General features: G+C 38.3%; 2 protein-coding genes and 3 long non-coding RNA genes across 7 annotated transcripts in view; 1 reads left to right on the top strand and 4 right to left on the bottom strand.

The window, feature by feature from the left end:
* The first annotated feature begins 24,243 nt into the window (after nucleotides 1-24,243).
* On the top strand, nucleotides 24,244-29,114 carry LOC134806785 (uncharacterized protein K02A2.6-like). 2 transcript variants are annotated; one of them, XM_063780137.1, is made up of 2 exons: nucleotides 24,244-25,395; nucleotides 25,770-25,887. In XM_063780137.1, the coding sequence occupies exons 1-2, from the start codon at nucleotides 24,394-24,396 to the stop codon at nucleotides 25,773-25,775; spliced, it is 1,008 nt and encodes a 335-aa protein (XP_063636207.1). In that variant the 5' UTR covers nucleotides 24,244-24,393; the 3' UTR covers nucleotides 25,776-25,887. The 2 variants fall into 2 exon arrangements, with proteins under 2 accessions (XP_063636207.1, XP_063636206.1); XM_063780136.1 differs by having other exon boundaries at nucleotides 25,139-25,395; nucleotides 25,770-29,114.
* A 6,806-nt stretch (nucleotides 29,115-35,920) lies between these two features.
* LOC134806626 (uncharacterized) lies at nucleotides 35,921-41,445 on the bottom strand. Its single transcript, XR_010146549.1, has 2 exons — nucleotides 40,680-41,445; nucleotides 35,921-36,418 (listed from the first exon to the last, which is right to left on the bottom strand). It is a non-coding gene; the product is annotated as an uncharacterized LOC134806626 (long non-coding RNA).
* An 11,893-nt stretch (nucleotides 41,446-53,338) lies between these two features.
* LOC134789404 (uncharacterized) lies at nucleotides 53,339-134,905 on the bottom strand. Its single transcript, XR_010144050.1, has 3 exons — nucleotides 134,842-134,905; nucleotides 133,444-133,586; nucleotides 53,339-53,541 (listed from the first exon to the last, which is right to left on the bottom strand). It is a non-coding gene; the product is annotated as an uncharacterized LOC134789404 (long non-coding RNA).
* A 6,019-nt stretch (nucleotides 134,906-140,924) lies between these two features.
* LOC134789418 (uncharacterized) lies at nucleotides 140,925-142,286 on the bottom strand. The gene is made up of 2 exons (XM_063760025.1): nucleotides 142,208-142,286; nucleotides 140,925-141,610 (listed from the first exon to the last, which is right to left on the bottom strand). The coding sequence occupies exons 1-2, from the start codon at nucleotides 142,284-142,286 to the stop codon at nucleotides 140,925-140,927; spliced, it is 765 nt and encodes a 254-aa protein (XP_063616095.1).
* A 354-nt stretch (nucleotides 142,287-142,640) lies between these two features.
* LOC134806334 (uncharacterized) overlaps nucleotides 142,641-144,179 on the bottom strand; it is a 2,661-nt gene continuing 1,122 nt past the window's right edge. For both annotated transcript variants that reach the window (XR_010146520.1, XR_010146519.1), the window contains 2 exons: nucleotides 143,399-143,806; nucleotides 142,641-143,058 (listed from right to left, as the gene is read on the bottom strand). This is a non-coding gene — a long non-coding RNA (uncharacterized LOC134806334). The remainder of the gene's footprint in view (nucleotides 143,059-143,398; nucleotides 143,807-144,179) is intronic.

The following is a 144,179-nucleotide window of genomic DNA, read 5'->3' as shown; positions in this document are numbered from 1 at the left end:
TTAGGATGCACTTTAGTCTCAGGCGATGACGCTTGGCACGATTGTTCCTTAGGTCAAACAAAGCTAATGTGCCCCGGTAGCCGGGAGATCGTACCATGCAGACCCCCCAAAAAGGGGAGGTGAAAGGGTCAGCTCCCCAGGTCCAATTTATGCTATATTCCTTCCTAGTCTTAGCAACTAGGGCAAGTTATATATCATTTTCGTATAACTTAGGGACGGGGAATTCATTTTCTAAATAATAATTATATCTTTCCATACAAAAAATGTATTTTTGTACAAAACATGAAAATGTTATGTAATTTTTTGTGACAATTTTGGATGTTACAATCACAGTGTGGCGATTTGCACTAAATAAAAAATTGGAAGATGTAGCCCATGTATTTTTTATTCTGAAAAATATCACTTTATACTAGGCATTCATAATTTTTTTTGTAATAATAAAATAAATTTTCGTGGCGGTAACGATTTCCATAAAAATAAAACTATGCCCAAAGTTAAAGATTAAAAATGTTTACTAAAACACTGAATTTGGCATTTTAAAAGTTTAAATAAAATGTTTTAATGCGTTGCGTTTATGCCCTTTGTTAGTACAAATTTGTTGGTTTTATTTTTCTAAATATGTATATTAAGTATGTATGTACGTATGTATATTAAGGCCCCTGTACACAATGGGCCAGCGCCGGCCAGTCCAAGGGACACAGCCATGCGGTAGAATGAGATAGCAATATCACTTGCTCTTTCTAACGCATAAATGCGTCCCCTACGCTGGCCCATTGTGTACAGTACAGGGGCCTTTAGGTATCTTTACCTTGCGCATTTCAAGCGGAGGATGCGCATGCGGGGGCTCAGCACCGCGCTCGCACAGCTCGGGTCGGCTGTACGCTCTGTACAGCGGCAGCACCGGCGACGCCGACGAGAGCTCGGGCACCGAGCGCAGCGCAATTGCGCACTCCCCTGCTTTGACTGGCGGGCCCCATTCTGCGGTTGGCCGAACTTCTACGCGAATCTTCTGTAAATATACATATGTATTGGGCTTTATATCCACAGAAACAGAAAGAAAACAGTTTGATTATTAGGTATGTAGTTCATGTAGTAGACCAAAAATTGCCAATCAGGGGAAATAATTTAGTGTATAGTTAAGCGAATTTTGGCTCTATTATAGGGAATAGTGTATTAAACAACATACTAAAAGTACCGGAGCGTGGGGGTGAAGCTAACAGGTAGGGGGGTTTATGAGTTCCCTTTTTACAGTTTTTCTTAATTAACTCTTAAATAATCTACATAAAAATATCAACAACATACAAAAAAGATAATGTGTGGGTACCTACACTTTCTGCTAGGATCAATATATTTAAAAAGATTTTAAAGCGGGAAAGTTTCTTATAATTAATCCTAAGGTCGTTCTTTTTCGTTTTTCTGAGATAACTTGTAAACGGTAGCCCATAGCAAAAAATAGTATGTTACGTAAATAATCTTGTATAAAATTTTCTACAAAATAGATATACAAGGTGTCCCATAAATACTATATTAAACTGATAATGGAGGTAGGGCACCCAAAGAGGATCCACGCCAGCATAAAACATGACTGGAACAATGGTTAATTTGGAGAACATTGACACATTTACCTTAAGATTTCGGTCTTTTTTTTTAAATCTGTTAATTTCGGTTATCATATGACTAAGTAAGAAGGTACATTTAAGGAAACTAAATGTCATAGTTAATTATCAAAACACTTTTTTTTTCATAAAAAGTAGTTAATATCGTTGTTGTAACATGGACATTATATAATGAAATCCACCAAACAATTAAAATACATATATGACATTTCGCATATCGATCGTCCGAGGTCGTACTTGCGTTCAGTAACTTCAAACTTCATGTATTCAGCAAACAGGCCACAAGGGCATTTTTAAACGTCAACATTGAATTAACATATAAGCAAAAATAATAATACATCAACAATTATAAAATACAACTAACTGCAACTACCAATTCAAACTTACGTACTTATTACAATTACTTAGAGATGTAGGTACATAATATGGTCTCTTTATGTCGAATGACATAAATAAAACTATAATAAAACACAGATACATAAACACAAAAACAAATTATCATTATATAGAGGTGTAAATATCTCTAAGTGTCAGAACTATAAGGTTATATAGTTTATCAAATTATCCTTAGAGATGTACAGGGTCTCCAAGAGTCAAAATCCTGTATAATTAATACATTTATTAAGAGAAAAGAAACATACGAGAACCGAATGAGGCGTCTCACTGTAATTATACTCAATAATAAAGTTACTAAGTATAATAGCTCGTGTTAGGTGAAACAGACCAGTCTCCACAAACAGCACCCGTTCACGAGTATGACGCGTATCTCAGCCATCGCCCTCAACATTCATTCGGGAAACTGAACGGGAAATATTAGTCTATATGTAAACAGGCCCTAAGGCCCATGCCTGAGGTACATGCTCGTAGGGGCCTTATCAGATAAAATGAAATTATTGATTATCTCCGAAATGAAGTCAATAATTAGAATACCAGGAATGGACTCTTGAAATAAAATGTTATTAATAGTAGGTTGAGTATTTAAGGTCATTTAGCATGCACTTTAGTCTCAGGCGATGACGCTTGGCACGATTGTTCCTTAGGTCAAACAAAGCTAATGTGCCCCGGTAGCCGGGAGATCGTACCATGCAGACCCCCCAAAAAGGGGAAGTGAAAGGGTCAGCTCCCCAGGTCCAATTTATGCTATATTCCTTCCTAGTCTTAGCAACTAGGGCAAGTTATATATCATTTTCGTATAACTTAGGGACGGGGAATTAATTTTCGAAACAATAATTATATCTTTAAATACAAAAAAAATATTTTTGTACAAAACATGAAAATGTTATGTAATTTTTTGTGACAATTTTGGATGTTACAATCACAGTGTGGCGATTTGCACTAAATAAAAAATTGGAAGATGTAGCCCATGTATTTTTTATTCTGAAAAATATCACTTTATACTAGGCATTCATAATTTTTTTTGTAATAATAAAATAAATTTTCGTGGCGGTAACGATTTCCATAAAAATAAAACTATGCCCAAAGTTAAAGATTAAAAATGTTTACTAAAACACTGAATTTGGCATTTTAAAAGTTTAAATATAATGTTTTAATGATTTTTATTTGCGTTTATGCCCTTTGTTAGTACAAATTAGTTGGTTTTATTTTTCTAAATATGTATATTAAGTATGTATGTACGTATGTATATTAAGGCCCCTGTACGCAATGGGCCAGCGCCGGCCAGTCCAAGGGACAAGGGACACAGCCATGCGGTAGAATGAGATAGCAATATCACTTGCTCTTTCTAACGCATAAATGCGTCCCCTACGCTGGCCCATTGTGTACAGTACAGGGGCCTTTAGGTATCTTTACCTTGCGCATGTCAAGCGGAGGATGCGCATGCGGGGGCTCAGCACCGCGCTCGCGCAGCTCGGGTCGGCTGTACGCTCTGTACAGCGGCAGCACCGACGACGCCGACGAGAGCACGGGCACCGAGCGCAGCGCAATTGCGCACTCCCCTGCTTTGACTGGCGGGCCCCATTCTGCGGTTGGCCGAACTTCTACGCGAATCTTCTGTAAATATACATATGTATTGGGCTTTATATCCACAGAAACAGAAAGAAAACAGTTTGATTATTAGGTATGTAGTTCATGTAGTAGACCAAAAATTGCCAATCAGGGGAAATAATTTAGTGTATAGTTAAGCGAATTTTGGCTCTATTATAGGGAATAGTGTATTAAACAACATACTAAAAGTACCGGAGCGTGGGGGTGAAGCTAACAGGTAGGGGGGTTTATGAGTTCCCTTTTTACAGTTTTTCTTAATTAACTCTTAAATAATCTACATAAAAATATCAACAACATACAAAAAAGATAATGTGTGGGTACCTACACTTTCTGCTAGGACCAATATATTTAAAAAGATTTTAAAGCGGGAAAGTTTCTTATAATTAATCCTAAGGTCGTTCTTTTTCGTTTTTCTTAGATAACTTGTAAACGGTAGCCCATAGCAAAAAATAGTATGTTACGTAAATAATCTTGTATAAAATTTTCTACAAAATAGATATACAAGGTGTCCCATAAATACTATATTAAACTGACAATGGAGGTAGGGCACCCAAAGAGGATCCACGCCAGCATAACATGACTGGAACAATGGTTAATTTGGAGAACATTGACACATTTACCTTAAGATTTCGGTCTTTTTTTTTAAATCTGTTAATTTCGGTTATCATATGACTAAGTAAGAAGGTACATTTAAGGAAACTAAATGTCATAGTTAATTATCAAAACACTTTTTTTTTCATAAAAAGTAGTTAATATCGTTGTTGTAACATGGACATTATATAATGAAATCCACCAAACAATTAAAATACATATATGACATTTCGCATATCGATCGTCCGAGGTCGTACTTGCGTTTAGTAACTTCAAACTTCATGTATTCAGCAAACAGGCCACAAGGGCATTTTTAAACGTCAACATTGAATTAACATATAAGCAAAAATAATAATACATCAACAATTATAAAATACAACTAACTGCAACTACCAATTCAAACTTACGTACTTATTACAATTACTTAGAGATGTAGGTACATAATATGGTCTCTTTATGTCGAATGACATAAATAAAACTATAATAAAACACAGATACATAAACACAAAAACAAATTATCATTATATAGAGGTGTAAATATCTCTAAGTGTCAGAACTATAAGGTTATATAGTTTATCAAATTATCCTTAGAGATGTACAGGGTCTCCAAGAGTCAAAATCCTGTATAATTAATACATTTATTAAGAGAAAAGAAACATACGAGAACCGAATGAGGCGTCTCACTGTAATTATACTCAATAATAAAGTTACTAAGTATAATAGCTCGTGTTAGGTGAAACAGACCAGTCTCCACAAACAGCACCCGTTCACGAGTATGACGCGTATCTCAGCCATCGCCCTCAACATTCATTCGGGAAACTGGCGACGCGAGCAAATGCATAAACTCATAATAAATATTAGTCTATATGTAAACAGGCCCTAAGGCCCATGCCTGAGGTACATGCTCATAGGGGCCTTATCAGATAAAATGAAATTATTGATTATCTCCGAAATGAAGTCAATAATTAGAATACCAGGAATGGACTCTTGAAATAAAATTTTATTACTAGTAGGTTGAGTAAGGTCATTTAGGATGCACTTTAGTCTCAGGCGATGACGCTTGGCACGATTGTTCCTTAGGTCAAACAAAGCTAATGTGCCCCGGTAGCCGGGAGATCGTACCATGCAGACCCCCCAAAAAGGGGAGGTGAAAGGGTCAGCTCCCCAGGTCCAATTTATGCTATATTCCTTCCTAGTCTTAGCAACTAGGGCAAGTTATATATCATTTTCGTATAACTTAGGGACGGGGAATTCATTTTCTAAATAATAATTATATCTTTCCATACAAAAAATGTATTTTTGTACAAAACATGAAAATGTTATGTAATTTTTTGTGACAATTTTGGATGTTACAATCACAGTGTGGCGATTTGCACTAAATAAAAAATTGGAAGATGTAGCCCATGTATTTTTTATTCTGAAAAATATCACTTTATACTAGGCATTCATAATTTTTTTTGTAATAATAAAATAAATTTTCGTGGCGGTAACGATTTCCATAAAAATAAAACTATGCCCAAAGTTAAAGATTAAAAATGTTTACTAAAACACTGAATTTGGCATTTTAAAAGTTTAAATATAATGTTTTAATGATTTTTATTTGCGTTTATGCCCTTTGTTAGTACAAATTAGTTGGTTTTATTTTTCTAAATATGTATATTAAGTATGTATGTACGTATGTATATTAAGGCCCCTGTACACAATGGGCCAGCGCCGGCCAGTCCAAGGGACACAGCCATGCGGTAGAATGAGATAGCAATATCACTTGCTCTTTCTAACGCATAAATGCGTCCCCTACGCTGGCCCATTGTGTACAGTACAGGGGCCTTTAGGTATCTTTACCTTGCGCATTTCAAGCGGAGGATGCGCATGCGGGGGCTCAGCACCGCGCTCGCGCAGCTCGGGTCGGCTGTACGCTCTGTACAGCGGCAGCACCGGCGACGCCGACGAGAGCTCGGGCACCGAGCGCAGCGCAATTGCGCACTCCCCTGCTTTGACTGGCGGGCCCCATTCTGCGGTTGGCCGAACTTCTACGCGAATCTTCTGTAAATATACATATGTATTGGGCTTTATATCCACAGAAACAGAAAGAAAACAGTTTGATTATTAGGTATGTAGTTCATGTAGTAGACCAAAAATTGCCAATCAGGGGAAATAATTTAGTGTATAGTTAAGCGAATTTTGGCTCTATTATAGGGAATAGTGTATTAAACAACATACTAAAAGTACCGGAGCGTGGGGGTGAAGCTAACAGGTAGGGGGGTTTATGAGTTCCCTTTTTACAGTTTTTCTTAATTAACTCTTAAATAATCTACATAAAAATATCAACAACATACAAAAAAGATAATGTGTGGGTACCTACACTTTCTGCTAGGATCAATATATTTAAAAAGATTTTAAAGCGGGAAAGTTTCTTATAATTAATCCTAAGGTCGTTCTTTTTCGTTTTTCTGAGATAACTTGTAAACGGTAGCCCATAGCAAAAAATAGTATGTTACGTAAATAATCTTGTATAAAATTTTCTACAAAATAGATATACAAGGTGTCCCATAAATACTATATTAAACTGATAATGGAGGTAGGGCACCCAAAGAGGATCCACGCCAGCATAAAACATGACTGGAACAATGGTTAATTTGGAGAACATTGACACATTTACCTTAAGATTTCGGTCTTTTTTTTTAAATCTGTTAATTTCGGTTATCATATGACTAAGTAAGAAGGTACATTTAAGGAAACTAAATGTCATAGTTAATTATCAAAACACTTTTTTTTTCATAAAAAGTAGTTAATATCGTTGTTGTAACATGGACATTATATAATGAAATCCACCAAACAATTAAAATACATATATGACATTTCGCATATCGATCGTCCGAGGTCGTACTTGCGTTCAGTAACTTCAAACTTCATGTATTCAGCAAACAGGCCATAAGGGCATTTTTAAACGTCAACATTGAATTAACATATAAGCAAAAATAATAATACATCAACAATTATAAAATACAACTAACTGCAACTACCAATTCAAACTTACGTACTTATTACAATTACTTAGAGATGTAGGTACATAATATGGTCTCTTTATGTCGAATGACATAAATAAAACTATAATAAAACACAGATACATAAACACAAAAACAAATTATCATTATATAGAGGTGTAAATATCTCTAAGTGTCAGAACTATAAGGTTATATAGTTTATCAAATTATCCTTAGAGATGTACAGGGTCTCCAAGAGTCAAAATCCTGTATAATTAATACATTTATTAAGAGAAAAGAAACATACGAGAACCGAATGAGGCGTCTCACTGTAATTATACTCAATAATAAAGTTACTAAGTATAATAGCTCGTGTTAGGTGAAACAGACCAGTCTCCACAAACAGCACCCGTTCACGAGTATGACGCGTATCTCAGCCATCGCCCTCAACATTCATTCGGGAAACTGAACGGGAAATATTAGTCTATATGTAAACAGGCCCTAAGGCCCATGCCTGAGGTACATGCTCGTAGGGGCCTTATCAGATAAAATGAAATTATTGATTATCTCCGAAATGAAGTCAATAATTAGAATACCAGGAATGGACTCTTGAAATAAAATGTTATTAATAGTAGGTTGAGTATTTAAGGTCATTTAGCATGCACTTTAGTCTCAGGCGATGACGCTTGGCACGATTGTTCCTTAGGTCAAACAAAGCTAATGTGCCCCGGTAGCCGGGAGATCGTACCATGCAGACCCCCCAAAAAGGGGAGGTGAAAGGGTCAGCTCCCCAGGTCCAATTTATGCTATATTCCTTCCTAGTCTTAGCAACTAGGGCAAGTTATATATCATTTTCGTATAACTTAGGGACGGGGAATTAATTTTCGAAACAATAATTATATCTTTAAATACAAAAAAAATATTTTTGTACAAAACATGAAAATGTTATGTAATTTTTTGTGACAATTTTGGATGTTACAATCACAGTGTGGCGATTTGCACTAAATAAAAAATTGGAAGATGTAGCCCATGTATTTTTTATTCTGAAAAATATCACTTTATACTAGGCATTCATAATTTTTTTTGTAATAATAAAATAAATTTTCGTGGCGGTAACGATTTCCATAAAAATAAAACTATGCCCAAAGTTAAAGATTAAAAATGTTTACTAAAACACTGAATTTGGCATTTTAAAAGTTTAAATATAATGTTTTAATGATTTTTATTTGCGTTTATGCCCTTTGTTAGTACAAATTAGTTGGTTTTATTTTTCTAAATATGTATATTAAGTATGTATGTACGTATGTATATTAAGGCCCCTGTACGCAATGGGCCAGCGCCGGCCAGTCCAAGGGACAAGGGACACAGCCATGCGGTAGAATGAGATAGCAATATCACTTGCTCTTTCTAACGCATAAATGCGTCCCCTACGCTGGCCCATTGTGTACAGTACAGGGGCCTTTAGGTATCTTTACCTTGCGCATGTCAAGCGGAGGATGCGCATGCGGGGGCTCAGCACCGCGCTCGCGCAGCTCGGGTCGGCTGTACGCTCTGTACAGCGGCAGCACCGACGACGCCGACGAGAGCACGGGCACCGAGCGCAGCGCAATTGCGCACTCCCCTGCTTTGACTGGCGGGCCCCATTCTGCGGTTGGCCGAACTTCTACGCGAATCTTCTGTAAATATACATATGTATTGGGCTTTATATCCACAGAAACAGAAAGAAAACAGTTTGATTATTAGGTATGTAGTTCATGTAGTAGACCAAAAATTGCCAATCAGGGGAAATAATTTAGTGTATAGTTAAGCGAATTTTGGCTCTATTATAGGGAATAGTGTATTAAACAACATACTAAAAGTACCGGAGCGTGGGGGTGAAGCTAACAGGTAGGGGGGTTTATGAGTTCCCTTTTTACAGTTTTTCTTAATTAACTCTTAAATAATCTACATAAAAATATCAACAACATACAAAAAAGATAATGTGTGGGTACCTACACTTTCTGCTAGGACCAATATATTTAAAAAGATTTTAAAGCGGGAAAGTTTCTTATAATTAATCCTAAGGTCGTTCTTTTTCGTTTTTCTTAGATAACTTGTAAACGGTAGCCCATAGCAAAAAATAGTATGTTACGTAAATAATCTTGTATAAAATTTTCTACAAAATAGATATACAAGGTGTCCCATAAATACTATATTAAACTGACAATGGAGGTAGGGCACCCAAAGAGGATCCACGCCAGCATAACATGACTGGAACAATGGTTAATTTGGAGAACATTGACACATTTACCTTAAGATTTCGGTCTTTTTTTTTAAATCTGTTAATTTCGGTTATCATATGACTAAGTAAGAAGGTACATTTAAGGAAACTAAATGTCATAGTTAATTATCAAAACACTTTTTTTTTCATAAAAAGTAGTTAATATCGTTGTTGTAACATGGACATTATATAATGAAATCCACCAAACAATTAAAATACATATATGACATTTCGCATATCGATCGTCCGAGGTCGTACTTGCGTTTAGTAACTTCAAACTTCATGTATTCAGCAAACAGGCCACAAGGGCATTTTTAAACGTCAACATTGAATTAACATATAAGCAAAAATAATAATACATCAACAATTATAAAATACAACTAACTGCAACTACCAATTCAAACTTACGTACTTATTACAATTACTTAGAGATGTAGGTACATAATATGGTCTCTTTATGTCGAATGACATAAATAAAACTATAATAAAACACAGATACATAAACACAAAAACAAATTATCATTATATAGAGGTGTAAATATCTCTAAGTGTCAGAACTATAAGGTTATATAGTTTATCAAATTATCCTTAGAGATGTACAGGGTCTCCAAGAGTCAAAATCCTGTATAATTAATACATTTATTAAGAGAAAAGAAACATACGAGAACCGAATGAGGCGTCTCACTGTAATTATACTCAATAATAAAGTTACTAAGTATAATAGCTCGTGTTAGGTGAAACAGACCAGTCTCCACAAACAGCACCCGTTCACGAGTATGACGCGTATCTCAGCCATCGCCCTCAACATTCATTCGGGAAACTGGCGACGCGAGCAAATGCATAAACTCATAATAAATATTAGTCTATATGTAAACAGGCCCTAAGGCCCATGCCTGAGGTACATGCTCATAGGGGCCTTATCAGATAAAATGAAATTATTGATTATCTCCGAAATGAAGTCAATAATTAGAATACCAGGAATGGACTCTTGAAATAAAATTTTATTACTAGTAGGTTGAGTAAGGTCATTTAGGATGCACTTTAGTCTCAGGCGATGACGCTTGGCACGATTGTTCCTTAGGTCAAACAAAGCTAATGTGCCCCGGTAGCCGGGAGATCGTACCATGCAGACCCCCCAAAAAGGGGAGGTGAAAGGGTCAGCTCCCCAGGTCCAATTTATGCTATATTCCTTCCTAGTCTTAGCAACTAGGGCAAGTTATATATCATTTTCGTATAACTTAGGGACGGGGAATTCATTTTCTAAATAATAATTATATCTTTCCATACAAAAAATGTATTTTTGTACAAAACATGAAAATGTTATGTAATTTTTTGTGACAATTTTGGATGTTACAATCACAGTGTGGCGATTTGCACTAAATAAAAAATTGGAAGATGTAGCCCATGTATTTTTTATTCTGAAAAATATCACTTTATACTAGGCATTCATAATTTTTTTTGTAATAATAAAATAAATTTTCGTGGCGGTAACGATTTCCATAAAAATAAAACTATGCCCAAAGTTAAAGATTAAAAATGTTTACTAAAACACTGAATTTGGCATTTTAAAAGTTTAAATATAATGTTTTAATGATTTTTATTTGCGTTTATGCCCTTTGTTAGTACAAATTAGTTGGTTTTATTTTTCTAAATATGTATATTAAGTATGTATGTACGTATGTATATTAAGGCCCCTGTACACAATGGGCCAGCGCCGGCCAGTCCAAGGGACACAGCCATGCGGTAGAATGAGATAGCAATATCACTTGCTCTTTCTAACGCATAAATGCGTCCCCTACGCTGGCCCATTGTGTACAGTACAGGGGCCTTTAGGTATCTTTACCTTGCGCATTTCAAGCGGAGGATGCGCATGCGGGGGCTCAGCACCGCGCTCGCGCAGCTCGGGTCGGCTGTACGCTCTGTACAGCGGCAGCACCGGCGACGCCGACGAGAGCTCGGGCACCGAGCGCAGCGCAATTGCGCACTCCCCTGCTTTGACTGGCGGGCCCCATTCTGCGGTTGGCCGAACTTCTACGCGAATCTTCTGTAAATATACATATGTATTGGGCTTTATATCCACAGAAACAGAAAGAAAACAGTTTGATTATTAGGTATGTAGTTCATGTAGTAGACCAAAAATTGCCAATCAGGGGAAATAATTTAGTGTATAGTTAAGCGAATTTTGGCTCTATTATAGGGAATAGTGTATTAAACAACATACTAAAAGTACCGGAGCGTGGGGGTGAAGCTAACAGGTAGGGGGGTTTATGAGTTCCCTTTTTACAGTTTTTCTTAATTAACTCTTAAATAATCTACATAAAAATATCAACAACATACAAAAAAGATAATGTGTGGGTACCTACACTTTCTGCTAGGATCAATATATTTAAAAAGATTTTAAAGCGGGAAAGTTTCTTATAATTAATCCTAAGGTCGTTCTTTTTCGTTTTTCTGAGATAACTTGTAAACGGTAGCCCATAGCAAAAAATAGTATGTTACGTAAATAATCTTGTATAAAATTTTCTACAAAATAGATATACAAGGTGTCCCATAAATACTATATTAAACTGATAATGGAGGTAGGGCACCCAAAGAGGATCCACGCCAGCATAAAACATGACTGGAACAATGGTTAATTTGGAGAACATTGACACATTTACCTTAAGATTTCGGTCTTTTTTTTTAAATCTGTTAATTTCGGTTATCATATGACTAAGTAAGAAGGTACATTTAAGGAAACTAAATGTCATAGTTAATTATCAAAACACTTTTTTTTTCATAAAAAGTAGTTAATATCGTTGTTGTAACATGGACATTATATAATGAAATCCACCAAACAATTAAAATACATATATGACATTTCGCATATCGATCGTCCGAGGTCGTACTTGCGTTCAGTAACTTCAAACTTCATGTATTCAGCAAACAGGCCATAAGGGCATTTTTAAACGTCAACATTGAATTAACATATAAGCAAAAATAATAATACATCAACAATTATAAAATACAACTAACTGCAACTACCAATTCAAACTTACGTACTTATTACAATTACTTAGAGATGTAGGTACATAATATGGTCTCTTTATGTCGAATGACATAAATAAAACTATAATAAAACACAGATACATAAACACAAAAACAAATTATCATTATATAGAGGTGTAAATATCTCTAAGTGTCAGAACTATATATAGTTTATCAAATTATCCTTAGAGATGTACAGGGTCTCCAAGAGTCAAAATCCTGTATAATTAATACATTTATTAAGAGAAAAGAAACATACGAGAACCGAATGAGGCGTCTCACTGTAATTATACTCAATAATAAAGTTACTAAGTATAATAGCTCGTGTTAGGTGAAACAGACCAGTCTCCACAAACAGCACCCGTTCACGAGTATGACGCGTATCTCAGCCATCGCCCTCAACATTCATTCGGGAAACTGAACGGGAAATATTAGTCTATATGTAAACAGGCCCTAAGGCCCATGCCTGAGGTACATGCTCGTAGGGGCCTTATCAGATAAAATGAAATTATTGATTATCTCCGAAATGAAGTCAATAATTAGAATACCAGGAATGGACTCTTGAAATAAAATGTTATTAATAGTAGGTTGAGTATTTAAGGTCATTTAGCATGCACTTTAGTCTCAGGCGATGACGCTTGGCACGATTGTTCCTTAGGTCAAACAAAGCTAATGTGCCCCGGTAGCCGGGAGATCGTACCATGCAGACCCCCCAAAAAGGGGAGGTGAAAGGGTCAGCTCCCCAGGTCCAATTTATGCTATATTCCTTCCTAGTCTTAGCAACTAGGGCAAGTTATATATCATTTTCGTATAACTTAGGGACGGGGAATTAATTTTCGAAACAATAATTATATCTTTAAATACAAAAAAAATATTTTTGTACAAAACATGAAAATGTTATGTAATTTTTTGTGACAATTTTGGATGTTACAATCACAGTGTGGCGATTTGCACTAAATAAAAAATTGGAAGATGTAGCCCATGTATTTTTTATTCTGAAAAATATCACTTTATACTAGGCATTCATAATTTTTTTTGTAATAATAAAATAAATTTTCGTGGCGGTAACGATTTCCATAAAAATAAAACTATGCCCAAAGTTAAAGATTAAAAATGTTTACTAAAACACTGAATTTGGCATTTTAAAAGTTTAAATATAATGTTTTAATGATTTTTATTTGCGTTTATGCCCTTTGTTAGTACAAATTAGTTGGTTTTATTTTTCTAAATATGTATATTAAGTATGTATGTACGTATGTATATTAAGGCCCCTGTACGCAATGGGCCAGCGCCGGCCAGTCCAAGGGACAAGGGACACAGCCATGCGGTAGAATGAGATAGCAATATCACTTGCTCTTTCTAACGCATAAATGCGTCCCCTACGCTGGCCCATTGTGTACAGTACAGGGGCCTTTAGGTATCTTTACCTTGCGCATGTCAAGCGGAGGATGCGCATGCGGGGGCTCAGCACCGCGCTCGCGCAGCTCGGGTCGGCTGTACGCTCTGTACAGCGGCAGCACCAACGACGCCGACGAGAGCACGGGCACCGAGCGCAGCGCAATTGCGCACTCCCCTGCTTTGACTGGCGGGCCCCATTCTGCGGTTGGCCGAACTTCTACGCGAATCTTCTGTAAATATACATATGTATTGGGCTTTATATCCACAGAAACAGAAAGAAAACAGTTTGATTATTAGGTATGTAGTTCATGTAGTAGACCAAAAATTGCCAATCAGGGGAAATAATTTAGTGTATAGTTAAGCGAATTTTGGCTCTATTATAGGGAATAGTGTATTAAACAACATACTAAAAGTACCGGAGCGTGGGGGTGAAGCTAACAGGTAGGGGGGTTTATGAGTTCCCTTTTTACAGTTTTTCTTAATTAACTCTTAAATAATCTACATAAAAATATCAACAACATACAAAAAAGATAATGTGTGGGTACCTACACTTTCTGCTAGGACCAATATATTTAAAAAGATTTTAAAGCGGGAAAGTTTCTTATAATTAATCCTAAGGTCGTTCTTTTTCGTTTTTCTTAGATAACTTGTAAACGGTAGCCCATAGCAAAAAATAGTATGTTACGTAAATAATCTTGTATAAAATTTTCTACAAAATAGATATACAAGGTGTCCCATAAATACTATATTAAACTGACAATGGAGGTAGGGCACCCAAAGAGGATCCACGCCAGCATAACATGACTGGAACAATGGTTAATTTGGAGAACATTGACACATTTACCTTAAGATTTCGGTCTTTTTTTTTAAATCTGTTAATTTCGGTTATCATATGACTAAGTAAGAAGGTACATTTAAGGAAACTAAATGTCATAGTTAATTATCAAAACACTTTTTTTTTCATAAGAAGTAGTTAATATCGTTGTTGTAACATGGACATTATATAATGAAATCCACCAAACAATTAAAATACATATATGACATTTCGCATATCGATCGTCCGAGGTCGTACTTGCGTTCAGTAACTTCAAACTTCATGTATTCAGCAAACAGGCCACAAGGGCATTTTTAAACGTCAACATTGAATTAACATATAAGCAAAAATAATAATACATCAACAATTATAAAATACAACTAACTGCAACTACCAATTCAAACTTACGTACTTATTACAATTACTTAGAGATGTAGGTACATAATATGGTCTCTTTATGTCGAATGACATAAATAAAACTATAATAAAACACAGATACATAAACACAAAAACAAATTATCATTATATAGAGGTGTAAATATCTCTAAGTGTCAGAACTATAAGGTTATATAGTTTATCAAATTATCCTTAGAGATGTACAGGGTCTCCAAGAGTCAAAATCCTGTATAATTAATACATTTATTAAGAGAAAAGAAACATACGAGAACCGAATGAGGCGTCTCACTGTAATTATACTCAATAATAAAGTTACTAAGTATAATAGCTCGTGTTAGGTGAAACAGACCAGTCTCCACAAACAGCACCCGTTCACGAGTATGACGCGTATCTCAGCCATCGCCCTCAACATTCATTCGGGAAACTGGCGACGCGAGCAAATGCATAAACTCATAATAAATATTAGTCTATATGTAAACAGGCCCTAAGGCCCATGCCTGAGGTACATGCTCATAGGGGCCTTATCAGATAAAATGAAATTATTGATTATCTCCGAAATGAAGTCAATAATTAGAATACCAGGAATGGACTCTTGAAATAAAATTTTATTACTAGTAGGTTGAGTAAGGTCATTTAGGATGCACTTTAGTCTCAGGCGATGACGCTTGGCACGATTGTTCCTTAGGTCAAACAAAGCTAATGTGCCCCGGTAGCCGGGAGATCGTACCATGCAGACCCCCCAAAAAGGGGAGGTGAAAGGGTCAGCTCCCCAGGTCCAATTTATGCTATATTCCTTCCTAGTCTTAGCAACTAGGGCAAGTTATATATCATTTTCGTATAACTTAGGGACGGGGAATTCATTTTCTAAATAATAATTATATCTTTCCATACAAAAAATGTATTTTTGTACAAAACATGAAAATGTTATGTAATTTTTTGTGACAATTTTGGATGTTACAATCACAGTGTGGCGATTTGCACTAAATAAAAAATTGGAAGATGTAGCCCATGTATTTTTTATTCTGAAAAATATCACTTTATACTAGGCATTCATAATTTTTTTTGTAATAATAAAATAAATTTTCGTGGCGGTAACGATTTCCATAAAAATAAAACTATGCCCAAAGTTAAAGATTAAAAATGTTTACTAAAACACTGAATTTGGCATTTTAAAAGTTTAAATAAAATGTTTTAATGCGTTGCGTTTATGCCCTTTGTTAGTACAAATTTGTTGGTTTTATTTTTCTAAATATGTATATTAAGTATGTATGCACGTATGTATATTAAGGCCCCTGTACACAATGGGCCAGCGCCGGCCAGTCCAAGGGACACAGCCATGCGGTAGAATGAGATAGCAATATCACTTGCTCTTTCTAACGCATAAATGCGTCCCCTACGCTGGCCCATTGTGTACAGTACAGGGGCCTTTAGGTATCTTTACCTTGCGCATTTCAAGCGGAGGATGCGCATGCGGGGGCTCAGCACCGCGCTCGCGCAGCTCGGGTCGGCTGTACGCTCTGTACAGCGGCAGCACCGGCGACGCCGACGAGAGCTCGGGCACCGAGCGCAGCGCAATTGCGCACTCCCCTGCTTTGACTGGCGGGCCCCATTCTGCGGTTGGCCGAACTTCTACGCGAATCTTCTGTAAATATACATATGTATTGGGCTTTATATCCACAGAAACAGAAAGAAAACAGTTTGATTATTAGGTATGTAGGTCATGTAGTAGACCAAAAATTGCCAATCAGGGGAAATAATTTAGTGTATAGTTAAGCGAATTTTGGCTCTATTATAGGGAATAGTGTATTAAACAACATACTAAAAGTACCGGAGCGTGGGGTGAAGCTATATTATCATTATATAGAGGTGTAAATATCTCTAAGTGTCAGAACTATAAGGTTATATAGTTTATCAAATTATCCTTAGAGATGTACAGGGTCTCCAAGAGTCAAAATCCTGTATAATGAATACATTTATTAAGAGAAAATGATTTAATGATTAATGATTTTTACATGCGTGTATGCCCTTGTTTAGTACAAATTTCTGTTTTTATTTTTCTTCCATACAAACTCCAACCCGACCCCCCCCATTTCCCCCCCTTAAGGGTAGATATTTTTAAATTTGTTTTTTTAACGAACTTACACCTTTTGTAATTAATCGATGTTCAAACTTTCAGGTTAAAATGTTCAGTAGTTTAAGATCTACATGTGTTTGAGCTAAAGACATTTTATTTCATTATATCCCATACATTATAATATCTAACAAAACTCTGCTTACTTCCAGACACTACAATCTAAACGCCTGAAGATATGAAGCTGAAATTTTCAACATCAATTAAATGCGACAGGTTTAAGTTTAAGATAAAATAAAATTTTATAAAAACAACCCTTAAGGGGGGGGGGATGGGGGGGGGGGAGAAAGTTAGTATGGAAGAAAAATAAAAACAACAAATTTGTACTAAAATGGGCATAAACGCATGTAAAAATCATTAAAACATTATATTTAAACTTTTAAAATGCCAAATTCAGTGTTTAGTAAACATTTTTAATCTTTGACTTTGGGCATAGTTTTATTTGTATGGAAATCGTTACCCCCACGCGCTATAAATTATTTTTTTATTACGAAAAAATGTGTGAATGCCTAGTATAAAGTAATATTGTTCAGAATAAAGAATACATGCTCTACATCGTCCAATTTTTTATTTAGTGCAAATCGCCACACTGTGATTGTAACATACAAAATTGTCACAAAAAATTACATTAAATTTTCATGTTTTGTACAAAAATATACTTTTTTGTATGGAAAGGTATAATTATTATTTCGATAATGAATTCATCGTCCCTAAATTATATGAATATTATATATAACTTGCCCTAGTTGCTAAGACTAGGAAGGAATATAGCATAAATTGGACCTGGGGAGCTGACCCTTTCACCTCCCCTTTTTGGGGGCTCTGCATGGTACGATCTCCCGGCTACCGGGGCAAATCAGCTTTGTTTGACCTAAGGAACAATCGTGCCAAGCGGCATCGCCCGAGACTAAAGTGCATGCTGTTCCATACACTTGTGTTCCTTACTAAACCTACTATTAAGGCCGAGCCACAAAGACTAAAGGCCTGTGCACACCGGCTGCGTGTGCGTGACGTGCGCGTGTGCGTGCGCTAAAATATTGGAGCCACACACGCACACGTCACGCAAGCGGTGTGCCGTCTCTCATAAGGATCTGTTTACTACAACACTGAACGCACACGTGCACGTCACGCACACGCAGCCGGTGTGCACAGGCCTTTAGTCTTTAAAATCACTCTATACGTGGTTATTTGTCGATGTATGCTTAATATGCTTTGCATTTGCCAATTATTTCAGTAAGACACAATTCGCAGCGGATCAATACTAACTACGGAACTACTGAAAAAGCTACAAACCTCCATGATAGAGCCTCGTCCAGCAGGGCCCGTGCAGATTCGTCAGATGGCGAATACGAAGGTCATCGCTACCGGAAGCAGGCACAGCATAAAGCCGAGTGCCACCGCCCACATCGGGTAGATGGACTGGCCATACCGAGCCTGCTCGTATGTTACGATTTTCAATAGTAAGATGATCTGCAATCAAAACATGGACACATCACTGACTTATATGTATGTACTACATTGTCGCATGCCACTATAATTTTATTAGTACTTAGGAAATCTAAAATGGATATTTATTTAGTGTCCTCTTTACAAGATTGATGTAGGTAACAATAGTAACCATTTGATTTTATACGAACAGACGAAGTGGGAAATAATATCCCCTTGTACTAATAAGGGAAAGTTAACGTTTTGTTTCTACTATATTACTATCATTTTCCTTTTCTTATGAATGTTTCCGTTTTATTTTTAAATCGATAAAAAATATTACTTATGGAAAACCTGCCAAGTGCGAGTCGGACTGGCGTTTCAATGGTTCCGTACATTACACAATTCTTAACAATGTATTTTTTTAAGAGAAACGGGAGTGAATGTCTTTATAAAACCCGTTAGGGGTTGGATCAAAAACTAAGTAATTACGTCCGACTCACGCTTGACTGCACATTTCTAATATAATTTTCTGTAATCTATAGGTAAAAAACGAATTTTGGAATATTTTTTCAAAATTTTTGATCCAATATTTTCGGAGATAAAGGGGAGGGGGATTGTAATTTTTTGGCTACTTTCTTGAAGAACTTCTAAACTCTATATCTTAAAATTTAAAAAAAAATTAAGAGAGGCTGTATCAGGGACACAGCCGCTATGGCTGACGTGAAACGTGGTGTGGAACGCTAGTGCGAAGGCCGAAGGCCGAGCTCCGCGTAGGGCCGAAGGCCCGAAGCGTCCAAGATGTCAGTGCTAAAACACATAACAATAGTACAAGTGTCTAAATGCGAAGACCGAAGACCGAGCTCCGCCTTCGGCCCGAAGCGTCCAGGATGTTAGTGCTCTAACACGGAACAATAGTACAAGTGTCTAAATGCGAAGGCCGAAGGCCGTGCTCCTCGTAGTGCCGAAGTCTCGAAGCGTCCAGGATGTTAGTGCGTTAACACAGAACAATAGCGAAGGCCGGAGGCTGAGCTCCGCGTAGGGCCGAAGGCCCGAAGCGTCCAGGACATCAGTGCTTTAGCACAGAACAATAGTACAAGCGTCTAAATGCGAAGGCCGAAAGTCGAGCTCCGCGTAGGGCCGACTATTATTTTCGCAGTCGACAACTAGCATCGAGTAGCGCTATTCAATGCTAAATGTCGACTACGAAAATAATAGTCTTTTCGGTACTAAAACTGAAGTGTGGAGTGAGCACTCTATGTATTTTTTCTCTATGGTACAGTCTGGCTACTGAAATATTACACAAATTTTTGGTGGGAAATTCAAAAAATCTTGAGCAGCCAGCGTATTATGGATAGCTTTAGACGGACACCGTTTTATCACGCTGTCACGTAGACAAGAAAGACCATCATATCCGTACTGGTCACACTACGTGTCGTGTAGTAGGAATTATAGTTTTGATACTAGAATTTTTTTTCTGTGCACACTGTACTTAGGTTAAATATACCTTGATGTGCACTCAAAGTCAGCTCACATAATTTCTACCACTATTTAGAGTACAGTGAATGACAAACACATAAGTTTACGTTCCAATGTTTTGATTTTATTGATATTATCCAGAAGTTCTAGTTTATCCGTTTCTTTTACACACTTGTCGTGTTTATGAGATTCAGGTATTAATAAATTCACGTACTCAATCAAAGTTATAGGGAAATGTTACAACTAGTACTTAAGAGCCAACAGGAGTAGTCATTTCTCCATACAAACGTACTCCTCGTTTTCCTCCGTGGTTTTTGAAGCTAGAGCTATGATTTTTTCAACACAGATTAATATTGTCAATATCTGTGTCGGACCGTTTTGCTTTTTTTGATATTTTTATTTTTTAAGGCGCTAGAGCCCTTCAAAAATGGCCAAAATGGCCTAATTGACTATGCCGCAATGAGAGGCGTGGCATTCAAAACTGATATCAATTAGCCAAAAAAGCAAAACGGTCCGACCCAGATAATTTCATAATCATTTAGATTTCCAAATTTGGTTACGAGTGGTTAAGTTTTGGAGGAGGAAACAGAGGAGTACGAAACCTCGATTTTTGAGATTTTTATGCAGGATTTTTCGCCTTGTCGTTATCGCACTAATTTTAGGTGCCGCTTCCGTTAGCGAGACGGGTATATTTCCCTAAAATATTTAAAACTCAGCTCCTGTTTCGTCTTAAAGTATCAAAATATATAGAGCACCAACCTATTAAATTGTATACGACTTTTAAACATTGCAGTTTTTCGTTATAAAACGCTTCACGTTGACTTCGCACATTGTCGTAATTACTTACGAGCTTAAATAATAGTTTGTGGACCACACTCGGTACAGTCATTATTAATCTTATTTAAGTATTATCAAAAAGAATAAAGTTACATGTGTCTTTGGTATTATTTACTAATCGAAATATCTTCTATGTTTTACATCACCAAGAGTAATTTATTCAATAACAAAAGTTATACAATCTATTATTAAAATTAAGTATAAACTAAATAAATTAAAACTAATAAAATAAATAAATAAAACCTACCCACCTACCTTAGATCCCCCAGATCTATCCCCTGCGGAAGGGTGCCCATAAGGCTGGCTACATTCCCACGCTGAATAGCCATGCCTATTCTTTGGCCTAGGAATGAGCCAGCCCTAGGTCACTTTATTAACTAGAGTCACACACAACACATATTTTTCGCTATCTGGAAATATATGGCGCTCTAATGTAAAACATGGAAGATATTTCGATTAGTTGAAATTACCACGCAGTAGAAATGGCCCCCCTGCACCTTAGGCAAAAACTTTTTATGGGGTATAGATGTACTAACCATCAAAGTGGCCATGGTAGCAAGTCTCCACACGGGGCTCAAGAAGTAGATCCATGTTGTTGACTGTCTTCCGATCATGCGTTGGATATCGGAACGGAACCTCTCAGCATTCGCGTTCAGAGCTGTGCACTCTCCTATTGCGATGAAGTAAAGTGACCAATCGGCCACGAATATATTCATGAGTTCAATCCAGTAGAGTCCAGTCTGAAATGATAGTCATTATTAGCCGAAGGTGTTGTGAAGTGTAAAGCTAATAAAATTAACGATAGGTAGTAGATAGGGAACTTACTATAGTAGTGAAGATAGTGCTGCTCAAATAGCCAACAGCAGCCACCGCCAGGGCGACCCGTTGTCTCGCCGGTCGCAAGTTAGGAAATCTATCCAGAATGGTGGTTACTGTGGTCTCCATAGCCGCAAACTGTAAAATAAAATAGCAGGTAAATATGAAATCTATATTTCTACTGCCTGTAAATATAAAAATATAAGTGAATGTTAGTAAAGTATCTACTTACCACATAATCGAGTACAATGGTTAGCAGCATTGTAGCAAAAATTGGTGAGCCAGGCAGCCTCGCAACTACTTCAGAAAACACAATGAACGCCTTGTTTTGGTCCATTAGGTCATCCACCTTGATTCCAAGTCGGTGAGCCAGAATCCCGATCGCGGAGAATATTACCATTCCTGCCATAAATGGCGTTAGGAATGTAAAAGCCGCCACTATCAGCAAGTCCCTGTAAAGCAAAAAAAATGATTAAAAAAAATACATCTCCAGACTTAACCGATTTTGATGAGCGTGTAAAATGTTGTATATAAAAAAATATTCCCTAGCATTAATGAAATATAATACATAATTAGGTAAGTATTTAGTATCTTAGGAAAAACGAAAAACTGGCTGTGTCAAAAATAAAATGAAAATAAAATGTATAAATAAATATTGATTTCACTTACTTACTTGAAACAGTTGTTTGAAAATTTGTTGTAAGATGATAAAGTAATGAGTCCACCCCCCGCCGGGCTCAGGATGGAAAACATTTGCTGAGTAGCGGCGCACCACACCTGGAACACGTCGTATTCAATATTCATTATAATTATAATGTTCTCACCATTATTATTAACATTAACAACAACTCAGTTCAACAAATAAAAAGAGTCATATTATTGTACTATTGACAGTCTTAGATATATTGAAAACTAGCTGTGCCCGCGGCTCCGCCCGCGTGGAATTCGGTCTGTATCAGTAAGCGGCTAATTTATAATCCTTATTTCTCTCCCTCTTCCCTGGAGGCGGAACTTGAAGTAAAGTTGACAGATGGATATGCTAGAGGACTGTAGTCCAGATAAAATATTTTACAATTAGGTACCACTAAATAAAACTACACTCCAAAATCAATAGTTTTTTTCGCCCTTATTCAAATTTTACACGTGATTTAAACGACAGAGTAGCTGTAGGTGTATATCGGACGATACAGTAAGGTATACGCGCGCGAGCGAAAGCGAAGCGGCCTGCCTGGCTAGAGCGCCACTCACCGTGGTCTTCTTCAAACTCCTGAGGAAGACCACGTGCCCCTTGTAACTTCAATGCGTTGCGAGACTTTTGCGAATGATTCGATTTTTTTCGGGAAGGCATGTTAATAATAATAATAATAATAAAATTCTTTACTTCAGGCCAATTTGCCCATAAATTGTTAGTTATGTACAGACTTACATTACTAGTGTAATGCCTATAAAATGTGTATAAATTGCGAGTCCCAAATCGTTTGACTCCGCAAACGACCAGTGCCGGATTAAGATATTTTGATGCCCAAAGAATTTCTAGACCATGGTGCCCCCTCTCCGAGGTCATCAAGATTACATTGAATTTATTTAGTAAATTGAGTGAAGTTCACTGCCGCATTACAGCTGAGAATGGAAATCAGTCACATCATTTTATCACGAAAATTGACAGTGCCGCAGCAATAATGTTACAACAGAGTACTTAATGCTGCTGCAGTCGCCACCCGAATGTTACCTTTATGATATCTTAGAATGTTATTGAAAACGCGAGCGAAGCGAGCGCGAAAATTTTACGATATAAAAACGCAATTTGATAGACAGTTGTACATTTTTACTTTAAGTATGGAAATCAGTCACATCATTTTATCACGAAAATTGACAGTGCTGCAGCAGTAACGTTGTAACAGAGTAATGCTGCTGCAGTCGCCACCCGAATGTCACCTTTATCATATCCTAGAAAGTGATTGAAAACGCGAGCGAAACGAGCGCGAAAATTTTTCGATATAAAAACGCAATTTGATAGACAGTTGTACATTTTTACTCTTAGTATGGAAATCAGTCACATTATTTTATCACGAAAATTGACAGTGCTGCAGCAGTAACGTTGCAATAGAGTAATTCTGCTGCAGTCGCCAACCAAATGTGACCTTTATCATATCTTAGAAAGTTACTGAAAACGCGAGCGAAGCGAGCGCGAAAATTTTTCGATATGAAAACGCAATTTGATAGACAGTTGTACATTTTTACTTTTAGTATGGAAATCAGTCACATCATTTTATCGCGAAAATTTACAGTGCTGCAGCAGTAACGTTGCAACAGAGTAATGCTGCTGCAGTCGCCAACCGAATGTCACCTTTATCATATCTTAGAAAGTGATTGAAAACGCGAGCGAAGCGAGCGCGAAATTTTTTCGATATAAAAACGCAATTTGATAGACAGTTGTACATTTTTACTTTTAGTATGGAAATTGTTAGGTATTAGATATGGGGTAGATACAGATTTATATAAATGTACTTGAAGGTGGGTTTTAGCTAGGCCGTTCAGTCTGCGAATATACGCACTACGCATCACACACCGTCTTTTATTTATCAGTGGCTGACGAGGATATTATTTAAATCAACATGTCGGTGGGGAAAATTAGGGAGTTCGACGTCCAAAGTGGTAGCTGGAGATCGTACTGTGACAGGCTGGAGAGCTACTTTGTCGTCAACGACGTGAAAGATGAGCGGAAATTACCGACATTGATTTCGGTCGTCGGTGAGACAGCTTACGAATTAATGGTGAATTTGTGTAGCCCTAAGAAGCCGGCAGAGATGACCTTCAAAGAAGTAGTGGCAGTGATGGAAAAACATCTGCAACCAACTCCTTCGGTGCTAGCAGAACGTTTCAGATTTCGTCAGTACCGACAGGTCAAAGGTCAAACAGTGGCGCAGTACGTGGCGGAGTTAAAAAAGATGGCACGGTTTTGTGATTTCAAAACGACGCTAGACGATAATATGCGAGATCAGTTTGTGTGCGGGTTGTCTAGTGATCTTATAAGGCAGAGATTGTTTGCGGAAGGTGAAATAAATTTTGCTAAATCAGTGTCATTAGCGTTATCTCTGGAAGCGGCCGAGCGGGATTCGGTAGCGGTCGAGGGGGGAGGCGGCGGGGCAGCCGCACGTGGCTCGACAACAGAGGCTGCAGCAGTACATAATGTTCGTTCGGCAGGGGCGGGATGCATGGCGTGCGGTGATTTCCGACATGAGCAGGCTCACTGCAAATTTAACAGTTACGTGTGTAGTCGGTGTAATGTAAAGGGGCATTTGCGTCGCATGTGTCCAACCATGGCCAACGGAATACGCGAACAGGCTTCTTCTACGCCTAATAGAGGTAGTGCCAGGGGTGGCAGTACAAGGGCTTCAACCGGTTATGGCCGAAGCGGAGCCACCCGTGGACCGGGAACAGCGGCCACGCCCGGCAGCAGCGGAGCGCGCGGTGGTCGCGCTAGAAACAGCTGGGGCAACTCACGGGTGCACTGGGTGGTTGAAGATGGCCAGCTGGACCAGGAGGAGATACCGTTTGGGGTAAACGAAGGCAGCGAGGAACCCATTTACCAAATGAGCCTCGACAAATACAAACCGGTAAGGATACAAGTGATTGTTAATAATAAGTTAATGACCTTTGAAATTGATACCGGTACAGCCTTAACATGTATAAGTAAACAGACATATGACAAATTGTTTAAAGATGTACCTTTAGAGCCATGTAACATGTCCTTAAAGTTTTATGATGGTACCGTAACGAAACCGTTATCAGGTTTTATTGTGGGTAATGTGCAGTACAAAAACATAAATAAAAACTTGAATTTATATGTCCATCACAGAGGTACAACGAGTTTATTAGGTCGTGAATGGTTAGCCGAATTAGATATTGCAATACCTAAGCTGTCTTCGTGTGAAAATGTTCTTACGAATAATGTAATATGTGAAAATGAAATATCCGATGTAATTTCCAGGCATAAAGAAATATTCGATGGGGCTTTGGGTGCGTTCACCGGCGGACGGGCTCGGCTGCACGTGCGGCCGGACGCGACGCCCGTGTTCTGCCGCGCGCGCCCCCTGCCCTACGCGCTGAAGGGCCGCGTCGACGCTGAGCTCGACGCCATGCTGCGCGCCGACGTCATCGAGCCGGTGGAGCACTCGGACTGGGCCACGCCATTGGTAATCGTAAATAAACCGGACGGATCGTTACGGTTGTGCGCGGATTACAAATCCACTTTGAATCGCGTTTTGTTAGTAGATAAATTTCCGATTCCAAAAATTGAAGACCTGTTTACCCAGCTTAGCGGTAGTAGGTATTTTACTAAGCTAGACTTATCACAGGCCTACAATCAAATTATATTGGAAGATGACGGCTCTAGAGATTTAACGGTAATTAATACGCACCGGGGATTGTTTAGGTATAAGCGTTTAGTATATGGTCTCGCATCTAGCCCGGGTATATTCCAAAGAATTATGAGTAACCTTTTGAAAGATATCCCTAACGTGACTTTCTTTTTAGATGATATTTTGATAACTGGGGATACTTTAAATTCACATTTAGGTAGCCTTCAGCAGGTACTAGAGAAATTGAGTAAATATGGTTTAAGGATAAAAAAACAAAAGTGTTCCTTTCTAGTACAAGAGGTCAAATACTTGGGATTTGTTATTGATAAAAATGGGGTTAGGGTAGACGAAGACAAAATTAGACCGATTTTAACAATGACGCGACCTAGGAATGTTTCTGAACTCAAGTCGTTTATCGGTATGGTAATTTTTTATGGCAAATTCATACAAAACCTTAGTGAAATTTTAGCGCCATTATATGAATTATTAAGAAAACAAAGGCGGTGGACGTGGTCGGTCGAACAGGATAGGGCATTTAACAAGGTAAAAAAATTGTTGAGCGAAGCGCCTGTTTTAGGTCATTATGACCCGGAACGGGAACTGGTTGTCACCTGTGACGCAGGACCCTACGGAGTAGGTGCCGTGCTGGACATGCGCGGGCGCGCGCGCGGGGCGCCCGACACTGTCATTGCCTACGCCTCGCGAGCGCTTACACCGGCCGAGCGCAACTACAGTCAAATACACAAAGAGGCACTTTCTATTATATTTTCAGTCAAAAAGTTTCATCAATTCTTGTATGGTAGGCGGTTCACGCTGAAGACCGACCACAAACCCCTCGTAAGCATATTTGGACCGGGTCATGGTATACCTAGTATGACTGCGAGTCGGTTGCAGCGTTGGGCCTTGATATTATCGGCGTACGATTTTGATATAGAGTACGTAAAATCGGATGATAACACAGCGGACGCTCTTTCGCGACTTATAGCGGCACACAAGTTGGCGGGTCCCGTGAACGAGGACGGTCCGGAACAAACATATTTACATTTTGCGACTGAGGCGATGCTTTTGGATTATAATGCGATAAGTAAAGAAACTCGCAACGATGTATTACTGGGTAGAATTGTTAGTTACATCAGGGACGGCTGGCCCCAAGAGACAGATATAAAAGAACTAAAACCTTTTTTTAATCGTAAATCGGAACTGTATACTGAGCTTGATTGCGTCATGTGGGGTCATAGGGTGGTGGTGCCGACGGCATGTCGCGAGCGAGTTTTGCGAGAGTTGCACGATTCGCACATGGGGATCGTAAAGACTAAAGCGCTGGCGCGTAGTTATGTGTGGTGGCCCGGCCTGGACGAGGCCGTGGAGGCCATGTGCCACGCCTGTCCCGTGTGCGCCGCGGTAGCAGCGGCGCCCCCGCGCCACGCACCCTGCCCCTGGCCCTACCCCAGTCGTCCTTGGGCTAGGATTCATTTGGATTTCTTAGGTCCAGTAGCTGGAGTTAAGTACTTAGTACTTGTAGATGCGTATTCCAAATGGATAGAAATATCAGAAATGTCAAGTACAACGGCTAAAATAGTAATCCAAAAACTAAGAGAATACTTTGCTAGGTTCGGCTTGCCTAAACAGATAGTGAGTGATAATGGTCCTCCTTTTTCGAGTGATGAATTTAGGGTCTTTTGTTCAAATAATAAAATAGAACAACTTTTTTCATCACCGTACCACCCGGCCTCTAATGGAGCAGCGGAAAACGCAGTCAAGTTGTGTAAGCGCGTAATTAAAAAAGCGATAATGCAGAATATTAATTCAGAGACTGCCTTAAATAGATTCCTATTAATGTATCGTAATACCCCTCATAATACCACGGGCGAAAGTCCTGCGAAGGTTCTCTTAGGTCGAGCGGTGCGTACCCGGTTAGATTGCCTTAAACCTGATCGCGAACAGAGGGTTACCGATCTTCAACGCCGCCAACGGGACGCGGCGGGAGGAACGCAGCGAGCGTTCGATGTAGGCGATTTGGTATGGTATAGACGGTACAATGTAGGGAGCTCGCAGAGCAAGTGGGAAGCTGGACAGGTACTGGAACGGAAAGGGGAAACCGATTATACGATAGCTAGTTCATTAGGAGTTACTCATCGGCATATAGATCAACTAAGAAAACGCGATTCAAATAGTAAAGTCCAGGACTCGCGATCGCGTAATATGGCGCTTAGTTATCCACCGGCTCAGACGCCTTTGTTGGTCCCAAGCGAGGAGGCGTCGAGTTCAGGGTCGGCGGAGAGTGGAAACAGCGAAATAAACAATCTGCCAGGGGACGCGCGGGCAGAGTCGGAGTCAAACCCGGCGCCGCGGCCCGACCCGGACTCCGCCGCTGAGCGCACGCGGCCCGATCGTTTGAGACCCGTTGTGAATCCACCTCGACGTTTCGGGTTTGAGGACATATTTTAATGAAGCTCCTTTGTTTTTAGTAATTAAGTATTCGTATGTAATTTGTGCTCATTATAGGTAAGGTAAATGTCCTTCCTCATAGTAAATATTAATTATAAATAGGTATAAATAAGTAATTGCTTAACATGTGTACTGATAATATAGTTTTATATAAGACAACTATGTGTCAACGTTCTTATGTCATTAACACAAAATATAATTTTGCCTAGCTTGTAATAATAAGTGATTCATTGCACTGGTAGGCTAAACTCTTATTCTTGTACCTACTATAAACAATAAGGAAAACTTATTAATTTAACCGTACTGTTGCACCTGCAACCAATGTAAACAACTAAGATTTATATCTAACTAAGGGTATACTTACATGTATACGTATGTACCTACGAAATTACTTAGTGTCGTAAGTTAGAAAATAAGGGTGGAGGTGTTAGGTATTAGATATGGGGTAGATACAGATTTATATAAATGTACTTGAAGGTGGGTTTTAGCTAGGCCGTTCAGTCTGCGAATATACGCACTACGCATCACACACCGTCTTTTATTTATCAGAAATCAGTCACATCATTTTATCACGAAAATTGACAGTGCTGCAGCAGTAATGTTGCAACAGAGTAATGCTGCTGCAGTCGCCACCCGAATGTCACCTTTATTAAAAAAAATTGACAGTTGTACATTTTTACTTTTACTCCCAATCAGGCGCGAATCCAGGATTTCATACAGAGAAGGGATGGGACAGTTTTCTGTCAGCCTAGCTTCGCATAGGGCTTGATATTTAAGGGTCTCAGCGAGGTGGTTTTCATACAGAATAGATGCAAGAAAGCAGAGCTTGGAATTGACCAAGTGAATTGAATTGGCGAAGTGTGAGCAAGGCAGAAGGCCCAGCTGCGAAAGAGGAAAGCTTGGATTTGGATCCACGCTCATGTGTGATGAAGGCAGAAGATCAACTTTGCCGTAAGGCAGATGGCCTCGCATAAGACCTAACGCCGAACTGCAAAAGAGTGGCTTGAAATCGAATCTATGCATGTAATCACGATTCTTCTACTGCTCGCTTTTTGGCTTCACTCGAAAGCGCTACTTGATAGGATGCTTTTAGTTTTCGGCTTTCTCGGGGCCCCTTATAACACTTTGACAGTTAGGTCTCAGGATCGCGGCTAAGGACCAACTCGGCTTGGCCGGCAAATCTGGCGTCCAAGAGAGCAAAATTCGCTATAAAATCGGTTACCTATATCGAAAAAATCGGCTGGCCGCAGGCCCGCAAGCAAGATTTTTTTCCATGACTTTAAGGGCCTCCGCGTAAGGTCAAATCGATAGCCTACGTTGGAGATGTTCTTTACGCACCCTCACTCTCTTACTTGATCCCTACGACCCTTCGTTATTAGATGGGTACTTGTACACGTATAAAAGTTTCATGTAGGTACCTACTCCACGACGACTGCAATGCTGATGCAGCCTGCGCGTTTTTTTGCCTACGGTTTTGGTGCCCCCTAGACGTGGTGCCCTAAGCAAGTGCTTATTTTGCTTAAAAGGGTTAATCCGGCACTGCAAATGACGAGGTCAATGTTTTTTTTTAAAGTACCCATTTTCGTGGCCATTATTAAGTGCTTAATACGTATGAATATGGATTTGATATGGATGCGATATAATTACGATTAGGTATAATTCATGACGGAGAAAATTAATAATTGTAAATTATTATACAATTATACTCGTGTTGATAATTATGTGTGTTTATTTTACCACTACGTAACTATGTAAACTCATTTTTAGTTTTCTTGATTACCTACTCGGCAGGGTGTTCATCCTCATACCCTAGAACCTAAATGGTCGCGTACTGTGCGATTTAAGAGGAATTTCCTCCCGCGGACGCTCCGGCTGTGGAATGAGCTCCCTTCCGAGGTTTTCCCGAGGGTCTACAGTATGGGGTTCTTCAAAAAAGGAGTGTACAGGTTTTTAAAAGGTCGGCAACGCGCATGTAACACCTCTGGAGTTGCAGGCGTCCTTAGGCTACGGTGACTGCTTACCATCAGGCGGGCCGTATGCTTGTTTGCCACCGATGTGGTATAAAGAAAAAAACCTACTTAATGTTTACTCAGTTCCCCAAAAGATGGCACTGTGCAATGTGTGGCAATTAATTTATTGTCGTTTAATTTTGTTGTATTATTAAATCAATACAATTAGTCAATTAAATTTGTTGATATCCGTACCTCCTTTTCTAAACATAGAGTTAATTTGACAAAATCCTTCATCTGTGGCGCCATCTGTTATTTTACCACGGTACTGTATAGTGGTAGCACATATTTGAAAAAAGTTTGCCCCTCTTTCCTAAGTAGCGCCATAAGATTCAGGGGCAAACTTAAGTCAATCGAACGTTGTGGCTACTCCCCCTTTTAGGGCTTGAATTTTTATAGCCTATAACCTGGCCGGGGATTTTCTCGACAGATTAGTAAAGATTTCATCAAAATCCGTTCAGCCGTTTTCACGTGATGCGCGTTCAAATAAACAGACAAACAGATAAACAGACAAAAATTCTAAAAACTGCTGGAATGTGTTCTGTTATCGAGTATCCCCTCCCCAGCCAACTTTTTTTCAAATATCTTCCATGTACAGACTTTTCACCCTCTTCAGCTTTATTATATGTATAGATAGATAGATGCCGCTTTCTTAAATGTGATCAAGTGAAATAAATGCACTGTTAATAAAATTGACACAAATAAAAAAAACAAAACAAAACACATAAACAGAATGCTGACTGCGAATTGTAATATTGTTTAGACACCACGGTGCTACTACATATGGTGCTACTTTACCAGACTAGTGCGATAATAAGCTCATTACGCTAAAAGCAGGCCGTAATCTGCTGTAAGGCACTACTCCTACCAAGTCGCTCAAGAAACAAACGAAAGATAGACGACGACCACCACGATGGCAATGATATAGTACATTACATAGTTACATTCAGCCAAATAATAAAAAACGTTTTTTAGTGAATTTTCTTATTATATAACATTTTATTTATAAAACTACAAATGAATATTTCCTTTCTATCGAGTAATAAATGTCTAATGGCAGAATAAATAAAGTGTATAGTTTTTGAATATCCAAACTTTTTGGTGTGCACGTAGATGTCGTAGATGGAATATGAGCTGTTAGAATTAGGTACATTTAAAAATTTGGAATTATTATTAAAAATCATAAAACAACTTAGCGAACGCTAAACACCTACGTAAAGTAGGTAGCACTTTTTGTGCAACTGTATTAAAAACTAGTATTACTTACATGAGGGTTTGCTAGTTTCGTGAAGTCAGGCTGCAGCATACGTTGTACGCCAGCCGCAGCGCCTGGCACTTGCAGTATCAATCGGCAGAGGAACATAATCACCATCATAACGTTCGGAAAAATTGCGGTGAACCTCACGACCTGCAAATGACAAACGACCAACATGACGTACTTGTAACACTTTAAACTCTCGCGTTTTACACATATTTAATTACACAAACGGGTCTACCGCGATATAATTTCATTGTTTTTACCTATAATTCCGACGTTTCAGTTGAGTTGAACCAGCTGTGGTCACGGAAAGTTTGACGTCTCAGCAAATGTCAACGGAGATATAAATAAAACACCACTAAGTTACCCGAAATTAGTTTATAATAATCGGCCAAGAGCAGCATGTCGGGCCCTGCTCAGTGTAGGGTTTCGTAGTTACCATTCTGTCAAAATAGGCCTGTAGAAAGTAGAGAGGAAATAGAGAGTACTCTCTCCAGGCGGGTGTTATGCCTGGGGACCGAAGTCCATTGAGAGTTGGTCGGAAGTTATATATATAGAAACTGACATTATAACTCCGTAAGCGCGATGTAGGTCTCACATACTAATTGCGTTCTAGACGTAGAGTATATTCTTAGCAGTTTGTGCGTTCTAGCTCCCCAACGCCATCTGTTAGATTATTATGGCACGACGTTGGCAGTGACAGCTAGAGGAGACGCCACAGGCCAAACGGGTAGGGTGGTTCACGTTTGTATGGGAAAAATTCAAACTCTAGCTGGAAGAAGCGGCACCCCCTCATTTTGTTACACTTATTATATTGACAAAACACGCCAAGTTTTATAATCTTATCTCAACTACAAGGGGGTGCTCAAACACTTTGAAGTTTTTCAAAGTTGTATGAAATCCAAAAAAAATAAATTATTATTTTTTAGATTTTTATGTGAGTAGTAGTTTTGACATTATTAGAAAGTGTGATTTAAAAGTTATTAAGTAAATAAAAAAAAACTATTTTTATGATTTTTTTAGGTGAAATTCAAAAAATCTTACTTTTGAAAAGTTATAAAAAATAGAAATAAAAATGTTTTTCTACTTTAAAACTTATAAATGACATGAGCAAATAGTGTGAAAACAGATACTTAAATAAAATTCTGAATAATAAATACTTTTTTTTTGGGTTTCATACAACATACAAAATTTCAAAGTGGTTGAGCACCCCCTTGTAGTTGAGATAAAGTTACGAAACTTGGTGTATTTTATCCGCATAATAAGTGTAACAAAATAAAGGGGTGCCCCGTAGGAAAATAAAAAAAAAATGTTTATTTGAACCACCCTACCAAACGGGGCTATTAGTTTAATGAATTTTATGTGCTTTCTCTTTCTCTCCTTCCCTTTTACAAATAATCTCATAGTATGGAAGCTGTGTTCTGAAATAAATATGATTTTATTATTTTTTTTATTTGTAAAAAGTATCATAAGGGAGTATCTTTTCAGCGCTTTTGTACTTACGTCTTTTTACTAAGAAAAGAAGTTTATTTGCAATAACTGAAAAACAACCACTATAGTTTTCCTTGAAAGTATTTATTAAGCTCTTGTTACACGATTTTTTCATATTTATTTGGACCCGTGAAAAAAATATTAACTACATATTGACATAGTTAAAGGAAAAGGATCCAATCCACAAAACTACCAAAACATGAGTTAAGTATACCAAAGAGGTTCTATGGTGTCTATTTTCATTCAGCAAAAAGAGGCCCAGTTTACACTGCGTTTACATATTTTAATCAACATGGGATACCATCCCACATGTAGGACGGGTTAAAATATATATTCGCTAATAAGTATCCATTTCTCTCGGAATTTTTAGTTATATTCGATCAATTACGGAACAGCTCCACATTTATTTTATCGAAAGAAATCCAACTTACTTGGATCATTTTTAAGAAAATCTAATTTACACTTTTTATTCTTCGCCATTAACGAAAATAATCCAATTCCTTTGGATGAAAACAAAATTTTCTGAACTGAAATCCTTTAGATAAACAGCAAAAAGAATTCATCTCACTTGGACCACTTTGTTAACAGCTGTTGTAAATTCTACTTTGGTGTGATAATAATCAGCACTAAACGATCCATGTAGGTATTTTTTTAAACAATTATGGCTTGGATACGAGTCCTTTAAGCGATTCCATGTTGATATTGTAGGTATACTTGGTCAAGCATCTTGTCAGTATAAAAAGGCGCGAATTTCAAATTTTCTATGGGACGCGAGAACCATTCGCGCCTACATTTTTTTGCCGCCTTATTCTACTGACTAGATTTGCTTGACCAAGTATAGTTAAAAGGTATTTTTAAGATTTGTATTCTGCTTCTAAGCTTATTTCAAATTCGAGGAGTTACAGTAATAATAAAGGCCCCAAGATTGAAAATACTGCTACATCATTTTTATAATAATAACAAGTCCGAATGCAAATGATCATTGTAATCAACTTAAACTGATAATAATATAGACATTTTAATTTTTATTCAGGACATACAGTAAAATGCCTTACAATATTCCTAGCATTATAGTGTATATATGCACTCAGAACCGTAAACTCTCTGGACATACCTTAAAATATGAACCTAGTAGCATTTTACTCTATTTCACTTAACAGAGGGTTAATATACACTTACAGTAAAATGCATTTGAAAATCTATATATGTAATCTATTATCGATAAATATAGTTTTATGTATCGATGGAGGATCAGAAATTATGTAGGTACGATACCGTAAAAAACCGAAAACCACAAAAAATGGACTTACCTACATCAGGTTATGCCTCTCAAGTATGAAGTTTAAATTCGATTCCCCTAAAAATTTTTTTTTTATAAGTTGGTACCTACTGTTTATTTTACTGTTCTGTCGCAATGCATTATTTATGTATCCATGCCAAAATGCAGCTTTCTAGCACTAACGATCACGGAACAAAGCCTCGGACTGACACTGACAGACGATAGACAGATAGACAGACATGACGAAATTATAAGGGTTTCTAGGTGACTACGAAACCCTAAAAATGAAATGAAATATCAACAATGAAATTATATCGCGATAGACCCGCTTGTGTAATTAAAAATACCAACATGACGCTTTTTTTTACAAGCTTTTATTTAGTTTCACCTGACCGTTGTCTGTCGGTCTGTAATCAAATCTTGCAAGTTAAATTTGATCCACTTCCCGGTTTCCGATTGAGCTGAAATTTTGACAATGCAATATTATGGTACCATCGAGCTGATCTGATGATGGAGACAGGAGGTGGCCATAGGAACTCTGTGATGAAACAACGCAACCTAGTTGTATTAGGGATTTTTACAATTGTCTCGATGAGTATTAGTTGTCTGTCGTAAGAAAAGTACAGTCAGCGATAAAAGCTTGTACTAAAAATGAAATTTTTGCCAAAAACTTATTTAAGCTTTTATTTAGTTTCACCTGTCCCGTTGTCTGTCTGTAATCAAATCTTGCAAGTTAAATTTGATCCAATTCCCGGTTTCCGATTGAGCTGAAATTTTGCATTCGTATATAAATCGGATGACAATGCAATGTTATGGTACCATAGAGCTGATCTGATGATGGAGACAGGAGGTGGCCATAGGAACTCTGTGATGAAACTGATGAAACAACGCAACCTAATTGTGTTAGAGGATTTTAGAATTGTCTCGATGAGTATTAGCTGTCTGTCGTAAGAAAAGTACAGTCAGCGATAAAAGCTCGAACCAAAAACTAATTTTTTGACAAAAACTTATTTTGCTTGATTTTCCACAGACCTGGTGACTTCCAGAAATCGACAATCAACCGAAAATGTCCACTGCTGCGGAACACAAAATACGTACCTACAGTATTGCTTTTCGATGAAACAAACATCACCTACTTTATAGACTTTTCAGCAATGACATTTTGCGGTCGATGTATTTACTCTTCTCGTCAAAAAAAAAACATTTGTTATGTGGTAACTATAGATAAACTATCTGTTTAAGGGTATATATATTTTTAGCAAGGGGATGAGAATTTATAAGGAAAAACACATAGGCTACAAAAGTAATTTCAATTTATTGATGAAAACGAACAAATCAAAATTAAATTCAAACTAAATAAAGCGTGGACAAAAATGATCGCGAATTTCGGGACAACCGCACCGCACCAGTGTCGAGCCAAAAGTGGGTCAAACCAGAGGATGGCAATATGGCGCCATTTATTTGCGTGAAGTTGTTGCGGGCTGAAGTTGCAGCAAATCAGTAGGTAATTGAGCGCCACCTATTGGTTTAGCGCGAAACAACTTTGCTCAAAGCTGGTCTTGAAAAAATTAGCGCCACCTGGTAAGGCTTCTCTCTAATACGGCCTTTCCTGACACGAGACCGCCTCGGTCTCTTTTCCTTAATCTCCCATGGTAGATGAATCTTGACCTGTCGTAGCGGAACCGGAAGTATCCTTTTCGGTCGGCATGGGTGTAACGAGTCCACCATCCAATGTCGTTGACCCGGGAGGCATTGGACCCGCGGCGACAGACTCCGGTTCAACATTGTCTGCATCTGCGTAACAGAAACAACACACTTGTCAAAATAAACAAAATGGGATGCTCATAATAACGGGACATGTATCGTGTAAGGTCTGCTTACAAATTGGTGAGGGTCTGCTCACGAAATAATCAAAATGATAACGGGACATATATCGTGTAAGGTCTGCTTGCACAACACAAGATTTGATCATTAAATAAATGGACAGAGATGCAAGGTCTGCCTGCAAAGTGAGGTCTGCTCACTGCATCAAGTTACAATCGTGCAAGGTCTGCTTGCAAAGTGAGGTCTGCTCACTACATAAAGTGACAAGTATGCAAGGTCTGCTTGCAAAGTGAGGTCTGCTCACTTAACAATATAGGGGAGTAGCTCACCCTCGAAAAAGGCAGCACATGTGTCCGGAGTCCACTCGCCCTTCCAAGGAACCATATACTCGGCCGCAGCTTGGGTGGTCTTCCCGTAGGAGCCTGCAAGCAGCCGCAGCTCGTACCGCCCATGAGGCAGTGCCTTGACTACGCGATATGGGCCCCGCATTCCAGAGTCCAGCTTTCCTGTGGATTGTGCCTTCTTAATAACAAAAACCATAGAGTTCACTTCGAACATACGAGGCTCGCGCCTATTTTTATTAACCGAAGCATCCTGTAAATCTCGGTTTCGCTGTAGACGTTCAGACACTCGCTGTCTCGCCATCTCTCGTAGACTTTCCCTATTTTGATGACTTCCTTCAATGGCAATATCCCGCACGACGTTGCGGATAACAGGTGTCATGGCGTCGACTCCAACTAACAGATTAAGGGGTGACATCTGAGTAGTCTTGTGCTTCGTCATATTAATAACCAGTTGCAACTTCCACATGACAGATGACCACTCTTCCTGACGATAGTTACTCTCAACCCTGATCATATTTAGCAGGGTCCGACAATATCGTTCAACCTGTCCATTCGACTGGTGCATTTCAGGGGTTATCAAATGGATTTGACTCCCCAACTCAGAAACCCAATTAGTGAACTCCGCACTTTGGAACATGCGGCCACGATCCGCAACAATAAGCTTAGGAGTGCCAAAGAGTGACACAGCGTTTGTGAAATGTCGCTTTAGCTCGCCAGCATCCTGGCGCATCATGGGGTATAAAAGGCAAAACTTCGAAAAACTGTCCACAATAATGAGGACGTAACGATGACCATTTGATTCAGGTAAAGGACCCAGTGCATCGGCATGAATGGTTTCAAAGGGAACATCGGGTTTTTCATACGAATGTATAGGCTGATGGGGAGCACGTGGCAGCTTTTTTTGAGAAAGGCATACCAAACAATGTGACACGTACTTTTGAATAAAGGAGCGAAAACCCGGGAACCAAAAGTGTTTTAAAAGAAGATCACACGTTTTGTCGACACCAATATGGTCATGTTCGTCGTGAAAGACGCGGAGAAGACTGAGTCTGTGGCCTTTTGGAATGTAATATAAGAGTCGGGCTTGCTCTCCAGTAGGACAGTACCGATAGTACAGAAGATCATTTTTCTTGACATATTGATTGGAATCTAACTGGCCATCATTTAATTTTTGTAAGAGGGATTGAGACTCTTCATCTGCAGCCTGGGCCAATTGGGCCCAATTTTGAGGCTTTTGAACCCGAACAACATTAACCGGATTGCGACTTAAATAGTCTGCATGAGGCAAAGCGGAGCCTTTGCGGTACTCGAGCGAGAAATCAAAATCCTGCAAGTACATCCACCACCTGGCAACTCGTGGCAGTAAGTCTTTTTTTTTTCTGAGTCAGTTTCAAAGCGTTACAATCGGTAACGACCTTGAACTGCGCACCCACCAGGTAGTGTCTGAAATGTTGCAGGGCCTTGACCACCGCAAGAGTCTCAAGCTCATAAGAATGATAGTTTTGTTCTGAGCCTTGGGTCAATTTCGAAAAGTACTCAACCACACGCTTGTGACCAGAGCCATGAGTTTGAATTAAGACCGCCCCATAACCTATTGAACTGGCATCCGTGTGAACCTCTATGGGTAGTTTCGGATCAAAGATAGCAAGAACAGGCTCACTCGTCAAATGCGCTATAATGTCCTTTCGTGCAGTTTCTTGTTCGGAACCCCATACGAAAGGAACATCTTTTTTTGTTAGTCTGGCAATACATGCTACCTTTGACGAGAAACCCTCAATGTATCTACGAAAATACCCAGCCAGTCCGAGAAATTGACGAACCTGCTTCACATTTTGAGGCACCGGAGACTCAGCAAGGGCTTTCACTTTAAGAGCGCTCGGCTGTACCTGACCCTGACTGATGGTTCGGCCTAAATATTCGACTTTCGTCGACAAAAATGAGCATTTTTTGAGGTTAATAGAGAACCCGGCTTTTGTCAGAGTTGAAAGCACCTCTCGTAAAGTAGCAATCCCTTCGTCAACGGTCTCACTGATAATCAACACGTCGTCAATGTACACCAGGACTTTACCAGATTTAATGAGGTGCTGCAGGGTCTTGGTAATGATGCGCTGGTATACAACTGGCGCATTAGCGAGACCATAAGGCATTTTTAGGTACTCATAATGCCCCTCTGGCGTCACGAAACCGGTAAGCGGTACAGAGTCCTTGTCCATTGGAATCTGGTGAAATCCCGTGGCCATATCGAGACTACTAAAATATTTAGCACGGCCTAGTCGATCGATGTGGTCATCAATAAGTGGTAACGGGGATCGATCCTTAACCGTGACCTCATTCAATTTTCTGAAGTCGACACACATACGATCTGTGCCGTCCTTCTTTTTAACTAAAAGAATGGGGCTTGAGTATTCGGACTCGGACTCTTGAATAACCCCCTTCTCTAACAGATCTTTTATGATTTCCCGGACGCGTAAAGTTTCAGCCTGTGAGAGCCGATATGGTCTATAATGCACCGGTGTGTTGTTGGTAAGCCTGATGGCCATGCTTCCAGTCTTAACAGTTGAAACGGCCGTACCAGTTATAAAAAATGGCGAAAATTCTTTGATCAGCTCAAGAAGTTTGTTCAAATCATCTCCAGTTAATTCTGTATTTATCGGAAGCTGACCATCAGACTCGACCACCATCACTGTTTCTTGATCGTTAGTGACACGAGTAAGAATTTGATCCACACCTCTGCGCACGTACAAAATATCATCGCGGTTAAGCACATCAGTTCCCACTATTACAGGTGCACTCATATCCCTGGGATTCATAACAAATAAATCCATTTCTAAGGTGACATCATTAAATTCAATTGGCAAAGTGACGCATTGAGTAACCACTACTTCACCACCAATACCCTTTAATACGCGAAACACGGGCTTACGCGGAACGTTAAGATGCTTTAAAATGTCTGACGAGATAAGTGTAACTTTCGACCCGCTGTCTATTAAAACATCAACCGGCACGCCTTGTATAACGGCCGCAACTACATCTTTATCACACTCACTATCAGCTTCCCGGCAAAAATTTACATTTGACTGATTGCGAGACTCTGATTTCATTTTGGCATAACAGGTTTCCACCTTATGCCCAAGCTTCTTGCAAAATGAGCACACTATGGTTTTTACTGCCGCTGCTGCTGAGGCACCAGGCGTGACAGCAGCCTGATTTGAACTTGGAGTGTTAACGTCCTCGACTTTAGCCTTTTTGTTGCAAGAAGCTTGTACATGACCGGGTAAACCACACGAAAAACATTTGCCACTCTCAAACCGACGCTTGCGTACAACGTCATTATGACGCCGCCCTTTGGAACCGTCGCGATTACCTCGTAATGAGGAAACAGAAGAACTACCAGATTTGGTTGAATTTGGCTTGACGTAAATTGATAAAAATTCAACCAAATCACTTGGCAAGAGTTTGGCATTTGTAGCGGCCGCTCGAATTTGGGGGTCCGTTATACCACGAATCACAATAGCAGACGTTAGTTCGTCGCTTAATCCAGCTACAGCTCGCAGGCGGAGCAACGATCGCCGCGCGTAGTCAGCATATGTAACATACTGGTCGGAATCGGTTTTCATTACATCAAATAAAATATTAGCCGCATTAGGCTTTTTCGGACATAAAGGCTTAAATTCCCTTTTAAAATTGCTCCAGCTGCGGTCGTTCGTAACCCATTCGTTGAGCCAAACTCGAGCGTCCCCTTTTAGACAATTGCCAATACGAGATAAACATTCATTGTCGGACCAGTTGTTTGTTACCTTAGCTCGATCTACCTACTCACACCAGCCTTCAATGTCGTGTATGCTAGGGTCAAAGTTAGAGATATAATAAGAATGGTTAGATCTCACCGCGTTATTGATGGATCGTATCGCGTTCACCAATGCTTCAGTTGTAGCTTGCTCCGAAGCCACTGCACTGCTCGCAGACTGCGCCCGTGGACTGGCGCTAACCGCCACGTGGTCAGGCGCGTGTGCCATAGACCGGCTGCGTCTCCGCGGTGGCATGCCCGGCGGCGTGCCCGGCGGCGTGCCCCCGGAGTCCCGATGACCTATGGCTGGCAGCGACACTGATTGCGATGAGGGTGGTTGTCTTTCTAAAGCACTTAAACGTTCAAAAATTTTCCGCATTTCTTTTTTAAGGTCAACGTTTTTAGATCTACGGTCATCACGGTACCGACTTTCACTACGATGACGACTTCTACTACGATGACGACTCCTACTTCGTGTACGTGACCGCCTATCAGTCATTGCCAAAACTTTATCGATATGAAGATCAAAATCACAAAACTAATTAACTTTTTTACAATTGGGTAGGTAGGTACGATTTAAGAACACGTTACCAACAAAGAAGGAAAAAAAAAACAAAGTTAACAATTGTATTGCACAAAACGTTATTTGTACTTAACGCTTCCCAAAAAAAGGAACAAAAAACAATCACTTCCAAAAACTACGGTTATAAATAGTATTGCACAATTTCAATAAATCCATACACGAAGAAAAATAATCGGCATCAAAACAAATATGACGATGGGACGTGACACAATAACTGTTATTCGATAATTTAAAATTTAAATCAAGACGGCTTAAGCAATAGAAATGTAAGGCTATGCGTTAGTTCTTAATATCCCGCTTTCTGATTTTAGCAAGGGGATGAGAATTTATAAGGAAAAACACATAGGCTACAAAAGTAATTTCAATTTATTGATGAAAACGAACAAATCAAAATTAAATTCAAACTAAATAAAGCGTGGACAAAAATGATCGCGAATTTCGGGACAACCGCACCGCACCAGTGTCGAGCCAAAAGTGGGTCAAACCAGAGGATGGCAATATGGCGCCATTTATTTGCGTGAAGTTGTTGCGGGCTGAAGTTGCAGCAAATCAGTAGGTAATTGAGCGCCACCTATTGGTTTAGCGCGAAACAACTTTGCTCAAAGCTGGTCTTGAAAAAATTAGCGCCACCTGGTAAGGCTTCTCTCTAATAATATATATATATATATATATATATATATAGATTATACCTTTCCACATGACCGCACCCCACTCTTTGTGCAGAGCATGACGATGACCCAGGCAGCAAATAAGCACGCTGCCATGACCAATCTTGTGTGACCTGTTTCTTCTATCCCCGATGAAATCCCGAGCACCACGTTACTGCAATAAAGATAATTAATTATCGAACGTTGTACAATGATGTAGGCAATGATTACTATATGTATTAGTAGTCGCAGGTTTTCATTCAATATTGAACGCTCGATATGAGTGGTAAACTTTACAAAAACGTACTTATTAAATTTTTTAGAAATATACTATATGTATTAGCAGTCACAGGTTTTCATTCAATATTGAACGCTCGATATGAGTGGTAAACTTTACAAAAACGTACTTATTAAAAAATTTTGAAATATACTATATGTATTAGCAGTCGCAGGTTTTCATTCAATATTGAACGCTCGATATGAGTGGTAAACTTTACAAAACCGTACTTATTAAAATTTTTAGAAATATACTATATGTATTAGCAGTCGCAGGTTTTCATTCAATATTGAACGCTCGATATGAGTGGTAAACTTTACAAAAACGTACTTATTAAAATTTTTTGAAATATACTATATGTATTAGCAGTCGCAGGTTTTCATTCAATATTGAACGCTCGATATGAGTGGTAAACTTTACAAAAACGTACTTATTAAAATTTTTTGAAATATACTATATGTATTAGCAGTCGCAGGTTTTCATTCAATATTGAACGCTCGATATGAGTGGTAAACTTTACAAAACCGTACTTATTAAAATTTTTAGAAATATACTATAATATGCGTATTAGCAGTCGAAGGTTTTCATTCAATATTGAACGCTCGATATGAGTGGTAAACTTTACAAAACCGTACTTATTAAAATTTTTAGAAATATAAAATAAACATTAAATGTTTGTGGGATAGGGAAAATAATAATTAGGTATAAAAATATATGATTGAATGAAAGTGACGTACCTACATTTAAGCTTCGGGTAGTGGTAAAATTGTTGGGGTAAAATTGGTGTGGAACGGATGTACTTTTAGCTACCTGTAGTAAAGCGACGAAGCGCTGGTGGCCTAGCGGTAAGAGCGTGCGACTTGCAATCCGGAGGTCGCGGGTTCAAACCCCGGCTCGTACCAATGAGTTTTTCGGAACTTATGTACGAAATATCATTTGAATTTACCAGTCGCTTTTCGGTGAAGGAAAACATCGTGAGGAAACCGGACTAATCCCAATAAGGCCTAGTTTCCCCTTTGGGTTGGAAGGTCAGATGGCAGTCGCTTTCGTAAAAACTAGTGCCTACGTCAAATCATGGGATTAGTTGTCAAGCGGACCCCAGGCTCTCATGAGCCGTGGCGAAATGCCGGGATAACGCGAGGAAGAAGGAAGAAGGGGGGGAGTAAAGCGACGAATTCGCTGAGTGAGCTATACGCCTGACTATTATATAGCCTAATTAATTTATAGGCGCCATAGCTGATGCCAAGAGAAGCGACAGTCGGCCGATGCTACGGCATAACCTGAAACTTGGCACAGTTGATTCTTAGCTGGTCATGAGCAGATACAGGTTTTTGTTCTAAAAATAGATTCCTCGTCCTCAATTTATCTGAAAATGATATATTACATGCCCTAATAGGTATAGTTTTAGAGAAATGTTGCTCCAAGTGAAGCGCCGCAGCGTCGAACTTCTCCCCCTCCTCCCCCCACTAAATGAGAGGTGGCTCTCGATGTCTCCCGGTCTGTGTCTGCTCAAGACCAGCTAAGAATCAACTGTGCCAAGTTTTAGCACATAGTCACAAAGTGCAAGGTGCCCATACAACGCGGTGTGCACTAACAAACCAGCTATACCGGGTGTGGCCTATAATATGAGCAAAAAAATTAACTGTAGGCTGTACTCCTCATACTGACCAACATTTGTTCAGCGACTTTTAAAAATAACTTTCGGTTTAATTTTTAATATACTTTAAAATATATTCTAAGACGCAATGTATTACGAATTTTGTTATGTTTAAGGCGTGAAAAGCAACGTCAATCACAATGATATGGCGCCAGATGGCGTCCATTGAAGATAATATTTATTTTGTATGAAAAATAGGGAGTCTAAATACTTCATAATTTTTAAAAGTTGTTGAACAAAAGTGTCACCGTTTGAGAAGTACAATCTATGTTTTAATTATTTGCTCGTGTTACAGGCCACACCCGGTATATACATTATAAACACTTGCTTCATCTAGCCTTTGAACTTGATGCAAAGTTAAACTTGCTCGCCTGCGAGGTTTATATATGTTGAGCGGTAGGTAACTTACGTGAAGTACTCCTCCGCTGGTAACCGCCGCAGGGTCACGTTTGATGGTAACGCACTGGTATTGGCGGCAGTGGTGTTTGTCTGGTTCAAGCATTCCCTTAGATCCAGTCCTTCACAGCGGTCCGCATATGAATACCAATCTAAAATAAAAAAGGCATTATTATGTAAAGTTTACTTACTCACAATTTTCTCTACAAGTGTCGTTACAGTACAAATTGAGGTCAATTATTGGTGAGCCGTGGCAAAATGCCGGGACAACGCGAGGAAGATGATGGCAAAAATGGTCCTTGAAGTTGATAATCGTGTTTCGTGACACCGTTTTATTGTACCACCGCCCACACGGAAACTGGAATCAGCGTGTAACTAGTCATCTGGTGTAGATATTATATACTCCACCACTCTAGCAGCCGCGGCGGTATAATGCAGGCGCGACACATACAGTGCCACACTGGGTGTAGCAATCTGCAAGCCGGAGTTAGGCGGCGCGGCGGTATCACACTGTCTTACGAGGCGCCGTAAGTAACACAGTGGCTCCGTAATAGGCCATAAGTCTAGGAAACCCATAGCAAAGACATATCTAACTTCGTATAAGACGAATAAAGTCTAAGGAAAAAACGTGCCTCGGAATTGAAGCAAAAGTCATTCTCGAATAGATGGCGCACACACCTTTAGCCTATCCTCGGCTAGATGGCGTGACGACACCGTTTCATATTTAACAATTTTAACACATAGATATTAGTGAATGAACATGGATCAAAATGATATAAAAATAATAAAATCATTTATCCATATATATACATTTTTGATAACTTTATACGTTTTCATTTTGAGTTTTAGTCGTGTGTCGATAGATGGCAGTAAATTTACAGTGACTACAAAATTTACAATGACAGGACCCCTCTATACTATCTATTCTTTTTGCCCATAGTGACTTGGGTAAAGATTCGTTTCTAAATTATTTAAGTAGATCACAAATTTTCGGACCTTCAAAGTGAGGATATCGACCACGCGTAATTAGCGTTAGCAGTGACACGGTCAAGTGAAAGTTTGTTTACGGCACATATTTCGAAATTCTTTATCAATAATTCGAAATTTTTTTTATTAATAGCATGTTATTCATTTAAAAAGATCAAATAGCTTGGGGTCTACGTTACCTCTTAATATTACCAACTTATTTAATCCTTAGAGTATTCACGGTAGCTTTCAAACGTGTGGGGCCACTTGGGGCCAATGGCAGTATATACGTCGTATTGTCCATATAGCGTAGTTATGGGATCATTATATTTTGCTTGCTTTGACGTGCACTACTGAAGGCTAGAAGCCCTCTACGAATTTCGTAGCACCCGCTACGAAATTAAGTTGTTGTTTAGCAATCTTGAATTATAATTTGTAACGATTTTTGTTTCTTTTCAGGTACTTTTTTTCATTGCACTTTTTCGAGGATGCATATATTTGAATTGTGGTGCGCTACCGATGGTTCATATATGGATAGGGCACGCAATATTCTCCAAATACTTGTGCATCAGCTACCAGACCAGAAGAGGCTGAAAACGTTAATGTTAGCAGTCTACATATTTCCCTTAATAGTTTAAGTAGAAGTCTATCACCATTTTGGAAGAATGAGACTTGAAATAGGGATAAAGTTATTGCTAAATATCATGAGTGGTTAAATAATGTAGAAGCCGTAGACTTATACCGGGTGTGGCCTGTAACATGAGCAAAAAATTTAACTGTAGGCTGTACTCCTCATACTGACCAACATTTGTTCAGCGACTTTTAAAAATAACTTGTGGTTTCATTTTTAGTACACTTTAAAGTTTATTCTAAGACGCAATGTATTGCGAATTTTGTTATGTTTAAGGCGTGACAAGCAACGTCAATCACAATGATATGGCGTGGCGATGGCGTCCATTGAAGATAATATTTTTGTATGAAAAATAGCGAGTCTAAATACTTCATAATTTTTTAAAGTTGTTGAACAAAAGTGTCACCGTTTGAGGAGTACAATCTATGTTTTAATTATTTGCTCGTGTTACAGGCCTCACCCGGTATATAGGTACGACCTCTTCAACAGCAAGTGTTTTAGTGTTAGTGTGATAATTCTTCAAAATTAAGCGACCAAAAAAGACTAACGGCGCGATTCGGGAAATGTATTAGACATTCACTAGATATGAAATAGTAACGATATGTGACGTTCCACGGCAAAAGGTACCCTATGGCGGTTAGTGCTTACGCTATTATTAACGCCGCTCCAATATGATTGCGGCCATAAGGTACCTTTTGTCGTCACATATCGTTACTATTTCATATCTAGTGAATGTCTAATTCATTTCCCGAATCGCGCCGTAAGACTCGCGCAGTAACCGAACCAAACGTAAAAGATTAGCTGAACTTTCACAAATTGATATTCTGCCTTAAACTCTTTAGTTGATATTCCAACCGACAGTATTCGGAGTGAGGTGAATGTGGGTGAGGTTTTATCTTTATTAATGGAGGCAAACTTAACAAAGCATCAATATGAGTTCAAACAAAATATTATTAATAGCAAAAATAATCCAGTATTACTATCATAATATGTATATGCAAAAATATTGCAAGCGAAAAAACGATCAGCGGAGGGCGATATTGGAACATCTAAAGATGGAAATACGGCACGCAGTTTTTGAAGTGAAAACTTCTTTAGCGGCGCTGAGCACTTTTTGAGGTGGGGAAAAAATGATAAACTCGGTTCAGCGTATCGCGTAACGTAACGCTGACGTAATGTGTCACGAACAATGTTATTCACCAAAGAACTTTAGTCATAACGTATCATAATCAGGTCAATTATTTAAAACTGGACTTTTATATTAAGCAATAAAGCTCAATGTTCTAATCTTGTACGGGCTGAAATACGTGGATCTCAGGACAGTTACATTCTAACTTTATATCACTCCAATATAATTCAATAACGCTACATCTACAGGGATAGAGTTTTCATACTGCAGAAGAGGGCTGTTAGAATGTTGTCTGGGGTGCCGCCATTCACTCCAACAAAAGAGTATTTCCGGGAATTAAAAATTCTAACAGTGCCCTGTTTATACATTTTTGAGGTAGCAAAATATATGTTTAAGCACAAGAGTGTTTTTGTTATGCGTCGACCTGATCAAAGGCAAACAGATCGCGATATTAAATCTGTCCTTGTCAGGCTCGTAAAATCATCCAACTCGCTGGGGGTAGTTGGCATTAAAATTTATAACAGCCTGAGCCGTGAAATAAAAGAGGCGGCTTCTTATGAGCTATTTGTTAAAAAGTTGAAAGAATTTTTGATTGACCAGGCTTTTTTCACGGTAAAAGAATTTTATTGTAAATTTAATGTAAAATGAGTCTAGTAATATTTTTTGACATTTGTATTTTTTAATTTTTAATTTTTTGTTAGTTTTATTGACATTTGTATACCTATACCACTATTTTTGACATTGTATATATTATGTATTCTGACATTTGTATATATTCCTTTTTAATTTGTGTGGATTATGTATTTTTAATTTTATTGTGTACCTATTGTATATTTTGACATGTGTTTTTTGACATTAAAGATATTGAATTGAATTGAATTCTTGATGAAAACGCTAATAAAAGTGAACTCTAGTACCGGTGAATAAAACTCAAAATATCATGACCAAATATATTTAGATGCGAGGTCTGCAAGGTAACTTTACAATTTCTATTCGAATTTTAAACAATTAACGCTACAAATTTAAGTTCACTGGCCAGCAATTTCGGAACTAAAGTTTTTCAATAGAAAGGAGGATGGGTCAATTATACATAGTGCTGCAGACATTTTGGACTAGTCATTGAGTTTTCACTTCTGTCGGCACTCCCGGAGTGCAATCCGTTATATTTTTTTTAGTTCTGCTCTTTCATCTTAGATAACTGGCTTTAAAAAAGAGCTTATTGATAGATGTGGCACAATTATAAAGTGTATTTATTCCGGGTACAAAATAAATTCCGAGAAATATAAGGATTATGCATTAGAAACGGCCCGGAAACTTATGGAAGAATATGGATGCAGTGAACGCATATTATGGATGGTACTATATGCCAGCTTCTGTTCATAAAGTCCTCATTCATGGGGCTACAGTGATTGACCACGTGATGTTAGTAATAGGAGAGCTTTCAGAAGAAGCTGCTGAGTCCACAAATAAAAATATTAAGCAGTTCAGGCTTAATAATACTCGCACCAAGACGAATACGGATCTCTTAAATCGTCTCTTAGTAAATTCGGACCCTATTATGATTACGGGCCTTAGGAAACTACGCAAAAAGAAAAAAACAACCGTTGTCACAATATGCACTTTGTTTATTAGATGTTTAAAGTACATTTTAGGTTAATTTTAAGTATTCGTTAGTCTAAATTATTTTTTTAATGTGACTGAGAAGTGATGTGAAATATTTTGTGTTGCATAATTTGGACGATATTTGTATTTCTGTAAATATATAAGTTCTAATATTAAATACAGATTTTTTACATTATAATTAATACGAAATATTGGTATTATTATATTATTGAAAAATATGTTGTACAGTAAAACCTGGATAATTGCAATTTCAAGGGACCGGCATTTTTTTGTCAATTAACCAGGTTTTTCATTTAAGCAGGTCGTGCCAATTAACGAGGTTCAAAAATTCGTTGTGTCAATTATAGAGGTTTTCATTAATAGAGGTTGCGTTCTGACAAATTTCTTTTATGGAGGTGCAAATAACCATTGAAAGTAGATTTACAAGCTTACTTTCTGGGTTTCTGGTCTATGACTTGCACTTTTATACTACATTAATTACTACTTTATTTTCTTATTAATCATTTGGGTTTAAAAAATTCCCTTGAATTGTAGAAGAAAGTTTTATTGGAATGTAAAAAGCATACTTTGTTTTTGATTTAATCAAAACTATTTCACCTACCTACCTATTTGGCTGTGATAGATATTAGATACCCAATAAATAAATTGAATTCTGGATGAAGATTTAAAATAAAATGATCATTGCTATTAAAATATTGTTTCTGCTGTCTACAACTACATTATTTCAATTACAGAGGTAATCAATAAGTCCCGTTTCAATAATAGAGGTAATAAGAAGAGCTAAAATAACGGATTTTTTTAGCACAGTGTCAATTATAGAGGTCTTAGTTGCGATGTGGTCAATTACAGAGGCAAAATAACGAAAAGCACTAAAATCTAAATTGCAATTATAGAGGTTCCAAACTTTCAATTATAGAGGCATTTTGGTCTCGAGGGACCGGGACCGGACCTTTCGTTGCAATTATTAAGGTTTTCCATTTATCCAGGTGCCAATTAACCAGGTTTCACTGTAATATATTTGTTCTACTCCCGTACTTTTATTTGTCATTTAAAGGGTCGTGCACACGCCTTTAAAACCCTACCTTATAGTTGTCAAGACAAGTCTTTAGTCTATTCCCCAAAAAAGAATTTTTGCATACACGCAGTATCTTTTTGACGATTTTACGATACTTCGTGTAATGACCACTTAAAAAATATTGAATGAAATACAGTGTTGCCAACCTTATTTTAAATGTCATCTCTGACAAACAAGTGAACCATAGACATTTTTTTTTTATTTTACGATGTGCTCACTTTGAAGGTCCGAAAATTAATGATCTACTTAAATAATTTAAAAACTATATATAGTCTCAGGTAGTACCTACACGTCACGGTACAATAGTACAATATTTTAGTAAATAACTCTTTAGTACAATGTCGTGACCGGCGAATAAAATAGGAGAGCGGCGTGCTTAATGCCTCAATCCTTGTCTAATATTATATTGACAGTTAGGCCCACTTGCACCATTCCACTAACCCGGGGTTAACCGGTTAAACCTGGAGTTGCCATGGTTACCAGTACAATTTGACACTAAGTTAACTCTTTAATCGCTTAACCCCGGGTTATTGGGATGGTCCAAGTGGGCCTTAGAAATATATTAAACGACTATAGGATAGGTACTTACTTTTCGAACTCCAATCGGCGACAGATATAATTAAGACGTAGTGTAGTATGCCCGCTACCCGGGTAACGTCACACAGCATTACTATTCCGGTAATTACCGGCATGCTGTATCCAATGCCACCCAGTAGCGGGCAGAATGTATTGTAGGCCCCTACGGGGCCGAGCTGGCTATATTGGCCCATAGAAAACTCGATGAACATAAGCGGCAGGCCCACTACGATGACTATCACCACATACGCCATCCCGAATCCACCTGGAAATAAAAATCATTGTTAATTTTCAAAATCATCAAACAACAACAACAACATCATTACCTAATTAATTGTTAATTTCAGCGAGTTGTGATGTTCGATTTAAGATGAATAACCTACCACCTAATTTATGTACCACATTTTTGGCAAACAATAGTTATTTGTTTTACAAAATTTTTCACCACACCAACCTGAAGCAAATATTAAATGTAAAATATCAAACAAAATCAAACCAAATCAAATCCAAATAATGTCATTAAATATTTATCATCCAAAATCATCATTTAAAAGTCAATTCTACCAGCAAACATAAGAAAACAACTCAAAATTTGTATTTGATTACTTTGCCTCCCATGTGAATAAAATGCAACTTTGCTATCAGTTTTTGAAGTGCAAAGTAAGCCTTTCCGTGCTGGAGTGGTGAAAACGATATTTTTATTTCTATTTCTATTTAATTAGGGCCTGGCCCCAATTTCACCACGGTGACAGGTGCGACAATTGTAAAACCACTGTTGCCGACGTCACAGGCATCCATGGGCTACGGTTACCACTTACCATCGGGCGGGCCGTATTCCTGTTTGCCACCATCATTGTATTATTAAAAAAAACTTTATTATATCGGAAAAAAACAGATATTTCTTTTGCGAAGTTTCTGACAATTGTCAAGATTTAGAAGAATTGTAGGTAATTCTTGACAGGTAATGAGTTATATGTCGGAATTTCGTGACAATTGTAGTGTTTCTTGTGACAAATGTCATAAACTTAGCAAGAGAAATATCTGTTTTTGTCCGATATTATAAAGTTTTTTTTTAATAAAACAATGATGGTGGCAAACAGGAATACGGCCCGTCCGATGGTAAGCGGTAACCGTACCCCATGGATGCCTGTGACGTCAGCAACAGTGATGTTTTACAATTGTCGCACCTGTCACCGTGGTGAAATTGGAGCCTGGACCTTGCCTGGACGATCCTCTGCAAAATAAACTATTTCAGAAATTAAATCGAGATCGATCGCCTAACAGGCCAATACAATTAGTCGATGAAGTCAAAAGTAAGAAGTAAAATACTATAATTATTAATAAGTATCACATAGACCTAAAGTTGAGGAATCAGTGGGAGTGAACGGATAACTGGCGGGACTACAACATTAAATAATATACATTTATAAATGTAATAATATACACTCATATTTTATGTGTGCAGATTTTGCATTAAATAGTACCTACGCAAAGGTGGTTCTATAGAGTGGTTATGATAAGAACTCGCTACATCAGAACCACTACCACCAGTTTTGACATTGACAGATACACTCGCGTCTAAGTAACTTACTTTCTATGCATCTCGCTCGTACTCGCATATTAGTGCAAGCGAGATGTATAGAAAGTAATTTACGTAGACGCGAGCGTATCTGTCAATGTAAAAACTGGTGGTAGCCGTATAGGTATAGCTTTTGTACATACCTCGCAATTGAATCCGCAAAACCGTAGCAGTAGCACATTAGGGTTGACGCATATATACGTATTTACTAAGTCAAATACAAAAACTATGTTTTAAATTAATTATTTAAGATCTGTTTGCGTGTGGATACGCTAAATAAGGTATTTACATCCTTATGCTATGCACACATCATTACGTTATAAGTAGGTAGAATTTATTTTTGACTTCAAATTAAGAGTAAACAAATTGTAATTAAATAAACAAAAATTTAAAGAAGTAATTTAATAATTCACTTTCCAGAGACACAAATTTAACTTTAAAATTGAAAAAATGGTGGCTATGTTATCATGAGCCATGATGATGATTCATGACTTATGTATATGTACCTAGTATACGTTTTGTGTTATAATAGCTAAGGGGCCCACTGATTAACAGTTCGCTGGACGGTATCGGCCTGTCAGTCGTTCGGAACTGTTAAAAATTTTGTTCTAACTTATTTTATTTCTTAAAGAAAAAAAGACACAGTATTTTAATTACACAAAAGGATAAAACAAAGGCTTTTACTAAAAGATCGTCAACATAACATTAATATTAAAAACATAAAAGAATATAAAATTAATAAATAAAACAATGGCACATCAAAAAAACAAAATGTCAATGTAAGTAGGTATACTTAGCTAGGACCAACCTAGATATTGTCGTAATGTCTGAACAAGAATACCAAAAAAACTATATTTTCAAAAAATACTAAGTTATAAATAACTTAATAAGATTTTCAAATCAAAAATAAAACAAAAATACATATATTAAATGTCAACGTTCTTAATAATCTTAATAGCTAAAAATATTAATGGCAATGTCAAAATTCATATCAAATTAAATGTCACAATAATAAAATAGGTATAAGTAGATATAAAATGTTGATCCTGGAGCAGTGGCGCGAAATCCCAAAAGTGGCACGAGAAATTTCAGACAAAAAATATTAATTTTCATACGAATTTCAACAAAAACCATAATTTTTCCTATGAATTTTATATACTATGGAATTATAGGGGGGTATGAGTATCCCCTCGTGGAAAAGAGGCACGAAAAATTTAAGACAAAAAAAACATTAATTTTCATATGACTATGATTTAAAACTTTTTTTTTGTAGTTCCTATCTATAACAAAGCGGCCAAGTGCGAGTCGGACTCGCCCATGAAGGATTTCGTACCAGCAAGTACATAACATAATAAAATTGCGGTTTACGACTTATGACGATTAAAAAAAAGACCACTTTCTAGATCTCGTTCAAACCAATTTTCGGTGGAAGTGTGCATGGTAATGTACATTATATATCTTTTTAGTTATACCATTCTCTTATTTTAGAAGTTACAGGGGGGGGGGGGGGGACACACATTTTACCACTTTGGAAGTGTCTCTCGCGCAAACTATTCAGTTTACAAAAAAATCATATGAGATCAATATCATTTTTGAAGACCTATCCATAGATACCCCACTTTTTTTTTCTATTTTTGTGTCAAAATCTTAATGCGGTTCACAGAATACATCTTCTTAGGAAGTTTCAACCGTATAGTTCTTATAGTTTCGGAAAAAAGTGGCTGTGACATACGGACGGACAGACAGACGGACAGACAGACAGACATGACGTATCTATAAGGGTTCCGTTTTTTGCCATTTGGCTACGGAACCCTAAAAACTACCTGTTAGTTTTATATTATTAATTTATACCTTTTTTAATATAAGACAGAAGAGTTCAATAAACATCCGAAAACTAAGGATGGATTTGATGGACATCCATATGTTTGCAAATCATGTCGCTAAAAACCGGGCAAGTGCGAGTCGGACTCGCGCACGAAGGGTGCCGTACCATAATGCAAAAAAAAACGGAAAAAAAAAGAAAAAAAAACGGTCACCCATCCAAGTACTGACCACGCCCGACGTTGCTTAACTTTGGTCAAAAACACGTTTGTTGTATGGGAGCCCCATTTAAATCTTTGTTTTATTCTGTTTTTAGTATTTGTTGTTATAGCGGCAACAGAAATACATCATCTGTGAAAATTTCAACTGTCTAGCTATCACGGTTCGTGAGATACAGCCTGGTGACAGACAGACGGACGGACGGACGGACAGCGAAGTCTTAGTAATAGGGTCCCGTTTTACCCTTTGGGTACGGAACCCTAAAAATCAAGCAAGAATTATTTGACTAATTTTTTTTCTATTAAATGAAAGTCTTGAAAAATAAAAAAAATATCGAATTAAGAAATACTCAAGAAAATAAAAAAATAATTGAATACTTTAAGGCATTTTTTAAATTTTACACTTAGAGCATTTCTTAGTCCTCTTAATAAAAATCAAGAATATAAAAAAATAAAGAAAAGATTTAGAAGAAGAAAGCGTGGTGACCTCATTGAAACATTCAAGATCATACATGACTATTATGACTTACCTGAACTAAAGGACCTGTTTGTTATGAGCAAGAATCATCGTCTAAGAGGCCACAGCTCAAAGATTATTCGAGTTCCCAGCACAAGCAATCCTAGGAAGCACTTTCTATCAAACCGCGTCGTACGCGAGTGGAATAAATTGCCAGAAACAGTGATATGTGCTCCTTCAGTGAATAGTTTCAAAAACAGACTTGACAAACACTTAAACAAAAAAAAATGAACACTAATCGTTAAAAAAACAAGTGCAGTGATATACACGCATCAGCTTTCAGCTGCTAGTGTATTAAACAATATAATATAATAATATAATATAATATAATATAATATTATAACAACAATGAAATGATAACAAAACTTCGTTTAAATGAATTAAATAAATCACAAATAATACAAGCCATACAAGAATATCAAATTAATAAGAACATTGAAAGTCATAAGCTGTAATGTCGTATAAGGAAATCAAGGAAGCGGCCCTGGATAGAGTCAAATGGAGAGAGCTACACCGACAAGAGTCTAACTCACGAAAAAATGTTAAATTTACGACGAACAACATTGAAACAATAGAAAAACCTATTCCTCAAGAACATAAAAAAATATTTAGCAATATTTAATGGCTGCAAATATTATGACCACCAAAAAATACTTGGGTACCCTAAATAAAAAAATCATGCTTACCAAAAAAAAATTACTGAACACCAAAAAATAAGGCCTAAAAATAAAAAAGTACCACCGTTTTAATTACGACTGCCCCTCAAATTGTATTCAAATACCAAATATATTGAATGACCACCAAAAATCATGAATGATCACCAAATCTTGAAGACCACATTAATTGGATATTTTCACCTAAATAAATCACTATGATTACCAAAAAATGTATACATATTACCAAATAAAGTAAACTGATGCCAAAATTAATAGCCCCTCCCGCTCAACCCCCCGTACCCCGCACCGCATACCTACCTAACTTAACCTACTTTTCTAGTAGCATTTCGTTATGCTACTAGAAAAGTAAGTTAAACTGCTATCAGTTAAACTGCTATCAGTTAAGCGGGTTAGGTTAGATTAGCACTGCGACCCTTACAGAAACGAAATGGTACTATAAAAGTAGGTTAGGTTAGGTTTGAATTGCGAGGGGTGCTAGGTCGAGTAACCTCCACGAGGGTCAGGGCTCTGCCAATTCCTTTGAATTCTCGTGAATCCGCAGGAATGGGTAGGGTCCTGGCTGGTGTACCCTGGGGGCAACGGTAAGGGATCTCTCACGGGGGATCACTTACCGGTGCTGCTAATAACTCGACACGGGGGGGAGGGAAAACGGCCTTTTACAGGCTGAGAAAGTGTTGCTCTGGGCTCCTCTGACTAAGCAGAGGACACTTCAGATGCGAAGTGAAGAGGGAATGGTGGGTTTGCCTGTAGTATCCTGCTGATCTCCGAGGCTATACCGGATAGGGCCACCCATACCGGGCAGGCTTGGGGGGAAGGACGTACAGGAAGCGAACCAGCACACGGGGTATTACACCACTCCCCGTCAGCCCGGGTTTCGACACTATCCCAAAGATCTCCATCTATATGGTGTCATGGAGTACGGGAAGTGTACTGAACCGGAGGGCGTTGGTGCGTGTGATGAGGAGGGGCGGCGGGCCCTACTACTCCTAGTGCTAGGCGTAGCGGGGCAGACTCAGGTCACCGTCGGTCAGCCTGTTACTCCTTTAGGAGCCAGGGGGCTTGCCTTTACCGGCCGGCCCAAGTGGAGAAAACCACAATAAAAAACCACAACCCCCGGTATTGTGGTACATGATATCGGGGTGCTCCGGAGCTCCGGAGTGGCTGGGGTGTTCATCAGCTACTAATGCGCCAACCTGCAGTACCGCCCGACCCTGCAGCGTATAAGGGGCACTTTGGTTATTGGGGTTCTCTGACCACTGTGCAGCTTTAGTCACCCTACTCGTGGGATTAATATATGGAAGATACAATTAAAAACAAAACAAACGGCCCTTCACAGGACCAAATCACAACTGGTGATGGACTAGGGACACTGATAAGTCCAATAGATTTGAACGATGGTGTGGCGGTGGAAGTGGGCGTTCTGATGGAGGGCACCGGAGTCCACGATACAACTGGCGACGTTTCGGTCGGCGACGGGTGTGAATCACGGAACGCCGACGGAAGGAGAAGGGGAACGCGGACTGGGCTGAGGAGCCAGACTCCGGTCCCAAAGGCGCGGGTGATACTCAGTCAGATTGACCAGGATGCCGATGACAAATCAGCTGAATCGGACGACTCGCTGTACGATGTGCGGTCGCGGTCCCGATCACCGACGTTGGGCCGCCTCTGGAACTCGAGTAGCAAGCGCCGAAAGCTCGAAGACGGCAGGTCAGGCAGTGAGAGCGAAGAGACAGAGATGCAGAACGGCGCTACGTCGCCGTCGGGTGCGAGGCCGGCGAAGAAGGCGGACTTTATGAGCAAGGCGGCAGCACAGGCAAAGCTCAATGCCGAGCTGCGCGAGACATCAAGATTGAATGCCGAAGAGGAGGTCAGTAAAATGACAATCCGGTCGCGGCCGTTAAATCCATCAAATGAGACGGAGCTTTCGTCTGCTCTCGTGCAACAATCGTCTGACGCTGTTGCAATAATAAAGGCCGTAGCAAAGACTTCCCGCAACCTAAAAGGAACCTACCAAAGGAAACTCAAGGAGGCAGGGGACTCCATCGTAGATGCCATAGAGATTCTGGCGGCGCGCTTACTGTCCTCAGACGAGGTAAAACGCCTTCAAAAGTGTAACGAGCGACAGCAAGCTGAGATAGCCGAGCTGCGAGCGGAGTTAGCCCAAATTAAGACGGATCTGCAGCAGCGTGAGTCGGAGAGAGTACCCTCTCCGATGCAGACGCAGCCGATTGTTCTTACGCAGGAGCCAGTGGAGCCATCATCTGACCGGGCAACCATAGTCGCCATGATGAATGCCCGCTTTGATGCGCTGGAAGTGGAAGGGAGGTTACTTCCCGCCAGAAACCTGCGTCCCCAACTGGCGGCCGACAAAAAGAAGGCGGAAGAGAAAATGGCACCCGTTTCGGTGCCTACTGCCGGTAAAAAGAAAAAAAAGACGCCGGTAGTGGCGCCTGGCAATAAAAAGGCATCCCCTGCACCTCCCTCTCCAGCACAAGAGGGCTCCAAAAGCGGGAAGCCAAAACAGAAGAAAGGCTTGCAACCCGCCGCCGATGCTGGCCCATCGGCTTCGAGAGAGCCCCAACTACTAGCCCCTGCAACCGCTGCCTCGGACCAGCAGTGGACTAAGGTGGTCAGCAAGAGGGCTAAAAAGAAGGCCGCTGCGAAGTCGAACCCGCAGCCCCAGGCGAAGGCAAAGACTCGCCCTAAATCTGGTGCACGTAATCTCCGCTCACCACGGTCAGCAGCAGTGGTGCTAACGCTGCAACCAGAGGCGGAGAAAAGTGGAGTGACGTATGCCAAGGTGCTGGCCGAGGCTAAGACCAAAGTGAATCTCGCGGAACTCGGCATCTCGGCCTTGCAATTCCGACGAGCAGCCACTGGTGCACGGGTCCTGGAGTTGCCAGGAGTGACCAGCAGCGAGAAGGCAGACAAGCTGGCACAGGAGCTGGCGGAGAAGTTGGGGGAAGGAGTCCGGGTCACCAGGCCGACAAAGTGTGCAGAGCTGCGCCTATCAAACCTGGACGACTCTGTAACCCCAGAGGAGGTAGTTGCCGCTGTTGCTCGAGCTGGCGAATGTGCTACGGATCAGGTTAAAACCGGGGAGATTCGTCTGGACTACAGTGGTCTTGGCACAGTGTGGGTGCGCTGCCCGGTCACGGCGGCAAAAAAGGTGGCCGATGGCGGTCGTTTCCTGGTGGGGTGGTCCTCCGCACAGGTCAAACTGCTGGAGCCGAGAGTAATGCGCTGCTTCCGTTGCCTGGAGTGCGGGCATGTGAAAGCACAGTGTCAGGCGCAGGTGGACCGTGGCGGACTGTGCTACCGCTGCGGGAAGCCTGACCATAAGGCGGCGCAGTGCTCGGCGGCGCCCCACTGTGCCGTGTGCGACACGGCGGGCATGCCGGCAAGTCACGTCCTTGGCTCCAAGGCATGCACTACATCACGTCCGAGAAAGGGGAAGAAAGCTGGTGATGGCCCCCGGGTCTCCTCGCAGCTTTCTCAAGTGGCTACAAAAACACCTGTGGCCCGTAATGAGGCGGCAGAGGGAATGGCTCTCGATTAATAATGGCCATCCGATTTCTACAGGGGAATATAAACCATAGCGCCAGAGCCCAGGACCTGCTGACGCAAAGCCTGGCGGAATGGCAAATCGGAGTTGGGATTATTGCTGAGCCTTATTCCGTCCCACCTAGAGACAATTGGGCCGGAGATTTGGACGGTCTAGCGGCTATAATCGTCAATCCGTCCGCTGGTTCTCCGCCGCTACAAAGAGTAGAAAGGGGCCACGGTTACGTCGCGGCCTGGATTGGCGACACAATGTTGGTTGGGGTGTATTTCTCGCCGAACCGGACTTTGGCCGACTTTGAACCGTTCCTGGTCGAGATCGGGACACTGATCGGCAGAAGCCGTCCCGGTATGGTGCTCGTGGCCGGAGACCTCAACGCTAAGTCCAGGACGTGGGGATCTCCAGCAACGACCGCCCGTGGTGCGGAGCTGGAGGAGTGGGCGGTGTCAACTGGGCTCGTTGTTCTGAACCGAGGGTCGGTAAACACGTGCGTGCGGCAACAGGGTGGCTCAATCGTTGACGTCGCGTTCGCAAACGCTGCCCTGGCGCGCCGTGTTCGAGATTGGGAGGTGCTGGAGGATGTGGAGACTTTATCGGACCACCGATACATTCGGTTCGAGGTCTCCACTCTTCCGGCGGACCCGAACGGCCAGAATCGGCCCTTGCGAGGGGATGGCCCGCGTTGGGCGCTCAAGTGCCTGGACCGGGATGTATTTATAGAGGCAGCTGTGGTAAAAGCTTGGGTGTCAGTCCCTGAAGGCCCTGTTGATGTCGATGCGGAGGCGGAGAGAATGGGGAGTATTATGGTCGAGGTGTGTGACGCGGCCATGCCACGGGTCGGCCCGATCCCCCCAAGGCGTGGGGTGTACTGGTGGTCCGCGGAACTTGCGCAGCTGCGCCAGTCGTGCGTTGCTGCAAGACGCCATTATACTCACTGCAGAAGGCGGCGGATTCGAGACGTGCCAGAGGAGGAGCGTCTATATGCTGTATACTCGGCGGCCGTCAAGCTACTGCAGAGAGCGATCGGCAGGGCGAAGGATTTAGCCGAGGAGGAGATGCTGGAGACTCTAAATAACGATCCGTGGGGGAGGCCGTATAAAATGGTGAGGCGCAAGCTTCGCCCCTGGGCACCCCCGCTAACGCAAACTCTCCAGCCACAGCTCCTCGAGCAGGTGGTCGGTGCCCTGTTCCCGACAAGGGACGAACACATACCTCCGCCAATGACACCTCCCAGGGTAGCAGATGTGGGTGAGGCGCCGGAAGTAACGGAGGGTGAACTGGGGGCAGCGGTGCTCCGGCTCCGAGCCAAAAACACTGCCCCCGGCCCCGACGGAGTCCCCGGCCGGGCCTGGGTTCTGGCGTTGGGCCCACTCGAGCCGCGCTTGAGAGCGCTTTTCAGCGGCTGTTTGGCGCAGGGGCGGTTCCCTCGTGTGTGGAAGTCGGGAAAACTTGTCCTTCTGCGGAAAGAGGGGCGACCGCCGGACTCGCCCTCGGCTTACAGGCCGATAGTGTTGCTGGACGAGGCCAGTAAACTGTTGGAGCGCGTGGTGGCTGCTCGTCTCGTGCGGCACCTCGAGGGGCTGGGACCGAACCTCAGTGTTCATCAGTTCGGTTTCCGTCGGGGCAGGTCCACGATCGACGCAATTGCGAGGGTGAAGGCTCTAGCGGATGAAGCAGTGTCCAGGGGTGAGGTGGTTTTGGCGGTGTCTCTAGACATCGCCAACGCATTCAACTCCCTGCCCTGGGCTTGTATCAAGGCGGCACTGAAGCGCCATGCCGTGCCTGAGTACCTGCGGAAGACGGTGGAGGATTACCTCACCGATAGAACCGTTAGGTACCCTGCGCGCGGTGCTTGGGAGGAGAAGGGGCTGTCGTGCGGCGTTCCACAGGGGTCTGTCCTAGGACCACTCCTGTGGAACATCGGGTATGACTGGGTGCTGAGGGGGGCCAACTTGCCGGAGGTGAGCGTGACCTGTTACGCCGACGATACACTGGTAACGGCTCGCGGCAACAACTTCAGGGAGGCGTCAATTCGGGCCACAGCGGGAGTAGCGTCGGTCGTGACTCGGATCAGGAGGCTGGGGCTGGAGGTGGCCCTTAACAAATCAGAGGCCTTGTGTTTCCATGGGCCTCGGAAGGCCCCTCCGGCGGGTTCCAGCTTAATGGTGGGGGGAACGTCCATTGGTGTCAAGTCGACAATGCGGTACCTAGGCATAGTCCTTGACAGCCGTTGGACGTTCAAGAAACATTTTGAGGGCCTTGCTCCCAAACTAATTGGAGCGGCGTCGGCACTCAGCCGGCTTCTACCCAACGTCGGTGGGCTGAATGTGGGCTGCAGGAAACTGTACGCGGGTGTTGTGCGGTCGATGGCCCTATATGGGGCGCCCATTTGGGCATTCACCCTGACCGCCGAAAATCAAGCCCAGTTGCGGAGGCCGCAGCGGGTTATGGCGGTCAGGATGGTGAGGGCATACCGCTCCGTATCCCACGAGGCAGCGTGCGTGTTGGCGGGGACTCCGCCCTGGGACCTCGACGCAGCAGCGCTCGCTGATGTTTATTGGCGTGTCTCTGAGGCGCGGGCCAGGGAGGTTCAACCACCTCTGGAGGAGGTAAGACACTGGAGACTTGATTCCCGTCGAGTGCTCCTCCAGAAGTGGAAAGAGAGATTGGAGGCGCCAAGTGCCGGCCACTGGACCGTCGAAGCCATCCGACCCGTTCTGGAGCGATGGATCAGAAGAAAGGGAGGGTTCCTCTCCTTCCACCTTACTCAGGTCCTCTCGGGGCATGGTTGCTTCGGGAGATACCTGTGTAGGAGGGCGGGACGGGAACCAACTATGCAATGCCACGACTGCGGCAATGCCGAAGACACGGCGCTACACACGCTGGCCATTTGCCCAGCGTGGGCTGATGAGAGGGCCGCACTCGTGGCCGTAGTGGGGAGAGACTTGTCCTTGCCAGCGGTGGTAAAAGCCATGCTTGGTGGGGAGAGTCGATGGAAGGCGGTGGCCTCCTTCTGCGAGGACGTGATGGTGCAGAAGGAGGCAGCGGAGCGTAGCAGAGAGGAAGATCCGGCCTCTCAGCCAATGCGCCGCAAGCGCGTGGGGCGGCGGCGGTTGGCATACGACCGCCGGTTACCCCCATAAGGGCACTTGTGGGCGGCAGGCTCGGGGACGTCTGTCGCCCACACAAAGGTCCCTGCGTGGGCGGGCGCGATATGTAATCAACGCGCCCACTGAGGTGAAGGGGTGATTTCCCCTAGAGTCGGGTCCGAGTCCGGACGGCCGCTGGCGAGGTTGCGGAAGAGTACTTCGGCGTTCCTGGGACCTCGCCATATAGCAGCGAGGCGGCAACAGAGGGGTTTTAGTGGGTAAACCTGGGGTCTCATTAGCCCACAACAGGGAGTCCCACATAACCATCCCGGCCCGTCCCCGCGTCGGGTGGTATGCGTAAAGCATTTCCCCTCTTAAAAAAAAAAAAATGGTTTGAATTGCGACTCTTACAGAAACGAAATGCTACTATAAAAGTGGGTTAGATTAGGTTAGAACTGCGATCCTCACAGAACCGAAATGCTACTAGAAAAGTGGGTTAGGTTAGGTTTCAACTGCGACCCAAACAGAAACGAAATGCTACTAGAAAAGTGGGTTAGGTTAGGTTTGAACTGCGACCCATACAGAAACGAAATGCTATCAGAAAAGTGGGTTACGTTAGGTTTGAATTGCGACCCTTACAGAAATAAAAATGGGTTAGGTTAGGTTTGAACTAGGGCTCGCGGTCGAGTCCGTGTTTCGTTTACACGTTTCGAATACCCGTGTCCGAATAACACGTACATGGTTTTCTGGCCCGTTCCGCACGTGTAATTAAGATCCGTATCCACGGATAAACGGGTATTCGAAGAAACGGATCTTATTTACCCGTGGCTCCGGACACGTCCTTGACGAGTAGCGAAGGAACGAACCGGCGCGGCGTACTTAAGAGTCAGATTAGTAGACAAAAGATTCATGATGAGTTTCCGTCATATTTAACCTTATTCCGTGGTTCATAGAGTCGAAATTCAATAAACGGTTTACAGAACCCTTTTTGACCAGGTAGTTTTTGCTTGCAATGTTGCAAATACGAGTAGAAAATTAGAAATGCAATAGGTATACCTATGCTAGTTATCAAAATAGTATTTTATATGACTTCAAATACTAATACTTTATGGTTTATTAATATAACTTGATAGCAATAAATTTAAAGTGCTTAAAAAAATAAAAGCAATAAAGAGTATAAAGACTTTACGTTAAAATCTGGCCATGCATGATCTGGTAGGTGGTGGTAGGTAAGTATACAATATTCTTACCAATTGCATATTTTTAAACAGTTCTTATATTTTTAATAATTTGTATTCTGTATATTGTATGTGTGAGTTTTTACGAATATATTCTGTCAATAAGAAATGTATATTTTTAATCTAATTATTTTTTAAGTTACGTAAGCCAGACATCTTAGTATTATTATAGTAAACTACGTAAAAATTAATAAATACAGTGTAACCTCTATATAACGACACTGAAGGGACTGCGGATTTTTCGACGTTAAGTATAGAGAGTGGTTGTTAAATGGAGTGGAATAAAAAGGTTATCTTACTATTCTAAATATTCTAATGTATCTGTTTATAATATACTTAGGACACATTTTGCACAAGAAGAACATTCATTTCATACAAATAACAACGCCTATTAATTTATAACGTGTAACATCTTGTCAAAAGTCTAGTGCCCGAGGTAAACATGTGCAAGTTGATCATACAAAAACAAAAGACAAATTTTCTTAGAATCTCCGGTACGTCAGTCGAAGTAAACACGTGCTAGATAATAAAACAACAAAACAGCAAACAAAAAAACGTACACAGCTGCAGTTTATATCAATTTCGACAACTTAGAAAGTATTTCTTAATTATGTATTATGCCGTATTGTTGTCGTTAAATAGAGTGAGCGTGACGCTATATAGAGTCTATTACTGTATAGAAAACAAGGTAAACCAACCAAAGTCAAGCAATTTCGACATTTTAAGGAGTTTGTCGTTAAATCGAGTGACGTTATAAAGAGTTTACACTGTAATCATGTGTATCTGCCAATAAGTAATGTATTAACAACTTTTAATATAATTTAGTATGAATTTATGAAAAGTAAGACTTTTCTTAAATTCATTATCTTATTATCATATAAAATGAACTTTAAGACTGTACTAATAAATATTATTTACAATTTTAGCAACAAAACAACAAAACGATTTTAAATTAAAGTAAGTTGGAAAGACTGTATTTTACGAATTGGCCGACTAAGTGGCGAACTGGAGTCATACCTACTTACCTAAACACAATATCTTAAAAGTCATATTTATTTCGTGTTCATTTGCTTCGATACATTTGCTTCTTTAATTTTAGCCGCTCGCTGCATTTGTTACAATTTCATATATGTGTAGACAGGTTCTCCTTATTACACCGACATAAAGCTTATAATTAGCTATGGCAGTTCTGATAATGGTTTGGGACATTACTTGTTTTCAGCGATATCAGACAAAAGGGTATTGGAAAACAACACGTTCTAAAGTTCTAATGAATGAAACACCACCGGCCGGCATTTATTACCTGAGCACTAGTGTGAAAGTGACCCCAGTCAACATGAATGATTACCAATTTTGAGATCTATCTTAATGTATTTAGCAATATAATTGCAAGGTAACAAAGGTAGCATAGGTTTTTAAGGTTCTCGCGTGAAATCCTGCGTTTCAAATGCCGCTGTACTTTTTTGCTTCGTTGGTAGATTAGTTAACAGTTAGGTAATTGATAAAAATAACAAATAACCACAAAGTAGTAGTAGGTAGTATTTGTCTGCATATCTATTCTTCGCGAAACTATATAACTTACACCATTATATATAAAATGTGTTTCTTTGATTGAAATGTAATATGTGACGTTATCTATGAAAAGGGACCTTATTGTCGATGGCGCTTACGTCATTATTTACGAAGCTCCAATATAATTACAATGCCACGCGACGCTGTGCGGCGTAAGCGCCATCGACAATAAGGTCCCTTTTCACAGATAATGCCCCATATGTAATGAAATTACCTTAAAAGCAATAATAGTAAAAAAAAATGGCCAAGTGCGAGTCCGACTCGCACACGAAGGGTTCCGTACCATTATCTATAAAAACGGTCACCCATCCAAGTACTTAAGTCCCAGAGCCCCACTTAAGTCTTTATTTTATTCTGTTTTTAGTATTTGTTGTTATAGCGGCAACGGAAATACATCATCTGTGAAAATTTCAGCTGTCTAGCTATCACAGATCACGAGATACAGCCTGGTGACAGACGGACGGACGGACAGACGGACGGACAGCGGAGTCTTAGTAATAGGGTCCCGTTTTACCCTTTGGGTACGGAACCCTAATTAAGGTTCTAAACTAGGGACGAGTAAGTTCAAACTTAAAAATAGTAGACTATATAGAATAGGGACACCTACTTCCATTCATATACAGAGTCATTTTTGGACCGTTAGCCATATTGTGCGAGGTGATTAGGTAGGTCATACTGAACAACTTTTTCTATGGGACCAACCCCGAAATCCCAAAAAAAATTTGGCCTTCCCATAGAAAACGTCGACATCCACTTGACCAAAATGTATGAAACGGCCAAAAAAAATTTTGTGATTTCGGAGTTGGTCCCATACAAAAAGTTGTTCAGTATGGCCTACCTAATCACCTCGCACAATATGGCATACGGTCCAAAAATGACCCTGTATTGTATAGTTAGTTAAATATGTTATATTAACACATGTGTTAAAACTGTTATAAATAATTAAAAAAAAAATTCGTACGCTAAACGAGTTTATCTGAAGTCAACATTCAATACTAGACCTTGCATACCCAGAGCTAGAGCATTGATTAGCTCAAACTGTTTCGGATCCGTTCGGGCCGGTCTTAAGTACCCGTGTAAACGGAGATACGTACGTGAGAAACGTTTCTTGGGAACGGTTCTTGGATACGTATCCGGATCACGGCGGTTCCGTGTAAACCGTGTTCTTAGCACCGCCGGTCTTAAGAACACGGGTATTCGTTTCGGCGTGTAACACGGATACCGGGAGCCCTAAGTTTGAACTGCGACCCTTACAGATAAGTAATGCTACTGGAAAAGTGGGTTAGGTTAGGTTTGAACTGCGACCCTTACAGAAAAGAAATGCTACTGGAAAAGTGGGTTAGGTTAGGTTAGAACTGCGACTGTTACAGAAATAAAATGCTACTAGAAAAAGGTGACGAAGTGGATTAATTAATTTTATGGTATTTTATTAAATATTTGCACATTTTTTATAAAAATGTGGTTACAATTTTGGTGGTCATTTACTATTTTTGGGTTTACAATGATTATTTTGGAGTAATTTCCTTTAATAGGATAGCATGATTTAAAAATTTGGTTACTATTTTACATTAAAATGGAGTTCTAATTTTGGTGGTCATTTACTATTTTTGGGTTTACAATGATTATTCTTGGTGACGGAAGTAGTGTCATAGGGTGCAAATTTTGGTATCGGATGAATTCACTTGGCACAGATGTAATATAATATATGTAAAGCTTAGCTAATACAGCCCGGTAGCCAAACGCCACCCCCTGGCAGGTAGGCAGGGGGGGGCAGTCAAACTTACACGCCGGCGTGCTTCAGAATAAAAATCATATCGGCTTCTATATACGTAACACCTCGACTGTGGTATCATTTTCTGATAAATCGGGTATGAGGAATTCATTGTTGAGACATTGAATGTATAGTTTAATAGAAAAAAAGGAAAATATTGTGAACATATCAAAACCGGTTTGCTATTTTTTTTATTCAACTGTCACTATCTTTGAAAATCCTAAATTTTGTGCAAAACAAAAAATAGTATCTTATAGGACACTTATCTAGCTTTAAAAAAATATATACTTTATTATATATAGTTATTATAATTCTTTCTAAAAAATCAGGCATGGTACGCGGCGGTGCCTAGGAACTTTTCCAATCGTCTAATGTCACATAATTGTACAAGTATTAAGTTGGTTTTTAATGGAAAATATATAGAAATACATACTTAACTTACTTATTGACAGTCGCTTATGGTCTGATGCATCAATTCAATGGAACCTCAATAGCACGTATCTCTTGAGATGCCTCGTTAAACGAAGTTTCTGGTGTTTCCCAAGGGAATCGAATTAAGGAGAAAAATAGAGAGGTAATTATAGAAACACATAAAATACAGTCTTATTATCTTTTTCCAGTTACAGAGGTTTTTTAGTAAATAACTTCAAGTTATAGTTATAGTAAGTAATATATCTTTTACCATTCCTCCTTTACTATTTTGCATTTTATTTGAAACTAGACGGGCCCGCAGCTCCGCTCGCGTAAATGAAATAAAGAGTTTTCTTATGTTTATTTAAATACCGGCATGTAACAACCCTGCCAGGGTTTATAAATATGATAGGAATTTCTTATTTAATTGTAGCTGTTATTTGGATAACTTAATTCGCTAATTTCTCAAAAAATAATGTGATTTGATAAAAGGCAAGATTGTATTTTTTCATCTACGTAATAGGTATTTATTTATAGGTATATATTAAGCCTAGTTGCAAAAACGTTCATTAGATTAATTTCCGCCTTAAGAATAATATGGACGACCACCGCCCATAAATCTCCTTTTCATACAAACGTAGTCCCCATTTCCCTTTCATGGATATTAATTAACATTACTTACTAAGGCTACGGTGACGCAACGACCCAAAGTGAGAACCTTCGACACCAGATCACGCCATGTTTCTCAGTCTAGCGATAGCTCTCGCCAGTCGGCATGGCGGAGGTTGAGCAGGTCTTGAGCAACTACGTCGTTTCAGCGGTACTTACCTAGGACGTCCGTCGATCGGCTGTCTCCCATTTCGTTGTCCCAAGTACGCTCTCGGCACGATCCTCTCCCATTCTCTCAGTGTCCGAGCCGCTGTGGTCACTCAATATTTCGCCACTATATCGGAACACATTTGATTGATATGGCAACAAAGTTATATTACGATATTTGGCTGACTGCTGACTGTACATTTGCTTATTTTCATCTGGTCGCTCAAAAATATCTGAACATGCACTTTATCTACTTACGTTATAACTTGCTATCAACGTGCTATCAACTTTGTATTTTTGGCCCATCTCGGCAGCCCGTTCTCCGGACGAATGACAATGTTTGCCGAAGCTATGAAAGTCATTCTGAATAATATAACTCAAAAAGAAATTTATAACAACAAAATACAAATTATTAATAATAATATATGATAATATTAATTTGATTGATAAGTCATAAATGGCATAAGTCACTCATATGGGCATAGACTAAGATTGAGGTTGAGGTTGACAGCACTTTTTATTTTACTTCGTGTAAAAAAACTCCGAAATAACTGTATACCAACATGACAAACATAATTTAGATTACTTTAACTTACGGATAATTTGGTCTAGTATGTAGCACCGCCAAACGAAACCAACCGAGAGTTGCCGAGAAACGGCCGATCGTCGTAAAATGAAGATTGTTATGAAAATTTCTTTTCCTTATTGTAAATTAAATACGCATCGAAAGCGATAGTTTTTATGCTCTAGTTCTATTCTCATATTTAGATAATAGATTGGAACAGTTTTTTCTTATCATACGTGCGTCGTATTCGAGAAACGTGTCAAAAACTTTTTTAGAAATTTGTAAGGCGCTATCTCGCTTCTTCCCTCGTTTTTTATCCCGTTCTGGTTTTTCAATTTTATTGAAATTGTTCTGGGACCTATTTTATATTTTCAAAATACAAAATACTTTATAGTAGGTATTAATGTACGTAGGAGTTACAATCTCTACTGATGTTACAATTCTGGCAACTCTCTCATTCTTTTAACATGGATCTGTTGAATCTGTTTAGTAACGTCGCACATGAGCACATGACCACAAGCGTAGTAAGTGGTAAAAAAAAACCGGGTAAGTGCGAGTCGGACTCGCGCACGAAGGGTTCCGTACCATAATGAAAAAAAAAACGGAAAACAATGCAAAAAAAAAACGGTCACCCATCCAAGTACTGACCACGCCTGACGTTGCTTAACTTTGGTCAAAAATCACGTTTGTTGTATGGGAGCCCCATTTAAATCTTTATTTTATTCTGTTTTTAGTATTTGTTGTTATAGCGGCAACAGAAATACATCATCTGTGAAAATTTCAACTATCACGGTTCGTGAGATACGGCCTGGTGACAGACAGACGGACGGACGGACAGCGAAGTCTTAGTAATAGGGTCCCGTTTTACCTTTTGGGTACGGAACCCTAAAAACGTGGAATCTTGTGTGTTGCGATGGTTTCAAGTTTCAAGGCACGAGAGGAGAACAAACTTTTCTGCCCTGGTGAAACACAAACGAGACGTTTTCATCACACCAACGAGAGGCATTGTAAAACATTAGAAATCTAAATTAATGCTTTAAAAATTGGCCGTTAAAAACCATCATCCATCCATCCTACCGGTTATATGAGCAAACAATAACTTTGTTTGTACTTTAGATAGGGGACTGGATGACACGCTGTTTTCAAAGAATAAAGTTTAGAGTGTCTTTTCAACTCCGAAATTCCGAGTAATATTTTTAATTCAGACTAGGTATTTACTATTGAGAGTACCTTTCTTCGCGAAGTATTTGTATTTTGAAAATACCTATTTCGTATTTTGTATTTTAAATACAAATTCAAAAACTATTTTGTATTTCGCATTTGAAATAGTATATCAAGGAAGTATTTGTATTTTGTATTTAAATACTTTCTATAATGTGTTTTTCGCATCTCTGGTTATTATCGTTTATTTATAACACTAAAACATGGCGCAAATCGGTTTCTCGTTAAATCGATCGATAGAAATTCGCTTACGTTCTTCCAAACGTTCTCACAGTTCGTTTTAAAATCGTTAAAACTTAAATCACCGCTCAGATTCTCTGTCCATAATTTTTTGAGATAATGTTCGTTTTGTTTGAAAATAAAAATGAAATTACAATTGTTTCGTATAGTTTTAAATCGGCCATCGTATAACACTGTGTGAGATATATACAATTTATATTTTGTCTCTCTCACAAAATAATCCTTCATTTTCTCCTGTTTTTCAAGAATACAATCGTCGAATATGATCAGACTTTTGTCTTCACATTCATCAACGGGAATTATTTCATCAAAGAGTGTTCATAAAACTCAGCCATCGGTAGATCATCGTTAAATATTTCTTGTAAAGCTTGATAAATCGGTTGTTCGAGAGATTTAGTAAATATTAGTAAATACATAAAGTTTTTCATACTGAATCCATCTTTTGATTGTTATCGACGGTCCAATGATCTAGCATCTCAATGGTGAGGGAAAAACATGTGTTGAGTCCTTAATAGTATCGTTGACAAAAGGAGTGATTTGATATTTGTTACTCATTTATACCTGATATAAATGGTTCTTTTAAAAATCAAAGTTAAAAAATCAAGAGGACAAATAAGGACTGAGTTACCATTAAATAGTCATCGTTGTAGCCTTGGTTTATTCGGTATTGTTTATAAGCCATATAAATGTATATAACCTCTTTCGTCCGAACCAGCGCAAAGAACAGACGTGCTCAACTAGTTTTCGTAAATTCTGTATAAATCCTGTGTTAGTTGGATCGAATTTTCGCCCCTATTTGTGTATGCGCTATTAGCATTCTCGCGTGCATCATAAAATAATAAATTCGTGAAGCTAAAATGTAAGTGACGCGGTCAGTATCAGCTAGCGGCCCCGCACTCCACCTGGGGGAAGCGAGACTATCGCCATAATTTGCCTCTCACTTCCACAGCGACGACCCGACACTCGCCGACTACTCCCGAAAACATACTTGTGCTACGCAGTGCTACGTGCTACGAATTGAGTCTACGGTGTAGCCGATCAACAACGTTTGTTTTAATTACCTAAACAATTAATTATTATAGTGTAATTGGACCTCGCAGTTATAATTAACGCATTCACTGCCAGGGGGTGTGGCCTAGGAACAAACTTGTATGATGGTGAACGCACATGTGCGTTGGGGGCAGTTAATGTGTTAAAAACAGAAAAAAAAGACTTCTACCAAAACCTCAGACGCAGACATTGCGAGCAGCATGGATGAGCTAAACAACCGGGTTACTGTTCGTGCAAAACGAAAATGATTGCAGCTCTCGAGGAGTGTGGAAATAGCAGAGATGCGCGACGAGATGAATCAGCTGTTTGCTGACGCAGCTAAGAGACAGGAAGCTCAAATAAATAAACTATTTCCTATACTTGAAGGTATAAAAGAATCGAACGCCAAGATTGAGACTTTCATAGAGTTCCTCACTCAAGAGAATAATGAAATGAAGTTGAAAATGGAGACGCTTGAGGGCGAGTTGAGAAATAAAGATAATCAAATGGTAATATTGGAGGAGAGATTAGAAGACAACCTGAGAATGAACACTAACAAAATGATTGAGATAAAAAACGTTCCTCTCGAAAATAAAGCCTCCCAAGAAACTTTAATTGGCATGGTATATGCTTTATCCAGTAACTTGAACGTTCAATTACCAGACTCTGGCATTTGCGACATCTTTAGTGTGAAAGGACAAACAGATAAATGGTCGATAATTGTAGAACTTAAGTCGACAATTATGAAGGACAAGATACTAAAAGCTGCCAAAACCTTTAGTGGAAACGGAAGACTTCAGGCTCTTCACCTTGACCTTAAAATAAATCGGGATACACCTATTTATATTTCCGAGCGACTAACACCAAAAGCTTCGAGACTTTATTTCTTGGCAAGAGACCTTAGAAGATCAAAAGATTATAAGTATTGCTGGACTTCGTTTGGCCGAGTTTATGTGCGTAAAACCGACACTTCGCCAATAATATGCATCATTAACGAAACTCAAGTGCAAAGTCTTTTTAATTCGTGACTATGTCTTACCGTTATCAGCTGTGCCTATTTTATGTCGATTATTTCTGATTCAAATCAAAACGTTGTAACTGAATCCTTGCATGTATGTCGGCGTTATTGATATTAGCGCCATCTTTAATTGATTTATTTTATTGTTTTTCTGCGCCATCTAGTGGCGGTCGGTGAAACGAATGGTAGATGATTTACTTTGACAAGCGGCTTAACTGATTACTGGTGTTTGCGCGCCATCTGTTGGCGACTTTATTAACCATTCCGTGAATCAGGTGGCCGTTGGCAGACCGGTTGGCTTGTTTTTGAACGGAGGCGAACTTCACTTTCGCTCGAGCCGCCGGCCTGTCTACGCGTCCTAAGGGTGAGCTGTATCACACCTGAATCACTTTGTTTATTGTTCTGATTATGTGTTTATGTGTTCGATTAAATAAGTGTATGGTTTCCTTATAAATAAATAAACCGTATTAGTAAATTGTTGTGAAATTAATTCGGCTACAACATGGAGGGCCAGGGCGAGCCGGACGATGACGGCTCGCTTTCCCCTATAATATTTACTTCTTAATCCGACATCGGAAGTGGAAAAAGATTGCTTTACGCGTCCGCGACTCCGCGAAACCCTGACATAAACAATAGTGACTTGCCAATTTCTACCGCAATAATCAACGAGCGCCTGATACTTTCAACGAGCAATAACAACGTCTTGACACCTGCTGAAACAATTCAAAATAACGTGCCGATTTCTTCCACGATAATGCAAAATAATGTGCAATTTCCTATCGGGTCAAATAATAATAACGTGACAAATCCAGGCGCTATAAATGAGAATATTCTGTCGTCTTTTGCCATGAATAATAACCATGAAACATTTTCGACCGTGATAAACAATAACGACGGGCAAACTTCTACAGCGACCAACGCTTCCAACAATGAATCCGGTCGAATATTATCATCGTTAGCGGATATATTAAATAGGTTAACAAACCAACAACAAGCAAATATGAATACAAGTAATCAACTGTTAGCTGGATTATTGTCAAAAGCTGTTGCTACATCACAACGCCCAAGGCTAAGCGATATTTATATCGCGCCTTTCAATCCGGATGGTGAAGTTCCAGTGAGAGACTGGTGCGAGCACGTAGATAGGGCTAAACAGCATTGGAATCTAACGGATTACGAGATCTGTACTAAAATTGCGGGCTTATTACAAGGTCGAGCGAAGACCCTCGGAGATACGTGGCTTGTAAAATCTCCACTTTGGAGTGACATGCGAAATGCTTTAGTGCAGACGTTTGAACCTGAAGCACGATACTCAAACGATATAGTGAAATTACGTAACTTCAAATTCGATGCGTCAAATCCATCAGAATCTATTACACGAGCGTGGACTATTTGGAAGAGAATTATGAGCGGTAATAGGGAAACAGATGCTGTTGAGGCAATTATAGGTTGTATTGATAATGAATACTTGCGATTACGACTGATATCTAGTAAATGCACAACCGTACCTGAATTAATCTCTGTTGTGTCTACTACAAAACCCCGCGAATCCAAGAGTGTTGAACCACCAGCAAAACGACCTAGGCTTCGCAGCAGTCGAGACGAATCGCTTCTGTCTTGTTTCAAATGTGGCAAGGTTGGTCACGTGCAATCAAATTGTCTCAGTAGTAAAGATACAGAACCTATTAAGCCTCTGTTAACCATTGATGACTCAAAAGTGACCACAAAACCGTTAGAAAGGCAACCATCAAAGTGTAATTATTGTGGGAAATTGGGTCACACCGAAACGGTCTGCTTCAAAAAACTCAAAGACGATGGTGACAAAATAGTTTAGGTTACATTCAAATCTAACGTATCCATTCCAATACAAATTAAAGTTAATAAGCGTCTTATACTATTTGAAAGCGGAGCAGATTGTTCCTTACAGAACCTCACAAAACACCATGCGAGCTTATAATTTGATCAGATCTGGTGAAATGGACCGGTTTATAGGTCAAGTGAAAGTGTTACTACGTCAATGGGAACTTCTTAAGTACTACTAGTGACACTAACACCGATTTGACTAACGTAAATGAATTTAGCAATTAAAAACGATCTTTGAAAGAATTAGGATTATTTACCCAAAATATTCAACTAAGATCCCAAGACAGTATTATCCCGATGATTATATTGCATATAAACTATTGAGTGACAAGAAATCAGATAGATAGATCAGATCGGCTGATGCCTCTTGTTTTATTTATCAAGAGTGAATCCGAAAAATAGCTTATATTATCCCAGACGATCTATATGAGTATATTTGATGTAATTTGGGTGTGCACAAGCGGTGTTCATTTTCGCAATTACATACTAATTTACACGAATTATGTCCTTATAAAATGTCAAACTTCTAAAAAGGGACTTCAAATATTGGAACAAGGGCTAGCTGGTTTTCATGAGGCTGCTTTCTGTGACAGTCCTAATATATGCTTATTTTTCAATAACAGTGTAAACTACCTATTTGGATAGCATCATTTCAAAACCTGGCTATTTTAGTTAAGACGGTTTGTCCCATCTTACTTAGAATGCATGAACCCTTTATGTAGTTTGACAAAAACGGTGCAAGGTGAAGGTGCCAAGGGATTGTTGAATCTGAGAGTGTAAGACTCGCTGTGACTAAACGACTGACTTGAGTCTCTGTGAATCGAATCGTTTCGTCATTCTCGTTACTCGAATATCGTCAATGAAGCACACAGGCTTCTTCAGTCGCGAGTTTATTAATTGTTGAGTATCGTAGAGCTGAGACGTAACCCTGACTTAGCCGCAATAACAGAGAAGTCAGAACACGGTAAAGAAGTGAACAAATACAGCTAATAAGAAGGAAGACGCTAGAAAAATTATGTGAGGTTGACTGGTTTGCCGCGATGTTCAATATGGTTGAGGAGCTTGTGGATTACTGTGTCGTCTGGAAAACAAGGATCTTCATGAGCAAAACACGTACAAATGTACCTAAATCAACGCCAATCCAAACAATTCGTTGTGGCATCTAATTATTCGCGCATACAAGAAATTCACGTCAATTACGAATATAACAACAGCGAGAGTAAGAATATTCAACAGTCAAGTAGAGCAAATGATAGCAGTTTCGAAATGGCAACACGTAATTAATAATTCCGAGTCTAATGATTGGATGGAAGGCCTTGATGCTCTTTGATTAGCCGTAAACTGCACTAAAAATAAGACTACTTTACTTCTTTAAAAACCCTAACTGATAGGCCATGTGCTGATTGTGTTGTACCTGCTTAACCCGTTGATCGCAAGTTACCGAATAAAGCAATTCAAGATCGTTGTTTTAAGGACAAACACAGATTTGGCAAAGGAAAACACGAAAATAGTAACGGCTGTCAGGAACCCATGTCGGCGATAAGTATAACAAAAGAATCTTACCTTAAAAAAAAAAAAAAAAAAAAAACAAAAAAAAAACTATAGTACTTCTGAAAATAACTCTTTTGAATTGAATTCAACGTTAAGTGGATGTTTAATCATTAATACCTTATTCAACGTTAAGTGAATGTGTAATCATTAACAACTTCTGTCAAGTGAATGTGTAATCATTGATAATTATTCAACATTAAGTTAATGTCTAATCATTAATAATGACAATAATTTGTGACTAAATAAAAGTTAATCGTTAATTCTAATGCATGGCAATAAGTATAATGTACAAATCACTATTTTATGTACGCTAAGTTAATGTACTTAAAATCACATGTAAACAAGTTGTTGCTTGTATTTCTCGAGTTGCTGTACCTAGCAAGACTTCTTTTTGATGAAACAGTTTATTCTAACATGTTCACTGGAATCTCAAGTAACTGTTTAACTGATACTGCGTTACCGTTATTAAGTTGTTACATAGTTGTCGAGGACAGGGGCCTCCATCTATGAGCTCGAATGCTTGAAGTTGTAGAGGACAGGGGCCTCCATCTTTAAGATTTGATGGTATTGCATAGTCGTTGAGGACAGGGGCCTCCTTCTATGAGATGTTTGATGATGCATAGTTGTCGAGGACAGGGGCCTCCTTCTATGAGATCACTTGTTGTTGCATAGTTGTTGAGGACAGGGGCCTCCTTCTATGAGATGTTTGATGATGCATAGTTGTCGAGGACAGGGGCCTCCTTCTATGAGATCTTTTGTTGTTGCATAGTCGTTGAGGACAGGGGCCTCCTTCTATGAGATGTTTGATGATGCATAGTTGTCGAGGACAGGGGCCTCCTTCTATGAGATCACTTGTTGTTGCATAGTTGTTGAGGACAGGGGCCTCCTTCTATGAACATTATAACTTGCAGTGTCGAATTGGCCGAGTGGCTGATAATTGGTTTTGTGAGATGGTTACTGTATAGCATGTCGAGCGCGACCTGCAGCAGGATGGTCGTGTCGGCGTTATTGATATTAGCGCCATCTTTAATTGATTTATTTTATTGTTTTTCTGCGCCATCTAGTGGCGGTCGGTGAAACGAATGGTAGATGATTTACTTTGACAAGCGGCTTAACTGATTACTGGTGTTTGCGCGCCATCTGTTGGCGACTTTATTAACCATTCCGTGAATCAGGTGGCCGTTGGCAGACCGGTTGGCTTGTTTTTGAACGGAGGCGAACTTCACTTTCGCTCGAGCCGCCGGCCTGTCTACGCGTCCTAAGGGTGAGCTGTATCACACCTGAATCACTTTGTTTATTGTTCTGATTATGTGTTTATGTGTTCGATTAAATAAGTGTATGGTTTCCTTATAAATAAATAAACCGTATTAGTAAATTGTTGTGAAATTAATTCGGCTACAACATGGAGGGCCAGGGCGAGCCGGACGATGACGGCTCGCTTTCCCCTATAATATTTACTTCTTAATCCGACATGTACGATTATACAACATTGCTGTTTACGTGTTTTTTGTGTACTCTGTGCTCGCTAAAAGTAGTAAGTACTCTTATCCGTTAAATATACTTTCTCATCAAAATGAATTGGTGACAACTTTCTATTCGATTGTTAAGTACCTAATTTCTAAAATTAATAGTTTAGAAAAATATATTAATTGCCGAAATGTGATACAAAAGCCTAAACCCTACCTGTTTATTAATACCATGTTACTAACCCCACCAATTTACGACTTTGCAAATAATATGGACATTTTAAGGTTTTTTAATGTTAGAGGTTGATATTTTAAACGAACTGGACGACTTGGACAATAATAGCAGCTTTTTCTGTAAGATCACGGATCTACCCACTTTAATGCCTAAAAAAAAACCTACATATTCAATTATAACTCAGAATATAAGAAGCATTTATAAAAACATGGATGACCTAGAAGTAAACTTAACCTTATCCCAACAGATTCCGGACGTTTTGGTACTCACGGAGTGTCGGTTTAATCACGACAAACCTCTTCCAATAAAATGTAATTACTCATACTACAAAACCGACAACGCAAAATGATGGGGTAGCAGTTTATATAAACAATTCTATACAACATCAGATAAAATAAGTTATGTTACCCGAGGCTTCTTGCATACAAATTACTATGTCATGTTTTACCATACTCTGTATTTACCGTTCTCCATCGATAACGAACACTACTAACTTCGTTACGTCTCTCGATATTTATTTAAAAAACAACCATTTGGGGAATAATGTCATTATTACCGGGGACATCAATATTAATATTATGATATAAAATAACTCGACTATAAATTACCTCAATATGTTAGCATTACACGGCTTGTTGACAACACGTAAACTAAACACTCGAATAAATAGTTGTCTGGATCACATAATCACAAATCTAAACCCCAATATATACTTTTCCAGAACAGCTATACTTGACACTACGGGCCCGATTCGGATTTTGAAATAGATATCTATTAGATAATTATCTTTTAGACATCACCAAGATACGATAACGATATGTTTAAGATCTAACCTGTCAAATTTGACATTTGCGCGATTCTGGAGATACTCTTGAACGATTTCCTCAGGATATGACTTAGAGATCCAATTCACATCTAATAGATATCTTACTATATCTAACGTAAAAGTGACATTGGTTGCCCGAATTGCGCTGCAAAAGAGAACTAGTTGATATCTAAACTATAACGTATCTAGAATGGATCTAGTACGTGTCGTCTCTTGTGAATATCTTGAAGTTCGAATACGGCAGTAGGTACTCGCGAGCGGCAGTACGATAACAGACCACCACATGACCTTGCTAAATATCTACTCTAAATCTAAAAACATGGCTAATAAAGCTCACAAAACTGTAACTGACTACCAACAAGCACTTAATTTATTTAAAAATAATGATCTCAACGAGTTATTAATAATAAACGACCCCAATGTTATGACAAACAAATTTATTTATTACCTCAATAATGCAATGGTAACATGTTCTAGGATAGTTAGAATTCCATGCAATAAAAGGACGTTAAGACCCTGGATTACTACAGGTCTACTGAATTGTAATCGGCATAGAAATAAATTGCAGAGGACACTTAGACATGACCCTACTAACGAGATACTTCAAATAACTTATCGCCGATACAGGAATTACTGCAATAATCTAGTGAAAAAATTAAAACAAAAATATGAACGTGATCTTCTTAATGAGGCCAAAAATAACAACAAATTATGTATTATGGAAGTCAATAAAAATATTACAAATTTAAATAAACCCAGAAGTAAAAACAATGAACTTGCAAACCTATCTGACTCCGGGGATCTCTTCAGCTAATTTTATAAACAAACATTTTACTTTTGTCGGACAACATGTTGCAGAAAAAATTGCACCAACATTGAGCTACGATCTTAACCTCACAACATATTTAAATTCCTTACACTCTCATGCGTCATCAATTGGCATATATAGAGCCAGATCTGGGAGAAATTGAATCCACAATCCTAAATCTTAAAAATAAATCTGCGTCTGGTTGGGACAACATACCAACAACTTTTATAAAACTGGCAAAATCTGAATTAATTCCGATTCTTGGCCACTTGACTTAACTGTGTTTAACCAAAGGAAATAGGTATTTCCTGACGCTCTTAAGCGAGCAATTATCCACCCAATCCACAAGGACGGGGACAGAACAGATATCAACAATTATAGGCCCATTTCAGTCCTTTCCAAAACCATAGAAAAGATAATAAATCGTAGATTGATAAATTATTTTAATAAATACGATCTTCTGTCAGACCGACAATATGTCAGTCCATTGACTCAATTTTTTGCAAGCTTTCTAATGGTAATAGTAAATGCATGGAACTCAAAATGAAAACGTATAAAATAGTAGTAGTCAGTCAGTACTGCTTTGTTTTTGACTTGTGTTTCTTTTTGGTGTTATGTAACTTGTGTAAATGTAATGTAATTATGTGATGTATTTTATAATTAATGTAATATTGGTGTAATGTTTTAATTTGTAATACAATAAAATAAATACGTATAAAATTATCACAAAATTATTATATTATTATATTATACGGATAAATGAATTTATTTTTATATCATTTTGATCCATGTTCATTCACTTATCTACCTATAATTAGATAAGCATCAGTCATGATTGTTATATAGATTTAAGAGCATGTAAGATGTATTATCTGTTGGTAATCCTAAATAAAGAGAATAAAAATAAAATATATCTATGTGTTAAAATTGTTAAATGTGAAACGGTGTCGTTACGCCATCTAGCCGAGTATAGGCTAAAGGTGTGTGCGCCATCTATCCGAGAATGACTTTTTCTTGATTTCCGAGGCACGATTTTTCCTCCGACTTTATTCATCTTATACGAAGTTACATATCGGCACTACTTTGAAAAAATGTCGTATCTCACACTACTACCCAAAATTGGAAGGCAGTAACTCTGCATGCATCCCATACACAGATACAATATTTTTCTTTTGATTGACAGAACAAGATACGAGTTTTCTTTAAAGTAGTGTCGATATGTCTTTGGTTTCTATGTAGAGTCTGGCTACTGAAATATTACACAAATGTTTGGCGGGAAATTCAAAAAATCTTGGGCAGCCGGCCTAGCCAAGGTTACAATCGCTATCGCTTCGACAACGAAACGCTTTGTATATCTCTATCACTCTTCTATATTAGTGCGACAGTGACAGTTGCGTTTCGATCGCTACAGAGCGTAAGCGATTGGCATTTTGGCTACGCGGCCTGGCCACACTTTGTGTAGTAGAAATTATAGTGTTTATACTAGAAAATATTTTTGATTTTCTGTGCACACCTAATACGGCCCCGACACTATCATGAATACTGACATTACTTTGATGGAATGACGTTTTTACTGATAGTGTAGGCATTGAAATGAAGGAGTGACGGCAAGTAATGAAGGTTATTAAAATAATTTTCGTCAGTATTGGAGTTATGTCAAAGTAATGACGCTAGAAATGACATTACTACTGACAGTGAATTGATTAGAATGATGGAATCAGAAATGACAGAAAGAATGATGGACGATAATGAAGTTATTAAACTTTTTTGATATTTTTGAAGTAATGTCAAAATAATGACATACTGATAGTGAGTGGAGCGCATCATTCTAATCCCTCATTCCGTCATTTAAAGTACATAACAAGAAGGTGTTATTCTAACAACAGTTATTACTGGCATGTAAGTCAATAAGTGAATTATACCTACTCTATTGTCATTGCTCTAAAGTTTATTTTCACTTGACTCTGAAGAAAAAAAAGGAAAACATGCAGAATGCGACGCCCAAAGAAAATCTCTGTCCCTTTCTAAAAGTTGCTATACAGGAAAAAAATACTTTTCACCACACCAGCTCGGAAAGGCTTACTACTTTGCACTTCAAAAACTGATAGCAAAGTTGCATTTTATTCACATGTGAGGCAAAGAAATCAAATGCAAATTTTGAGTTGTTTTCTTATGTTTGCTGGTAGAATTGACTTTTAAATGATGATTTTGGATGATAAATATTTAATAACATTTATTTGGATTTGGTTTGGTTTGATATTTTTTATTTAATATTTTGTCGGACTTCGGGTCGGTGTGGTGAAAAATTTTGTTTTACTCGGGGCAAATTTTGTTTAACCCTCGCAACGCTCATGATTTCATTTTTCGGACCACTCGCTACACTCGTGGTTCAATTTTGGAATCTTTCGCTTGCTCGGGTATCAATATTAGCATGAGCGGTTAAACAACAACTTTACCACCTTGTAAAACAAATAACTATTTTCGATTGTTACCAATAATTAAATAATAGTTTTTTTCTATGGAAATTTGAGCCGTGGCAAAATGCCGGGAAAGTGCTAGGACGATGATCATTTCTAAATACGATTCTTTAAAATGACGGTGGTCACCCTAATAGAAAGACGGAGTTCTCCCTCGACCGATTAGACTTTAAGAATCTAACCACTATAATATACCTACATTATAAGTTTTCATGCCCAGTGCTACAAACAAGAAATAAAAAATAACATTTATTTTTAATCAAGAAAGACACACAGATACATACCTTACAGACTAACATACATAATCATACATTTCATTATCTTAAAACTAAACAGTATTATGACGACAGAACGGCGCGGCGTGGCTCCGTTGAATCGTCTACTCTTGTGTCCAATTCGCGGAACCTCCGAAACACTACACCCTTCGGCCAAAAGTCTGCGCGCTCGATGGTCCCCTGTAGCGGTTGCTGCACGCGCATCACACAAATGCACGTAGTGGCGCGATCGAAAGTGAAACACCTTCAGCATGTAACCGGTCTTCTCGTGTAGATATGTATTTCACCACTTTAGCAGCCGAAACATATAGTGCCACATTGGGTGTAGCAATCTGCAAGCCGGAATTGGGCGACTCGGCGGTATCACACTGTATTACGAGACGCCGTACGCGTCGTCTTCTTCCTTAACACCAGTGTTAAATCCTCCTCATCTACAATGGCACCAGGGAGCTTCTCCTTGGGAGCAGTTCTCTCTTCAGTACCCGAGCAGTAGTTCCTTCAGTACGTCAAGTATGGAGCTTATTGAGATATTTATGCATTCTTACTACGCAGTTTGAACAAACTTATCGACTATCGTGATCAGAATCTATCTTCTTCGTCACGTTTTTTAGATGTGAGACGTGATCTAGATATATTTTGTATAATATTAGTTACGCTAATGAGTGAAGCAAATCCTTTCAGTCTGTCATTCTGACATTAATTGTTTGTATGCTCGTTGCCATTGTTACGTCAAAATATTTTTAGACACACAGCGACTGACTGCCCGCAGCAAATTACAAACACATTGATACGTAAAGACACATTGACCCAGGACAGTTTGAGTCAGCAAATCCTAACCACGTAATATTATATGGACTTTTAAACTTTTTTATTGCACCTGAACTACTTATCCAAAAACTAGAATAGGTACTGAATATTATTATAATTTTATTTGGGTGTATTACACAAACCATGCATTGCACATACATGCGTGGGATATCAAGTAAAAGCAGATTAAATAAATCAAAATGATGTGAAAACATTTCTTTTGTGTTTAAACTGCAAATATTTTAACCCTTAAACAGGTTGTGTATCTATAAGTACCACATAGCAAATGATTTTTTTTTTGGCGAGCTGAGTAAATACAACGACCGCAACATGTCATTGCCGTAAAGTCTATTAAGTGGGTTATATCGGAACGTAAAAAAATGACAGGTGTCAAAACAAATTTCTCTAAAAATTTAGTTGTAAAGTTCAAATCGACAACAAATGGCAGTTTTTGTACGTTTCTCCCGCTGTATAAATTCGCTACACCGAAAAAAAGTACTGTAAGTATTTTGTTTTGTATTTTTATGGTAGATTATTAGATAGTGTACGTGTACTAAGTCACAACTTACCTTAGTTATTGTTTCCTGATAAAATATTCGATCTAAAAGTTTGTGGTTCGTATGAACCCTCTGCCCGTCTGGGGCACGTTCGAGTGGTTTATAAGTGGCATCTGCCTTGCAGGGAGTTTACATGACATTTAAGGGTAAGATTCATTACTATGAATGAACCCTCATAGTACAAAAGTAATATATTTTCCTTTGGTTTTTAAATTAAATATTTATTAAACGGTCAATCTTACGAGCCACGAGTGCCACGACATCCATGCGAGCCAAGAAAGTGCTGGCAGTTAGTGCATTTTGTGACGCAAGTGTAAATGTGATGTGCTCATGACTTGTCCTTAAAACTACTCTGTATGGCTAAGGCAGTGGCCATATAAGGACCACGTAGCACCATTGGTCACGAGCAGTGGGCATATAAAAACCACCGGGTATTTTTTATTGAATTAGAGGTAATAAAAAAAAAACAAGAAATTACTTTTCATTTTAAGCTATTACCTACCCGAATCAGTAATCAAAAGTAAAAAATGCGTCAGGCCTGTTTAAGGGTTAATAATTATAAGTACACATCGGTAACTCGTGGCATTTAGGTAGCACTTAAAAGATTAGTGATGAGCACACATCGGTAACTCGTGGCATTTAGGTAGCAGGCACAGACTAGTGATGTGACAATGTTCTTCCTATACGAGTCGAGAAAAAGAAACCACTAAAAAAAGGAAATTAATTAAACTAATCTTTTAAGTGCCACCTAAATGCCACGAGTTACCGATGTGTAATTATAAGATAAAATATAAGACAAAAACGTTAGAGGAATTACTCAATAATCTTTCGAGAACCGAGAACGCAAGTGTACGAAGCGGACGTGTTACTAGAAAATATTAAATTTATTAAATAGTGACCAAAGTAAAAGGGACCTTAACTGCCGCAAAGTGTGGACTATTATTGTCCAAAGTGTCAACGTAACTTATAGCATTTCAAAGTGAACCAGCATCGCACGCACCGCGGTTGTACCCGCCTTTTAAAAGATGAGCCACGAAACGTCACAAGCACCACCAGTGCAAGGACCAAATACGTATACTGATAGCAATCAACTGATAGCGACTGGCCTTACAGCGGCTGGTGAGTCACAACTTGAACTAAACCTTAGCGCATTTAAACCCACTGATATGGAAACACAACAAATAACAATGAGAAATAAAAGAAAACAGCCTGACGATGACTTTTGCACAAAATTTGAAAATTTTGAGTCGAAAATCGTGGCAATGCTTACAACTATGTCTGCCACCCAAGCTAAGCAGTTGAACACCATATCTCAGGATGTATCACAAATAAAGGACCAAATTAACCAAATTAAGATTACAACAGAAAAATTAGCGGAAGAACAAGACAAAATCAAACAAGATTTAGTAAACATAACTAACTTTAACAAAAATACTGAGCAAAAGTTTAAAACTCTAGAATGTGATGTCCAAGAGCTTAAGGGATCTATATCCGCACAATCTAGTGAAACAGTTACATTCGATAATATGATCACTGAAGTTCGTGAGCGATCGGAAAGGGAGAAAAATATAATTATATGTGGTATAAGCGAAATTACAAGTAACAACATCGAAGAGAGACGCCGCCATGACATCACCGAAGTCAGTGAAATTGCTAATTCTGTCGTTCCTGAGCATCCTGAACCCCAAAAAATAATACGGCTAGGAAAGTTTACTGAAGGAAAAACTCGTCCAATAAAAGCGTGTTTCACATCTTCAGACACAGCTAAATTGATCTTACGGAACCGGTCAGCAATACACAGTGAAAAGCCAAACGTTAAAATTTACTACGACGAAACCCCCCTCCAGAAAAAAACAATGCAAAACCTAAAAGATGAACTAAAACGCAGAACTGATAACGGTGAGACAAACTTAATTATCAAGTACATCAAAGGCGTCCCGAAAATAGTTGAAGCAATTCCAAAAAACTACACAGCCAAAATTCCACCGAAAAACAATCTGCCATAAACAACGTAAATATCACATACCAAATATCAAATAGCTACCACAATCTTACAACAGATATCAAGGCCTTGACATTCCTATACACTAACATACGAAGCATAGTAAAACCCGGTAAACTTGACGAGCTAAGGGCTATTTCAGAATCTACAGCAAACAAAATACATGTGATTATAGTTACTGAAACTTGGATAAAGTCCGAAACCGAAGCCAAGAGGATACAGCTGCCAAACTACACACACTATTACAATTATAGAAACAACTGAAGAGGAGGAGGAGTCTCAATATTTGTCCACAACAATCTCAAACATAATTTTCTCGAAGGATCATGTAAAGATGATAATCACTACTTATGGATACACTTAAACAAATTTTCTTTGGACATCGGTGCAGTATATAAACCTGAGAGAACAAATAACGATGACTTTCTAGAGACATACTCACAGCAGTTGCTAGCACGCAAAAGAACACTAGTTTTCGGAGACTTTAATTATGATCTCCTTAAGCGAAATCGACCTACTTCAGCCTACAAACGCATGTTACTGGAAAATGGCTATAATATACTTAATAAAACTGAGCCAAATTACTGTACTCGAGAAACATCAAGCACAAAAACTATTTTAGACCATGTCTGCTCTAATATTAAAGATATCCCCTGTCACCTCGCAGTCGTGGAAACCATGATTTCTGATCATAAACAGCTATATTTGGAAGTGCATAAATTTAAGCCAATAAAAAATAAAAAGGTCCAATATGAAGCAATCGACTATAGCAGACTTAATAGTGAACTACAAGCAGCCAATGTCAGCGGATGTGACGGTGAGTATTTTAAACTGGAGCAAATCATCACAGAAGGGATCAGAAAGAGTAAAACAACAAAAGCGAAAATACTTAACCCACCAAGAAGAGATTGGATCAATAAGGATATCATAGACGCCATAAACCAACGAAACCAACTTGGATACACTCACAGAAGATTAGAACATGATGAAGCTGCAAAAGAAGAATACTTACTTAAAAAAAGAGAAGTACAACGTAGCATCCAAACCACAAAAAGCAACTACTACCAAAATCTGTTCCAGAAATGTTCAAATAAACCCCTAAAGATGTGGACATTAATCAAAGAACTCAGCAATAATAGTAAAAATACCAGCAACCCACCCCAAAAAATTGAAACAGATAATGGTCATATTTCAGATCCTACCGATATATGTAACTACTTCAATCATTACTTCGCTAATGTAGGGCCTACTCTTGCAAATAATATACCCGCGCAATACCATAATCAATCTCCTAACGTTTCATCGTTCATTAGTTCATCGGAGCTATCTGAATTCTCACCTACAAATACGCATGAGATTGGAATGATAATCGATAACCTGAATTCAAATACAAGTACAGGACTGGATGGCATCACTTGTAAATCAATAAAATCTATCAAAAACCTTATTTTGGATGAACTAACGAACTGTATAAACGATTGCCTAAAGACTGGATCATTTCCAGATTCACTCAAAATTGCTAAAGTTAGTCCAATATTTAAATCTGGAAGTAAAACCGACGCAGGTAATTACCGGCCAATTTCGGTGCTCCCAGTTATTTCGAAAATCATAGAAAAAGTAATATATACCCGTCTGGAACAATATCTGCAAACTATAAACTTTTTGTCTCCCAAGCAATATGGCTTCCGCCCTAAATCAAATACCCTCTCTGCTTGTATGGATCTCATTACAAATATCAAAAACAAAATAGACCAAAAACAACTGGCTCTAGGCGTATTTATCGATTTGCGTAAGGCCTTTGATACAATAAGTCACAAATTATTGCTAAAAAAACTATGTGCAATTGGCATAAAGGACGCTGCTGCTAACATTCTTAAGTCGTACTTAACTAATCGATACCAAATAGTAAAAATTGGCGAAAATCAAAGCGCTCCTGAAAAAATTACTTACGGCGTTCCTCAGGGCTCGATTTTAGGCCCTCTGCTTTTCCTTACGTACATCAATGATATTACTAACTTAAATTTAAATGGGTCAATTTCATTGTATGCCGATGACACAAGCTTATTCTATTTTGGTAGCGATGTAACAACCGTACTGAGCCAAGCTCAAGAGGATCTAAATACCCTACAAGAATGGTTCCAAACAAATTTACTGACTATAAACGTAACTAAAACTAATTATATAATCTTCAGTGCTAAAAACAAGAAAACAACTCACTCTCAACCTTTGACTATAGATAATCAAGTACTCACCCGAGTAGAATCCGAAAAATATCTTGGTCTAATATTGGACAGTCGTTTAACGTGGAAACCACATATTGAGAAACTTCAGTCTAAATTGTCATCTCTTATGGCTATGCTCAGAGGTTCAGTAAAATGTTTTCCAAAATCGGTACGATATATTGTTTACAATTCTTTGATAAAATCTCACATAGAGTATTTGATTGAGGTATGGGGATGTGCAGCGAAAGTAAACATAAAACCATTGCAACGAGCACAAAACAAAATCATAAAACTTCTCTTTAACTATAACTACCTAACACAAACTAAAAAAGTATACAAAGAAACCCAATTGATGACCCTGTCACAACTATATAAATATAATACGTGTGTCTTAGTGCGAAAAATTCTAAATAAAAAAATTCACACACAAATATCATTTACAACAAAAGTTCAAGTGAGAAAGCGCTTACTAAGGCGACCCAATGATATATGTCTTCAAGCACCGCGCACAGTATACTATGGCAAAAGAAACTTAATGTATGAGGGCGCACAGTTATATAATAAACTACCTAACCAAATAAAAGAAGCAAAATCATTTCCTATATACAAGAAACAATTAAAAAATCACATTTTAATCGACTACTCCGAATTCACATAAGTCACATAACTATAAAACGCCAATATTATTTAATTATACCTATGAATATAATTACTTAAACAAACTTACAGCAATTATGAAATTTTATAAAAAATGAATTAATATAAAGTACTTGACAAATGCATACATATAAATATATATATATATATATATAAATATACATAATTAATAATACTGCCCCCTCGACATGCCCTCGAGGTTGCTGGCAAAAAAAAAAAAAAAAAAAAACAATAAAATAATACAAAAAAATTAAATAATAATATACTTAACACACAATTATGAATCGCAAAATTAAATAAATACATATAATTTTAACAAATAACATTACATAATAATTGCTATCGGCGCGTAGGACGCCATAGCGATTGAAAGTTAACACGTAATAACCCCATTGCATGCTGTAGGACTGTTATCGCCAACTGCTAGGCGAGCTCGGAGGACATGTTGACCGCGCGGACCAACCATTATAAACGCGTATCTTTGGCGCGCTCACTTTATTAACGTCTAGGTCACGTTACGCTGGACTGCGCGACAGCCGTGTCCGCCCGCGCTCGCGCGGTGACAATTGCACTGTACTGTTACCAGTTGCCGACTCGCACTGTATAATACCCACTTTTAAAATAAATAAGTCACTTTGTTTTGATTTAGATTATAAGTATTTTATGTTATTCGTGCACTTTGTAAATAATGTACATAATGTTTGTTTGTATTTCTCTGATGTAAGTGAATTATAATTCTTTTGGAGAAATAAATTCTTAAACCATAAACCATCTTTTCTGTGCATAATCATCCAATTTGGTTATTTCGATGTTAAAGCAAGACGTTCATCTTTTGGGGGTCGGTCATCTTTGGTGCTACTATCCTAAATCATTTTCTAATTACCTATCTTTGTTTCTTCATTTTTCTGTCTCATCAAGCATAGAGTTACGAGTACGACAATATGGTATGGTTACATGTTAGAAGAATGGAACCGTTGATTGAATACTATGTACTAGGTTTTTAGTGTTCTTCAAAGCGTACTCTATATCAAAACTAAGCCAAACGGTTAGGAAAATAATAACTTCAAACTCCCCGTGAAAAGTAATGATGTAAAATACTGATAAGTGCGTGGGGAGATTTAAGAATATCATGACCGGACTGGACCAAACGCTGAAGTGTCATGAAAAATCATTTCATTACTAATGATAGTGTCGGGGTCGTATATAAGGATAAAAGTTAAATATACGTTGACGTGCACTCAAAGGTAGGTCGCATAACATCACTCACATTCTACCACTATGTAAAGTACAGTCAACGATAAACACATATGTTAACACTTTTTCACCCTAAACCATTGTAACAAGGTGAAAAATGAAATGTAGTGTAAAAAGACCTAGCTCGATAAAACCGTCATATTAATCCATTACCAAAAAAATACATAAGTACTATGCCAAATATGCTAAATGCTAAGTATCAAAATATTTATAGAGTACCAACCTCCTAATTTGTTTACATTTGTTTAGGAGTTGTAAACATTGCAGTTTTTCGTTATACAACGCTACACGTCGACTTCGCACATTGTCGTAATTATTTATGAGCTTAAATAATTTGCGAACCTAACTCGGTATAGATATTATTAATATTATTTAAATAAACCCCTTATAAACCGCAAACCATTTGAATGAATGACATAAATTGACAATTGACTTTTAGCTTTTTTTTTTAAATCATAGACAATTGGTGATACAACAACGAAATATCTGTCAAAAATTTTTGGCTAGCCAGATTCTACTTACTCTTTGCTCACGGCATGACCGCAGATTTTATAGCTGGTCAAACCAATTTGTCAGTAAATAGGAACAAACAAAACCATACCCATCCTTTTCTTTTGGGTGCTAGTACTAGTGTAAGACAAAGATAGTATGATTCTCTCTATCTATGTTTGAAATTAGACAGTCCTTTGACACACTATAAATTACAAATTCTAAAGCTGAACATTAACGAAAAAACATACTACAAAAAGTTCGCACGTTCCGGGGATAGAACCTCGGCATAACAACTTACAAGTCAAGCCCGCGCGCCATTGGACCATCATGAGTCATGGCTAACGGCCGCAAATAGGTGACCAGTTACATCGCCTATGAACCACTGTATCTTATTGTACAGACAGAAGGTCTATTATCGAATGATGTCGATAATCATAAGTCGACTCGGGCCCGATTCGGATTTTGAAATAGACATCTATTAGATATCTTTTAGACATCACCAAGATACGATAACGATATGTTTAAGATTTAACCCATGACCCATGATGTTTAAGATGTAACCCATTTATCACAAACAATAAAGATTATGATTATGATAACCTGTCAAATTTGACATTTGCGCGATTCTGAAGATACTCTTGAACGATTTCCACAGGATATGACTTAGAGATTCAATTCACAACTAATCTTAGAGGATATAACCAACGGAGACGCCATGTCTAAAATTTTCGGTACGAAATAGTCTGCCGTTTTTTGCGGGGGAGGGGCACATCAAATGTATAGGTACGTCATGTCAGATAAACGTCAGTCCATATATATGGTTGACCATTGGCCGCCTATTTTCGACAGAGGGGAACGGCTGTTAATGAAGGCTCCATTGTTAATTACTCCGAGCATCTAATAGATATCTTACTCTATCTAACGTAAAAGTGACATTGGTTGCCCGAATTGCGCTGCAAAAGAGAACTAGTTGATATCTAAACTATAACGTATCTAGAATGGATCTTGTACGTGTCGTCTCTTGTGAATATCTTGAAGTTCGAATACGGCAGTTAGTGGTATCATAACAAGGTTAACATGGCCGTGCAAGAGAACAGATACGGTTACGTTAAGTTATATCTGCAGACGACCATTGAACCATCCGACAATGACACCTACATTTATTGTGTCAGTCTACTATACGTGTGTTAGAGAATTAAATAGGACTCTTGTGAAAAAAGCTGAGAGCCGGCAGATTACAATCAAATCCAAAAATAATAATTTACTTTAAGGTAAGCGGTTAAGCAATTTCTGAAAGATTGATTGTTGAGTACCTAAATGTTAAATAAATCGAGACTCCTCATTTTTTCGAGTGATTTTTAATTCTTTTGTAAACATGGATTTAATTTGATTTCGAACCAGAGAACAAAAAGTTTGTATCAAATTGTATTTACCTAATCGTCACATTTTAGATTTCAATGTAAATTGTCTGCATGCTTGTGACAAACAAAAAACTCAATTTTCCTTTTATACTCGTAGCAAAGAGAATAGATAGTATAGAGGGTATTGCCAAAGTAAATTTTGTAGTCACGGTACATTTACTGCCATCTATCGACACACGATTAAAACTTAAAATAAAATTGAAAATGTATAAATTAATCAAAATATGTTTACGGATAAATTATTTTTCATTTTTATTGTTCCATACTGACCCATGTTCTTTCACTGATATGTGTTAAAATTGTTAAATATCAAACGGTGTCGTCAACGCCATCTAGCCGAGAATAGGCCAAAGATGTGTGCGCCATCTATTCGAGAATGACTTTTTCTTGATTTCCGAGGCACGTTTTTTTCTTAGACTTTATTTATCTTGTACGGAGTTTTATATAATATCTGCTCGTATCCAAATGATGATTTTGAATGATAAATATTTAATAACATTCATTGGGATTTGATTTTGTTTGATATTTTACATTTAATATTTCTCCGAGGTACTCACTTCCGTACATGTACCAGGCGAAGGGGAAATGCAGCGCGCCACCGAGCCCGACGCCCGCGAGCGACATCTGGAAGTCGTACCGGCCCGTCCAGCTTCCCCGCTCGTTTATGTCCTCGGCCGGACACTCCGCCTTTTCTTTTCTCTGTGGACAAAACAATTTGCTGGAAAAAGCCCCGACTATAGTCCCAGTAATACTAGATTTAGACCGAGACAAGTCTGCAACGATTTTGATAGCACACGCAGGCCCCAATGGCCCCCCTTTGTTTCCCATGAAGTTTTAAGTCATAATGTTTTGTTTGTCATAAACTTAGAGAATATAACCAAACGGAGTAGTCATTAACAGGCGTTCCCCTCTGTCGAACATAGGCGGCCAATGGTCAACGACATGTCAACCACATGTATGGACTGACGTTTATCTGACATGGCTATGTTTACGTTACGTATACATTTGATGTGCCCCTCCCCCGCAAAACACGGCAGACTATTTTGTACCGAAAATTATAAACATGGCGTCTCCGTTGGTTATATCCTCTGAGGTCATAAAAGTGAAAACGTTAACTTTTCTGGATTTTCGTAAAGCTATTCTGTAGATAGGTTAGGTTAGGTTAGTTTTATGGGAATCCTGAAAAGTTATGCGTTTCTGAGAAAAACCAATTATGAGTAACGAAAATTCGGACAAACAATACATTATGACTTAAAACTATTTGGGAAACAATAGACACCCAGTGCAATAATTTAATACAGACTTATCTTGGTCTAACTCTAGAATCTACTAACTGCACACTTCATCACTATGCCATAGTGTTCACTTTAATCTTTAATAGATCATTATAGATTTAAACTACCTTATTTTGTCAGGGTTCCGTACCTAAGGGGTAAAAACGGGACCCTAATATGTAGTAATGAATGAAACGTGCTTATGTTTTAAGTGACAAAGATAAGTACTTCGGTAAAAAACTTGGATATTTAAACAGTGTCGTATTGTTGAAAACAAGTCGCCTTTGGTTTACGTTTAGGAGGACATATATGTCTGGCAAGAATTTAGGGACTTGGCACATAAGAGATTTAAAATTATCAGGTTTGAATAAATAATATTTTAAATTAATGAATTTTTGCATTCATTCCCAAATCGTGGACTTAACATTTATCTCAATGCGTGAAATGCATTTGTACTTGTTTCCGGTTGGACGATAACTGGTTACCTGCAAAAGTTTGGGCGCATTAGCATCTGTAGTTAAAAACTAGATACTGACTAATGTTTTTTATGCTTGCGTGATGTATGATAGATAGTTTGATATAGTAAGGTAAATGCAAATAGGTAAACGTATATTGCGCGGATTTTATTCTGAGGAACTAAATCCTTTTCCGGCGTGAGTAGCCAAGCAATAAGAAGAGCAAGAAGAAGAAGAGAGAAGAGAAGAGAAGAAGGGAAATGCTAGGAACACAATTTTTGACTCCGTAACTTTGTTTGGACTAGTTAGGAGGTGAACATATCTAAAGTCCCCGGCCGTATGCTGGTATGGGGGGTAAGAAGGTCTCATTTTTTTGGTTTTTTTACTTATATCTTGGAAACTTTCAGTCTTAGCGACATGACTACTTAGACAAACCGAAAACTGATAATATTTGTTACAAGTTTTATTTAGTGAAGTTTTTGGATAACTTGAATAGTTTTTAGATATCCGTTATCCGTTTTTGAAAGTTTATTTAGGGCTCTCAATTTTTTCTTGATTATCTACATCAGTAAAGCTGCTAAGGCCGTGTTTGGTATCATTTTCGTATAAATTTGGGGGTGCTGAATTCATTTATGGCATTACATTAACACTATTCCGAAGTAAGGTAAAAAAAAAAAATATTTAGTTAAAATATAATATAAATATAAAATATAAAATAGCAAATCTTTCCACCATATTATGGGTCAAGGGGACCCTAGCGACATCTACCGTAAGAGTGTTACACTTCTTAAACGGCTACTTGAGTTCCAAGTCACATAATATGATGGAAAGATTTGCTGGCTATGGATGGTTGGAAGGTCAGATGGCAGGCTCTCATGAGTCGTGGCGATATGCCGGGATAACGCGAGGAAGAAGAAGAAGAAGATTTGCTGGCTATGGGTGAGGTCTTGGTGGCACAGATGGCAGAACGCTGGAGTATCGATACAGAGGCCGTTAGTTCAAGTCTCAACCAAGACAGTAATTTTTCCTCTCTTAAAGGGTCTAGCCGCAATACCATAGTGAAACTGCCACTGGCTGAAATGTACTTATACCTTTCTTAGGCGCGTTTAGTTGTCTTATTATAAGATATCGTTTTACCAAATTTCAAGCCTAGAATCCCCTTGGATTGGCAAAAAAAAATTTTTTTTTTAAATCGTTTTTATTTTTTTGTAAGTAGCTAAAAAAGTAGTTCTATTGTTTTGAAATTTAGATGTTACATGCACCTAATGGTAGTTCATTTTCAAAAAAAAAAACAAAATTGTAACTTGTTTATAAAGGCTTAAAAATATATTTTTAATTTTTTAAACTTTTTTTTTTTAATACTTGTGAATTAGCGACAACCTCATTTTTTTGTTATTTAATGCAGAATAAACTATTGCATAAAATATATTTTTTATAAAAAAATCTATTTGTGGCAACAAGGTAAAAATCTCTTACTAATGCATATAGGCCGTCCTTCTTACGTACTTTAGGTTGGTTCACGTTTGTATGGGAAAAATTCAAACTCTATCTAGAAGAAGCGGCACCCCCTTATTTGGTTACAATTACGGCTCGCGGTCGTGTCCGGGTTTCGTGTACACGTGTTCGGTACCCGTTTCCGAACTACACGTACACGGTTTTCTGACCCGTTCTACACGTGTAGTCGGGCACACGTGTAATTAAGATCCGTGTGATCGGGTACCCGTGTACACGTGTACACGGCGAAACGGATCTTAAATACACGCGGGCCTAACCCGTCCTTGGCGTGTAGCGGAGATTGAAGTAATGTATGAAGTTTTAAATAAAACAAAAATAGGTTCAGGAGCTCCGATTGTTTAGCAGTTTTATTTTATCGGATGTTCAGTGTGATTGATATGTGTTGTACCAATGTAATTTATTTTTACCTCAGCAGCTCGAACAAGGGTACTTTGCTAACAGTGAGCAAATTGCGATTTTGCTAAAGGAAAATATAACATATTCCGTTCGTGGTAGTTTCAGCCAGAGATGGGCAAAATTCATTCGAATGACGAATAACGCATGAGAATGACCAAATCATTCGTGAATGACGAATATTTTTTTCGAATGATCATTCGTGTTCAATTCATTCGCGAATAAATTATTTGCGAATAATATTGTCGAATAGTTAGCTTACAAATAACTATTTAGCTTTTTAAAGCAGCAAGAAATCCGCATATAAATATTTCCCATTTGTCCCCGCCTTATTAGTGTGAGGACAAATGGGAACACACCATATTCGGATGTATTGCCATTTGTCCCCACCGGGAACAGATGGGATAGAATTTGCATGTAAATATTTCCCATGTGTCTTATTGGTGTGGGGACAAATGGGAACACACCAGTTTCGGATGTATTCCTATTTGTCCACGCCGCGAGAAACATTTGGGAAAAGACGCTACATAGAAATCTTTTGTTGCGGGGACAAATGGGAACACCAATATCGGGGATAAATGGGAACACCAAAATTCATATAATGCATTCCTACTTGTCCGGTCTCATGTATGGCGAAGGTCACGTGAATCGGGGACAAATGGGAATACACCAATAATGCACCCATTATTACCAATCATGGGTGAATTCCCATTTGTCTCCGCGGGGAACATATGTGAAGACCCTGCATAAAAATATTTTCCATTTTTCCCCACCTTATTGGGGTGGGGATAGTTGGGAACACAATTTTCTCATTTGTATTCTCATTTGTCTACGACGGGAACTGATGGAATAGGCGCTTCATATAAATCTTACCCATTTGTGTCTCCGCCTCACGTAGGGCAGGAACAAATAGGAATACACCAATAATGAGTGTATTCCCATTTGTTCCCGCGAGAAACTTATGGGAAAAGACGCTGCATAGAGATCTTTTGAGGCGGGGACAAATGGCAACACCAAAATTCATATAAAACATTCCCATTTTTCCCCGCCTCGTGCGTGGCGTAGGTCACGTGAATTGGGGACAAATGGGAATACACCAATAATGCACCCATTATTGGTGTATTCCCATATAACTACCAATAATGGGCGAATTCCCATTTATCTCCGCGGGGAACATATGGGTAGACCCTACATAATAATATTTTACACAAATATCGGGTATATTCCCACTTGTCCCCGCCGGGAACAGATGGGAATAGGCGCTGCATATAAATAATTCCCATTTGTCCCCACCTCAAGAATGGCGACGGTCAGTTGGGGCCTTTCCCAAAATTTTCCTTGGCTCTATAATAAAATACGTCAAATATGTCATCTGAGGTATTACAAAAATCCTTCGTGTAATTTATTCGAATAAAATTATTATTTATTATTCGAAATTCTAAATAATAATTATTTAGATGAAAAATGATTCGAATAATGGCCACCTCTGGTTTCAGTAAGCATAACTATCTACTTTTGTATTAGATAATCATTTAGGTTTACTTTAATTATCAAAAAACTACATCAATGAAGAAAATGAAATACCTATCAATGACGTCAACGGTTACTAAGATATTGTTAATTTTAACCTTATGATTATTGAAACAAAGTGTACTTACCTACCTATTATTGACATTACCAATCAATCCAGTAAAACTGCAAAGTAGGTAATCGAATCTTCCTAACCTCCCACATATTCAATCGTATGTCTTCATAGCACGAATCTCCGCTACACGAGAGTGAAGTGTCGAACCGGCGGGTAAATAAGATCCGTTATTTCGTGTATCCGTGTACCCGTGTCCAAGTGATGTCCAAGAATTGGTATTTCCAGAAGAATTCTTCATTAACTGCAGCCATCACACTTGCTATTCACTGCATAATATGTGTGACGATTACACAATAAACAGTACGACGCAACTACCCGCTAGCTTCACTCCGTGGAGAAGTGTCATGGCGAGTGGGTGGCTGGCGGAGTGCACAAGTGATAACAGTTGTTTCATTTGATCACCCAGTACACAACGGAGCCTGGACGTCACAGATGGCGACGAGGGTAAAATATTACAAAAAATTACGGAAAGGAAAGGTAACGGTGGCGGAAAAAAAAACAAATCTAAGGTATGGAAATCCTAACCTAATAGCTACCGTATTTGTCCATTTCCTCCCGAGCTGCCGATTGTATTCAGGTAATGGTTAACTTTACAACTATTATTGAGTAAATAATTGATGGTACGTAGCTCGGGAGCACTACTTACTAAGCAAAGAAGAAATATACGCGTGCTTATTACACTAACTCTTTGACAATGGCTACTGTGCGTGAGCCTGGTTACCAAATGTAAATCCAAAAGTGTAATCAATGCAAGATAGATCAATAATTGGGGTCACTACAAAAAATAATGTACTCATGTTACATTATTCCTACGATGTGGCACCGACGTATTAGCCATGAATTTTTCCATGAAATGACAGAATAGTAGATTGTTAACCAAGGGTTGAAAGGCACCCATTTCTGTCGAGGTAGTTTGGCGCTCGAACGCAGTGAGAGCGCCAACAGTCCGAGATGGAAATGGTGCCTTTCACCCGAGTTAAACACTCTACTTTTCATATCGAATGCGAGGAAACCAAACAAGACAAGGCAATTTCGCAAAATCAGCAATTGAAGTACCTAATAGACCTACGGCCATGATTTTTTTCATTAGGACTTACTTGCAATCGGAGACTTTACAAGTGTAAAGAATAATAACCCCTAGCGAAAATCATTTAGATTGCAATATTTACGAAAATACACATTTTTTAACAAACTGCAGTAATTTTAAAATGGTTTGTACATTATAGTATGAAAATCAGCGGGATTGCCTCTTACTTTTTAATTTTATACTTTTTCGTTCTAAAAGCCGCAACAGGTTACCGGACCGCACCGCGACCTTGGTGCACCGCACCACGTAATAACATAATAAAAGTATTTTAAATATTAAATAACTATTTCATTAATAATATAACAAAATTTTTATCTTGTATTTTATTTTATTTTCATGAATATAGTGCTAAATAACTTTAAAAACCAATTTAATATCGTACAAAGGTTTAACTGTGGCTGTATAAGATTTTACCTTTGCTCATTTACGCAAGTGTAAGGTTTAAAAAAATATTTTTGGTGTATTCCTGTTGGTTCCCGCCTTACGAAATCGAGTAAATAGAATTCAACGAAAGAAACAAGAAAAAATTGTTTTTAACAATTTACTTACATCATTTTTTATAAAAAAAGGATCAACGTGGGATTAGTAAAATTAAACAATTACCAATTGTTCCAAGCGAGGAAATAAAGACACTATTTTTCCATTTTGTTTCCACCCAGTTGTTCGTGGGACGGGGACGCAGAGGAGTACACTACTTTTCTGCGCTAGAGCATAAACGTATCACTTTCTGCGCACCTTTTAGAACAACAACGACCCACTTTCAGAGCATGAGATATGAAAACGAATATGCCGATGGTTTGCGTGTTACAAATACAGATGGTACATGGTTTATTTTCTGACTCAAAATCGTATATTAGAATTCATATGATATAAAGGGTAAATAATCAAACTACCTTCGCGGAAATCATGATTATTATGAGTTGTGTATTTACCGTTCATACTTAAAATATACCGACCTACTTAGTCGTGTAATTAAATACTAAGATATTTTTACATGAGGGAACGTATAGAGAAACCTGCATATCAAGTCGGTATAGTTGTATACATTTTATGGACCTTATGTCCTAAAAGAAATATTGTTCGGTTAAAATAACCAGGTATAATCAATTGAAATGCTATTTATAGCACGATATGGGCACGATAGTGAATAGATGTTAACTTGGTGTCGACTTAACATGTATTTATATATACATAGGTATGTGCTGTTTATGATAATAAACAATGCTAGCAGGTAACGGACCAGTTAAATTATCAAGGACCTTTACGATGTCAAGTGAGTCAAGAACTATAGATAGCGTACTCAGACTGATGAATGCCAAGGGCTTTGTTATTGTTTTACTGTAGGAGTAGACACGTAAACTCAGCATCAAATGAATTGAGTAGTAAGTCGGAGTCGGACTAAGAAGAAAATTAATTGCAAGAAGTAAACTGTACATCACATCTATGCTGCAGTTGGTATAAGTAATAATTAGTAGGTTGAAACGTTCAACTGGTACTAGCAAAACAAATAGATAGTAGGTTGAAACTTTCAACTGGTACTAGCAAAACAAATAATTAGTAGGTTGAAACTTTCAACCGGTACTAGCAAAACAAATAATTAGTAGGTTGAAATGTTCAACTGGTACTAGCAAAACAAATAATTAGTAGGTTGAAACTTTCAATCGGTACTAGCAAAACAAATAATTAGTGGGTTGAAACTTTCAACCGGTACTAGCAAAACAAATAATTAGTAGGTTGAAACTTTCAACCGGTACTAGCAAAACAAATAATTAGTAGGTTGAAACTTTCAACAGGTACCAGCAAAAAAAAAAATTAGTAGGTTCAAACTTTCAACCGGTACTAGCAAAACAAATAATTAGTAGGTTGAAACTTTCAACCGGTACTAGCAAAACAAATAATTAGTAGGTTGAAACTTTCAACCGGTACTAGCAAAACAAATAATTAGTAGGTTGAAATGTTCAACTGGTACTAGCAAAACAAATAATTAGTAGGTTGAAACTTTCAACTGGTACTAGCAAAACAAATAGTTAGTAGGTTGAAACTTTCAACCGGTACTAGCAAAACTAATAATTAGTAGGTTGAAACTTTCAACCGGTACTAGCAAAACAAATAATTAGTAGGTTGAAATGTTCAACCGGTACTAGCACAACAAATAATTAGTAGGTTGAAACTTTCAACAGGTACTAGCAAAACAAATAATTAGTAGGTTGAAACTTTCAACCGGTACTAGCAAAACAAATAATTAGTAGGTTGAAACTTTCAACTGGTACTAGCAAAACAAATAGTTAGTGGGTTGAAACTTTCAACCGGTACTAGCAAAACTAATAATTAGTAGGTTGAAACTTTCAACCGGTACTAGCAAAACAAATAATTAGTAGGTTGAAATGTTCAACCGGTACTAGCAAAACAAATAATTAGTAGGTTGATTGTTCAACTGGTACTAGCAAAACCAATAATTAGTAGGTTGATTGTTCAACTGTTGCTAGAAAAACAAATAATTAGTAGGTTGGAACTTTCAACTGGTACTAGCAAAACAAATAATTAGTGGGTTGGAACTTTCAACTGGTACTAGCAAAACAAATAATTAGTAGGTTGGAACTTTCAACTGGTACTAGCAAAATAAATAAGTAGTGGGTTGAATGTTCAACTAGTACTAGCAAAACAAAAGAAATGATAAGCGAAATCATAACACTTACCTACGATACAAACAGAGAATAATTAGTTAGTTGAATGTTCAACTGGTACTAACAAACCAAAAGAGTCAAATGTACCTAGTAACTAGTCTAGTAGACGCGATAGTGGTGGTTGGTACTAACGATAGGACCTTTTGTATAGGTCGTCCAAATTAGTACAACATAGTACTTAAAAGTAAACTGACGCGATATAGTGTTGGTTGGTGCTAATGATAGTATCTTGTTTTAGGTCATTCAAAATGTCCTAGATACCACCATTAGACGGATTCTTTAGCCCACCAAAACTTAATAGGGAGGCAAAATAGTCATAAACTGACATTATGTTAGTATAGAGTGACCTCCTATTATGTAATGTATTTACTGAATTCGAAATTATATAATAAGCAGTTTAGTGCCTCTGCCTACTGTTCCAGTTAACTTAAGGCGTAGGTATAGATGGATGGCCTCGGGAATAGGCATATCTACTAATGTAGATTCAGAGTAGATTTCAATTATAAAAAAAAAATACGCCAGTTGGAAACATTTTCTGTAAAGTATTACAATTTAACCTTCTTCTAACCTATACCCGTATCATAAATTAACTGCATTTTGCAGATGTTCGTATGGGTAAGAACCGAATGTATCAGCTTAAATAAAAACGGACAAAGTATATATAAAAATATATTATACGACGACTTAGACGGTATTCCGGTTAAAGATTGTTGTAGCAATCCTGTTGGAACAGTTAGAAGACAGGTTAAATTATAGTTTAAGAGAAACAAGCAGGTGACCAGGATAAGAGTAATAATGCATTCTGCGTAAGTAGCCGTGTAAATTGTGGAACACAGAGGCATGCCTAAACTGCCCAAATAAAACCTATAAATAGATGAGGATATACAATTCTTCAAAATCGTATATGACCCAGATTTCATATAATAAATCCCAATTCCAATCTATTTTAGAGCCGGAATACATGATTCTATAGAATAATAATCAGGGCAAAGCTCAATTACAAACCCAAGTACAACAGGTACGTAAATAGACGCCGGGCCTACATCATGTCATGTAGTACCTAAAGTCAATGCTGTAAAAACTGAAGTGGCGATGCGGGGAGCCTTACACGGTGAGGAAGCACTGCTTACTTAACTAAACTACGAAACTATACCCAAGGCAACCATGACTAAGGTACTAACAGAAAAAACTCTAGTGACCAGCAGTTAACCTAATGTCTTGTAAATAGACATACGACTTTTGTCGGTTAACAGTGTAGATGACGAAGTCCCTTTTTAACTACCTAGGTAGTAGGTACACCTACTCAGATGAAGATGAGTGATGTGTGTGATGTGATGACTAATTATAATTAAGTGTAATTAAAAAGGCACTTTACCGGAAAATATATTTCCTTATTTCAGTCACATGCATAAACTTACAATAATTAAGGATGCCAAAACTCTTAGGTATGCGGTTGAGACAATACATACATTAGAAATTATACATTGTCTCAGAACCAATACATTAAATCAAAACAGAAACAAATAACTAAATACTGTGTGTAGGTACCTACACATTATAAAATAAAAACAATAAGTATTCGAATTAACCGTGATTTTGATCGCTCTCAATGACAGTTTGCCTGATGTTTAATTTGTTGAGGCTAACTAATTAAGTAAAATAAAATAAATAAATAAATAAATATTAGGGGACACCTTACACAGATCAACCTAGCCCCAAACTAAGCAAAGCGTGTACTATGGGTGCTAGGCGACGATATACATACTTATATAGATAAATACATACTTATATACATAGAAAACACCCATGACTCAGGAACAAATATTAGTGTTCAAGTAAAACTAGTAGATTAAAGTTGTAGCTTGAACCACTTCATTGATCTACCCAAGAGTACACATTTATTGTACTAATTGAGCACTAAGACTCAAAAGACCAAAAGCCTAGGTCTTATCATTTAGAAACGTTAAACGTAACGATAAAATGGTAAAGTACCTAAACATTCGAACTGTACTCTGGTGTACTCAGTATTTCATGGGATCATGGTTAGAATAATGTAATTCCATTGGTTCGTTGGAAGATGTTTATTGAAGTTAAATGACATACTTACCAATGGCAGGATAGGAAGCAGACATACAAGGTGTATACCTATGTTTCAGGTTTATAAAATATGTTGCAAGTAATTGAAATAAACCGAAGAAAAAGTGTATAAGTACAAATAATAATATTTATGTGATAGTCTGACAGTAATTATTGTGGAAATAATAATACAATACTTACTGGTCACAATTCAATTGAAAAATCAGCTTTCAATTAGTAAGGTGTTACGTTATTTTCATAACATAAATTGTAATTATGATTCTTCGCATAAGTAAGTTGCTAGAATAATATTACATTCGATATTATATTTGCTGTGTTACTTTTTGAGCAATAAAATGTTTGAAATACCTAAATATTTGGATTAATTGATGTCAAGATTATATTATTCAAGTATTATAATTAAAGAACGATAATTACATATGTATGCAATGCAATTAATAATAATAATGGTCAAATAGGCAGGTAAATCTTAGTAGGTACCTAACAAATTAATAATATATAAATCTATTTATATAGATTATTGTTCGCTTAACCTATTCACAAGTAAAATCATACTTGACGTGGTACCTCTACAACGAATGTAACATTCCTACTTTATTTGACCTTGGATTATCTACAAGTATTTTAAATTGCATTATGTATATTAACATCATACAAGACAGGTAAAACTGAGTCAATCAGTTATTGCCAATAAGTAACTAATGTCCAAGACGCTTGGCAAGCTTACAATGTTATTGTACCTAAATCATGAAATAGGTATTAATTAGTAAAATATTATATTGTATGCTAATGGAAATACCTGGAAATGTGTAAGCATCAAAAGGAAAATGTAGTAATTAAGGCGTTTAAAGTAAATCTTTGAGTTATAAGCAATTGAATAAAAAACTCAAAACTGCAAATAGGAGAAGGAGAGGGACTGACACCTAAGAAGAAATTGTAAAAGTAAAATAATAGTTTTACAGATTTGTGGTATTATCTATGAAAAGGGACCTTATTGTCGATGGCGCTTACGACACTAACATCGATGAGCACAAAACGTAGTAGTTTAAAATTGGGGATTCTGGCCCATTTTAGTTATTTTGATTTCCAATTTAGCAATTAAGTTTCTTTGATTACTGGAACATTCAATGTTGCTGTCTATCCAATGCGGAGGTCAATTTATGTTATGTGACGCTGATGAACTTATCAGTCATCGGGTTTAAAGGTCCCTTTGTAGTTTTTTATAAATAACTCGTAAACGGTGACTTGTAGCAAAAATGTTCTGATACATAAGTAATCTGCGTAAAATTGTCTACATTAAATATTCTATACACTTTTTCGCTAGGATCAATATTTAAAAAAATATTTAAGGTAAAAAGTTAAATATGATCAATTGTTAATATTTTTTTGTAAATAACTCGTAAACGGTGGCCTGTACCAAAAAATGTTCTGATACATAAGTAATCTACATAAAATCTACTCACACCAGAGGATGCTGAAGACCGGACGCTTAGCTAAAACGCTAGGTTGAAGGAGAAGAAGATTGATCCTAGCGAAAAAGTGTATAGAATATTTAAGGCGCTCTTATACTCGAGTTTTACGTTTTCAAGGGGGTGAAGCAGACGAGTGGTAGAACGGGCAGGCGGGCGCCCCGCGCGGCGCACCGCACCATTCCCGCGCAGCACGTCTACGTCCTTATTCTGACGACATCGGTATTCTGAATCGTCAGTTCCGAGATTTTTGTTCGGCAATTAATATTGAAAAAGATTTATTAGTAAATTCGAATTTTGATGAGTACTTAATGAAATTTAAAACCGGACAAGCGCGAGTCGGACTCGCCCACTGAGCCCACCGAGGGTTCCGTACTTTTTAGTATTTGTTATTATAGCGGCAACAGAAATACATCATCTGTGAAAATTTCAACTGTCTAGCTATCACGGTTCGTGAGATACAGCCTGCTGACAGACGGACGGACGAACGGATGGACAGCGGAGTCTTACTAATAGGGTTCCGTTTTACCCTTTGGGTAGGGAACCCTAAAAATGGTAGGTAAGACGGTGAGGTCGGTGAGTGTACCTAAATAATTATTAATTATATGTATACAATATGAGTGTATACTTGACTGATCATGTTTTTGTAAAAATCGATTTCGACTGGCAAAACATATTATTTTTTGGCAACCGGGTTTTTTAACCTAATTAGACCCCGCTGAATCCGAAATTGCCGGTTGATTGATCGAATTCTTGACTGGAAGTGAGATAGTTGATATTAAAGGTCCCTTTTTTTTAGTTTTTCGTAAATAACTCTTAAACGGTGGCGCATAGCAAAAATTTTCTTAAACATAAGTAATCTACATAAAATTGCCTACAAGAAAGATTCCGTACAATTTTTCGCTAGGATCAATATTCAAAGAGATATTAAGGCGGGAAAGTTAATTATAATCACTTTTTGAAGGTCTCTTTTTTTAGTTTTTCGTAAATAACTCGTAAACGGTTCGACGCAACATTTTCGATAAAAAAAGATTTAGTACATTTTTAGCAGGGATCAATATTTAAAAAGATAATAAAGAGGGAAAGTTAATTATAATAAATTCTAAGGTTCCTTGTTTTTATTTTTTCGTTAATAATTTTAAAAGTATGACTCATAGCAAAAACAAATTTTACACAAATAATAAACATAAAATTTCCTACAAGAAACACGTAGAACACTTTTCGCTAGGATCAATATTTAAAAAGACAAAGCATCCGGTAAGTCAATTATAATCAATTTTAAAGTCCCTTTTTAGTTTTTTGTAAATAACTCGTAAACGGTGTCCCATAGCACAATAGGTTTTTATGAATAAATAATCTCCATAAAATTTTCTGCAAAAAACATCTGAACACTTTTCTCTAGGATCAATATTTAAAACGATATTAAAGGAAGAAAGTTAATCACAATCAGTTCACAGGTCGCTTTTTTTTTCGTAAATAACTCGTAAACGGTTGCAACGGGGGCAGTTGCAAAAAATATTATACATAAATATTGAACATAAAATTGTCCACAAAAAAGGTTTTGTACACTTTTTCGCTACGATCAATATTTAATGAGGTATTAAAGGGGGTAAGTTAATTATAATAAATTTCTCGTAAACGGTGGCCCATAGCAAAATAGGTTCTTAATGTTAACTAACCCCCCTTGGCTAAAAAGTGGCCTCCATGTTTAAAATTCATTTGTTTACGTAAGATGTCCGTCTTTGGGTCACGAATTTACATGTGTGTGCCAAATTTCAACTTAATTGGTCCAGTACTTTTGAAGAAAATGGGCTGTGACAGACGGACAGACAGACAGACAGTCGTGCGCGGTCGGCCAAACGTCACTAACGGATGCTCGTAAATTTTGCAATTTTAACGGGCAAAATGGAGAAAAGTGATACGAATACATTGCAAAACTTGCTAATAGACCTAATCAAACCGATCGAAAACAAAGTGTCGGAGTTAAGTGCAAAATTAGACGACTTATTTGCTGAAATACGTGAAGTGAAATCAGTTTTACCGATCAAAAATACTGTGAGGTCAACCGATCTGTCCAATAACAGCGTAAACAACAGCGCCTCGTCTACACCATGCAGCGCGGTGTCGACACCGACTAGCCGTCCTGCTCGCACGCAGGCGCCTGCGCCGCGTAAAACGCGCGCTTCCGCCATCCGAACGAAAGAGAAGCTGGCTGCGCTTGTAAGCAAACCGTCAAATTTCAAACAAAAGAACCAGCTACCAAAACCGGAGTCCCAGCGCATTATTATTTTATTATTTATTTATAAGTAAACAAGTGAATAATACCCCACATAACCCTGTACCGAAAACAAACAGTGAAAGTTCGTCTACCGAGCCCTCTAACAAAGAGACCCAGCCCGAAGAGCCTGGTTGGGAGCCCCCAAAGAGCCGTCACCAACGTCGGCGCAGTCATAAACCTGCCCCCGTATCAATAAAGGGGACCGCAAAAAACACCGAGGTCGCCGGAGTAGAAGTGCTTAGATACTTACACGGGTGCTACTTCAAGTACGATTCAACGCCTGAAAACATTATTAGCCACCTAAGAAGTATTTGTGATGATGTCCAGTACACCGTGGAAGCTATACCATCGAAAAGAAATACTTACAAGTCATTCAAGATAGGCATACCTACAAATGTTTATGACAACTTCCTAACGGCATCTGCATGGCCCTTAAACACCTGCATAACCGATGGCGGCCCTTTCTCCGACCCAGGGAGTCAAGAGCTCCCAATGCAGATGCCAACTAGTAGGACGCCCTCACCTGCAAACCTAAACAATGATAAAAGACCATTGCATAACACCGTACAAATGAAGATTTTACATCAAAACATAAATCGACTAGCAAACAAAACGTATAAAATTGAATCTGAACTACAGATAAGTGATCAAATTGACGTGCTTTGTTTTACTGAGCACTGGCTACAGGCTAATCAAATAGATTCTGTTAACATATTAAACTACAACCTGAGGGCCCAATTCTGCCGATCAACAAAGAACGGTGGAGGGAGCTGTATCTATGTCAGGACCGGAATCCCATGCATAGAGCGAAAAGAAGTCACGGACCTCGGAATTGAATCCCAGTTCGAGATCTGTGCTGTGGAGTGCATCGGACTTGACCTCGTCATCGTGTGTGTATACAGACCCCCGAGCGGTGATGTACCTTTATACCTATCTATGCTAAATAAACTTTTAAGTCTTAATTTTATTCAAAATTATAAGGTGATAATAACTGGTGATATCAACATTGATTTAATACCTAAATGTAGTAATGTAAAATCCCTATTAAATACAGTACATCAATTTGGGTTTAAGCAACTAGTAAATGTACCTACTAGGATAACTAATACAATACATCAAAGACCTGTATCGATCACGCATATAGCAATATAAATAGAAATGACATTAAATCTGTATCGTGTTATGACTTGAATTTATCTGACCATCTCTGTGTATGTATAATTGTTGACATTTCAAATAATCGATTAACTCAATTAAATCACATTTCCAAAAGATCATTCACATTTCAACGAAAAAATGACTTCACTCAGTGTCTAAATTTTTATCAATGGGATCAAATTCTTAATAAAAGTGACTGCCCTAGCAAAACAACTGAACTCTTAATGAATGTCATCAAACATTATTATGATATCTATTTTCCTATAAAAAAACATTTAGTAAAAAATCAACGAAGCTGTAAAAACTTTACGTAAAAAGATAAACAAAACTAAACAGGTTTTATCATCGCACTCGCAACCTGACAGCACTGAGTCACGCACCGATCGGCTGACGCTGCAAAGTTTAGAATCTGACTACTGGACAACGTTGAGACAAGTACGTAGTAATTTTATTAACAACCTGATATCGAACAGTAATGGTGATAACATGTGTATGGCGGGTAATATCGGCAGAGACGGGCAAAAATATGAAATGCAAGGGCGGTGCAATTGATGTATTTGTTAGTAAGGCTGCGGGCGACAGCGTCGGCCAGCGCGCGGCCGCTGCCGCCGCGCAGCTAAACAGGTATTACATTGATGCGAATGTAAACAACTCAAACCCGTGCGCTCGCATATCTAGATCAATACCTACAAAATGCACCGCCTGCACCCTACGTGTTTGAACCATTCACGTTGAATGAAATTTTAATAACATGTAAGAAAATTAAACGCAAAAAATCCAAAGACAATAATGACATGTCTACTGAAATTATTGACTGCTTCCCTCCGGTTGTAATCTCATTATTCCTATTATTATTCAATAAGTGCATTCACGCCGGAATATATCATATAATAAAAATATTTGAACGAATGATGAGCAATAGGATAATGAATCATATTACATCTAATAACCTATTAAACCGGCAGCAATATGCCTACCAACCCGGGCGGTCGACGGCGGACGCGGCGCGCGATGTTGTGACGCGGGTGCTGGCACACCTGGAGGGCGGGCGACAGGTCGCAGCGGTGTTCTGCGACCTGTCGCGCGCCTTCGAGATGATCGACCACTCACTCTTGCTAGCCAAACTCTCCCGCTACGGCTTCAGTGGAAGTTTTCATGACGCTGTTGCCTCGTTTCTAAGCAATCGAAGGCAAGCTACATACGTGCTCAATACGAAGTCAATTCTGGAACCGATAGGATGTTCTGCTGTTCCTCAAGGATCCGTGATGGGCAATAACTTGTTTCTGATCTTAGTAAACGATATCACAACCGCTTGTCCCTACCCCGAGTGCGTGGTGTTCGCCGATGACACCTGCATCATAGTCAACGCCGATAATTTCGACAACTTAAAATTGAAACTTGCCCATGTAATGCATCAAATGGCCGAGTGGTTTACGGCAAATGGTATGTTACTAAATGTCGATAAGACTAATATAATTCATTTTCAATTAAAAAAGACACACAACCCAATAAATATAAAAGTGAACGATATCACAGTTCCCCAAGTTGACACGACAAGGTACTTAGGGTACATGATCGACGCCGGGCTGACGTGGGCCGCGCACGTCGACCACATGTTCGACAAGCTGTCCTCGGCATGCTACGCCCTGTCCAGACTCGCGCCCACCCTGTCTGCCAATAACCTGCGTAAAGCGTACTTTGGATATTTTCACTCTGTCTTAATCCAAGGAATTGACTTATGGGCCACGTCGGCCACCTGGGAAAGACTCTTTAAATTACAGAAACGTGCCTTACGCATCATTGATCGGAAACCACTCGACCATCCGGCGAAAGAAATATTTAAAAATCATAAGATCTTAACCTTGCCAAGTATATATATACTGACAGCTTGTGACTACATACGCGAGAACCTACATAACTACCAAACACTAAATAGGACGTCACGTAGGCAACCGCTGCTAATAGCTCCGAACCGGCGGCTGGCGAAGGCCCGTGCAGCGCTCAGTGTTGCCGGGGCGAGCATATATAACCATGTTCCTCTAAACATAAAAGAGGCTAAAAGCAACGCAGTATTCTCGAAAAAACTGAAGGCAATATTAATGGACCTAGCATGTTACACTGTCTCAGAGTTTCTGCAAATGACCAACCCGTTGACCCTAACACATCACATACCTAATATGTAAATCATAACCTGTAGGTATGTTTACTAAAAACAAAGGAATGTAATAAATAATTTTAAGATAATATACTTAATGCATAATGTAAATAATTAATTAATTATGAACTGTGTGTACCTATTGTGTGACTTATAAATATGTATGTGATATTTACGAATAAATGATCTGAAATCTGAAATCTGCACGAGTGATCCTATAAGGGTTCCGTTTTTTCCTTTTGAGGTACGGGACCCTAAAAACTAAAAAAAGTGACATGTGAATTGATTGTAATGAACTTTCTTCCTTTAATATCGTTTTAAATATTGATTCTAGAGAAAAGTGTTCAGATGTTTTTTGCAGGAAATTTTATGTAGATAATTTATTCATAAAACCTATTTTGCTATGGGACACCGTTTACGAGTTATTTACAAAAGACTAAAAAGGGACCTTAAAATTGATTGTAATTAACTTACCGGCTGCTTTGTCTTTTTAAATATTGATCCTAGCGAAAAGTGTTCTACATGTTTCTTGTAGGAAATTTTATGTTTATTATTTATGTGTGATCAACAGGGTAAAGACCGGTAGTGATCACCGAATCGTAAGAGGCACACTGAATATCAATATTAAACTTGAAAGGTCCAGCCTGATGAAGTCTACGCTCCGACCTACTCGAGCCCATGTTCAAAACCCCGAAAGCTTTCAACTCAAGCTCTCTAACCGCTTTGGTTGCCTAGAGAACTTGGCTTCAGTGGACGAAATCAACGACGGGCTAGTGGAAACTGTCCACAGATAGACCTCAGAAATTGACCGAGCAAACCTTAAACCTCATGGCTGAACGACGCTCGCTACAGTTGCAGTCTCCCGATGACGCGGAGTCATATAGGCAGCTCAATAGACGTATATCTAAGTCCTTGCGACATGATCTGCGTCTCTTTAATACTAACCGTATTAAAGAGACTATTGAGCGAAACCAAGGCTCCAAAGTGTTCGCAAAGGACAAAGCAACGCAAGCAAAGCAAGGGTCTATTGGGCAAAGCCAGCTGACAAAGCTGAAACGGGAAGATGGCAGCATAGCGTCGAGCAAAGCGGAGGTTTTAGGTGAGATCGAGAGGTTCTATGGACAGTTATACACTTCGATCGCAAAGCCCGTTGACAGCTTGGTAGGAGATCCAAGAGCCAAGCTGTCCCGACATTATACCGAAGATATCCCGGACATCAGTCTGTACGAGATTAGGATGGCCCTGAAGCAGTTTAAGAACAACAAGGCGCCGGGCAAAGACGAAATCACTTCAGAGCTTCTGAGAGCGGGTGGAACACCGGTACTTAAAGTCCTCCAGAAGCTCTTTAATTCCGCCTTGTCCGAGGGCATAACGCCTGAAACATGGAATAGAGGCGAGGTGGTGCTGTTCTTCAAAAAAGGTGATAACAACCTATTGAAGAACTACAGACCCATCACGCTTCTGAGCCATGTCTAAGTATAAGCTGTTTTCAAGGGTCATCACGAACCGTCTCGAACACAGACTTGATGACTTCCAGCCTCCCGAACAAGCCGGTTTCCGAAAAGGCTATAGTACCATAGACCACATCCATACGCTGCGGCAAGTTATACAGAAGACCGAAGAGTATAACTTGCCATTATGCTTAGCGTTTGTGGACTATGAGAAAGCCTTCGATTCGGTGGAAACATGGGCGGTGCTTGACTCTCTTCAGCGATGCCATATTGACTATCGGTACATCGAAGTGTTGAAGTGTTTGTATAATAACGCCACCATGTCGGTCCGAGTACAGGAGCAGAGCACGAGGGCGATTCCATTGCAAAGAGGCGTAAGGCAGGGAGACGTTATCTCTCCGAAACTGTTTACTGCCGTAATGGAAGGCGCCTTCAAGCTCCTGGAATAGGAAGGACTTGGCATCAACATCAACGGCGAATACATCACTCACCTTCGGTTTGCCGACGATATCGTAGTCATGGCAAAGTCGATGGAGGAACTCAGCATGATGCTCGATGACCTCAACCGAGTTTCACAACGGGTGGGCTTGAAAATGAACATGGACAAGACGAAACTTATGTCAAATGCCAATGTTGTGCCCATCCCAGTCTCTGTTGGGAACTAGGTACTCGAAGTTGTTGACTCGTACATCTACCTAGGACAAGTAGTCCAATTAGGTAGGTCCAACTTCGAGAAAGAGGTCAACCGCCGAATCCAACTCGGTTGGGCAGCGTTCGGGAAACTACGTAATGTCTTTTCGTCCGACATACCTCAGTGCCTCAAGACGAAAGTCTTTAATCAATGTGTGTTACCAGTGATGACTTACGGCTCCGAAACGTGGTCTTTCACTATCGGCCTCATCTCAAAACTCAAAGTCGCTCAACGAGCTATGGAGAGGGCTATGCTCGGAGTTTCTCTACGTGATCGAATCAGAAATGAGGAGATCCGTAGACGAACTAAAGTCACCGACATAGCCCACCGGATTAGCAAGCTGAAGTGGCAATGGGCAGGCCACATTGCACGCAGAGAAGATGGCCGATGGGGTCGAAATGTGCTCGAGTAGAGACCACGGACTAGCAAGCGCAGCGTAGGACGTCCACCCACAAAATGGACAGACGATCTTGTTAAAGTCGCCGGAAGACGCTGGATGCGGGTCGCTTCCAACCGGCACGTATGGAGGTCCAAGGGGGATGCCTATGTTCAGCAGTGGACGTCTTATGGCTGAGATGATGATGATGATGATGATTTATGTGTAAGATTTGTTTTTGCTATGAGTCATACTTTTCAAATTATTAACGAAAAAATAAAAACAAGGAACCTTAGAATTTATTATAATTAACTTTCCCTCTTTATTATCTTTTTAAATATTGATCCCTGCTAAAAATGTACTGAATCTTTTTTATTGAAAATTTTGTGTAGATTATTAGTTCATTTTTTTTATATTGGCCACCGTTTACGAGTTATTTACGAAAAACTAAAAAAAGGGACCTTTAATATCACATATCTCACTTCCAGTCAAGAATTCGATCAAGCAACCGGCAAATTCGGATTCAGCGGGGTCTAATTAGGTTAAAAAACCCGGTTGCCAAAAAGTAATATGTTTTGCCAGTAGAAATCGATTTTTACAAAAATGTGACCAGTCTAAATTATTCAATTTGATTAATTTTATAGCCTTTTAAAATATGTTTACACAATTTATCAATCGTGACTGAATTCCGGATTGGTTAGATGGGTGTGTGCCTTTGCTGCCCAACTTGTTATAAAATGACAATATGACGGACGAATGTCTGAAATGTCACCGTATTTAAGAATTATTTTGCTTTTCTTCGTAAGTATGTTGAAAAACATTGTGTGTATAACATATTTGCATATTTATACTGTGATTACCCATTTTATGAAACGTCCGCTAAACTAGCACAGGTCCGACGCTGACAGTGGTCACGGGCGTACTGGCGTGAGGAATAGGCGCAAGGTATTGCCGCGTAGGGTGTAATTTAGTAGGCAAAATGTTGAATTCATCAAATGATGAATGAAAAAATTAACGTATCGATAAAAGGACAAGCAATAATGAAGATTTACTTAAAAGCTATCGACTGAAGTAAGTTTCATATACATTTTCGTCCTAGTACTTCTAACATAAGGAAATAAAGACAGTGTTAGGCATGTTTTCAACTTAAGATTCTATCGAGAAAATAATGAGCCGTCGTGTTTCTGACAAGCAATAACGTAGTTCAAGGACTGAAGTTATACATACTAGAAAATAATGCATGAAATCCTTGTAAAAGTCTGTAAATATGGTGACAAAAAAGTGCATTTTACTACACACCGTGCCTTAATGTAGACAATTTGATGTAGATTACTTATGTGTCAGAACATTTATTGCTACAAGTCACCGTATACGAGTTATTTATAAAAAACTACAAAGGGACCTTAAACCCGATGACTGATCAGTTCATCAGCGTCACATAACATAAATTGACCTCCGCATTGGATAGACAGCAACATTGAATGTTCCAGTAATCAAAGAAACTTAATTGCTAAATTGGAAATCAAAATAACTAAAATGGGCCAGAATCACCAATTTTAAACTACTACGATTAGTGCTCATCGATGTTAGTGTCGTAAGCGCCATCGACAATAAGGTCCCTTTTCATAGATAATACCACATTTAAAGGCTTGCTAGTGTTGGAAAATATTTATTATTTCACTGTTGTAAAATGAATACATCCACACCTCGCCGAGTTTCTTACGCCGGTTCTTCTCGGGTCTGAGGTTAACCTTTCCGAACCGGTGGTAGTATACCTAGATTGGAAAAATAAATTAACCTAGCGAGTATAAGATAATACGATAAACTGAACTATTGTTGCATGATAAATATATAAAGTAAAATAAATAAATCGTTATAAAAAGGGAGAGATGTGACGATTACACAATAAACAGTACGACGCAACTACCCGCTAGCTTCACTCCGTGGAGAAGTGTCATGGCGAGTGGGTGGCTGGCGGAGTGCACAAGTGATAACAGTTGTTTCATTTGATCACCCAGTACACAACGGAGCCTGGACGTCACAATATGCTATCTAAATTATACAATAAACAGCAAAGTACAAAAAATAAAAAAAAATGTCTGGACCACGTGTCGTCAAGCTCACCATACTTGTTAACCTATCGAATGAGATGATGCCTTTACTGATACTGGTTAGCAATATGTAATCATACTACATACCTATATGAGGCCTGGACGTTAGTGAGATGACGATTCACTCATTGCTGGTGTCCTACTTTATTACCTGCATATAAAATAAGTTTCACCTGATTATCCACCTTGTTTCTTGAACCTCATAGTCGCCTCCAAACCTCCCCTTATAGCGACCCCATTCCTCACACTAAGTTTACCATAAGTTCATATTAGCCATCAACAATTCCCTCGGATCACTGTTCACTCTGAATACTGATATACGTTAGTCACAATTTACTTGAGGCACATCATTAATCTAATAACACCATAAGAAAGCCGTTGAATTGATCCCCAAAGCAAAATTCTCCCTCCGTAGATCTGTTCGCACATAACCTCCCTTTCTTACTATCGTTCGGCGTCTACCCTCTTGTCTTTTCCTAAAAAATCACAATAACCTAGAAGCGGTTATTTAACTTAAACATGACTGCGAGCGCCATCTACTCCATGACGCTGGCAACTATTAGCCAGATAGCCAGTTCGCATGTTCGCGACACTCCCGCCCCGCAGGAAAAAGCTACTCTTTTAATTGAAATTAGATGTCCATAGGCAAACATGTAAATAAATCAACAATTAGATGATAAGAACACTAATGTGAATAATAATGTATTTGAGCTGTTCATCCTCTGAATGCCTCTCTCGGCTTTGGCGCTGTGAATCGGCATGACCTGAGATTTCGTACCATTTCTGATGATGTTGTAAAAATGTGCTGAGGCACACCGTTTCTGAGACTGATCTGATTGTTCATCTGTATTTGTGCTGAGCTGATAAAGAACAGGATCCTGAGACTGGTCTGAGCATTCATCAATGTTTGTGCTGAGCTGATTAATAATTTGATCCTGAGATTGGTCTGAGCATTCATCAAGGTTTGTGCTGAGTTGATTAATAATATGATCTTGGGACTGATCTGAGCATTCATTGATATCTGTGCTAAACTAACTGATCTCTGATTTGAGAATGAAAGCAGTATCCTGAGATTGGTGTGAGCGACTGAGCGTTTATCGGTGTCTGAGCTGAGCTAAGTAGGATCACGGCTGCGATTTGTCATCTCTGGTCCGTTACTTATCTCTCTATCTATACCTATATCTATGTCCTATGTCTATGTGTATTTCCCACAATCTCGCGCGTTCGGTTCCAAATTGCTCCGAGCAGTCCTTAATTACAACGTGGCAACACCGATTTGATATCGAACATCGGTGTTGTTAGACAGTGAGAACTCAATTCTCGCTATATTTTATCTATGACTACCATCTGTGATGTTCTGATGTTATATGCTGCTTTGCTCTTATGATATCGTTAATAACTTGTTTCACTACTTCAAGGGTCAGAACTTCTACTACAGCAGACGTATACATGATGACCAGCATAATTTTCGTAATTAAACAACTGTAACTTTATTAAACACCGCGGCGACCGCGCGATCGAACCATAGTTATTACACAGACAAAAGCGACAGTCTTATCCGAACGTGACGTGTATATGTAACCTAAGTTCCCACTTCTCTTCACTTATTACTCCCCCCCCTTCCTCGCGTTATCCCGGCATTTCGCCACGGCTCATGAGAGCCTGGGGTCCGCTTGACAATTAATCCCATGATTTGACGTAGGCACTAGTTTTTACGAAAGCGACTGCCATCTGACCTTCCAACCCAGAGGGGAAACTAGGCCTTATTGGGATTAGTCCGGTTTCCTCACGATGTTTTCCTTCACCGAAAAGCGACTGGTAAATATCAAATGATATTTCGTACATAAGTTCCGAAAAACTCATTGGTACGAGCCGGGGTTCGAACCCGCGACCTCCGGATTGCAAGTCGCACGCTCTTACCGCTAGGCCACCAGCGCTTCTCTTCACTTATTACTACTGGCAGTAATCTACTATGTGAAGTATTTTAATATACTTGCTTATTCATTAAACCTACTGCTGACATATCCATCTCTTCGTGTATCTACTTCATGTCCGGCAGCCCTCCCCAGCCAAGGAAGAATTACGCTATTCTCATTTAATCACAAATCAACATGTAAAAGAAAGAACCTATCTACAACTCAAGAGAACCACGTTCTTTTTTATTTTCTTAAGCTAAGCTAAGGATATTTAACAGACTTGTCAAATCAGGCACTTATTTCGAGTCAAGTCACCTTTTCTTGTAGTTCATTCTGATTTATTAAATATATATTGTGCCAAAAATTACTGCAGTTCTTATTTTTCTAATCATTTTCTGATGCTGGTGTGAAATAATCTAGTTTAAAAAGGTTGGGACAGTCGTGTCAGCCTCTCTATTAGGTCTGAACCATCAATGCATTTAACCTGAGCTACACTCAAATAATATAAACTAAGCACTTTATTTTCATCTTGGTTAGTTACAAAACCTGTCAATAACTCTTTTTTACTGCGTTACATTTACATTACCGTGTACCTAAATATAATTATATCAGTCATGGTAAGGATCGTAGAAACAGCATAGCAAACTGTACCTACCGAGGTACCGATTCATTACGACTTTACATGACTATTCTTTAATTAATGTAACCGATCAGATCTTCAAGTGTAATAATCGCCCGCTTCCCGTACTACGGTATTTTCACTGCTGTGTCTATCAAATTGACCCACTAAGTTTCCTTTATTCACGAATTTTCACTTCACAGCTTTGATAACCATGAGAGACATTGAAGGGTTCTCACTCAGTACTCTCAGTAGCAAATACTCAATGTGTGGCAATTAATAGAGAATACAGTGGGCACGGCGTCTGTATACTCTTTAAAGGCTTTCGCAAAGACTTTTGATTTTCTTAACTGGAGTAAAATGTCAGGGTTATGAGCGAAATGGGGATAACACGCCGAGTTATCTTTTTAAAGTTGATCAAGGAGTGCAACTGTTTACAAACATCGGTGAATACATAATGAGTCAATACTCATCCAATGAACTTCCAATGAAGGCTGTTAGGGTGGTGTCTGAGTTGGTATGAGACTGCGTCCATAAAAGCCGATTCCCACCGGCTTGCCTGTTTTTGGACGTTTGAGCAGAGTTGTAAAGGAAATATGTAAGCCAAATTAGCCCTGGCTTGCCTATGGATATGTTTGACGCGCCGCCACTGGTTGATAGCCAACTTATCAATAACCTCAGTTTTGCAAATGACATGACTATAATTAGATTAAGTGTCTGTGGAAAATAACTTGCGGTTCTGTTTCTAAAATTGATCATGTCAGATATGAGTCCATAACTCCATACTCAGGATTCAGACCAGATTCATACCCCAGGATCAAAAGAAATAAGACGAAGTTGATGCATGTCGATCTACCTGGTAAAATGAAGAGTACCAATGCATTGCACGATCTAGAGGCAAGTTGTTGGTTTACTTGGGATCTTAAATAAGCGACGATGGCGTTTTCGACCAAAGGGTGGTCAGAAGAGATCAGATAGCCAAAGCTGCGGTGAAACGACTCGCCAGGGTATGCATATGGGAGAACATACAACCAGTATCACACTAATGCGGACGCCTTGTTTTCTCGATCTTTCTGTACATGTCCAAACATAGACCATTAATACTGAAACCCATCATAGGACAGATGCATTTGAGAGGTAGTGCTGGCGAAGAAAGCTTGAACGCAGTAGGTGAAATTGCATCAAGTCTCGACGAACTCAACATCAAACCGAGGTTATCCACTATTTGTACTCATCGCGCACGTACTTTCTTCTGCTATCGAGGCAGAAGAGGATCCTATAGTCTGGAGAAGCTCATAATCACTGGCCACATGGCAAGGAAGCGTAGGGATAGGCATGGACGTATGGCCACACGGTGGGCGAACAGAAAAAATATTAAAGACAAAGCCACATTACAGGCTAGCATATCTAGGTACTGCAGATGGTGAGCACTGGTGAAGAACCACACAGGACAGGTGTCCAACTGTCCACTGTGACCCAAGAGGATAGGGACACGAATAAAACTGATAACTCTGTCTTGTGACTATTGCTCCTGTAGTAGTCGTACATAAAACAAATACCATGTCCTTAACACTACGATATTTCACAGCAATATTATAAAATTAATGAAGAAAGATACATATGGAACTTTATTATATGACATCTGATTCTAATTGTGATTCTGATTCTTGTGTAGCTCCAGCCTCCAGCCTGCATTTTATATCTCAATATTCTGATTAAATCTCATAATCAAGCTAACAGTTGAGGCCACGATCATATACCAATAATTATTTGGCTCATGATTGATCTCTTCCTTTTACTATAACATAAAAAGTTTAATACTTAATTGAAGTTACGTATCACCCTTTCCTTCCTTCTTCACAGGTTTAAATCAACACATTTTATGTTAAAAATAATGTTCACTCGCATCACAATGTCTGTTGTGATAGACGACAGACAACTCTACGTGCCAAAGGTATGCTTTTACCGAGTTTTCAATAACAGGCATTATAACTAGGGCTTGCAAATATTCGAAACTTTCAGGTATTCGAATATTCGACTTTTTCTGACGACATATTCGAATATTCGAATAATTATTCGAATATTATAAAAAATAAGAAAAAGAACGAGAAATCGGTTTATTATCGTTTTATTCAAAAGCTTATTTCACATATTGCTAAAACTAATGATATTTTGCAGAAATCCACTTAATTGACTAGATTTTATCATCCTACTATGAGATGCCCACATTTATAAAAACAAGTAAAACGCCAAAATAAGACGTATTCAATATTTCTAGATAAAACTTTTATTATAAATGCGCCGTTGAGTGTAATAATATAACTTTAATCATCTAAACCAAACCTAGGTATGTAAGATATTTTTTTTAGTAGGTAATTATTTTCTGATTTAAATTAACTTGTAGTCACTCAGAGGCCTTAATTAATGGTCGGCTTAATTATATAATATTGGAATATTTAAGGGAAAAAGTTAGTTGACTACTGGATTATTTGTCAGCTAAAGGTGCATAGTTAGATTACCTAGTTGGGCACTGGGCAGGTTTGGTATGATCAAATTTGAGAATTGCGATAAGTGCGGGCAAGGTTTAGTCTTAATAAACAGACTGACCCTTTAACTTAAAACTTATGCACCGTAAAAATAACATACTTTTTGATTTCGTTTTCTTTCAAATTGAGTTAGGTTTCACTGTATTCACGAAGTCTATCGAGAGGAATACAGTAAAAATATTATTTCCTTCGTATTTGGGTACCTACCATTACTCATTCACTGTAAATACCCGGAAAACACACAGAAACTGTAACTGCAGCGGATTAAATAGATTTTTTATAGTAATAAAAAATATTCGAATATTCGAAACCTGAGCGGCCGAATATTCGAATATCAAAACAGGCCGAATATTCGACAAATTCGAATATTCGAATATTCGAATTGCAAGCCCTAATTATAACTACATAATATTACAAACACCTAATGTTGGTACACACTGTATTATCAATACTATTTAATTAACATCTAAGCAAAATCTGTGTTGACAGACGAGATAAAATATTTAGCCGATACGCTGTTGAGCCTGGAATAAATACTATATGATATAAAAGGCTAATTTCTAGCCTAGAGTTAAAAATTAAAAAATAATTATTATTATTAATAAAAATAAAATAAAATAAAATATCTTTATTTCAGAACATTAAAAAATTCCATACAATATTGTTAGTATCATATCATTACAGCTACATGTTAGTAAGTACATTAAAATTAATCATTAACATTATAGGTACATACAGGCAAAGATACAGGTAAATAATTGACACAAATTAATGTTTCGTCTAGACCATCTAGTATTATTACAGTTTACCACACAACATCTATCGTGGCCCATTTTTATTGTAAATATGATTTTTAAGGCAAAAAGAAACGTGAACAAAATAACTGAAAAGTATGTGAATTGACAGAAACACGGCTTGCTAACTTGTCATATTTAGCCACATCAAGCGCTGAGTTTGTTTCGGCTCCCCCCACCACTTGCCTCGCACGCAGCGAATACCTAGATACCTACTATTCCTTTCCGTTACCTAGACATAGGTAATATACTCTGTAACAAATGCTCTTGTGTCTTTGTCATTATGCCATTATTTAATTTCAGAACTACTTGCACAGAGTGGTATAATGACTACTATCATAGTTAAAAATACGTTATCACATTTATTTAAATAACCGAATACTTGAGAATTTCTCTTATTCAGAAACCTATCCACCATGGTCTTACTACCGTCTCTATAATTATAATGAATATGTAGGTTCGTATACTTTAGTATTTAGTATCTCGATTGAGTAGGCGATATCAATTAATATGTGTTGCTTGATTCCAATTCATTTAACAAAATCAAATTAGTTATGCATGGCTAATGGCTAGTCTTTAAATTATCTACCACTCCCTTATCCATTTCTGTTCGAGTAAAAGTAAAGTATGTACTATGTACTTAGAAGTATCTAAATCAGTTAGCAGATAATATAGAAACCACTAGCCCATTCAATCAGTATGACTTTCACTGGGAGTCTTTTCAATAATAACTTCTTTTAGCATTTTTAACACTTTAGGTTTGGGTCATCGTATGTACATACATACACAATTCAGAAGTTTAGTTAATCTTTATCTAATCACTAATCTATGGACTTTCCACACTAAGAATCAATGGTTCAGTAATAATAGGAAGTCATTATACCTTAGGGTATTGCTTAAGTGCAAACATATTAGTGGTGGCTTATACTAAACAGTTTTGCCTTTGTCATTTACATATCCACTTTGATATTTACTGATTCTCTGATAACAATCTATATTGAAATGTTAATTGGGAATAAATTAAGATACTATGCTTAATTACATCAACAGACAAGTCTTTGGAACCTTAATGTAACGCTGATTAAACGCAATCCATAAAGTAAGTGAATATTGTTTAAATTAATTCGGTAGTTTTTTATTCGTTTACAAGCATTTTACCCGTTTATTCTTTCAGAACAGAAATATCATGCATGCCAATTGAGTATGTTACTATTGTTAAATCTAGCGAGCCCCATTTTTGGCCGTTTGCTGGTACCATTGGAATGGCTGAGTGATTCTGATTGAGTTCCAATGATGTTCCTGGTCCTTTGAGTTTGAGTAGTATGTACCTACATTGTACATATGACGTCAAATTGTAATCTGATTTCAAGTGCCTCCTGCATTTTCATTCAGGCACATTACAACTAAATTATACCGACTTCCAAGAAAACAATCCGTTCCAATTCCTTACGATTGTAACAACAAACAACGATGAGGCAAGAAATTCCATATTAACATCTCTTAGGATATGAGTGGTTCTAGTCCTTCAAACGAGGTGAGTGTTAAATTCGAGTTTTTAATTAAACTCAATGGTTCTGATTAAAGCCCAGTGAAAATATGGATCCGCAAAACATACTATTATAATAGCCTGGTTTGTTTGTCTGGAAGATATCATTTTTTTAGCGATAAGACCGCCCGTTGTGCACCATAGTATAAGTGATATGTGTTAAGTTCCTTTACATATTGGTGAGCAATAAAGAATATTGTGTTGTTGTAAAAATATTGATCATATAAGTATAACTCTTAAATATGAATGGTCGACGTACCTTACATTTTGCCACGCTTTTATTTGGTATCTGCAATAGTAAAAAACCCACATATTTGCATGATAAGCTGGTCTTCTATCAGCGTCGTATCAGGCGTAATCCCCGACTGATTAGCCCAAGGCACGGTACCGCAGCATTTCGTGGCAGTTTTCGTTATGCTGCCACGAAGTGCTGGAATAACCTTCCGCCACCTATTTGGGAGAGCATTACTGTTAGTGGGTTCAAGTCTAAACTGAAAAAACATCTATTGGCTCAACAAGGTATTGCTGCCTAAGGGCATCATTTTCTAACATATTGGTATCAGCTCTAGTTCCTTAACCTCAAAGTCGATTCCTAGTTAACCGCCGTATAATAAAATCATATGTATAATATTTTTGTAATACTTATATAAGTATTGGTATTTAATATTTTAAACACATTATTTAATCTGACAACAAACTACTCCTACTACTGACACACAAGTCGCGCAGTATGCTGTCCCGCACCGCACACCTCGCTGGCTCCGCAGAAAATCAGCGCCGTTGGCAATGCTTAGTCGTGCCAACTGCATTACTGAGTGGAGACCATTTCAGCCTCACATCTTTATCTGTAATATGTCTCTTTGTGTTCTGTATACTTCTTGTTTCACATTTTATGTTTTTTTTTGTAATGGAATGATGTGTTGCCTGAATAAATATTTTTCTATTCTATTCTATTCTTCTATTCTATTCTATAAGCCTAATACGTTAAACATGATACATTCGCTTCATGAAAAGATACGCAGTATAAATTGTTGTCATTTCACCACACTTGCGCTCACGACTAGTTTAATCATGGCTGAGCTGATAATTTGTGATGAAGCGGGTATTCTGCAAGCAATGCATCTTCTAGAAAAGCATGCAATCCAGTAGGAATTAACTTGGCGTGGAACTTCATAATCACAAAATATTGTTTACCACCAATTTAATTAAATACCGATGTAATAGAATATATACAAAATCGGAGGTCAGACATAAACTGGTTTGTAAGCAACAACAGTTGGTAAGCCATAAGTAATATCAACTACCCGTATTAAAAATAAACTTTCAATTTGGTACTAAAACTATTCGGCCACACAGAACAATGAATGTGAGATTATGATTCTTATTATTTTAATATTAAGATCTTAACTCATGCAACGTTACAAACAAAATTGCAAAGGCATGGATGCCAAAAAATTCGCATATAATTATTTTAACAGATCTAATCATTTATGCGATTTCATTTATGTCTTACATTGAATTAAATTACGAAAAAGGTCATAATCGTCACTTAAGAACCCAATTTAAAAACAAATGTAATTAGTAATGTTAAATTGTTGATCAACTGCATAATTTGAATCTTCTAGCTCAGGTGATAAAGTCGCTGTTTGAAAGGATCCATTCTGGTTCACAAATCGACCAGCAAATTTTAATTCAAAATATATTTATATAGACCGTGATTACCTTTCCCTTAACCGTGAATCGTTCAAGACTGTTATTTTTCAAAATGTCGTAAATTTTTATTAGTGCATGATTTTATCAAAGATTGGTCAGGTAACTAAAACTAAACAAGTAAAGCAACTTGTCAACTACATCATCAAACATAATAAATATCAAAATGAAACCATATTCTTGTGAACATAATCATAACATACGCCCAAATATAGATTATATATAAACCTCCTGTTCAACTTAAACTTGTTAGGCATGAGCAGGTACGGTAACGGTACCAATCATATGATATTTAAGAGAACAATAAGATTATTCACAACTTTGAGAAAAAATCTAGTTACTTTTATCAAATATTGCCATTGGAGGGCTTTTTCACCTTTTCTTTGATACACGACATATATATATTTCAGTTCAGGATTATTGCTGATAAGTGTAAATTTCTACTGCTTAGGGCGTTAAAACTTGAGTTGAATGTCCGTTTCGTCACCCACGTTTTTAGACATGTTTAATGAAAAATGTACGTAATGATTGGTTTCAACGTAATGAAATCTGAGACTTAAGCAGTTCCATGGCTCTTGTTGAAGGTAGTCTTACCAAGTTAGTGTTTAAAAACTGATTATAAACACCTCTCTGATAGAATTTATAGTAAACATACCAATATTGTGCTATCTTTTCTGATGTGACAATCTTAGCCACTCTCTCATTCTTATAACATAGAAATGTTGGAATCCTGAGCGTTGCGAGGGTTTCAAGGCACGTGGGTTAAAAACAAACTTTGCTGCCCTGGTGACACAAACATTTTTATCACATCAACCAGTGACAAATACTGGCTGTAAGACGTTAAATATATAACATATGCTTTCAAATATTTTTATCATTCAAAACCATCACTTGAAATTCCATTCTACTGCTTAACATGAGGAATCAACTCCAAATTTGCACTCTATAGGACTGATTGATTAACACACTGCTTTCAAAGATTAAAGCGAGCTTTTTAGTATTTTGTATTCCAAGTAGAATTTTTTGAAACAATTTTGTATTTATATAATTTACCAAGGAAATTTTTGTATTTAGATAGGTACCTATTTTTTATAAACTATATATATATTTACTGACATTTGCAATCTCTTGTATATCAAAGAGCAAGAATGTTTAATAAAATGTAGGCACTTAATTGCATATGTGCTCCGGTGAACCACTAACATAATCGCCTGCTTAACGCCTTTTTGCAAGAATAGGATTACATAAATATGGGCTTCATTTCATGCCTGAAATAAAACATTAAATTGAACTGAACAAACCAAAAAATGTAACTCTTTAGTTGTACGTGCATATATAAATTGACTTTTCATATGTTACTTTTGATGATGATTACAGTGCATGTGCATAAAATCCCAGCACCTCCACCATGTCGTCAAGCTCACCATACTTGTTAACCTATCGAATGAGATGATGCCTTTACTGATACTGGTTAGCAATATGTAATCATACTACATACCTATATGAGGCCTGGACGTTAGTGAGATGACGATTCACTCATTGCTGGTGTCCTACTTTATTACCTGCATATAAAATAAGTTTCACCTGATTATCCACCTGGTTTCTTGAACCTCATAGTCGCCTCCAAACCTCCCCTTATAGCGACCCCATTCCTCACACTAAGTTTACCATAAGTTCATATTAGCCATCAACAATTCCCTCGGATCACTGTTCACTCTGAATACTGATATACGTTAGTCACAATTTACTTGAGGCACATCATTAATCTAATAACACCATAAGAAAGCCGTTGAATTGATCCCCAAAGCAAAATTCTCCCTCCGTAGATCTGTTCGCACATAACCTCCCTTTCTTACTATCGTTCGGCGTCTACCCTCTTGTCTTTTCCTAAAAAATCACAATAACCTAGAAGCGGTTATTTAACTTAAACATGACTGCGAGCGCCATCTACTCCATGACGCTGGCAACTATTAGCCAGTTCGCATGTTCGCGACAGCACGATCCGCCATGTTCCAAGGATCATTCGGAAGTCCTAATTGATTCTTTCAAACACCAAAATAGTTGACAATTTAATATACGTCAGAGTTGACAAGTAACTTCGAGCATGAAAAACTAATAATCCAATATTGCAATGCAAATGCAAATATTGAATATTTATTTGTTATCTTATTAAATTAATTAATCCACTACGTCACCTTTTCTATTAGCATTTCGTTTCTGTAAGGGTCGCAGTTCTAACCTAACCCACTTTCCTAGTACTGTAAAATGGGGTGAGTAGGGTCAAAACTGAAATTCAAACCTCGATAACATTTTATTTTTACATATGAAAACTGAATGGTGTATACCGGGTGTGGCCTGTAATATGAGCAAAAAATTAAACTGTAGGCTGTACTCCTCATACTGATCAACATTTTTTCGGAGACTTTTAAAAATAACTTGTGGTTTGATTTTTAATACATTTTAAAGTTTATTCTAAGACGCAATGTATTGCGAATTTTGTTATGTTTAAGGCGTGACAAGCAACGTCAATCACAATGATAATGGCGTGGCGATGGCGTCCATTGAAGATAATATTTCTTTTGTATGAAAAATAGGGAGTCTAAATACTTCATAATTTTTAAAAGTTGTTTAACAAAAGTGTCACCGTTTGAGGAGTACCATCTATGTTTTAATTATTTGCTCATGTTACAGGCCACACCCGGTAGCGAATTTACAAAAGCTAAACTATTTCAGTCACGACACAGATTCTAATAGGGTTGCTTTTGTTTATGCATATTAGTTAACAATATCTATACCGTGTCGGTAAAAAGTAGTCACTGAAATGGATTAGCTTTTTGCTTATATATTTTCAAATATTATTCACCACAAAACCTAGTCGAGTTTAGTAACGTCAGTCACGTTTGAATGTGATATCTAATTTTCAATAATACTCATTTACTGAAATGGATTAGCTTTTGTCGCGATATATACAAACATTTTGCTCTCACAAAACCTAGTCGAGCGAGCGGCGGAGTCTCGCCGCCGCCGCCATATTGGTTTACTGTGAACATTGCGCAGATATGATTCGCCAGCGCGTTTCGTGCCTTACTTCGCATTTGTTGTGATCGTGATGTTTAGCGGCAGTGAGTAGTTTTCTCTTTTTACGGTTATACGGTTATACTAGCTTTTGCCCGCGAAATTATTCGCGTGGAAATTTATGTTATCTACTTGTTATAATAAAATTCTTGTCGAATTGAGCCTAAATTCCTTGCTTTTTTAATAAATCTTGTACACAGTTTCAAGTCTCTTACTTAACACATCTCCGTACGAAATTTCAACCGACTTTTTTAAACGCCTTAAGGAAAGAAATCAATAAATAGAAATACTACTTTAGGCAATGTAATAACATGTCAAAATTAGGGATGTACCGACTAGTCGCCGACTAGTCGGGAAAGCCGACTATCCGGCCACATTTGTAGTCGGCGATTAGTCGGCAAAAATGGCCGATTAGTCGGCACTTTACTAGTTTAAGAAAACAGAGAAAATAGAAATTAACAGTCAATATTTGGCATATGTTTTATGTCTATTTTACCAAAATACCTATTGAGGGTGCAGACGAAAACTTTTGTTCATATAATTGACCGTTTGATCGTTATCGTATGTTGGTGGGCTGGTGTTTTCCTCTACAGGTCGATCTCAACTGATTCTCGTGTAATTTCATGGCCAAGTTCTATAGTTAAATGATTTTATTAATATTCAGTTTTTTTAATGGTGGAGCCATGGGGAACTGTTAATGTTATTGCAAAATTTAGAGACTTATAAACCGGGCACGTTGCTCGTAAAGACGCTGACCACAGGGGATAGGTTCTTAACTGGCGACTACGTACGGGAAATAGAGCCTAGACCTAGACCTCCTACAAGCTGTACTGACGGTCTGCTCAGGATCGCAAAATAAAAGAACCAAAGACAGAAATTGAACGAGGATTCTTGTGATAGGTCTTTGAACCTGTAGAGAACACCTTTTAGCCAAGCTAATATGATGAATAGCGCAACCAAAGGAGCAAAACTATTGTTTTTCACCTGAAATTATACGAAACTAATGATCTGGCCGACGAGCCACGGCCATTCGAGCGCCGATTAGTCGGCTAGTCGGCTAGTCGGCCAAATCAATAGTCGGTACATCACTAGTCAAAATGTTAAATACCTCATATACTTTCACGAAATTTCAGAACACGATTTCCTTAGAATAAGTAATAACGCTAATAACCTATATACATTCCTTATACATATTTAGATTGGATTTTACAAACTAATTTCATATATAAGAAATCTGCTATACAAGTTTCAACCTTCTATTTTCCGTAGTTTTACTCTGTGTTAACGTGTTAGGCAGTTAAGCAGGACAATCTCTTTTTTATTTCTTACCTATACCTATATGTATAGGAAATAGGTAGAGAGCAGTAAGTAGGTATAATATACGATGGATGGTTGGTATATCGTACCTATACCTACATCATTATTAGATCATAACAGAATAAATAGTCTATAGGTGACAGTCCATTTCCAACGACAGCAGCACTACCATTCATTTTACAATGGGAATTGACAATAACGCCGACGCGTTTGGTACTAATAGTGCAGCTGCGGTCAGAAATGGAATATTACCTTATGACAGACGCTCAAAATACGACCATCATATCCTTTAGGTATTGGTTAGAATATCGTTGATTTTGGATAGAACAGTCACCAGCATAAATATATTACTATGGGCAGCCGTGCAAAAATATCCGATCCTCCATTTGAGGCATAAGTATATGACCACACTACCTCGGTAAAAATATGTGATGCTTTGTGGCTGGCAAAAACATTGTTACTCTGTATCCGCATAAATATCTGATCGGGTCGCTTAAAAATATTTGATTACTCATAAAAATTAAAATTATGTGATTACTCTCACCTGGCATAAATATCTGATACACTGTGAAAGCAAATATCTACATCGGTGTACTGCCTTTTTGCCGAATTATGTTTCGTCAAATTTCATTTAGCAACCAACTTTTCGCCGAAGTTTTATTTCGCAAACCAATCCTTGGCATAATTTTACTTCGTAATTTTTTTATGTCGCTACATTTTTAAATTGCAAAATTTTATTACGTCAAATTTTATGTGGTAAATAATTGTGTAGCAAATGATTTGCTAAGGCAAATAACATATTGTCAAATTTTATGTGGTAAATAATGATTAAAAACGAAATTGCTCCCAGAGATAGGTGGACTAGGGTTCTTTTTTTTATGACCCTAAAAACGAAACTGCTCCCAGAGATAGGTAGGTTATGGTTATATTTTTTTATGACCCTAAAAACGAAACTGCTCCCAGAGATAGGTAGGTTATGGTTATTTTTTTTATGACCCTAAAAACGAAACTGCTCCCAGAGATAGGTAGGTTATGGTTAGGTATATATATAATCAAGGTATGCCAATCAATGCATTTGACGAAAAAATAATGGACATCTTAAAAAAATCCCAGGTAATATTTTGTGTAACAATAATTTATCAAATCATTAGTTGGGAAATGATATCAGTGCGAAACGTTGAGTTAGGAAATAAAAATTTGACCAAATAAAAATATGGGACACGTAGTTTGGGGAGTTAAGAATTTGCTAAATAATTTTCGTCGAAACATTAGTAAACCATCTACATCTGATGGCAAATGGACCGCCTATATATCTGACACGTTGGAAAAGCAATAATATGTTATCGTTGTTATTAACCTGCAAAAATGAACCATACCCGTTTGGTATAGAGCCGTAAATTGTATGAAGTGATTTGACAATCCACGAAAACAGAAAGTTTTTATCACACTCTCAACTACGCTCTAGAAATTGCTGGTAAAACAAAAATAGTCCTAGGAGACTTCAACGCAAAAATAGGGGTACCAAAACCCGAAGAATCGCTAATCGCAGGCAAATTTGGACTAGGAAATCGAAACAGCAGAGGTCAAAGATTGATAGAATTCGCTTTAGAAAATAAACTATTCATAATAAATTCCTTTTTCAAAAAGAAAAATAGCCGGCGATGGACATGGCTGTCACCAGACAAAAAATCAACTAACGAAATTGACTTCATACTTTCCAACGATAGAGTACGTTTCAAAAACATTGAAATGCTGAATTTAGAATATGCCTCGGATCATCGCCTCGTTAGGGGAACTTGGGAAATGTGCAAAACAATGAAAAGAAGAGCAACGTTCAAAAAATATATGCCAAGAACATTAGATACAAAAGAAGAAGAAACAACTTATCTTAACAAATTAATAGAGTCACGAGAACAGATATTATGCACAAATGAATACGAATCAGTTCAAATTTATTATAACAGGATAGAAAAAACTATTAAAGAAAGTATTCGCTCCATATCGCATGCAAATCAAACCAAAAAGGAAACAATAATATCTGAAGAAACGAAACAACTAATTAAACGCAGGTCCGAACTACAGAGAAAACGGCCGCTCTTGAAAGATGAAAAGACTGAGCTAAGTATGCTATATAAACAAGTCAACAAAAAAATTAAAAAGGAGTATGAGCAACACAGATCACGAATTATAGAAAAACACCTAAAAAGCTCAGGAAGTATAAGAAGAGCCAATAAAGAACTCAATTGTGGCAAGAAATGGATTTCACAATTAAATGATAACGTACAGAGACCGAACATCTTAGAAGTAGCTACCTCTTTTTACGAAAACCTTTACAAGTCCTCTAACAACAGATCATCGTATGAAAGCGAAGCAAACTTTACAAACAGAGAAGACAATCCTGAGCCTTTTGATGAAAGCGAGATACTGAAATTGTTAAAGAAAATGAAAACGGGTAAGAGTCCAGGATGCGACGAAATAACTAACGATATGCTGATTGCGTCCAAGGACATACTATTGACCCCCATAGCACAGCTTTTCAATAAAATACTGCTACAAGAAAAAGTCCCTAAACAATGGGTAGAGTCTGACATCGTAATCCTCTACAAGAAAGGTGACCCAAAAGACATCGCAAACTATCGTCCAATCAGCCTCATGTCGAGCTTTTACAAGCTGTTTGCAATAGGATTACAGAACAGAATGTCTCCAAAAATCGAAAACTTTCTTACAGTAGAACAGGCGGGCTTTAGGAGAGGGTTCGGTACTGTTGACCATTTACAAACGGTAGAGCAACTCATCGATAAGTGTAGAGAGTTCCGAACACCACTCTACATCGCCTTTATTGACTACCAGAAGGCATTCGACTCGATAGAGCATAAATTTATATGGAAAGCGTTGGAAGAATCAGGAATAAACAATACTTACATAAATATACTAAAACACATATACGCAAACTGCAAAAGCAGAGTCAAGTTAGAAACCACTGGCAGATACATAGACATCGAAAGAGGCGTCAGGCAAGGAGACCCGCTCTCCCCAACTCTATTCATAAGCGTTTTGCATTTAGTTATGAAAAGTTTAAAATGGGATTATAGAGGAATAAACATAAACGGAAAATATCTCACATATTTAGCTTTTGCAGACGATATAGTGCTACTATCTAGAAGTTGGAAGGAGCTACAACTTATGATCAATACTCTACACGCAGCTAGTAAAAACATCGGTCTCGAAATGAATCTTCAAAAAACTAAAATAATGACAAATCATGTAAAAAAAGAAATATTTATAGAAAACATGAAGCTAGACTTTGTAAATGAGTATATTTACCTAGGGAAGCAGATATCATTCAGACCGGATAACAACACGGAAGAAGTAGAGAGGCGGGTAAATAAAACATGGAAAAAGTTCTGGAGCATGGCAAATATACTTCTAAGCGCCTTGCCACTACATTTAAAAAGAAAAGTACTAGATTCGTGTCTCCTTCCCACACTTAACTACGGCTGTCAAACGTGGAAATACACAAGCTACATTAAACACAAGATTAGAGCATGTCAAAGAGCAATCGAAAGAAAATTTTTGAAAGTTAAGTTAATAGATAAAATACGTCACAAAAATATACGAGAAAAAACTAAAGTAATTGACGCTCTCGAACACTCACTAAGACTCAAATGGCAGTGGGCAGGTCACATCGCGAGAATGCCAGATGATAAATGGACAAAGCGTTTAACTACCTGGAAGGGACCATGTGGGAAACGAAGATCTGGGCGTCCCCGTGCTCGCTGGGCAGACGACATAGAGAGAGTGTCGAGCAACTGGCTCACAGAGGCACAAGACCGAGAACGGTGGAAAAGGTTGGAGGAGGCCTATACCCGGAAGGGGTCCTAACACTACTAGATTATCACAAAATAGTATTTAGTTTAAAAATAGTTTGTACAAGTGTTTACGGAATAAAAAGGCTTTTTATTTTATTTTTATTTTTTTATTTATTTTATTTCTACCAAACGGGTATGGTTCATTTTTGCAGGTTAATAACAACGATAAGATAATATTATTGCTTTTCCAACGTGTCAGATATATAGGCGGTCCATTTGCCATCAGATGTAGATATTTGCTTTCACAGTGTATCAGATATTTATGCCAGGTGAGAGTAATCACATAATTTTAATTTTTATGAGTAATCAAATATTTTTAAGCGACCCGATCAGATATTTATGCGGATACAGAGTAACAATGTTTTTGCCAGCCACAAAGCATCACATATTTTTACCGAGGAAGTGTCGTCATATACTTATGCCCCAAATGGGGGACAGATATTTTTGCACGGCTGCCCATAGTAATATGTTTATGTTGACTGAACAATTGTTTTCAGTTTAATCAGGGATTCTAGTCCAAAGGGACATAAAATGGTATGGTATGGTTCATTATCTCTTCAAAGTCTTACCGATCCTTAAAACTAGTAAATCTTGGTCCTGAAATAAATCAGCTATTTAGTTATAAATCTATGCATTATAAAAATAAATAGTCAAGTTATAATATACTTATGCCCCAAATGGGGGACAGATATTTTTGCACGGCTGCCCATAGTAATATGTTTATGTTGACTGAACAATTGTTTTCAGTTTAATCAGGGATTCTAGTCCAAAGGGACATAAAATGGTATGGTATGGTTCATTATCTCTTCAAAGTCTTACCGATCCTTAAAACTAGTAAATCTTGGTCCTGAAATAAATCAGCTATTTAGTTATAAATCTATGCATTATAAAAATAAATAGTCAAGTTATAATTTTCTATTACCATTTCACACCTAATAAGAAGTATTAACGGAAATAATTCTTAAGTGAAAAAAAAAGTTTAGGCATTGTTAAGTAATTGCATGAACGGTTATTTAATACAATCGGAGTCGTTACTAAAATATTATTCAAGTTTATAGCGGATGGCGCTGCGCGCTGGGCCTAACATACGGCGTTGCATGAACAAGAGATTTCCTTTGACAGGATTGGTCCTTAGGACCCAGGGATGGATTCAAGAAGTGGAGCCACCGAGATTTTTGATGTAAATTTTTACGGGGGCGGGTACTCAACTTTATCTTGATATCTGTATCATTTAAGCTACTAGGTCAAGTTTGGTATCGTTTCCGTATAAATCGGGGGTGCCGAATTCATTTCCGATATCATAATGACACCATTCCGAAGTAAAAACACATAAAATATGAAAAAAATACTTTTTTTTTTTAATTCCTCTTCACGCTTAACCCTTCAAGTGGCGGTCAACCCGTGAATGGTCGATGCGAAAGCCAGTAAACTGTCATCCACCAGTGAGTGGTTAATGAGGTGTTGACGTATTCAGAGGTAAAATTGAACGCATTTAAGTACAGTTACGCTCTTCTAGCGCCCAAAATTAGGTAGCGAGTTAGAGAAGGATAGCATACCATAAGAAACACAAAAACACTTGGTATAAAATTTGTTGGTGAGGACCATTGATTCGGGAGCGACCGCCTAGTCCGAGGTCAGTGTCATTTTTTAAGAGGTTGTTTTGTAAAAGAAATTGTATCTTAGGTCTTTTTTATTGATTTAATCTTAAAGATAAAAGTCTTTTGTAAATTCGCTAACCGTATGGCTTTAATTAATAAAGCCTATACGATTTCAATACATTTCTGTACTATAATAGATTAGGGTTTTGTTACGTTTTGTCCAAACAAAAGCTAATCCAGTCCAGTTCGCATCTGAACCCTATCAGTATAGCTTTTGTAAATTCGCTAACCGTATGGATTTAATTAATAAAGCCTATACGATTTCAGTACATTTCTGTACTATAATAGATTAGGGTTTGGTTAAGTTTTGTCCAAACAAAAGCTAATCAATTTCAGTTCGCATCTGAACCCTATCAGTATAGCTTTTGTAAATTCGCCACCCGGTATAATAAGTGTTCAGGACGTTTGTATTTTAGTTTTAATTTTAAATTGGGTAGTTCCATTTCATAACTTTGACGATAAAGAGGAAAACCCACCTCACCCCGTAGTGCCTCGTATTTGGGGTGAGAGGGGTTTTCATACAAAGGTGATTTTGGAAGATTTTTGGATCGATTTTTTTGTATTATGCGTATTACTATAGCTCCATTTTAAATTGGAATATATTATTTTTGTAGCAGTAGCCTTAAAATCCCTTCTCACCCCCCTCTCATAACCCACCTCTCCCCGCGAAACCTACTCACCCCGTTTTACGGTAGCATTTCTTTTCTGTAAGGGTCGTAGTTCAAACCTAACCTAACTCACTTTTCTAGTAGCATTTCTTTTCTCTCGCAGTTCTTCAGTTATAGGATCACTCGTGCGTCTGTCTGTCTGTCCGTTTGTCACAGCCCATTTTCTCCAAAAGTACTGCACCAATTAAATTGAAATTTAGTACACATGTAAATTCGTGACCCAAAGACGGATATCTTACGTAAATAAATGAATTTTAAACATGGAGGCCACTTTTGGGGGGTAAATGAGAAAATTAAAAAATAATGTTTTTTTAACTACATGGTGTTAGATATTGTAACAGGAAAAATTTTAAAACCTCGTCTTTATTTATTATATAGCCGTGAATAACTAAAACTAAAAAAGCGGCCTAGTGCGAGTCGTACTCGCCTATGAAGGGTTCCGTAGCAGCAAGTAACATAATGAAATTGCAACATTAAAAAAAAAAACTACTTACTAGATCTCGTTCAAACCAATTTTCGGTGGAAGTTATGTACATCATTTATTTTCTTTAGTTTTATCATTCTCTTATTTTAGAAGTTACGGGGGGGGGGGGACACATATTTTACCACTTTGGAAGTGTCTCTCGCGGGTCTCTATTGGTTCCCATAATTTTTTTGTTCCGATTTTTTCAGTCCATAACGTTTTGGATAATTTTTATTAGTCATATTGTCAATAGTCATACATTTTAACAATATAAATTGCAGTTCCGTTTTTTGCAGGTCATTATTATTGTTAGTCATAAAATCTGTTACTCATAATATTCAAAATCCAGAAGGTATACCATTAAGTACAAAATATTGAAGGCAATAAACTTGCTTACAATAATCGTTGTAAGGTCTTTTATCGCAGGTTATAATGATAAGTAGGGACTCTATTGCATTCCCTAAATTTCAAGTTCCGATTTTTTTAGACCATAACGTTTTCCATCATAATTTTTATTAGTCATATTGTCAATAGTTATAAAATTAAACAATACAAATTGCATGCTTACCTGGGGATTATTTTAAATTTGGCTTACTGATTTCCCCGCCATTTTTTATTTTTCATGTAGCTTATTAAGTCATTTCGTCCCGCCAACAAGTCGACGGAGCCCCGCTTCGCGGGGCTCCCATTTCCGCTCTGAGGGACACAAGGTAACTAACGAACCTACCTGAGGAAACAGATTTCTTATGTTTGGCTTACTGATTTCCCCGTCATTTCTTATTTTTCATGTAGCTTATTAAGCTAATTTGTCCCGCCTACGAGTCGACGGAGCCCCGCTTCGCGGATCTCCTATTCCCGCTCTGAGGGACACAAGGTAACTAACAAACCTACCTGAGGAAACAGATTTATTTTTTCTTTATATGAAGGATGTTATTGATTTGGTTTCGTAGACGTAATTCACTTTAGTCATTTCATTACTCATTAAAAATGGGGGTCCCTTCGTTTGACATAATTATTGAAAGTCATAATGTTTAATATTATAGCTCCTAAATATTAGAATATTAGAGGATATCACTTTCTGACTATCGAAATTCGAAACAGTAAGTTTATGGAAAACAAAGGGAGGACATTGAAACGATATGATTAACGACCATTAGTCCGATAAAATATATGCCTGAAAATATTTCTGAATAATTATTGATATACCTTTGAATGTTATACTCATCAATTTTATAACTTTTGTGATTATAGCGTTTAATATTATAGATGTCTAACATTAGAACTATGAAACGTTATACTTAACAAAAATTATGACTTTTGATGTTTCTGTCCATAAATGATATATTATGGATATCAATTTCTGACTATCGAAATTCGAAACAATAAGTTTATGGGAAACAAAGGGATCCCGTCTCTCGCGCAAACTATCCAGTTTAGAAAAAAATTATATTAGAAACCTCAATATCAGTTTTGAAGACCTATCCACAGATACCCCACACGGGTCCATATTCCGGGTCCCCGGGTCGTATGGGTTTGATGAAAAAAAAATTTTTGTAGTTTCAGTTCTAAGTATGGGGAACATCAAACATCAAACATCATCAAACATCAACATTTATTCAGCAAATAGGCCACAAGGGCACTTTTACACGTCATCATTGAATTTACATACAAGCAAAAATAATAACATCAACAATTTTATAAAATAAAACTAACAATTCAATCTAACGTATTACAATTACTAAGAGATGTATATGGTCTCTTAATTTCGAATTACATAAAAAATACAGATACAAAACACAAAAAAAAAAACTATAATATTTAGAGGTGTAAATGTCTCTAGGCGTCAGAACTATAAGATTATAATATAGTTTATCAAGTTATCCTTAGAGATATATAGGGTCTCCAAGAGTCAATATCCTGTATAATTAATACATTCATTAAGAGAAAAGAAACATACGAGAGCAGAATGAGGCGTCTCACTGTAATTAATTAATAAAAATAAAGTTACTAAGTATAATAGCTTGTGTTAGCTTAAACAGACCAATCTCCACAAACAGCACCCGTTCACGAGTATGACGCATATCTCAGCCATCGCCTCCCTCAACCTTCATTCGGGAAAGTGGCGACCCGATCAACGACGCCACCGTAAGCAAAGACTTTTAAGCGAGCATGACATGTTCAAGCTACCGGCCTATAATAATATTAAAATAGTAATAACATGTAGCTGTAAGACACGGCATTTTGTGCTCGTATGTTACATAAAAAGACAGTATAGCTTCACATAATTACTAGCCTAAGTTGACTTAGAGATGTAAAGGTCTCTAAGTGTCAGAAACATTAAAAATATAGGTATGTACAATCAAAAATAAAAATAAAATAAATAAATAAATACTTAGAGATGTATAAGGTCTCCAAGTGTCCAAAACTAAAATTAAATTAAACAATTTAATCAAGCGAGAACATCATTGTCTCATGTGTCAATTCTACTGGACACTAGCATATTTAATTCACAATGTAAAAAAAAAAACAATATTTATTTAGCTCTTATTATACTAATGAGATCAATCTACCTGCTTAAAGGCATCTCTATCGTTTATAAAATCAATTACAGTGTAGTACGCCTTACTTAACAAGGAGCGCTTAATGTGCGACTTAAATTTGTGAAGTGGTAAATTCACTACATCAGTGGGGACTTTGTTATAAAAACGTGTACAGTTCCCGACGAAAGACGTACTAACCTTACGGAGGCGGTGGGCGGGCACAGCAAGCTTATGTTTGTTTCTAGTGTTATAGTTATGGATATCACTGTTAACCTTGAATTCGTGGATGTTTTTCCGAACATACATAATATTCTCTAGTATGAATTGAGATGCAACGGTAAGAATGTTAACTTCTTTGAATTTCTCTCTTAGGGATACTCGAGCGCCCAGTCCATAGATGGAACGTACAGCTCGTTTTTGCAGCACAAATATTGTCTGAATATCTGCCGCTTTTCCCCACAACAGAACCCCCAAAATGTACTGTTTTTTTTATATTTTTGTGGGAAAAATCTTAATGCGGTTCACAGAATACATCTACTTACCAAGTTTCAATAGTGCTTATAGTTTCGGAAAAAAGTGGCTGTGACATACACGGACAGACAGACAGACATGACGAATCCATAAGGGTTCCGTTTTTTGCTATTTGGCTACGGAACCCTAACAAGAAAAAAATTGCCCCCTGAGCTGTAGTGCATTTCTCTAAACCGCAAGTCTATTTAACTACGTTACTGCAATATTATACTTACCTATAAATCCTCCTATAAAATTACAATTTCACAAAAGCCTGATGCTGTTGGAAAAGCGGTTTTCAAACTCTATTTTTGTTAAATTACAACTTAAAGCTCCTTAAACTGCTGGCAAAAGCTGCAGGAAACCTAAAATGAAAGACAGTCGTAGGTTTGCGTACACTGCGTACAGGCCGTACAGCGCCAACATACGGATAACTGTGGCAACCTATGCCCCGTCGTGCAGCCTTCTGGCGTAAGGCTCATTGAAAAGCCGCTGCCAGTTGAAGTTCCGCCACCCTCCGAGAGGTGGCGCTAGTAGTAACAAAATATTTACGAATCTCTATAATATTTTTGTTATTGAGTTTCGGTTTTTTGTCTTACTTTATTATTTTCTTGCAATAAAACTACATAACATGACATTAACAATGTAAAATTACTAATTAGAAACTTCGTGAAAGCTAGAAATAATAAAAACAATAGTTTCTACTTTCAAGAAAGCAATAAATTAGTGAAGAATGGAAGAGTGGTCGAATTAAATGTCCACAGTCACCATTATCTTGCCAATTATTATTCCCTGACAAAAAACATCATGTGATTCGACATCGTTTTATACTAGAGTTATAATTATTTTTATCGTATAAACATAAACACGGATGAGCTGGCACGGTCGACGGTCACACTCATAGACTACCCTCACTAGACATTGGATTATAAAGCGATTTGCTCCCGACTTCTTCCGCGTAGATCTTGCATTGATCACACTTCTACACCTACAGATACTCTCGTATTAAGAAAATCATCACTATCGTCCCTTAACATGATCAACGGTGCTAAGAATTTCTAGTTACAAGGTGTACTTTCTGTTTCAGCTGTTTCTCACTAATCTGCCCCTCCTTAACTTGGTGAATTTCAAAGAACTACGCTGCATTTTAACGGAACCGGAAGTCCGCTAGTCACAATTTTTTATTATGAAAGCGTCTGCATCTGAATTTTCAACACAGAGGGCAACCTATTAGGCCTTCTTTTCTTTGGATAAATCATCATGACAGTTAGGAAACCAAGCTTGGTTTCCTGTCTTGATGATTTCTCCTTGCATAAATTCCGAAAAATTATTTGGTGTGAGTGTTCAAACCTTAAAAGTAGAACGTCTCATCGTCATTGATTTGATCTATCCATCGGAAGGGTACCTGTGACCGACAGTCACGCATCTAGAGTTAATTCATTCACTCGGTGAGAATTACAACGATTCATTCGGTTCATTTTAATTGTGGGCAGGGGGCGTCATAGAACAGCGGAAGGATTTACTAATGGGATGGGTCTTTTGAACTTTGTACTGTTTTAAACATGATACGGCGCGATTCGGGAAATGAATTAGAGATTCACTAGATATGAAATAGTAAAGATATGTGACGTTCCACGGCAAAAGGTACCTTTTGGCGGCTGGCGCTTACGCTATTATTAACGCCGCTCCAATATTCAGCCGGGGCAATGGTACATTTTGCCATGGAACGTCACATATCTTTACTATTTCATATCTAGTGAATCTCTCATTCATTTCCTGAATCGCGCCGATAGTCCTGATACTTGTACCTACAATTAGCCTTAAAATTATGAAAGTTTCAATAAACTTTAGTACCTGCAGGCGTAGTATGGTTGACACCACGTGATAAAATAAGTGTCTTTTTTTTAATCCATGCAATTTATTTAATGCATGATTTTTTTGGAAGATGTCAATCTACGAGTATTCTGCTTTCGGCGAGATTCAAATGTTAAATTGCTACGTTGGTCATAATATATTCATAATTTTCTTAATTTGGAGCAAAGTAGGACCATTTTCAACCGACGAAAAAAAAAGGAGGAGGTTCTCAAGTCGACGCGTATATTTTTTTTTTTTTATGTATGACCACGCATAACTTTTTACAGAGATGTTCGATTTTGATAATTATTTTTTTATTGGAAAGGATATACCCCGAAGTTGGTCCCATATAAATTTGGAAAAAAAAATCCAACCTTAAGGGTAGGAAAATAGGGGATGATTGATTTTTTCACTCACCGATTGTAACGTATGACCACGCATAACCTTTTACAGAGTAGTCGTTATAATAATAAAAAATTGGAAAAAAAATATAGTACACTGCCTTCCGCATCGAGTACGCCAGACAATATACAACTCTCTTGTCAAACCCCATCTAATGTATTTAATGGAAATCTGGGGTAATGCATGTAAAACGAACCTGAAACCACTTCAAATTGCACAAAATAAAATCATAAAAATGCTTTTTCATTACGACTATCTAACACCCAGTAAACAAATCTATAAGGAAACAAAAATTATGAATATTAAACAACTATATATCTACAGTACATGTATACTAATAAAAAAAATCCAAACTAATATGATTCATAGCCAAATCACATTTATTAAAAAACACCAAATATCCAAACGCAATAGCCGACGAAAGGATCACATTGTTCTGCCACAAATAAAAAGCGCTCAGGGTAAACGAATGATAACTTTTGCAGGAGTACAGGTATATAATAAATTACCTGATACTATAAAAAATGCACGCACCTTCAAAATATTCAAAAATAACTTAAAACACCATATCCTAAATGACGAAAGCCTTCTGATTTATAACTGACCTACTGTCTTACTGTTCCACTATGTACACCTTGTTTGTGTAACTTGCCGGTTGCAATTCTATGCCTACCTCATTTTTAAATGTGTAATTTCTGGATCTCTCGACCTTATAGTTATGTATGATAATTCCTTTAATTACAAAACATGTAATTTTAGTGATACTGCATGCTTAGAAATAGTATTAGTACCTACTTAGAAATAAATCTATAATATTATTGCTTTCAATTATCGTATTATAATAATGCATGTTTGTCGAAGCAAACATTAAATATTGTAAAATTTTAATACTTTATCTACGCAATGTATAAATAATATGAATTTTATATACCTATTAATCAAATGTTATAGAAAAATGTTTCTCATATAAGTGAAATGTAAATTTCTTTTTGAGAAAATAAAAATTCTTTAACCCGAAATAGGGGTAATTTATTTATATTACAGAACAAAATAATAGTTAAAGTAGGTTTATTAATATAACAGTTAATAGCTAAAGCAAGGTAGGTAGCTATTTTAAAAGTAATCAAAAATTAAGCATGTAATAATTTGTATAAATTATAGCCACAGAAAAATATAAAATAAAAACTTTTTAACAAAAAAAATAACCGCCGAAAAAAAACTAAAAGGAAATAAAAAAACCGGCACTAACACGAAACGAGTCGACCAACAAAAACAATAGCACACTGAAAAGAAAAAAATTATTATTTTGTCTTCAATAACGCAAGTGAATACCTATAAACTATGTATATACATACTTCTGAAATCAATCACACAAATCTGCGTATTTATATATTTACAATCTGTTATTTTTGGAGTCGGTGCCAGCCTCAAACAAACTTGAGCACCTTAGTGAAGCACCTGCACCGACTCCAAAAATAACAGATTGTAAATATATAAATACGCAGATTTGTGTGATTGATTTCAGAAGTATGTATATACATAGTTTATAGGTATTCACTTGCGTTATTGAAGACAAAATAATTATTTTTTTCTTTTCAGTTTGCTATTGTTTTTGTTGGTCGACTCGTTTCGTGTTAGTGCCGGTTTTTTTATTTCCTTTTAGTTTTTTTTCGGCGGTTATTTTTTTTGTTAAAAAGTTTTTTACGGTACCGATTTGACCCTCATGTACCTTTGGAGTGGCGGTGCACGTCGATTTAAATGACACAACACTTCTTGTTGTAGACAATCTTTATTCGCCAAGCTTACGCTAAAAGGCCACAGTAACTTTATTATAAGAACTACATTATAACTAGTCTAATTTAAGACAACTTTGTTCTCACATCTCGAGTAAGTTAATAATCCTCCCTAGACTCCTTGTCAGTGTTGCCAACCATACAGCAATTACTTTTTCCTCGACATGAGGTCTGTTTGGATGCGTGGCGATTCGCCACACCACCCCCCCACGGAGACAATTAAACCACATAAAATATTTATAACAGACAAACAAAAATACTACATACCAATCATGTGATAAGTTCTGAACCAGACAATATTACAATTAAAATTTGGATGCGTGGCGATTCGCCACACCACCCCCCCACGGAGACAGTTAAACCGCATACAGTTTTATAACCGACAAACAAACATATTACAATTAAAATATTATAAATCTAACCTATTCTTGTGCTTTACTATCCTCCCTGCCCTAGTGACTATAGGTATAGGATCAGGAGTTGGAGAATGGATAGTAGGACCTGGAATGGGCACTGTCGCTGGAGAAGCATCTGGTGCAGGTGCTGCAGCAGGTAACGGCAGAACAGAAGTTTGACTGGGCTCCGAGCTGTCTATGTGTGCAGGTTTTACTCTGTCAATACTGACGGTAGCCTCTCTGCCGTTTATATCTATGGTCAGGGTTTTGCCCTGCCTCTGTTTGACCAGATACGGGCCAGTGTAAGGTGGTTGCAGAGAGCGCCGCACTGAATCGTCCCGGAGAAATACGTGTGTCGCGATATTCAGGTCTTTAAAAACAAATGAAGATGGTTGGGAATGATGGGCAGCGGGTGTGGCTCGTAGTCCTTTCATATGGTTTCTCAATCGAGTAACAAAATCCATCATTACCTCCGAACCTGCTGTTTTCTCTGGAGCAACGACGAGCTCGCCGGGGAGACGAAGAGGCTCGCCGTACAGTAGCTCGGCGGCAGACGTTTTCAAGTCTTCTTTAAGTGCGGTTCTCATGCCTAATAATACCAGCGGCAATGCTGTTAACCAGGTTTCTCCGTGGCACATGACAGCCGCTTTTAATTGACGATGCATGCGTTCCACCATTCCATTTGCTTGTGGGTGATACCCTGTCGTCCGAATGCGATTAGTACCGCAAACGTCCATAAGGCGATGGAAAAGGTTTGATTCAAACTGACGTCCTTGGTCAGTGGTCACCACAGAGGGTACCCCGTATCGGGATATCCACTCCCGGGTGAACGTTTCTGCTACTTCTTCTGCAGTGATCCCGACCATTGGCCAAGCCTCTGGCCACCGGGTAAATCTGTCGACAGCTGTCAAACAGTACTGGTAACCTTTACTGTGGGGCAAGGGGTCGATGATGTCGAGATGTACATGGCGTAGACGAAAGGAAGGGCTAGTAAACTTCTCCAATGGTGCGTTTGCATGTCTAGTAACTTTACAGCGTTGGCAAGCAAGGCAGCTACGTGCCCATTGTCGACATTCCTTCCTTATGTTAGGCCAGACGAAACGATCAGCCATCAAACGGGCCGAAGCTCGAGCGCCAGGGTGGCTGAGATTGTGGATCTTCTCAAAGTACTTCCGACGAAAGGCTGGAGTTAGGTATGGACGAGGTTTTCCTGTCGATACATCGCAAAAAATTTCCACATCGATGCCTGGTAATTTAATCTTTTCGATTTTTAAAGAGGAATTTGTTTGTAACTTACGGAGCTCTTCGTCGGTATCTTGAGACTTTGCCAATTCCGCGTAATCGTCCTCGATCCGAATCGCCTCAATTCTTGACATCGTATCCGCTACGACGTTCTCCTTTCCTTGAACATAAACTATATCCGTCGTAAACTGCGAAATGAAAGAGAGCTGATTGAGCTGTACCGGAGGTAGTTTCTCCCGACGCTGAGAAAAGGCATAGATTAATGGTTTGTGATCTGTGTATATGGTGACGTGCTGTACTTCAAGCACGTGACGAAAGTGCTGCACCGCCTCATACACTGCTAGCAACTCGCGATAGTAGGCTGGCCAGCTCGTATATCGAGCTGGAAGCTTCCTGCTAAAGAAGGCGAGAGGTTGCCAGTTCCTATTGACTTTCTGTTGCAAGCAAGCCCCCACATGGGTTGATGACGCGTCAGTAAAGAGTCCCAATTGAGCATCATCAATAGGATGGGCTAATAGAGTAGCAGTGGCAAGATGTTCTTTACATTTGTTGAACGCGAGCTCCAGCTCAGGCGTCCAAGGCACCGGCTTTGGCCCTTTTAGTTGTGAGGATGCCAACACATTTGTGAGTGGTGCTTGGAGTTCAGCCGCTTTTGGGAGGAACCGGCGGTAAAAATTTACCATGCCTAAGAATCTACGAAGGCCTTCAACCGTCTTTGGTAGAGGAAAACTTCGTAGTGATTCTATTCTCTCTGAGGGCGGAAATGTGCCGTTTTTATTAATACGATACCCAAGAAAAGTCACCTCGTCTGCGGCTAACACGCACTTCGAGGAGTTGACGACGACTCCATACTTGGACAACCTCTGGAACAGAGCTCGAAGATGTCGAGCATGCTCTGCAGGGTCCCTGGAAAACACAAGGATATCATCAATGTACGGGTAGCAGAAATCAAGTCCCCTCACTACTTCATCCATAAAGCGCTGGAAAGACTGTCCAGCATTGCGCAACCCGAAGGTCATGAAGGGAAACTCGAATAGTCCAAAGGGGGTCGTTATCGCGGTTTTACTGATATCGGCCTCATGGACTGGTATTTGCTGATAGGCTTTTACTAAATCTATTGTGCTAAAAATTGTTGAGCCTGCCAGATTGTGTGCAAAGTCGCCTATGTGACGCACCGGATATCGATCTGGAACTGTTCTAGAATTTAGTATACGGTAGTCGCCACACGGACGCCATCCATGCTCACCTTTTCTTGCCATGTGTAAGGGTGATGCCCAGGGGCTGCTTGATAGGCGAGCAGTTCCACACTTCAACATATCATCAAACTCTTTCTTTGCTGCCTGTAGTTTTTGAGGTGCAAGTCTTCGTGGACGGCATGACACAGGCGGCCCTTCTGTAGTGATGATGTGGTGTACTGTTGAGTGCTTCACAATCCGTGGGAGTCCAGGCGGTCGCAAAATATCAGGAAATTCCAGCAGGATTTTTGAGAATGGTGACTCTGCAACGATTGCCTTGACGCTTTGTTGATTAATTTGGGCAATGGTAGCCGGAGCAAAGTTCCTTGTGTTGCCATCTATCAGCCGTTGGTTGTGACAGTCAGGTATCAGGTAATATTCAGCCAATAGGTCTGAGCCGATGATAGGTGCACTAACGTCTGCAATCACAAAATTCCATTTGAAAAATCGACCCAAACCTAAATCTAACTGCAAGGGAAGTGTGCCATAAGTTTTTATAGCACTTCCGTTGGCGGCTCGAACGTCAAAAGTTGTGGCAATATATTTTCCCTTAAGTAGGTTGCGTGGGAAGCAGCTGATATCAGACCCAGTATCAATTAAAAATAGGTGACCTGTTTTAGACTCCCTGACAAATAAACGGCGGCCGAATGTTGAGCAATCAGAAGCCGCCTCTACTGATTGCTTGGAAAGTTTCCCTCTTGACGGGGTTTCCAGGTACAAGGAGAGATACATTTTGTGGCATTTTTGCCATAGCGTTTGTGGTACCAGCACCAACGTCCTCCGGGTCTAGAT

This window comes from Cydia splendana, chromosome 3, assembly GCF_910591565.1.
Source record: "Cydia splendana chromosome 3, ilCydSple1.2, whole genome shotgun sequence".
In the NCBI taxonomy this organism is placed as follows: domain Eukaryota; kingdom Metazoa; phylum Arthropoda; class Insecta; order Lepidoptera; family Tortricidae; genus Cydia; species Cydia splendana.
This window is presented reverse-complemented; position numbering and strand designations above follow the sequence as displayed.

Bases quoted from the DNA above. Each gene is read 5' to 3' on its own strand.
- LOC134806785 (XM_063780136.1), top strand. From the start codon at position 25,918: ATGCTGCGCGCCGACGTCATCGAGCCGGTGGAGCACTCGGACTGGGCC.
- LOC134789418 (XM_063760025.1), bottom strand. From the start codon at position 142,286: ATGTCAAGAATTGAGGCGATTCGGATCGAGGACGATTACGCGGAATTG. The intron at 141,611-142,207 runs GTAAGTTACAAA...TTCGGACGACAG, and splicing joins AGATACCGACGAAGAGCTCC to GGTATCACCCACAAGCAAAT.